Below are 119655 nucleotides of genomic sequence, written 5' to 3'. Positions count from 1 at the left end.
ACATGAAAAAAGACTCATTAATTATGCTATGGGGAAAAGTATTAATTGGGACTCCCCCCAGCAAATCAGGACATACAGAGACACAGATCATGTACTCCTTTGCTTAAAAATGTCCAGTATTTTCCATTGCCCACAGGAAATGTCAAATTCTATATAAATAAATATTTGAGGCCTTGTCTTCTCCTTCTGTCCCACAAATATCATGATCTCCATCTACATGATCTTCTCTTAGCCCCCAAATATCCTGCTCTCTGAAAGAGATCCCGGGCCTTGTTGTGGGCTTTGACTTCCAGCTCCCCTCAATGGCTATGTAACATACAGTAGGTTACTTAACCCCCTATCTCAGTTCCTTTTGCAGAATGGGAATACTATGAGGATTAAATGGAATGACACATGGAGAGAAAACCTTTAGCATGGTGCCAGGAACATTATAATGAATGTTAGCTGTTATCTCTGTAGGTCAATAATCCCCGTAACTTACGACTAAAAAGTTACCTTAGCGATGTAAAGTTGCTCAAGGCACATAACTGATGGAACACGCTTTTCCACTGTATTGCAATTCTGTTAGTGACTTGAGGGCTTTGCAGATTCCCCACCTCCGATTACAGTATCTGGCACTTACGGCATGAAGAATGTTGCATGAGATCATCAGGTGGTCAAAGATTTGGAAATACACTTGGAAGAATGTGAAATCTGGAAAGAGAGGAGTGAGTGTCAGGAGAGTTGACTTCAAATATTCTCTAAGTTGTGTGGAAGACAGGGACCCAGGGTAGTTCTGGAAGAAATAATTGGGCCCACTAACAGATGACAGGAGGCAAGAATTTTCCGCTGGGAGAGGGAAGGGAGGTGAGGTAAAAGGGAGACCTAAGAGACACAGTTCAGTCCCTGGGTTTGGGAAGATACCCACTCCAGTATTCCCGCCTGGAGAATCCCATGGACAGAGGAGCCAGGCAGGCTACAGTCCATGGGGTCACAAACAATCGGACACCACTGCGACTTAACGCGCACGCAAAAATATCTTTGCTGTAACAATTCTCTAAAACAGAGCGCTGTGCAACGCTAGGAAGGGCTGCTTCCCCCAGTCACTGCCCTTGAGATAGCCCTGGCGCCAAGATGAGACTGGACGACCTCTGGACCTCAAAACTGTCTGGGCACCGGGCTAGGAATCAGGGCAGGGGTCTATAGACCCGAGGAGGACGCCCTTGCCCCTGCGGGAGCCATCTGGCCCCATTCGGTCTCCACCCGGCGCCGCCAACCCCTGCCCAGAGCCTCGTTTTCCCGGCCCGCCTGGAGGGAAAGAAGTCCCCCCGCCCCGGGGCTTAAAGGAACCACCAGCAATAGAGGAAACCCCGCCGGACCGGAAGCACCCAGAACTGCTTCCGGGCCAAGGGGGAAGGAGCCGCCATGGAACCTAGCGGGGTGGCGGGGCTGACGGGGCCGCGGGGCTGACGGGGCAGTCGGCCGGCGTCTGAAGCGGGAGAGGCGCAGCGCCGCCAGCGCCACTGGGGACACTCAGGCTGGTCCCGTCCCCGCCGCCGCCGCCATGTCGGTGCTGGGCGAGTACGAGCGACACTGCGACTCCCTCAATTCGGACTTTGGGAGCGAGTCCGGGGGTGGCGGAGACTCGGGCCCGGGGCCCAGCGCCGGTCCGGTGCCGCGAGCCGGCGGCGGCGCGGCGGAGCAGGAGGAGCTGCACTACATCCCCATCCGTGTGCTGGGCCGCGGCGCCTTCGGGGAGGCCACGCTGTACCGCCGCACCGAGGTAGCGGCCCTGCTCTCCCCCGCCTCTTCCTCGCTCAGCGATCGGGTCCCGCAGGGGTGTCTGTCTTGGGGTCCTCACTGCTCCTGTACTAGGAGTTCGTAACAGCACTGGTTTTTCTAACCGGTCGTTTTTGTTTACCATGGGGACTGAGCAAAGAATTGAACCTTCTCTGAGCCTTAGTTTTCCCGTCTGTAAATTGGAGTTAGAAATAGCAACGTACCTTAAAAGTAATATTTTTTAAGATTATTTTGAGCATCGAAGGAGGATACTGTGGAGATTGTGAGTTAGAGTACTATATGAATGGGGAGTATTGTCAAAACTTCCTTTCATGCCGTACGTCTCTCCAAGGAAGAGGTGGAGAAGTGGGGACAGCTTCAAAATTCCCACATCCGCGGCAGCTCCACTGGCTTTGCCAAATCTTTAAGCTCAGATACGAACACTCAGGGATTTTTCTTGAAGGTCATTGGTAAGATTGTAGCGTGTGGGCTTCTTCATCAGTGATGATCCAGCAGCGTTTATGCCTGGGAAATACTTCTTTCTTTTTTGGTATATTTTAAACCATTCGTTCTTCAGGAGGGATAAAGGACTTCTTTGAGAACTTAATGTAAAGGTACCTTCCCGCCTATCCATTATTGCACACATACAAATCCTTTGAAGAGATTTTTGGATTGCTGATCCCCAGTTCAGAATGTATACTGATTAAAACCTTAGAGTGGGGAGTCTACTTTCAAAATTGATCATGAACTTTGATCACTAAAGTCTTAAAACTCTAGTTTCAGAATAGTTAAGCATCAGTGTGGGGTTGCTGAAGATGAGATTCTATCAGTGATCTGTCTGCAGGTCTGGTGTGTGTTCCAAGTACTTTTAAGTCTGAAAGATGGATGAGGAGCGAGGTGGTTGCAAGATTAATGTATTATGAGTTATTGTTAGTATTCTCATGAGAATGAGATAAGCTTTGGTATTCCTATTTTTATAGTTGAAGAAACTAAGGTAGTATATTTAAGTGACTTGCTCACTTAAATTAGAAGCAAATCCTGGGCTGGAATGGAGGGTCACATCTGCTTGTCCATGCCTTTCCATGATTATTGCGTTGAACTTGATTACCAAGGTTGTTTTAAGTTAAGTCTGATTATGCTTTCCCCAGAATTGGATAGCATTATCCATAACATCAAATGTTTATTACTTTTGTGAGTTTACAGGTGTTTAATTAGAAGCAGATTTTTCCCTCAAGAAGCATATATTTCAGTGGGAAGACATGTTAGTCTTGTTAGTAACAAATAGCATTTAAGTTGTGTGTGTATATAAGTGTAAAAGAATGGACAAATATTTCAGTGGAAGGGAATTAAGAGAGTGCACAGTAGAAGGTTTATTGATCTTTTGCTCAGGTTTCAAAGGCCCAGCACAGCCATCCTAAAGGACAGGGAGGGTTATTTAGGTGGGGATGCTTCTGAGCTGGGGAACAACATCAGTAAATTAGAGGTGTTATAAAATGGAGTGAATATTAGGAGCTGCAGGTAAGTCTTCATGAATAGAAGAAAACATGTGATAACATAAAATTGCAGGAGAAACAGAGTCACAGAACGTGACAGAGTAAGGAAAGTGAACTCAGAGCCCTTCAGTTCAGTTCAGTCATTCAGTCGTGTCCGACTCTTCATGACCCCATGAATCGCAGCACGCCAGGCCTCCCTGTCCATCGCCAACTCCCGGAGTTCACTCAGACTCACGACCATCGAGTCAGAGCCCTTAGACATGACTTATTCTTATCTAGAAAGAATAAATGAAAATCATTAGAGAGATCTATATAAAGTTAGAGGCAATTTTAACATGCCTATTTTATAAGAAATGTCAGCCATAGATAACCACTCTCCAGTTCTCTGTTTTTCCAGTAGTCTAACCATACTACAGTTCTCATCATGATTAGCAGTCTTTCATAATGTCCCTCAATAGAAACTCTGAGATCTACCTGCATCCCATATTTTTACCTGGAATTGACATTATGTAAATTAAAGGTAGAAAGAACATAACATTTTAATGCTTTCCCTAGACCTGCAGTAGATTTTGATGCTCAATTGTATGCAGAATTTTTTAAGTCTCTTCATGTTTTATTTAAAGGAGGAAAAGGAGTCAGTTTCTGCCCATCTAGGAAGTTTTCTTTCTAGGCTCAAGAGATCCGGGTGTGGATTCATTCTCTGCCAGACTCGAGGAAAGCACGATACCTCTGTTGCTGTGTTATAGGATGACTCATTGGTCGTGTGGAAGGAAGTTGATTTGACCCGACTCTCTGAGAAGGAACGTCGTGATGCCTTGAATGAGATTGTTATTCTGGCGCTGCTGCAGCATGACAACATTATTGCCTACTACAATCACTTCATGGACAATACCACCCTGCTGATTGAGCTGGAATATTGTAATGGTAAGGTAGAATTCAGTGGGACTTCCTCCAGCAAGACATTCCTTTACTTATACTTACCTTGAGGGGGAGAGAAAAATAAGATCCATATTGACAAAGAATAAGAACTTTAAATGGACTGCTGGAGTTTAAGAGAAATAGTTCAGGCCCTGAAGAGTTTTGAAGTGATCTACAAAATGAGGGGAGGGATTTTCCCCCTGCATACTCAAATTTTGCTTTGTGATGATAATTCCATCTTCAAATTATTTGTTCAGTTGAATTTTACACTCATTTTTCAAGGTTTTTTCCCTTATGAAATGACAGGCATCAGAAGCATAGCATGGTTTGACACTTGATAGTGAAATCTTGTAGGTGATATTTATTTATAATGATTTTAGCTAAAGCTGTCCTACTGAAAGGTGGTCTAAAGACCATAGCTGACTGAAAATGATTTCTTTGAACCCTTTGCTTGTTTTTTAAAAAACAACTGTATAGCCTATTTGTTAAAAAATAGACCCTGAACCCATATCCTAAGCTTCACTACTTTTTAATCTCTGTTATCTTGCACAGACTACTTCTCTGTGCCTCAGCCTCCTCATCTTAAATAAGTTTGCTAATAAGCAGTAGATACCTCCTAGGGTTATTGTATTAAATGAATATATAAAGCCCCAGCAACTTTAACATTTCTATTTTATGGGAAAGGGAACTATTTTATAGTAGTTCTTGATATGTAGCAAATTTTTGATAGATTTTGTACTATTATCATTATTACCTAAGAGAACGCCCAAAGCCCATTCTTGAGCTGAATGCTAAAATGGTCCAAGCATATTCTTCATTTAAATCTCTTAAGAGAAAGCTCCTAAATTTGTCATTTCTTTGCTAGATTCTTGTGTATCGTGATTGTTTTCAACCCTAAATGTATGAAATTATATTAGAGATTTTTGAAGTAGCAGAGGCCTCTTAACTTCCTTTGTGGTTAGGAGGACCTAGAACGGATGGTACATTTATTCAAACTTTTGAGTTCCTAAATTGTGAAGAAGTTGTGAAACTTAACTAGGACTACAGTGTAAGTTATAGCGTCAGATAGGAAATAAAACGAACCATCATCATTTGCCGTCTGTGTTACCTGATAATAAAGAGGAGAAGGAAATTCAGACTTACTCTGAAGGAATGAGTTAGTAAAGGGAGTAATAATTGAAAGCAATCTAGAGTCTACCCTAAATTTTGGGAAACCTTTTCAGTGTGAAGTGGAAAGAAAAAGAAGTTGATGGTGATATGTACCTGTCTTTGTAAAACATCGCCTCACAGGTATAACCCAAATCTTCTAATAGACTGTGGAAGTTGTTACTGAAATATTGCAGATTCCTTCAATAGGAGTTTTGGAAAAGAAAGTCATCGATTTTGAAGACTTTCAAAGTACTTTCATAAATTAGGGTACTAGAGAAATGGTCTTTATTTTTATCTTTTCTAAAAATATTGTGCTTCCTGTTTTCATACTGAATCTCTTCTATTAGGGAGGGGAATCTTTGGAGAATATTTCAGATATAGTCCTGGACAGATGGGAAGTTTTGTACCCATGTGAAGAGCTGGAAGGAAGAGGGGATATCTTTTAAAAGGAAGCAGAACAAGGTGACTTGGTGGTAAAGAATCCACCTGCCAATGCAGGAGATGTGGGTTTGATCCCTGGGTCAGGAAGACCCCCTGGAGGAGGAAATCCAACCTACTCCAGTATTCTTGCCTGGAGAAGCCCATGAACAGAGGAGCCTGGCGGGATACAGTCCATGGGGTCTCAGAGTCAGATATAACTGAGCACGCACACAGTCATGCAGAATATTTTACTTGCTGTGCCACCTGTTAAAATCCCAGTAGCTTTGATCTCTGTTAAGCAATTCAAACCTGTTTCTTATTTAATTGCAGGAGGGAACCTGTATGATAAAATCCTTCGTCAGAAGGACAAGTTGTTTGAGGAAGAGGTAATTCATATTTCTGTGAAAGGAAGCTAGAATTGTATTGTGATTCTTGCATTCTGGTTCTGTATTTACTCTTCCAACAATGAAGAGTGTTTTTTTTCCTTTTGTTCATACTCCTTCCAGGCTCTGATTGATATTCATGAGAAAGGAAACCTCTAACAAGGAAGCTGTCTATAGCTGCTTCCTAAACGGTTTACCTCCACATCATGATTCTCTATGGGCTTTCTTTCCCGGTTCTATTACTGCATACTGGTATGCCCAGTTTTCTCTACCTTTGCATTCTTCCTGGATTTCTTTCCACAAGTCTGCTTCACCATACTATATTTTATAACAACATTCAAACTATTTTATGATAATCTGCTGGTTTTTTTTTTTTACCCCTACCACTTTTCTTTGCCTACTCAACCTACAAGCAAGAAATGTCAAGTCATGTTGAATCATAACCTCTAGTTGCAGTTTTCTTTGTTGCGTGTGTGTGTGCGTGTGTTTATTTAAATGGTATTTTTTTGTTTGTTTCCAGTCCAAGTATAATTTATTTTTTCTCTGCAGATGGTGGTATGGTACCTATTTCAGATTGTTTCAGCTGTGAGCTGTATCCATAAAGCTGGGATCCTTCATAGGTAATGAGTGAAAGAATATGTGATGGATTCTTTTCTATCAATCCAACCCCCACCTTGGGTACCTCCCATCAGCTCTATTATTTTTTTGATTAAACAGTCAAAGCTTTTCCGTTGATAATGATTTAGGAAGGAAAGAGTGAGTAATGAGGGGCGTTACCTTCGCTTCCTGAAGTTAAACTGTTTGTGATCTAGGAAGAGTCTCAATAGCTTAGTACTACTCAGTCATCTCTTTATTTTAGAGGTGAGTTCATAAATTCATCAGTACAGACTAGAAGGCCACTATAAAAGTTGTATTAGACTGGTTGGAATTCACAGTAAATGTTTTCTCCGAGCAATAAAATTGGCATTTGTTTTTAATTTAAGTAAAAAGCTTATTCATTGTTTTACAATTAATTATGCAGTTTTACCAGATCTTGACCAGGGAGAAACAGCTTTCTATTCACTTCTAGCTATAGGAGAGAACCTTTATAAGAACATTTCCACTTCATTATACCCTTAAATGAATCATGGACTACTGCTAGAGATTAATATTAATACACTAGTTTTCTTTTTTATTGGTTTGTCCGTTTAACATATAGTTCTTGATAGTTGTTGAGTGGCTACAGTTGTATAGTGTTTTATTTTTGAAAATTATCAAAAATATTGTTCTGATTTTTTCACATCTTTCAATAAAGGAAGGCACAGTGTGAACCAGGCACAGTTTATTTGTGTTACACATGGTCGGTTCATCTTTAGAAAGATAGCTGGTGATTTTATTTAGGTGATCTGTATTGGCCGATGTGCTTCTCTTGCCTTAACAGATTTGAAACTTTGACACAACTCAGTGTTAAAATTGCCTGGATATCACTTAATTCAAGGCACCAGTGGTAATTGAAGAGGCAGTGCACCTTATAGGAATTACTTAGGGCACTTTTTATTTTTTTAATCTGACCTTTCAACTTTTTCTAATAACTTCAGTTTTGGGGGGGATGTGCCTGTGCTGTGAATCCCTGGAGGATGAAGTAATTCTCTGCCTCTACTTCCCCAAGTTCCCTTCTCAGTGTTAAAATGTATGAGAAAGTAATGAACACTCTTTTGGATCCTATAACAGCCTGAACAGTGGTAACACACTCTTTTATTTTGTAGTAATCTTGGGTGGGAAGGTAGATGAGATAAAACAGTTTAGTGTATGGGTTTAATATACAGCATTTTTTTCCCAGGGATATAAAGACATTAAATATTTTTCTGACCAAGGCAAACCTGATAAAACTTGGAGATTACGGCCTAGCAAAGAAACTGAATTCTGAGTATTCCATGGCTGAGACGGTAAGTATGTGTTATCATTAACTTAGTTGGGCTTTTTTTATTTTTTAATTTTTTTTTTAAATTTGGTGGTGCCATACAGCATGAGGGACTTTAAGTAAAGTCCTAATAACCACTGGACCACCAGGGAATTCCCCCTTGACTTTTTTTTTTCTTTTCCTTTCTTGCATCTTGAGATATAACTATACCCCCTAAATCTTGCATGCTTTTTCTCGATGTTTTTGCAAGTTCTTCATACTTATAAAGCAAGTCTTTTATAAGTCATGCTTATAAAAGGAGTCTTTTTCCTAGACCCACTAACAGGTATTTACCTGCTCAGGTGTTTTTAAGAGCCATTGTCCGTATAACAGCTCAAACATCATTGCCCTTTCCAACCCTAACTAAAGACATTTCTAAAAGCAATAAAATGCTTTACCATTTTTTCCAGCTTAGGATCTTTAGTAGATCTCACTTTATCTCTCTTTTAATGTTTTGAGCTTCGAATGTTAGATGTCTCTTGTTGTGTTTCCTTTGAATTTTTTCTGGTTCAGAAACCCTGTATTACAAAAATAAAGGCTGATGCCCAAAAAACAATCTCACCCTTAATATACACAGTCTGCACCACAGGGCTCCCTTCTCACCTGATCCTATGAAAGACCATTGGTAAGGAGTAGACATAAATTGATCTCTGATGATAGTGAGCTGATCCTTTTAGGACTTGTAAAACCCAATTATTACTCTTCTGGTTTCACAGTGCTCTGTCAGAACTTGAAAATGTAAGTTACTAATATTAATTTTGTCCTGATTTTTTTAAATAATATTGAGATATCCCTGCAAGCAAGCTAGAAACATCCAAGGATATGGATAGCCAGGGTTGGGAGTCTGCTTCAGGGACTCAGTCTGCTTGTATGATGTTGCTGTATTGAGTTTCTGAGGAAGTAGTCATGCCCTTGCATGGATTTTTCTCATCAAGAATAACCCAATAAAATAAATGCCATGTAAGCCGTCTGAAAATTGCTTTGCTTTCCTTATTAAAGATGGCTGTCAGTGTTATTAGAATTTCTTAGGTACTCATTGTCTCTCATCTTGGGAGAGACATGACCTGCATTCAGGACATTTATTTCCTTCCAACACATTCTTGAACTCAGAAGATCTTTTTGAATTTGGAAGAAGTTCACTATGTTAGTGTTACAGATGTTAAATTGAGTTGTTCACAGAGTTTCACTACTGTGTGTTTTGTTAGAACTTTTAAACCCCTTTATTCAGTTACCATCTCCTGCTACCCGTTTTTGTTTTTTTTTTTTTTTTTCCATTGGTGAACTTTTACCAAGTATGCTTTTTTCAAGCCTCTGAAGTCTTCAGTGGTCCTTGAATGCCTAAATCTTCTGTGATCCAGGAATCACAGAGCTGTTCTGCCTCCCAAGTTACCACAGGTCTTCACCACAGAGATTGTCTCTTTATAACTGGCCCAGGACATTTGATATGAATAAGATTTCTCCCCAGAGTGGCATCAGCTCAGAATGATGATGGGATATGCCGTTCGATAGGAATGTTTTGGGATATGCTGATGAATGTTCTATAGGTATCACTAACTCCTGGGAAATTTAATTTAGTTGTTAAAATATTAATATAGTTAGCTCAGAAAAGAAGTTAATTTTTGATTGCTTTCTTTGTTGTTCAGCTTGTGGGAACGCCGTATTATATGTCTCCAGAGCTCTGCCAAGGAGTAAAATACAATTTCAAGTCTGATATCTGGGCAGTAGGCTGTGTCATTTTTGAATTACTTACACTGAAGAGAACATTTGATGCTACAGTAAGTTGATCCCTACATTGTCCTTGTAAGTGGTACAACTTGGTTGAGAGAATCAACTTCATTTATCCCTGAGCTTCTGACTTCTTGAACAGAAATCAACTGTAGGCAAAATAATAACCAATGTTCAGGCACTGGCTTAGTAGTGTATTGTAAAGTACTACAGACAAGATTTATTACCAACTTGAATTCCCCATTGAAAAATAATCAAGTAGTTTGAGCATGCCTTGAATCCATTGACTATAATTTTAAAACTGACTCTAGGATCGACTGTCTGATGCAGCAGTTTGGGTAAGCCATTTCATTTCTTATACTTCAGCTGCCTCGTTTTAGAAAAGCTAAGGCAAATTATATAATACTCATTAAAGTGTTTTGGTCTTTTTTATGAAAGATTACACACTGACTCTTAGTTTTACTAAAAACTTACTGTTTTATAAACAACAAATACCTCTAAGTCTCTTTTCTTCTTAAAGTAAAGCCTAGTGTTAAGCAGTGCTTCTCAAGCTTTAATATACATAGGAAATCACCTGGGCATCTTGTTAAAATGCAGACTCTGTTTTAGTGTGTCTGGATCTAGTCCTAGTATTCTACATTTCTGACAGACTCTCAGATGATTCTGATGCTTGTTCATGGACCACAGTTTGAGTAGCACAAGTGGATTCACATCCAATATCCTCTACAAACCAGAAAACTTAGGCAAATCACCTCATCTCTTTGATTCTCTATTTTGTCAATAACAAGGGAAAAGATACATATTCCCCTTATAGAACTGCTCTTTAATGTATATGAAAATGCGAATTAAGATAATGCAAAGTTCTTTGGCCGTTTATTAGACGTGTTTATTTTTCTAAGTCCTGAAGTTTATTTTCTTAAATAATATAGTGGAAGGAAAATGAGTTTTGGAGTCAAACAGACTTTGGTTGGAATTACAGCTCCATTATTTTTACTGTTTGTGTAGTCTTGGGCAGGTTACTTTACATCTCTGAATTGGTGATGATAACCTTGTGTGGTGTTTACAAGAGTTAAAAAACATATGTGCAACTTATGTTACATAGTGATCTTCAGTAAAGGTGGTGGTGGCATTGTTACAATAATTTCTTATCACTGTCAACTTACTATTCACTGCCTTGTCTTTTGCAGCAGAGTATCACCTGACCATTATAGGATATATAAATCAGGAGGCAAAATAGTTGGCAAAGGAGATACTTAAAGCCAAGAAGCGTAGCTAACTTTGCTTTCCTTTTTCTTGGGAGTCATTTGAGGGGTCAGATTATAATATACTCTGAATATTATTCTGTTGGTCATGTAGTCATACCTCCGTGTTGGCCAGTTGGTTTCGTTCTCTCTGATAGTAGTAGTGAAATATACTGATAGTTGTAAAAAGAAGTCAGACCTCATTTACAGCTATTGCCATTTCTTTATATGATAATCGCAGACATCTCAAAGCCCCTACTGGTAGATTGTAATGCCATCTTTATATAACCAAGGACAATACAATAATCATTTTCTCATAGAATCCACTCAACTTGTGTGTGAAGATTGTACAAGGCATCCGGGCCATGGAAGTTGATTCTAGCCAGTACTCTTTGGAACTGATCCAAATGGTCCATGCATGCCTTGACCAGGTAAGTGTGATTTGCATATTGATTTCAGTTCACTGTTTTCCCTTCCAGCCTTAGTGTCTGGAATATGGCACAGAGGAACTTGCACAAAACCACATCCACGCCCCCAGGGTAGGATGTATTTGTGGCTGTTTTCAGGTGAATGAAAAGTGAAAGTGTCAGTCGTGTCTGCCTCTTTGTGAGCACATGACCTGTAGCCCACCAGGCTCCTGTGTCCATGGACTTCTCCAGGCCAGAATACTGGAGCAGGTAGCCATTCCCTTTTCCAGAGGATCTTCCCAACCCAGGGACCAAACCCGGGTCTCTTGCATTGCAGGCAGGTTCTTTACCATCTGAGCCACCAAAGAAGTCCATTCAGATGACTAGGCATTGGCAATTCATGCGAGCTGTGTGCTTCAGCCAACAAGTTCTTCCTTTATTAGTTTGTGAAATTGTGCTCCATTTTTTATAATCAAGATTAATTTTTATAAACTGTATAAAATAAGAGGTAGTTTAGAATTCCTGAGGTACAGAATGTATATAGTTCTAAATGTCACAGTGGCCTTGCAGTGTAGCTCTAGGTCAGTATTATTCAGAGGTAGTCCAAGAACCACAGGCGTGAGAATCGCCAGGGGGTGGGCAAGTTTTACAAGAAGATGAAGATTCTTGGGCCCTACACCAGACGTTCTGAATCAGAATTTCTGTGAATAAAGCCCAGAAATCTTTATTTGTAACAGGTACTCCAGAGATTCTTATGTTTTATATATATTGAAATTTGAGAACCACTGCCCTAACAGTTAAAACCAGTGAGGAAGGTGGATTCTCATTCTCACATGTAAGTGCTGATGGTAATGAGCATGAAGCATAGAATGTGACATAATAGGTTTTTTAAATAAAAAGGATGATATATAGTGGTCTCTGAATAGCAAACCTACAGCCTTCTAAGAAAAAGTACAATGCCTCTTTAGATCCCATTTTGCCCATTTCCTTTAAGTTAAAACTAACCCTTTGGTACTTTTTAGGATCCTGAGCAGAGACCCACTGCAGATGAACTTCTGGATAGACCCCTTCTCAGGAAACGCAGAAGGTAAAGAACAAAGAAGTCGCTGCATTGTCTTTCTGTAGATGGTCAACTGACTATATAGGCCTGACCAGAGTACCGCAGAGAGAGGGTGATGTTTCCTGACCTGGTCACTCTGATGCTATTTTCTTCCAGCATCTCCGTTTTCATCACTCGGCTTCGACCTCCTTCGCCCCTGCTAGTTTGTTCTGAATCAATCCTGATGAGGCTCTAGACCCCCCATCTTCTGTGAGTTCTACTCTAGAGTTTGGGCATGAGAGTGTAGTAATTAAGAGAGGAGGGCTATGGACTCAGTCATCCTTATGTTTGTATCTGAGTTCTGTCACTGTCTTTGTCAAGTTATTTAACATCTCTGACCCTTAGTTTTCTTCTCTATGAAGTGAGGTAGGCTGAGGATTGAAGGAGGCAATGCATATAAAGGGCTCACCCCCGGGCCCGGCACAAGGTGCTCATCAGTTGTTGGATAGGAGTGTAGGATTGGACTGGGCCGTAGCTTTTTAGTGCACTTGTTTAGATGGTAGGTTGTAATCGGAGGGGTCCTCTTCAGATACCTTTTGCCCATTTCCCATAGTTGAGTTTGACTGATTCCTGACAGGTTATTTTCTGAGATTTATTCAGTATTAGAGGTCTCTAGAGGTAGAAAGAAGGCCCTTTATCCCTCACTTTTTGTAGGAGGCTTCAAACCCTAGCTCAAAGGAAAAGATGTTCTTTATGCTTCTTAAGTGTCCTAGTCTCTGTTTCATCCTCTTACACTATTTTTGCCTTACTGCCCTTCCTCCTTCTGCCAGTTCTTTGTGAATCTTCCCAACATTCAAACCTGTACTGTGTTCTTTTTCAAGTCTTGCCCTTGGATGCTTTAAGTGTGTAGCTAATTCCATAATCTCTGTTCTTCAGTACAAAGGTCAGTACCTTTATTCTGTTGTGTTAAATTGATCTTATCTGGTTTTCCAGTTGATCTCTAGCCAGTGTTTTAGTGCCTAGAATTACGTATAACACTCCAGATGCAGCACTGTAACCTCTCATTTATGTTGTATTCATATTCAGGCAGTCACCCTTTAGGGCTGGGTAGGCATATTTAAATTCTTTTATCTGGCTTATTTTCTAACAGTATAATCACTGTTTAAATCACTTATTTAAATATCTCCATTGATAATTTTTAATTGCCATTTTTATTGAGATAATTGGAGATTTACAGATAGTACTTCCTTAGAACTTTGTTCTTTGATGGAAAAACATAAGACAGAGCTTTCCAGATAAAGCACAGACACAGAGAATTGTGAAAATATTCAGGAAGCACTAAGTCCTGTTTGGCTACACTAGAGGTTTTAGACCTGGCATTCTCAATAGCAACAGCACTAGAACTTTGAAAAATTACTGGTACTTAAGCACCACCCCAGGTCTTCAGGTGTAATTGGTTTAGGCAGAATGGGAATGCTGAGCTGAAACATCGGAACTGATGGAAGGAACCCTGGAAAAGTAGGTGGAGATCTTGAATGCCAGATGAAGGAATTTGTGCTGTATTCAGGGAATTGTATGGAAGTGTTGGATATTTGAGAGGGCGGTTCATGTGATGAAAGATGGAACCTTAGGAAAAGTTATTTAGCAATACTAATATCAGTGTTAAGTCAGTGCAGGACTGAATAAAGTGGATTGAAACTTTGGTGAGACCAATTAGGTGCTACTACAGCCTAGTTGGAGTTGTATGGCTGTGAGAATTGGACCATAAAGAAAGCTGAGCACTGAAGAATTGCAGCTTTGGAACTGTGGTGTTGGAGAAGATTCTTGAGAGTCCCTTGGACTGCAAGGAGATCAAACCAGTCAATCTTATAGGAAATCGGTTCTATATATTCATTAGAAGGACTGATGCTGAAGCTGAAGCTCCAGTACTTTGGCCACCTGATGCGAAGAACTGACTCATTGGAAAAGACCCTGATGCTGGGGTTGAAGGATTGAAAGGTTGAAAGATTGAAGGCAGGAGGAGAAAGGGATAATAGAGGGTCAGATGGTTGGATGGCCTCACTGACTCGATGGACATGAGTTTAAGCAAGCTCCAGGAGTTGCTGATGGACAGGGAAGCCTAGCGTGCTGTAGTCCATGGGGTTGCAAAGAGCTGGACACGACTGAACTGAACTGAACGGCCCAGTTGGGAAGTAAAGTTGCCCAGAGTTACAGTGGTGAGACTGGGAAGGACAGGTGAGGATAAAGGGCACTGTACAAGTAGAAACTGTCGAATTTGAATATTGAAGAAAAGAAGACAGCTGAATCCAAAGTCGTTGACGTTTTAAGCCTAATTCACTGAGAGGATTGAAGATGCCAGTTATAGAATGAGGAGAGTCAGAAAGAAAACCCTTATCGGGAGAAAGTTAATGAGCTGAGCTTTAGCAGTGTTGAGTTTAGGGAGTCACTGGGCTAGATGGAGATGTTAGCAGGTTCCTAAAATGTGCATCAGAAAGAAGTTCTCAAGGCTCTGTGGTACAGCCTAGAACATTCCTCAGAGATAGAAAACAAATGACCCCAGACTGCTGGCCTCATTGTGGTTAATGAATTGTCTAATGCTAGGCCTATGTAACTGTTTGAGTTGTATCGAAGTACTTTGCTAAAAGTATTATAGCATCGTGTGAGGCATATGGTTTACAGAAGATTAAGTCTGTGGAAGGTTTTAAAGAGACACTGGTGCAATATAGAACCTGTTATTTCTCTCATGTATCTTTGCTTTTCTTTTGGTAGAGAGATGGAGGAAAAAGTCACACTGCTTAATGCACCTACAAAGAGACCAAGGTAATGCTCAGGAGACTCTTGAAAAAAGTAATATATCTTAAATTACCACCAGGGGGGTCTTTCTTTCTTGGGTCTGGACATTGTTTGATCCCAGTTGGAAGCCTTTGGCATCCTTTCAGAAGCCCAGCATCCATTTAAATATCAAATAGTCATTTCAGAGGAAAAGAAAGCTGTAATTTCACCCTTTTGCCAAAGTGGACATCATTATCGTGATGAATGTTGAAAAGTTGAAAAGTGTAGGTGTTACGGATCAGACTAGTATCTGATTTGGCTGGGCTGTGATGAAGCCCTGAGGCAAGAATTGCAAAGCCTGCCATGATAGAGGGTTGGAGTAAGTTGTCGAGAAAGAACATACTTTCTCATACCATAATTGGCAGTTCTACTCAGGGAACAGACTGAAAGCATTTTTCTTTGATATAATTTTTATGTTAAATGTGCCTTTGTTCTGGGGGTTGTTGGCAGGTCAAGCACTGTGACTGAAGCACCCATTGCTGTGGTAACATCCCGAACAAGTGAAGTCTATGTCTGGGGTGGTGGGAAATCCACTCCCCAGAAACTGGATGTCATCAAGAGTGGCTGTAGTGCCCGGCAGGTGTGTGCAGGGAATACCCACTTTGCCGTGGTCACAGTGGAGAAGGAGCTATACACTTGGGTGGTAAGTGAAAGCTACATCCTTCAGAACAATGACGTGCACCTCACTGGGCCCAGGATGTATAAGAATTTTGTTGGTTGAGTGTGTGCTGCAGAAGTGGCAGCATAATAAGCTCTTTTGAGAGGAGGGATTTTTTCTGTTTAGTTCACTGATGTATCCCAAGTGCCTGGTACATGTTAGATCGCTTTTAAGTGTTTTTTGAATGAATGAATGAAAAAGAGCGAGAGAAGGAGAGAAAGAACTAAAAGGCTCGGACTCAGGAGACTGGATTCTCATTTACAGATGGGTGACTTCAGAAAGTCACTTGTTTACTCTGTTCTATTACCATGCATTTCAGAGCAACTTACATCTGTGAAGTAGCTTTGTAAATAAATGAAGTAGTGTACCATGTCAGGAAAATTCTAAGACCTCCATCAGTGATTGAATATGATATATCTTGAGTAGAATTTTCCTTTGTTCCCCTCTAGATTCTACCTTCTCTCTCACCTTGAACATACTGCATATTTTTGCTGTCTCTTTTCTTATCTCCTACTCATTCCTCATTCACCTGCCAGTCAATTGAAACTACTGTTGACAAAATGACCTCTAAATTATAAAAACAAAACAGATAGGTGCCCTTGAGTCCTTGCTTGACCTCTAGTATTAATATATTGGTCACTTTTCCTTCTTGCAGGAAGCCTTGTCCTCCCTTGGCTTCCACGGGAGCATATTCTCTTGGCTTCCCTCCTGTCTCTTCAGCTGTGCCTTGTTAGGCTCACTTCATGCTGCTTTTTCATTACCCAACCTGTCTTAGAACCTCAGTTCTTCCCACTCTTCCTCCTTCTGGAGGGAGCTCATTTTTTCCAGTAGTTTCAGCTAAGTTCTCCAAGAGGACAGGCTTTATCCCCAGCATGTGACAGAGTAGACACTCAACTATTGGTTGAGAGAAAGAATGAGTGATTTGACCTCTGTTACAGAGTTTTAGCTTGCTGTTATTTCCAAAAATCCTCTCACTTGAAGACTAGCTTCTGGGGGTACTTCTAGAGGTAGAGTGAAATTAGTGCCTTAAAAAACATTTATAGAAGGCCTTACAGTTGAGCTATTATATGGGAAGCATGTCTCACCTCTCTAAAACTGCTGGGAAATCATTTAGGACTATTGTCAGTGCCTTCTAGCAGCCTCTTTGATGCATCCAGAGTCCTTATGACTCGCGTATTTCAGGGAGTGAAAGATGCTGTTGTGTCCAACTCTTTGCGACCCCATGGACTATACAGTCCATGAAATTCTCCAGGCCAGAATACTGGGATGGGTAGTTTTTCCCTTCTCCAGAGGATCTTCCCAACCTAGGGATCGAACCCAGGTCTCCCACATTGCAGGCAGATTCTTTACCAGCTGAGCAGCAAGGGAAACCCCCCTGTGACCAAAATTTGTAAAAACTTCTGTAAGGATTTCCAAGAGTCTGTCCTATAGGAAAAAATCAAGCTAAACTATGTAAAGACATTGTTTTCATCATCACCCATAATTAGTTTACCTTAGACTTGAAGAAAAAAGACAGAATTGGGAATGTGTCCTTTTAAGTCCTAATAAGATATTTTAAAAATCTTTATCTGTTGGCAGGGGATTTTTACTATCTGTCATTAAAAGATTTAATGCCCTTTAAGTACCTTTTTGTTATGTTTTCATTTCTTAATTATCAGCTGATTCTTTTTCCTACTGTTTTTCTTGATAAGAAGTGATGTTAAAGATTTGCTTTCGCATAAAAAGTTTAAAACTTCACAAGACCTGTTTATTTCACAGAACATGCAAGGGGGTACTAAACTCCATGGTCAGCTGGGCCATGGCGACAAAGCCTCCTACCGACAGCCAAAGCACGTAGAAAAGTTGCAAGGCAAAGCTATCCGTCAGGTGTCATGTGGTGATGATTTCACTGTCTGTGTAACAGGTAAGCCAGCAGCAGAAGGCACCCAGGTGCATTTCAGGTGGAGTGTTGTACTTAATTCTATGCAGTTTTAGCTGGGATTTTACACAAAAGACAAGGTTCCAAAGAACCAAAGACAGTGAGCAAATAAACACTTTAATAGCAACATGCCCAACTTGATATAGCATTACAGGAGTAATGAGCAAGTAGAAAGCAGGTGGGTAACAGAAGAGGTGGGACTAGGAGAAATATACTGTCTGTCCCATTTGGTGGGGCTGGGGAGGAATAACCTCATTACCTAGTCAGGTGTAGATAACACTAAATCAAGAGTCAGGAGCTAAAATTTAGTTTTGGTCTTACCATTACTCACTTTATGATTGCTTGGTGCTTCCTTTTTTCTCTGTAAAATAGGCTTAAAATTTTAAGCCTTTTTAACACGATCATCCCACCATTTTTTAAAAAACTGTTACATAACAGTATGCATGACCCTCTAAATATAAAGAACTCTAGGCTTCATAGACAGTCTGTCAGATTTCTCTGCTGCAGTCATCTGATATGAATGAGCTCAGTGTCTGAGGTCGTCCTCGTTCCAGTCCTGTCCAGCTTTCTCATTAGACAAAACAAGTAATTCATTTAGTGGGTTCTGCTTTCCTTCCTCTCACAGATGAAGGTCAGCTCTATGCCTTTGGATCTGACTATTATGGCTGCATGGGGGTGGACAAGGTTGCTGGTGCTGAAGTCTTAGAACCCATGCAGCTGGACTTCTTCCTGAGCAATCCAGTGGAGCAGGTCTCCTGTGGAGATAATCATGTGGTGGTTTTGACACGAAACAAAGAAGTCTACTCTTGGGGCTGTGGTGAATATGGTAGGTGTTGCCTTGACTCTCTCCACTTATTCCCAGGGGCACAGCCTGACTTCAAGCTTACGCACTTCTAAATATGTCATGTAGCCTCTATTTAAGTGTTAATTTAGTAAAAGAGTATCTTATGGAACATTTTCATTGGGACAGGAGCCCTCACATTATTGATTTTCTTTCTCATGTGTGTCTCAGGACGCCTGGGTTTGGATTCAGAAGAGGATTACTATACACCACAAAAGGTAAAATCAAAGGCAGCTGCTTCTTAGCCTGTCTAGGTCACACAGCCTTCAGTAATAAGTCCTTCCCTGCCGCCTCCTATCAAGGTGTTTTCTTTCTGAAATATTCCCTATCTGGGAGATTGACAATCCAGGATTCCTAATTTAGCACTCTGTGGTCTTGTCATCTGACTAAATCATGAAAAGTTGAGAAATGATGTAGCCACTATGGACACTCGAGTCACAGCTTGCTCATCAGTGAGCACTGAAATTAGCATATACAGTGAAAAAGTCACATCAAGCTAAACACACCCTGCATGGAAAGATGCTAGAAAGCAGTATGCTATCCTTTCACCTGGCACAGCTATTTCCCTTCCTCCTTCCACAACTGGACACCAGATGAAGTAGTTGTTTGTATTTAGGGGTCATAGTGTATGAAGCATAATACCTAATTCCTCAGCACTGTGGAAGCAGGCACTGCCAGAGCCGGCATGGGAGTGGAAACCAGCTGAGTGAGAACATGGCCATGTTCCCACCCTGGGACACAGGCTCACCCACGGGAAGTCTGACTGGAATCAGCTATACTATTCACTATTAAAGATGTTTATTTACATTTTAAAAATTAACTAATTTATCTGTGGGACCATTCCCACTGAGTAGAATTCATAGCTATTCCTCTTCACCTGAAAAGGCTCTAGTATTGTTAGAAGGTTTGAGTTTTCAGGTTTCACAGGTACACCCATCATGTCCCCCACCATTCTCCAGCCCTGTCTAGTTAGCTGCAGAGGGATATGAGCCTTCACACATCTTGGCTGCTGCCTCAATCCTTGGTCACCTCACTTATTGTATGACTGGGATTCCACAGGTCTGAGCTCTTCTGTAACCATCATGGGATGTTGTATCTCAGAGCACTAAATCAGTAATAGATTGAAGCTTCTCCTTCCTCGGTGTTTTCTGAGAAGTGTTCCTAAGTAATAACTAAGTTCCTGTTGCTAAAACTTTGACAGAAGCTATCTGTTTAGCCGACCTGCAGTTGCCTCTTTATTATAAAACTTAAGCTCCTCATTGAAAACAGTAGCCTCTAAGCTGCTGGGCAAATCTGACGAGAATAGAACTTCCCTGTAGTCATTCTGCTAAATGCAGGACATCACAGTTTTGAAAGAATTTGAGGATTTTTTCCTAATACAAGTTATGTTGGGGAGATTTTTTTTTTTCTAATTTGTTTTTTTCTTGCAGGTGGATGTTCCCAAGGCCTTAATTATTGTCGCGGTTCAATGTGGCTGTGATGGGACTTTTCTGCTGACCCAGTCAGGCAAAGTGTTAGCCTGTGGACTCAATGAGTTCAACAAACTGGGTCTGAATCAGTGCATGTCTGGAATCATCAACCATGAAGTGAGTACCCCATTTGGTGTCCTAAATAAATCATCAGAACCTCTCTAGGTTGAAATTTCTTTGGAAATGCCATTATTGGTTTGTGACCACTTAAGAATAAAGTGAGGATCTCCACAGATACTATGTCCAGCAAAGGTAGCCAGCCACAAAAGAGTACATACTATATGATACCCATTATTTGAAGTTTGTGTGTGCTAAGTCTATTTAATCGTGTCTCTTTGCGACCCCATGGACTGTAGCCCACCAGATTCCTCTGTCCATGAGCTTCTTCAGGCAAGAATACTGGAATGGATTGCCATGCCCTCCCCCAGGGTATCTTCCTGACTCAGGGATCAAACCCACATCTCTGACATCTCCTGAATTAGCAGGCAGGTTCTTTACCACTAGTGCCACCTAGAAAGCCCACTGATGCCCATTGTTTGAAGTTTAAAGGCAAAATTAACTTATGGCAGAAGTCAAAATAGTGGTTACTTCTGGGAGGAGGGGTATAGGCATTAACAGGAAAGATAGGAGAGACCCTAGGATGGTGGCAGTGGCCTGTATCTGGGTAGTTTTTATGTTTATATACCTATAGAAAAATATATCAAGCTGTACAGTATTGTACAGTACATTATACCTCAATAAATTAGTTGATTATAAACAATCAAGTGATGGAAATCAGGTTCTACCTTGTCCCTGAAATATAAACACAAGAAAATTAACATTATGAAAAGAAACATTTTTCCATGTATCAACTCCCAGGAGAGTTTTTAAGATTACTTTCAAATCACTGATCCTATACAGGCTTATTAAATGTAATTACTATTACCTCCTTCAAGCATGTCATAAAATACACCTTTAATATTAAGCCCTAGTCCTCTCTTTGTGGTAGTATGAGTTTTCTTCCTTTTCTAAAGAATCGTATTAAGAGACAAGTTTGCTGACTCAGTGGAAAAGAATGGAATTAATTTTAAGCAATCTGTTTTAAAGTAGTGATTGTGAAATGGGAGAGTACAAATTTGGAGCAAGTCTTGGGAGGGTGTCTATGTAGTTTGAAAAGATATTCAGAATTAACATGACTTGATTTGGGTTTTGTTACTGCATTGTATTGTGAAATGTTAAACTTACATGACAAGATTTATTTTTATGCTAATCTAAGGGGATGTGGGTTTTAACAGGTTGAGAACTTTGTAGGTAAAATTAGGTCACAGTAAAGTGATAGCTTAATAAGCTAGAGAGTCTTCAAGATTCTTTAATTCCTTGCCCTCCTTTTTTTAGCTATGCACAGTGTATAACCAAGACAAATGTCAATGATTCTGTCCTTATATAGATGCCTTCTGGGATGGAGAGTTCATGTTTTGCATACCCTAATTTAGGAATTTAAAACTTCCATTGTCAGAAAGTCCAGTCTCATACTAAATTCTCTGATTACATATTGAACTTATTTCTTTTTTTATTCTGTTGGAGATGAAAAGTTACCTAGTACCTTCTTAATAACATGATTTGCTTGAAAGTCCTTTTGGTCACCCTGACAATATTTTCAGCCTATTTTCCCTCCATTTTTTACCTCATGAGTCTTTGCTTATCTTGTTCCAGGCATACCACGAAGTTCCCTACACCACCTCCTTTACCTTGGCCAAACAGTTGTCCTTTTATAAGATCCGTACAATCGCCCCAGGCAAGACTCACACTGCTGCTCTTGATGGTGAGTTGATTTACAACTGTGTGCACAGGCCTTAGAATTTCAGGTTCTTTATTTATCAAGTAGTAGCTCTTAACTAAATGTATTCTCCTTATTTCCCCCCATCATCAAGTATTATCTTGTTAACATCTTGGGCGTTCAAGTAAATGTTTTGTTGGTAATCATTACAAATGTATAATCAATACATTTCTTAAGGAAAATGCCATACCTGTAATTTCTGGCAAATACTGTCTCTAATTAGCACCATCTATAAGTTTTCTAAGTTAAATAGTACCCATTTTCCACCTTTATAATAGAGTATACAGGGCTTTCCTGGTGGCTCAGTGGTAAACTCTCTGCCTGCCAGTACAGGAGACCCATGTTCCACACCTGGTTAAGGAAGGTCCCACATGCCACAGAGCAGCTAAGCCCGTGCACCACAGCTACTGAACCTGGGATCTGCAAGTACTGTGCTGCAGGTGTTGTGTGTAGGTGTAGGTGTTGAAGCCTACACGCCCTAGAGCCTGTGCTGCACAAGAGAAGCCACGGCAATGAGAAGCCCGCACACGGCAACTAGAGAGTAGCCTCCACTCACCACAGCTAGAGAAAAAGCCATTGCAGCAATGAAGATCCAGCCAGCCAAAAATAAATAAATACGATTATTTTTTTAAAAGAATATATAATATTGAGTCATTCCCTCTATCTAATTGGTCATAGTTCCCCTAACTGCCCTAGGTCTGGGCTTATGTGGCAGTTTATACTTGTATACTCTTAATAACCAGAAGCTAGTCTGTAGGACTCTGCATTGTCTGCCTTTTCTCTGTTTCATGACCCATTTGTACCTGGTTATTTATTTTTGCTTCTGTCTCAGAGCGAGGCCGGCTGCTGACCTTTGGCTGCAACAAGTGTGGCCAGCTGGGCGTTGGAAATTATAAGAAGCGTCTAGGAATCAACCTGCTGGGGGGACCCTTAGGTGGAAAACAAGTGATCAGAGTCTCCTGTGGTGATGAGTTTACCATTGCTGCTACTGATGGTGAGTCTGTTCACATTATTTCAAACTTGCTGGAAAGATGGGTCTATTTTAATTTTGGGGTGTGAAAGAGGTGGGCTGGTCATGTATAGCTGGGTCGTATGTTTACTTTTTATTTGTGTTAAATTGGTGGTCATGTTTTTATGCTTGTGTAACCTCATTAACTATTCATGTGTCCAAGATAGTGCTTGTTATAAAAAGCTTAGATTTCTAGGAAACGGCAAGTTAGTACTCTTAAATTCCTACTTTTTTTACTTTAACTTTTTTGGCACAATGTTTTAAGAACTATCAAATACTTACACCTTGCCCAGCACCATGTTGGTTCCAATAAATGTTGGATGAGTAGCTAGAGAGAGGAATGTGTGTGTGAGCCTGTGTGCTCAGTCTTGTCCAACTCTTTGTGACCCACCAGACTGTAGCCCACCAGGCTCCTCTGTCCATGGGATTCTCCAGGCAAGAATACTGGAGTGGTTTGCCATTTCCTGACTCCAGGGATCTTCCTGACCCAGGAGTTGAACCTATCTCTTGTGTCTCCTGCATTGGCAGGCAGATTCTTTACCACTGGTGCCACCTGGCTAGAGAGGAGAACATCATGATTTGACCTTGCTCCTAGGTTGGGGTCACTGCACTGCAGTGATGTCCTTAGGGATTGCTAAAACTTGAAAGGCTGTATACTGTGTGTCTCTCAACTTTCTGAATTGGTCTAATGGGATTTTCTTCTCTTTCCTTTCAGCTATTTCTTCTCAGCATCTTCTTACTGTTACTTCTGCTACCCTTTACTCCCTTTCCTCTTTCTTCTGCTTTCTTTTTTTCTCTTTTCCTGTATCACCTTGATTTTTGTAGCCACTTCTTTCTGGTAAATAGTGAACAGCAAAACACGTTTCATATTCTTATCTGTTGACTCTTTTTTTGTTGTTGTTATTGCTCATGCTCAGAGATGTCTTTGTTTTCTTTCAGTCTGTGCCTGGTATTTATACAGGAGAGATCCAGCAATAGTGTCAGACAAATGATCTGTTACAATACCTAAGGACGTGAACCAGCCTTCAGAGTTGTTTGTCTCAAAACAAGGGGTTTTAGGGAACAGACTGGTTAGTTCATGCTGCTGCTGCTGCTAAGTCACTTCAGTCGTGTCCAACTCTGTGCGACCCCATAGATGGCAGGCCACCAGGCTCCCCCATCCCTGGGATTCTCCAGGCAAGAACACTGGAGTGGGTTGCCATGTCCTCTCCAATGCATGAAAGAGAAAAGTGAAAGTGAAGTCGCCCAGTCGTGTCCGACTCTTAGCGACCACATGGACTGCAGCCTACCAGGCTCTGCCGTCCATGGGATTTTCCAGGCAGGAGTACTGGAGTGGGGTGCCATTGCCTTCTCCGTAGTTCATGCTAGATAACTGGAAATGTTAGACAGAATCAGGGTGTCATTGAGAATTAAAAATACTGTAGCAAATTCAGTAGCACTTTCTGATAGGGCCTTAGAGAGGGAATGTTTCTTCAGTAGATCTGTGTACTTCTCAAGTTAAACTTCAGAATGATGACTTTAGAATTAGTTTCTGTGACTGGGCATATTACCTATTGATGTATGTTCCTCTACTTCTCTGAACTGTACTTGATCGCCTCACATGGCAGACATTAACTGTGTGTGTACTATGCTCCAGATCCTCTTTTAGACCCTGGGAATATGGAAGTGAGTTTCAGTAAAAATAGAACTGTGATCCAGCAATTCCATGCCTGGGCTTATCTCCAAATAAAAGGAAAAGAGTAATTCAAAAATATACATGCACCCCAGCGTTCATAGCAACACTATTTACAATAGCCAAGACATGGAAGCAAGTGTCCGCCAAAAGACGACTGGATAAAGAAGATATGATATACATATACAATGAATGGGATATTACTCAGCCATTAAAAAGAATGAAATACTGCCATTTACAACAACGTATATGGACCTAGAGGGTATTATGTTTAGTGGAATAAGTCAAAGGAAGACACTGTATATTAGCACTTACATGTGGAATTCAAAAATAAAACAAATGGATGAGTATAACATAACACAAGCAAACTCACAGAGAGAGTGAGGACAAACTAGTAGTTACCAGAGGGGAGGAAGAAGTGGGGAAGAGCAATGTAGGGGCATGGAATTAAGAAATACAAACTGCTGTGTATAAAACATAAGCACCAAGGATATATTGCATAGCATAGGAACATTTAGCTATTATTTTATAGTAAATTTCAGTGAAATATAATCTATAAAACTGTTGAGTCACTATGTTATACATCTGAAACTAATAAAATATTATAAATCAACTATACTTAAATTTTTTAAAAAAGTCTTGGAAAGCTGCTCTCCTCAGGAAATTCATAGTTTAGTAGGGTAGGGGAGATGTACATATAAACAGATTAGTGCAGTCAGGTTCTCTGCTGTTAATTGCAGCGTCCGGCTCTAAAGCTTAAAGTGTCCAGGGCTCAATCCTTCCATCCCTTCCATTTTCTGAGTGAGGTTATTACCTTAAATCCTCCCTTGTACACTGATAGCTTTATATTACCATCCCTGACTCCCAGACCCACTAATTTAACAGCCTCTTGACTAAAATGTCTAAAGATAAGGTGGCTTTATAGCCCGGTCTTCCCAGATTGGTCCCGATTCATGCCTATTATCTGAGCTTAATCGTTAATAGCCCCCCCTTTTCATTAAAAAGTGTCCTGATTTGGATAAGAGGTAATGAACATCTCAAACAAACTTACTGTGTTCCAAAACAAATTTCTGATTTTTTGTTCAAATCAGTTCTTCCTGCAGCTCACATTCCATCCATTAGCAAATTCTATAGATTATCTTTGAATAATCCAACCACTTCACTACTGCATCAGTTCGTGACTACAGCTGATCTCTCTACTTCCACCCTTGGGTCCCTGCAGTCCGTTCTCCTCATGGTAGCCTGGGGGATACTTTTAAATACCTACTGTTAAGTATCTTTACTGGTCTCCTATCTCAGACAATAAAAACTAAAGTCATTGCAGTGGCCCACATGACCCAGACCTCAGTCACCTCCTGACCTCTGCTGTAGCCACTGTCCACTCCTTTACTTTGCTCCACCTGCAGAGGACTTCTTGCTCTGTGTTTGTGATACTCACCTACCTACGTGGAGCTTTGTACTTAGCTGTTTTCTCTGCCTGGAAAGCTCTTCCCCTGGATAGACCTGGTTCCCTCTCACTTCAGTAGGTCTGCTCAGGTTGCCTACACTATCTAAAGAAATGATACTCCACTGTTATAGTTTATTTCCACTTTTCCTTATTGTTGATCTTCCTTCAAAGCACTTAATACTACCTAAAGTAATTAATCAGTCTCTCCCCACTAGAAGGTCAGTTCTGCAAGGGCAGCGACTTTGTTTTGTTCACTGCTGTCTTCCCAGCACCTCAAGCAGTGCTTGTCATGAAGTAGATGCCAATAAATACTTGAATGGATGACCAAAAATGTTGAATGAGTGAATGAATGGATGGCAGTGTGTAGAAGCGATGGTCATTTTTACCTGGGTGGCATCAGAAATTGTTTAGGCTTTATACAAGGGAATAAACGGGCGAAAAATCTTTTTAGCTCTAGAGCATAAAGGTGGGGAATCCAAAAGAGTTGGGAAGCCAGTGTTCTGTTCAACTTTCTGCTATTTATTTATTTCTTACAGATAATCACATTTTTGCCTGGGGCAATGGTGGTAATGGTCGCTTGGCAATGACCCCCACAGAGAGACCCCACGGCTCAGATATCTGCACTTCATGGCCTCGGCCCATCTTTGGATCTTTGCATCATGTCCCAGACCTGTCTTGCCGAGGCTGGAACACCATTCTCATTGTTGGTAAGGGTTCCACTTGTTGGTTAGGATGGCTTTGACAGAGGATTGACCTACACCTAAGTTACTGAGGGTCACACTCTTGCAAACAAAAGTGTCCTAAAGAAAAGAAGCTACTTCTGTAATCTTAACAGTGATCAGGTGGGAGGAACAGAACATTGTTATTTCCTGAGCTTTGTCACTTACTATCTCATGAAAACTTTGGGCTCTGCCCCCTTAACATAGAATTTGTTACTTCTGGTTGTCCACTAATTAGTTTATCTGTAATCATGCTTTTGTGAGAAATATTCAGTGCACCTTTAAAAAGAAACTAAATCATAACTGTTTTCTGCATAAAGATTCCTTTGTTATGAACTAAATTATAAAGGCCTGTTTGAAGGTCTACAAGTTCATTGTTTTAGGTCAGTGGTTCTCAACTTTGGCTGCACATTAGAATCCCTTGAGGAGTTTTCAGAAATCCCATTGTCCTGACCAATTACATCGAAACCTCTGGATTGGGTCCTAGGCATTGCTACTTTCTAAAGCTTCCCAGCTAATTCCAAAGAATAGTTAAGGTGGAGAATTGCTACTTCACGTAGTGATTATAGTTAAAGTTGCTAGTGGTGCTTGGCTTCTAATATTTATATCTAAAATAGTAATTAGTTGTCTGGTGTGAGAGATAGCAATTATCTCCTAGATTAAGTCCCTATCCAAGTCTTGTCATTTTTCCTGCCTCTGGCTGTAAACAGTGCTTACCTACTGAATATTTTTCCTCAGAGAAAGTATTGAATTCTAAGACCATCCGTTCCAATAGCAGTGGCTTATCCATCGGAACTGGTAAGTAGCAGTATCTCAAGTACCAGTGGCTTTTCTCAGGTGTGAGTCTTTGGGTTGAATTCCATGCAGTCTTCCCAAAAAAAGGAAATAGGAAATATCTTTGGGAATGAGGAGCACAGTGATCAAGAGGGAAGAGCATATTTTTGTAGATTTCACAATAGATTATGACTTTTACTTTGTAGTCAGGGGGAGAGTACATCTTTGCCACCACACATGTGGGAGTAATTACGTGGCTAGCCCAACATTGTAATGTGACTTATGTACTGTTCCTTTCCCTAGAATGCTAGGGGCCATGTTTTCTGGCTACCCTTCACTTCTATGGTGTTCCCAGTGGTGTTCTAATCTATAGAAATAGTCCTTCAAAACAGGCCCTCAGAATTAAAAGTTGGCTTTACTTTCAGTGTGGTCAGGAAAATCAGCCCAAAGGTCTCTAATACTTTTCCTTTGACTGCTTTGTTCATGGTTCCCTTCTCTAGGGCCTTGCTAGGAAACTGAATCTGTGTTCCTTTTGGTTTTCCATTTGCTAGAGTACCTATCTATAGTCCTTGATGTCTCAAAACTGGATATTTTGTGGAATCAAAACAGATAAAGACCCGGAATGAAAGCAGATTAATCCTCTAAAAAGACAGCTGAAAATCTGATCCAGACTTGTTAAACTCCAGTTGACATAAACACACATCATACCTATTATTAGTTTTCTTTAGTAACTCATTGCTCAGCATCTGTTTTTCCATATTAATATCTGTTACAAATGATAAAGTATCTTTTTGCTAAACACAGCTGTTCTATTATAGCTTTATTTTACTGGAACAGTATTTAAAGGAAAAACATAAGATTAAAAGCACATGTCCGTTATCTGGAAGATGTAAACTCTGTAAGAGGAGGGATTTTTGTCTTTTCTCTTCAATAATTTTATCCACATTGCCTAGAAGAGTGCCTTGCAAATGGTATTATAATTAGTCAGTAAGTGTTGATTGAGTGTGTTACAGCCATCCAGTGGAATATTATATGTGTTCAAGTGAACAACAACCCATAAAGTTCAAAAACAAGCAGAATAAATAATATATTGTATAAGGATACATAAGTGTGTGATAAAGTCCCCCCCCAAGAAGAAATGAAAAATACAAAATTAATCAGAGTAGTTATATCTAGGTAGGATGCCAGAGAAAGAAGGGAATTCACAAGGTAGATAGAGCAATATCCTTATTCAGTCCTGTCCTGTAACTCTGTGCAACAGTCAGAATGTTCTGTATCTGTGCTGTCCAGTGTAATAGCCACCAATCACATGTGGCTGCCAAGCGTTTGAAAAGTGGCTCTTGTGACTGAAGCACTGAATTTTTAATCCTGTTTAAATTTAAATAACAAAATATGGCTAAAAGCTACCATATTGGAAAGTAATTGTACTTTCACATCGTAGATTCATGTATGTTTCTTTTGTTAGGCATCAAAACTTACACATGTTATAAATAGTCTTATGTATATGTCAGTGGTAATATAACTTATTTTTTGTAATACAATTTTTTTAAAGCCATTTAAGACAAAAAAGCAAGCTTCAGAGATTATTTTGGCATCTATAGTTGTGCTGCTTCGATATGAGCACAGTGTGGCACAGTGCAGTCCTCAAACCAAGTTAGCTGGCGGTCATGAATAAATAATCCTTTACATTTAACTGTAGAAGATACCATGCAATTCTTTTAGTTGTTTTTTGGCAAATTTCTTAGTTATATTTTTCTTTGGCCCATTTGAAAATTCAGTTTCATTTCCTGACTGTGCATCAGCTCATCTTCATTAAAGGTAATTTGGAATCTGCTGTGTGACATTAAAGAACCAGCCATCACATTTTTTGTTTTTGTTGTTATTGTGCTTAGTTGCTAAGTTGTGTCCAACTCTTTTGCAATCTCAGGGACTATAACCCACCAGGCTCCTCTATCCTTGGGATTTCCCAGGCAAGAATACTAGAGTGGGCTGCCATTTCCTTCTCTAGGGGATCTTCCTGACACATTCTTTACTACTGAGCCACCTGGGAAGCCCTCAAATTTTTTAAATTCTTACAGATAGTCATTAAAGAATTTGATGAATTTAATGGTTGAGGACTTCTCTATTCTATTGTTTTCCCAGAAAGGGAATTAATGGTGAGCTTATCTGGCAACTTTAAGAGGTGTTTGGCTCAAATGTGAAAAATCTTTTGTATTCAATATATAAGAAGAACCTCCATGGAGGATGCTGGAGTCTGAATACTTAAGGTGTGGATGCAGTGCTTGGGGTCATTATTCAGTAATCCTGTAGAACATTGATAATCTGCTGAACATAAGTACAAGCAAGTTTGGAAAGTAGAAGTGAATACTGTCATAATGATCCTGATACACAATACCTTGTGTAAAAAACTAGAAATTTAGCCCCAGGTATCTGACTTACACTGTTGCTGTTCCACTTCACGCAACTCTCAGAAACTCTCCAGGGGGTGGTGGGGCTGTCAGCTGGTAAATATTGTTGCATAGCAAACCTCTGTATTTCTGTGCTGCATATCTGTCAGTGGTTCAGAGCTCTAGCCCAGGAGGTGGCAGCGGTGGCGGAAGAGAAGACGACGACAGTCAGCAGGAATCTGAAACTCCTGATCCAAGTGGAGGCTTCCGAGGAACAATGGAAGCAGACCGAGGCATGGAAGGTCTTGTCAGTCCCACTGAGGCCATGCGGATCAGCAGTGGGGCCAGCAGCTCCTGTCCTGGCTGGCTTCGAAAGGTAGTTCCTTTGGTGATGGGAACTCTGTAGGGACTAGAAGGATCTCTGTTTCCTATGTCCTGCTCAAGTGCTTTGCAGCAGGCATCTAGGTTTCTGATTCTACCTGAGCCGAAATCATCAAATCTCTAATCCTTTTTCTTCCTGACAAGAAAAGATAAAGTGGTCTCATACCTATATTACTTAAGTGGATGGAAATTAACGTAACCTTCCTTGAAAGAAGTATTTGTAATGCACGTGTGCCAAGATTAAGCTTATAGATTTTGTACTGTGGTTCGTAGAAGTAGAATATCAAGGTAGTTGGAATGCCTTACAGTAGAAAAATGCCTTAACAGTGGTTACATGGGATGATGGAATTACTGTTGATTTGTATCATGTCCCTTTGCCTATCAATATTTGCACATTTTCTACAGTGAATATTTATAGTTAGGGACTTCCCTAGCAGTCCAGTAGTTGAGACTTTGCCTTCCAAAGCAGGGGATGCAAGTTCGATCCCTGACTGGGGAGTTAAGATCCCACATGCCTAGTAGCCGGAAAAACCAAAACATGAAACAGAAACAATATTGTAACAAATTCAATAAAAAGACTTTACAAATGGTTCACATTAAAAAAGAAAATCTTCTTAAAATTATAGTTAAGAGAAATTTTAAATCCCACCTCCCCCCCAACAAAAAAGAGGGAACCTGTAAATGTAAGGCTCCCTCTGAAATAATATTAACCTTGATAGCTACTTAGGAATGTGGATGAAAGAAGCGGCACACAGTTCTGTCTAAAGCTTCAGCCTTTAGCAGCCTGGCAGTTAGCCTCACGGCCATCACCTTAGAGCTTCCCAACTTACTGAATAGCCTTTGTTGACTGAGTGTGTTGAGGCATCACGCTGGGTATCAAAAGTGTTCTTGAAATTGAGTTTGAATTCCCTTCCCTATCCGCTCCTCAGAGGAAGGACTGGCAGGACGCTGACTGACGGGGCGAGCTGTGTTGTAACCACAGCTGTCCTGCTCCACTAGAGGGAGCCGGTGACACGCCAGCGTGAACGCTACAGCCGGGAAGGAATCCGGACGAAAGTGAAAAGGCTCAGATGGAACTGATGAGGTTCTTTCTCTCATACATAGGAGCTGGAAAATGCAGAATTCATCCCTATGCCTGACAGCCCATCTCCCCTAAGTGCAGCTTTTTCAGAATCTGAGAAAGATACTCTGCCGTATGACGAGCTACAAGGACTCAAGATGGCTTCCGAAGCGCCTTTGGAACACAAGCCCCCAGCAGGAGCCTGGGTAACTGAGCTTTTGCCTTTAAATCAAGACTAGATAAACAATGGCTGTAAGCTCTACCCCATTCTCCTGGCCTCCCTGTCTCTCCCGCTAGCTTCATTGTTTCCCAGCTGCCCAGCATCAACTCACACCTCCTGTTCAGCAGTGCTTAAAGCCTCTGCTGCTGCTGCTAAGTCTCGTCAGTTGTGTCCGACTCTGTGCGACCCCATAGACGGCAGCCCACCAGGCTTCCCCATCCCTGGGATTCTCCAAGCAAGAACACTGAAGTGGGTTGCTATTTCCTTCTCCAATGCATGAAAGCAAAAAGTGAAAGGGAATTCGCTCAGTCATGTCCGACTCTAGCGACCCCATGGACTACAGCCTACCAGGCTCCTCCGTCCGTGGGATTTTCCAGGCAAAAGTAGGCAAGGCTAAACTGACTTCTGCGGAAAGTATTTACCCTTTCGTATTTCTGACAGGCCCACACCTTTCTATACCAGATGATTGTCTTTCTTTTCTCTCTGTCTTCAGTTCAGTTCAGTGGCTCAGTCGTGTCCGACTCTTTGCAACCCCATGGACTGCAGCACGCCAGGCTTCCCTGTCCATCACCAGCTCCCGGAGCTTGCTTAAACTCATGTCCGTAGAGTCGATGATGCCATCCAACCATCTCATCCTCTCTTGTCCCCTTCTCCTCCTGCCTTCAATCTTTGCCAGCATCAGGGTCTTTTCAAATGAGTCAGTTCTTCACATCAGGTGGCCAAAGTATTGGCCAAAATATTTCAGCTTTAACATCAGTCCTTCCAATGAAAATTCAGGACTGATTTTCTTTAGGATGGACTGGTTGGATCTCCTTGCAGTCCAAGGGACTCTCAAGAGTCTTCTCCAACACCACAGTTCAAAAGCATCGATTGTTCGGTGCTCAGCGTTCTTTATAGTCCAACTCTCACATCCGTACGTAACTACTGGAAAAACCATAGCCTTGACTAGACGGATCTTTGTTGGCAAAGTAATGTCTCTGCTTTTTAATATGCTGTCTAGGTTAGTCATAACTTTTCTTCCAAGGAGTAAGCATCTTTTAATTTCACGGCTGCAGTCACCATCTGCAGTGATTTGAGAGCCCCGCAAAATAAAGTCTGACACTGTTTCCACTGTTTCCCCATCTATCTGCCATGAAGTGATGGGACCGGATGCCATGATCTTCATTTTCTCAATGTTGAGCTTTAAGCCAACTTTTTCACTCTCCTCCTTCACTTTCATCAAGAGGCTTTTTAGTTCCTCTTCACTTTCTGCCATAAGGGTGGTGTCATCTGCATATCTGAGGTTATTGATATTTCTCCTGGCAGTTTTGATTCCAGCTTGTGCTTCATCCAGCCCAGTGTTTATCATGATGTACTCTGCATATAAGTTAAATAAGTAGGATGACAATATACAGCCTTGAAATGCTCCTTTTCCTATTTGGAACCAATCTGTTGTTCCATGTCCAGTTCTAACTGCTGCTTCCTGACCTGCATACATATTTCTCAGGAGGCAGGTCAGGTGGTCTGGTATTCCCATCTTTTTTAAGAATTTTCCGCAGTTGTGATCCACACAGTAAAAGGCTTTGGCGTAGTCAATAAAACAGAAGTAGATGTTTTTCTCTCTGCCTTAGAAGTACCAAAATTGAAATTCCAAAATTCAAGTCCAGTATTTCATGACACTGTGAGGGTAGGTTGGAGTTTTAAGTATATGTCAGAAATAATACTTGTAGTCTATTGGGAGAGCAATGCATTTATTCTCAACTTTGTTAGAAATCAAATTGTGGTAAATATCTCAATAAAACTGTAAACTGGGGATCATCAAACTTTTTCTAAAGGACTGCATAGTAATTATTTTAGGCTCTGCAGACCATACAGTCTCTTGTAACCACTCAACACTGACATTGTAGCACAAAAGCAGCCAAAAATAATACCTAAAGAATGGGCATGTTTATGTTCCAATAGAACTTTATTTTACAAAAACAGGCCGTAGGCTGAATTTGGCCTATGACTATCATTTGTTGACCCTTTTTAAAAAGTACAGTAGAAAAAGGGAGAAAAATCCAGGCTAGCATAATTGAAAAGCTTCCCAGAAGAGGAAATAAGGCCTTTGAAACTTCAAGGTAAACATTTTTATTCCTCTGTCAGTTAGCGGTCTTGAATTGTTTTGGTGATGCAGTTTATTGAGCGCCTCTTAAATCTCTTCTAAAGTGTGATCCACTATATTTCATGAATATTGACCTTTTGAATCATGGTGTCCTCACTGTGATCATACTTGTTCCAAACCAAATTGTGTATTCTCCCACAACTTTAAATTGGGAAGATATCAATGACTTTAAATTATTTCAGAGTCCTCCAAAATAGATGATTTTTCTTTTACCTCACCGTAATGCAACTGAGGCACTGAGAGCTCCCTTGCTCTGTGATGTTAGAGCCAGCTTCTACAGTAATCCCAGAAGTTTTCTGTTTCTTTTACATTGACTTCATGTGTATGTGTGATTTTTCTTGTTACTTTAAAAGTAAAATCTGGTAGCACATAGAAGGGACATTGGATTAGGGAGCTGTAGCATCCAGGTGGAAGCTCCTATGACCCCTTTTCTCCTGTCTCTCTAGCCACCTCGGCTGAATCCTGCAGGAACATGTGCTGGGAAGGGAACACCCTTGGCTCCTACCTGTGCATGCAGTACTCTGCAGGTGGAGGTTGAGAGATTGCAGGGTCTGGTGTTGAAGTGTCTGGCTGAACAACAGAAGTTACAACAAGAAAACCTTCAGATTTTTACCCAACTACAGAAGCTGAACAAGAAATTAGAAGGAGGGCAGCAGGTGAGAGCATTAAAAGAATAATTCAGTTTCTAATTTTGTTTTGAAGAATCACAGAAACAAAACACCAGTCACTGAAATAGACTTACTTCTTTGCAAGTACTTATTTTTTGATGGTGTAATTTTTATAATTAACCCCAGAAGCTCAGTCTGTCTTTAGGCACCTGGATTGAATCATCTCATCACATAACTTCCATTGTTTTTTTTGTTACCTTTTTCTTTTACTTATTATGAAAAATCTTAAACATTGTATTTCAGTGGACTCCTGTATATACACCATCTACATTCAACAGTCGTTAATATGTTGCTGTGATTGTTTCAAATGTATATATGTTTAAATATGTGTTGGTATTTATCTGTGTGTATTTGAAATAGGATTGTGTGTGTGTGTGTATACTTTTTCTTTAGCTAAACCATTTTCAAATAAATTATGAAAGTCATGACATAGCTGCCCTAAATACTTTATTACATACATCCAAAAACAGACATTCATTCTCCTGGAGAACTATAGTACTATTATCACACTTAACAAAAATAACACTAGTGTTCTTAATTCTTATCTAGTACTCAGTTGACACTCAAATTTTCCAAGGTTTCCCACAAAAAAAAAAATGTTCTTTATAACTTTTTATCAGACCAGCAACCAGTTAAGAACCTTCTTTTACATGATGTTTCTTGTTTCTTTTATGTAAACAATTCCCTGCATTACCACTCCTACCCCCTTTTAAAAAAAATTTTCCATGGCATTGGTTTGTAGAAGAAACAGGGTCAGTCAGTTAACAGAATGTCCTACATTCTGACTTTGTCTTATTTTCTTGAGATGTTGCTTCACTTGTTCGTCACCTTGTCATTTCTGTAAACTATAAGCTAGACTTAAGGCTTGATTAGATTCAAGCGAAGCATTTTTGGTAAAAAATACTTCACTGGTGTTGCTGCTTGCATCATTTTTAACGGGTCATAGTATTGCTCTGTATAGAGTGAACTAGGATAGAGAAATACTGTGAACCATTGGCTTTTTCCTTTACCAGCTTTACACGTTTGCACAAATTAGTTTGTTTCTCTGAGTCCTTGTTTTCACCTGAAAGAAGAAAATAATACCACCTACCTTGTATGGTTGTTTTGAGGATTAAATGAAATAATGTCTGTGAAGGTATTTTGGAAAGTAATACACACACTTGAGGTAAGCATGGAGTGATTGGCAGCAGTAGCAGGCAGGAGGACCATTTTGCCTAGGGCTGTTAGAGTTTTAAAACCGAAAATTCTGCATCCTAGAAAATCCTGCAGCCCTAGGCAAATTGCAACACTTGGTCACCCTACCTGCAACAAGTGTACAGGAGTGGACTTTACATAAAATCCTACTCTACTCAGGTAGTAGTATGGGCTCACAAAACTGTGGCTACGCATTCTTAGCGCTTGGCATTGAAAATGTAGTCCTGAACTGCCGTAACCAAGTGGCAGTTAACCTGGAACTGTGTTTTATCTGGACAGGTGGGGATGCATTCCAAAGGAACTCAGACAGCAAAGGACGAGACGGAAACGGATCCAAAGCCTGACTTAGATTCAGATTCCTGGTGTCTCCTGGGAACAGACTCCTGTAGACCCAGCCTCTAGTCTCCTGAGCCTGTCTAGCCTCCAGGAAACTGGGATCCAAAGACCTTCACAGCACACTTACTGAACGCAGAGCGCGCTTTCCTGGCTTCGTTCACTTGCAGACAAGGAGCGCGAGGCGGAGGTTCTGAAGCACTTTCCATGTACACTTGGAGAGTAGCACTGCCTATTAGGATCTAGGAGTGGTTTTGTGTTGGAGAACGGAGGGCCCCATGGCCCTGGCTTTGTCCTCAGTGACTGCCATAGCAACAGCAGCTCTGTACCTCATCTGGTGATCCCACCTTTGAAGAGGAGACACGATGCTCACGTTCATTTTGCTGCTAGCAGCTTATATCCCACTTATCACTTTCACCATTAATTGGAAGCTGCCTTGGGAATTCAGTGCCAGGCATTGCACCTCTGGGTGGAGGAGGTTAAAGTGTAAAGCTGAAGAGGGCTGCAACCAGGTGCGGCCCATCCAGGGTCATCTGGAGAGTGGTGAAGTGTTCCAGGCCCTCTCAGGAGCCTTAGTCCAGGAAAGTATGTCTGGTGGAGTCAATCTCCAGCTTGTTTTCAGAAAGTTGAATTACTTTGTGCAGCTAAATGCTTTAGGAGGAACAATGGGCTTAGGTTGCTTTTCCTCTGAGAGTTGAGTGGAACTTTTTCAGTGAGGAGTAGAGAAAGAAGGGCAGGTCCCTCCTCGTCACACAGCAGGAGTGTCAGGGTGGGATTTCCTAGCTTTGGAAAAGCCTTTTGAGAGGTAAAGTGTCTCATAGAGAATTGAGTCCATGGGGCAGAAGAAATGGACTTTGGAGGAAACCATGAGGGGAGGTCCTCCTTAGCTGCCTCGGCTTGGCATCTTCGAGAGGACCTAGAGTGACTTGAGTCTTCTCCCCGGAGAAGGCTACTTGTGCCTCTGCCTTCGTGGCTCTTAGGGTTCTAATCTTGACATCAGCAGCCCCAGCCACTCCCTTTCTGTATGTCTAGTCAGTATTTTTCCCCTTTTGGTGTTTTATGAAGCCATATCAGTGAATCTGTATCATCTTTCCTACTTGAGTGGCCCAGAGCCAGCACCAAAACCTGGCAGTCCCTGAAGCCTGACAGAATAGGAGGATCCTGCCAATTTTGAGAGGAATTTGGCTGAGAGCCAATCCCCATGTCTTCATGTCCTTGTAGACAGGAGCAAGCCAGCTCTTCCAAAGAGAGCAAGTGTCCTCGAAACGTTTGATGATTTTACTTAAGGAGGTGAGCTTTGTGTTTCCAGCTCACCTTTACATGAGCTGCCTTGATGACTGTCACATCCTACCTCCTTAGAAAGAGCTAAAATGATCTGTTTCATTTTCCCCAACCAACAAGTAAATGTTTGATATCTATTTAATATTTTGGAAGGACCTGTGCAATGGAAATTTTGCCATTTTCCCTAAAATTGGTGGTGTGAAGGCTGCTGCTCCAGGAAAACCCCACAGCTGGGGATGGGCAACTCTACTCAATGGGATCTTCTTTGGTTTGATATTCCCATTGTTTTCTCAATTCTGGGAAGCCTAGTACAATGGTACTAATGTAATCACCGAAGCCTTTTCTTAAAATAAGGGAAGGGGCCAACCCTGGATTAAAGTTACAAGTTCTGGGGACTTGGGGGGTTTGCAACAAACCCTAACAATGGGTTTTGGTTCATCATGTAAATGCAACTTTGATTTTTTTTTTTTTTAAAAGGACTGACTGGCCTTTCATGTTCCTGTATCCCTTATGCTTACCATCTCAGCAGGCCTGAGAGGCAGGGTCAGTTTGGGTGTTAATCATGAGTATTGCTTGTGCCATGGAACCGAGGGACATGGGCACGTTGCTGAGACCGTGGGGTGAAGGAGCACTGAAGGGAGGGTGGGAGCCCTGGCTCCAGAGAGGGAGTCACTCTCCAGCAGTGGAACGCTGGGATCGTTTGCTCTAGCATGTTCCCTTGGGAAGTCTTGGTTTGCTGTTAATCTGGCTGAGAATCTAAGTTCTGTGCCTTAGAGACAATTTGCACTTTCCCAAATTGTGCCTGGGACAGCCATATGATTTTTCCCACCAGAAAGCTATGCAAACAGAAACCAGTTCATAGGTGGCAGCCACACATCAGATAAGAAGTGAAAGGTGAGGCAGCAGAAATGCCTTTAACTGGTTTTCTGTAGCTAATTTTAAATTGTGTCCTACTTTTCTTCTTTATGTAGTGCTAGGTGTTTTAAGTTTTCCAGTAGTATTGCTTTTGCATTATAGTATAACCTGAGTTACTCCTTTGCTCTGACGTTGTTGCTGAAGAATTAGCTTATTGTTAGCCAGATGTTTGAAAGGTTGAGGGTGGAGTGGTTTGGCATTTCTGTTTTAAATAAACATTTCAACTCTCAATCAGCGCTATGCCTCAGTGAGCCCGCACATGGACCTTAGTCACTGGGGATCAAACACGCAGACTGCAGGCCTTCGTGGATCTTCGATTCAGTGAGTCTTCATATAAACAAATAAATGCAAGGGGCATTTGCAAAGAAATTATCTTTGCTTGTTTCCAATTTGTTTTTCTTGCTAATAGAATCATTTTTGCTGCTACAACTTTCTTCCCCCACCCCAAACTTTTAAAATATAGTGCTTAAAGTGCAGAAGGAAAAAAACATGAGCCATTAAAAGCGGAAGGGTGATGTCTTGTACTTATCTCCTCAGTTACAGTGGGCTTTTTCAAGTGATACTGCCAGTTTATGTTTATAAAACTGTTTTCCCTCAAAAAGGCTGAACTGTATTTGGTCTCCCTGACATAGCACAGCCAAGTTGTAACTTCTCTTGGCTGAACATTTCACTAAAGTTAAAAGCAAGAACAGACCTAAACTCATATTTCATTTGATTTTGCCATATATTTGGAAACATTCATAATAGAACAACTCTGGTGCAAGGATGTATTATAAATAAATTATTTCAAATGAGCATCCCTGGGCCTCGAAAGTAGTATTATTCATGATAATGTCAGGGCAGAGTGGCTGTAGTCAGGACTGCAAAACATGTTCCTTCTAGCCACAAAGCAAAAAATCACTTATCGCTGCAATGATTAACCATGGAGATAATTTAGTGGTTCATGCTGATCATTAAATCTCACAGAATCATGAACATTAAGGAGGGAAACACTATATCATTTCTCTGCTACCTCCTGTGTAGCTGTGAAAAGTGACAAATTGATGACCTACAGCAAATGTTGGCCAAAGGTGCTGTGTTGCATTCAACAGACTGCTGTTAATACTGTCTCAGCATGTCTGCATATACTTTTCAACAAAGTGAGTCTTACTGTGAGATTTTTTTCCCATTGCTTAACCTTTTGAACTTTAAAAATTTATAGCATCTACTTACTAAAGGTTCTTGGATACAGTAGTATAACACAAAGACATTAACAAGCAGCATTTATTTATCCTCTGTCATCCTCTGCTATCCAGGAAGAGACTTAGAAAAAGGGTTCTTTCTTCTTCCCAAAGATCCAATCAAGCGAAATTTAAAAGACTAATGGATATTCCTGTTATAATCAAGGCCTAAACATGTTGAGATCGAAGGGAACACTAGGGCACTGACTATTGTTTATTTCTCTAGCAGCATAAGAAAGCGCTCCCCACACACACATTTGTTCTCCCTGGAGGCCCCTGGCCTGTGACCGTATAACATCATCCAGGGCTTCTGACCAGACAGACAAGGCAAATAAGTGAAGCACGCCAGGCGGGTGGTGCCCTCTGTGCTCCACCCCGTCTGGAAGGAGCAACTGGTTCCGAACCCCACTTGGTGCTGAGTAGAGCTGCAGGCCCAGGGTTTCCAGAACTTCCAGTTTTTCAAAAGATGCTCCATATCACCATTTTTAAATGTCAGATTATACTTTGAATGCTATGTCAGTCAAAACATACCTGTGAAGCAAAGCAGTCCACAGGCTACCACTTTGTGACCTTGGCCACCACTCATTGTCATCATCTATTGCTTTTACTATCAAGTGTGAAACTTAAAAGTGGGTACCTCATTAAACTTGCAGGGGAACTGTGTATATTGGGTTAAATATCTGGTGTTCCTCTGTGAGGTTTCTTTAAATGAACAACCAGAGGCGCCATTAGGTTATACCTCTTTTTCTTTGTAACAGGAAAAGCATAAAGCAATACATGCTGTTTTTTAAAATATATATGATTTTGTTTTCAGCCTAGTGTCCAGCAGCTTCACAGCTAAAGCCTTAAAGATGGGCATATCAAATTGGTCTGATCTGTTGGCCCAGCCACTCAGCAGAAGCTGTAGAGGAAATGGAACAAGAGTTAAGTGGCCATCTGTAGTTAGTTAATATGGCTTTGTGGTCTGCACAGTCCCCTATGCCCAGGTCAGCTTCATTGACTTTTCTCCAGTATCTTAAACTAACAGTTTGAGTAATGCTCTCAGGACAGTAATCTTATTAGTATTTCAGATCTTTTGTGCTCACTTCATTCTACCTGAACTGGTATTTCCCCCATTAGACACTGCCTTATCACTTCTCCTGTTTGACAAGTCTGAAAGTGAAGTCACTCAGTCGTGTTCGACTCTTTGCGAACCCATGGACTGTAGTCTACCAGGCTCCTCCGTCCATGGGATTTTCCAGGCAAGAATACTGGAGTGGGTTGCCATTTCCTTCTCCACTGACAAGTCTAGGACTCACTCATTTTATGATTTAATTTTAAATTCACGAAACCTATTTTTTCAGTGCCTAATTATGAAGGTTACTTGCAGTAGGCACGATTCTGCTGAGAAAATTTTAGATCTGGCATCTTTTCCTTCGAGTTTACTTTTCAGAAGAGAAGTTTACTGTGATATAATCAGTACAGACATGTGACACTGAAATGTCCCAGCTTGCTTTGGGGGTATATTTTGCTGCGTCATTTTAAAAGTCATCAAACCAAAATGATTTGAAAGCAGAATGCTAGCAACAGCTGAAATTAAAGTTCCTTCCTTTTTTTTTTTTTTTGACATATGAAATCCATTAGAAAAGAACAACTACAGAGACATAATGTGCTTTCTCCCACCCCTACCCTGTAAAGTACATAAAGATGAGGTTCCCTTTATTACACAGTACAACATGGGGAGGGTTTAGGACATACTGGCGCCCCAACCTTACATACTTGTATTGACTTTCTGCCAGGACCATGTACCAGGGAGGTCATTTGCCTTACAGCAGAAGTGTATTTTTTATAAGAGATACCATGCATGATCCTGTGACACCAGTGAGCCAACTTCTTACAAGAACGAGAAGAGTTAACCAAACATGCAGAGGCAGTGGCAAGAAGGCACAACAAATGCAGGCATTTAACTAGCACAAACCATAATCAGGCTTGCGAGAAGAGAGCTTTAATGTAGCCTGCTCACTGCTCTTAAGTTTCTTCACCCATCAGTTCTCAGAGCAATTACATCAGGCACATCAGCCGGAGGTGGTGATTTAGTGGGAAGCTGAGGCTTCTTTTTGCATCTTTCTGCTTAGCAATGGGTCTCTCTTTCTTCACTGATCTCAGCTCTGCAGGCAGATCTGGGATATGTAAAAGTGTTAGTTCTTCCTGCTCTGCATCAAATTACTCTACTACTTACTGCTCAAGAGAAGCAGAAACCTTCTGAACCATCGAGGAGGTTTCCACTATTGTCTGCTCAACTGTAGTGCTTTCTTGGAGGCGGAGGACGGTTCTTGATGGTCTTACACTTGGGGATGTGCCGCTCTGCCACCTTGGGAGCAAAGTGGCGGCTACAGTGAGGGCATTGAATATAGTCTGGATTTTCTACAGGCAGGATGGGAGGCAGGTCTGAGGGGTTTCCACCTTTGGCAATCACCTGCTGGAACTCTCGAGCCTGACGGAGGGTACGGATGAAGGATTCATGCTTCTGTCTCCAGTTGCTCTTCCGAGGAGGTTCAACCTGTAAGTTGAAGAAAGACTGATCATTTAACTTGGTATCTAGGTCATCCCCTTCCTGAGTCTCCGTTAGAATGATAGTAAGGAAGTTAAAAGGGTGTTAATACACAAGGTCAGAGAGAACAGGAAAGGAGCAACAATGATAACTGACTTGCCAGAGTGGAGACACTTAAACCTAAGGGCCTGCAAAGGCGGATATCACTGAGAGGCAAGCTGGTTTTCCCTGAGAGGCTTAATGCTTGGAAATACAGGTAGTGGAAAGGGGAGGTACAGGGCTGGGAACAGGTCGGCTCCCATGGCTCCTCTCCACCTTGCATGTCCAAGTGCCCAGTACTTCCAACACCCTCTCTGGAGAAACTGAACCAGACAGGTTTCAGACTCAGGATATCCGGGCATAATGGAGAACAGCATTAATCTTAAGAGCTGAAATGGGATTAAGGGCAAGTTGTACGTGATGTATTGTGTCCCCCACCATCCTCCAGAGTACCAGGCACACTGGCACCCTCATAGGAGACGAGAGTTCTCTGGATGCATCAAGCAGTTGAGAGAAGTTGAAATGCTGACTCTGTGCAACCCCACTTCAAAGGCTCACTGTTTGATAACCCCAATATGAAAGCCTTCAGTCAACAAGCCCCACTTAAGCTTAAATATGAATGGACAGACAAGGATCACTAGACATTTGAGTAAAGCTCTGACTTTAAACTTTCCTGACTTCAGACTACACCACAAAGCTACAGTCATCAAGACAGTATGGTACTGGCAGAAAAACAGAAATTTAGACCAATGGTACAAGATAGAAAGCCCAGAGATAAACCCATGCACCTATGGGCACCTTATTTTTGACAAAGGGTGCAAGAATATACAATGGAGAAAAGACAAGTCTTGTCAGTAAGTGGTGCTGGGAAAACAAGACAGCTACATGTAAAAGAATGAAATTAGAATACTTCCTACCACCATACACAAGGATAAACTCAAAACAGATTAAAGATCTAAACATAGACGAGAAACTATAAAACTCAGAGAAAAAATAAGCCGAATACAGTGACATAAATCACAGCAAGATCCTCTATGACCCACCTAGAGTAATGGAAATAAACAAAGGAGATCTAATTAAACTTAAAAGCTTTTGCACAGCAAAGGAAACTATAAACAAGATGAAAAGATAATCCCCCAGAATGGAAAAAAAATAGTTATAAATAAAGCAACTGACAAAGGATTAATCTCCAAAATATACAAGCAGCTCAGGCAGCTTAATATTAGAAAAATAAACAACTCAATCAAAAATGGGTAGAAGACCTAAATAGACATTTCTCCAAAGAAGATATAACAGATGGCTAATAAACACATGAAAAATTTGCTCAACATTGCTTATTATTAGATGCAAATCAAAACTACAATATATCACTTCACACTGGTCAGAATGCTCTATCTCTGCTCTGTTCAGTCATATCCAACTCTGCAACCCCATTAACTGTAGCCTGCCAGGCTCCTCTGTCCGTGGGATTTTCCAGGAAAGAATACTGAAGTGGATTGCCACTTCCTCCCCCAGGGGATCTTTCTAACCCACAGATTGAACGCATGTCTCCTGCATTGGCAGGCAAATTCTTTACCACTGAGCTACCTGGAAAGCCAGAATGGCCATCATCAAAAAAATCTACAAACAATAAATGCTACAGGAGGTTTGCAGAAAAGGGAATCCTCTCGTACTGTTGGTGGGAATGTAAATTGATACAGCCACTATGGAGAACAGTATGGAGATTTCTTTAAAAACTAGGAATAAAATTACCATATGACCCAGCAATCCCACTACTAGGTACATACCCTGAGAAAACCACAATTCTAAAAGACACATGTATCCTAGTGTTCACTGTAGCACTATTTACAATGGCCAGGACATCTAGGCCAGGAAGCAACCTATATGTCCATCAACAGATGAATAGATAAAGAAATTGTGGTACATGTATACAATGGGATATTTCTCTGCCATAAAAAGGAACAAATTTGAGTCAGTTATAGTGAGGTGGATGAACCCAGAGTTTGTTACAGAATGAAGTAACTCAGAAAAACAAATATTGCGTATTAACACATATATATGGAATCTAGAAAAATGGTGCTGATGAACCTATTTGTAGGACAGCAATAGAGACACAGACACAGCGAACAGACTTGTGCACACAGCGTGGGAAGGACAGGGCGGGATGCAGCACTGACACATACACATTACCATATGCAAACAAAGCCAGTGGGAAGCTGCTGTAGGGTGCAGGGCGCTCAGCCAGGTGCTCTGTGACAACCTGGCGCGGGCGGGGTGAGGTGGGAGGTGCGAGCAAGGCTCAAGAGGTAGGCTATGGCTGATTCACGTTGATGCATTGCAGAAACCACAACACTGTAAAGCAATTATCCTCCAATTCAAAATAAGTTTTATTTAAAAATCATAATATCAACAAGTGAGTATTAGAAGAGATTTTGTCTATGAAATGAGAATATATATATTATGAAAAAGTAATGAGAAAACCAAAAATAACTATTATAAATTAATGCTGTGATAACTAAAAAACAGAACTGTTGTAAATAATGTCAGAAAAATTACTCAGAATGGGAAAAAAGAATTAAGATGGAAAGTAGAAAACATCAGAAAATTAGAAAGCCAATCTAGAAAACCCAACACCAACCAATAGGAGTTCCAAAAAACAGGACGAGGTGGAAATTATTAAACAAATAAGACACTAAACATTCCTGGAAATAAAGGTCCCTACCCTTGAGATTGAAATGGCCTATGCACTACCCAACACAATCACTGCAGAATTTCAGATTAAAGAGAGAATCCTATAAACTTTAATAAAAAGAAAAAATATATAGACTTCATATAATGGAGAAGGAAACAAAACGGCATCAGATTTCTCAACAGTAACACCAGATGCTGAAAGCTAGTGGGAAACTATCATAAAAGTTCTCACAAAATAATTTTCCATCTAGAATTCTCTATCTGGCCAATTCATCAGTCAAAAAATAAGACTATAAGATATTTTCATTCATCCCATGACAAAAAAATATGCCTCCATTCACCTTTTTTAATAAGCTTCTCCAAAGCAAGGAGTCAAGCAAGAAAAAGGAAGACACAAGAGGCTAGGAACAGAGGAGAAGTAAAGAGAAGGTCCCAGACAACAGGTCTGCACCAGGCCTAGAGGAGAGCCAGTCTGAACTGGAGCAGGAAGAAAACAATGGGAGGGAGGTTTCGGAATAAAAAAGTCAAATGGATAGACTATGAGAAGTGTTTCGGCAGTTACAAAAACATTAACAGGTGTCTGCGCTGGGAAGATCATTTAGGGAGGGAAAAACATTTGAGATCAGTATGTAGGAAACCAAGCAAATTAAAACATGAGTCAATTATTAACTCTGGGTACATGTGGACAGGGGCAGATTCTGTTCCCTGAGCAGTGAACAACATTTATGTGATTATTATCATATAAATAGCTGACTACTGGTTTAACCTAAAATTGAGATTTCAGTACAATGGAAGGACAGAAGTGGGAGGAGATGGGATATGAACCCACAGTGTCCATAAGTGGAGGTGAACAGATCATGTGCCAAACCAATAAATCAAGAAAATAAGTATATTATTTAGAAATATACATACCAGAAGAGTCATCTATCCGAACTGCCTGTTGGGGATAGCTGAAAGGCAAGAGAGGGATGAGGCAGAAGACTGTTGATCTGCACTACAGGTCACTTAGTAATACATGATTTTTAAATGTACTCAACCATTAGATGAAAATAATATTAAAAAGAAGGGGAAAAAAGGCAAGTAGCTACTTGGTGATGAATATAGGAAGAGATGTTATCAAAGGGAAAGGAAGGATCCATCAGGAGAGTCTTACTGAAAGAGACAAGGTAAGAGAATCAGTGTTAGAGATGGTATCTAGCAACCTTTAGAATAGAATTAGGGGAAAGTTCCTCAACCGTATGATACTTACACTTTAATTCTTCGTTGTATTGGAGTTCATTCAATTAACACTTATGAATCACAAAGCACAAAGATGTAGTCTCTTACACTCAATGCATGATGTACAGTAGAGAGACCAGAAGTATGAGTCTATCGGAAATTATGTGAATATTAAAGGAGAAAAGAAAAAGCATCCATTCTTCTGAGTACACAGAAGGAATGACAGACACAAACCACTCAGCTTGCAAAGGCACAAAGCTTTGGAACAAGACTCAGGACAGTCTGAGGAGGGGAGTGCATCTCAATCCAGATACTTTCTGCCTTCCTATCCTCAACACAACATGTTTCCTCAAACAAGTTTCCACAAAGCCAGGGCATCTGATCTCAAAAATCCAATTGTTTTGCTTCATTGCTATGGTATTTGGGAATTTAAGAAATACAAGATTCTTTTTGGCTCTGGCCAGAAATGAACCACTGTAGTGGGACAGAGAATTCCCCAGTGGATTACCGGGTTGACCAGAAAGAAAACAGGAAAGAACAGGAACCTGTGATCATATCATTATCTGCAAGAGCAAAATGTTGACTTCTCATTGGCAACAGGATTTCAGGGAGATCATCGATAAACACAGAAACGACTTTCTTGTAGTCATTTCCCATACTAAAAGAAATAACTCTAACTGCAAAAAACATCTCTTAACAGCCTTCACATAAAAGTGAGTTTTTAAAGGCCCCACAAATACACACATAAACTATAAAGTGCTAATGGACAAGAAATGCTAGTGCAGCAGTGGGGAGGGTTGGAAGGAAATGAAAATAAAATAATGCTTTCATAGTTTAGAGACAGGGCTTTGAGATCAGGTGGTCAAGGCTTTCCCACATTTTGGTCATTTGCATACCACTTTCACCTTATCCTCCTTACTATTGTTCTTTAAAGTCAATATTCCTAGAAATCAAGGGCTTGTTATGGTTTACTTTCCTAATACACATTAAAATTACTAAAATAAAAATTGTTTGTCAACATGCCATACTTATTTACAATCCCGGTGGTATAACCTTGACAAGGTATAACCAGACAATCTTCTCCCGATCTGACTGTCCAAATGTGCTTATGAAGTTCTCCCAAACGTATGGAAGTGTCTTGAAGTCACTTTTTACAACCTAATTTTTCTGCAGCTAGGAATGTTCACCAAAAATAAAGTCCTCTATCCCAGAAAAAAAATCACTCCTAGGCATATATCTGAAGAAAACCATAATTCAAAAAGATACACACACCCCGATGTTCACAGCAGTACTACTTAGAATAGCCAAGATACGGAAGCAACCTAAATGTCCAGCAACAGAGGGATGGATAAAGATGTGGTACATATACACAGTGGAATATTGCTCAGCCATAAAAAAAGAATGAAATAATGCCATCTGTAGCAATATGGATGGACCCAGAGGTTGTCATACTGAATGAAGAGAAAGCCAAATATCATATGATACCACTGTTATGTGAAAAACAATTTTTAATGGTACAAATGTGCTTGTTTGCAGAAAGAAATAAGAGTCACGGATGTAGGGAACAAACTTGTGGTTGCCAAGGAGGAGTTGCAGGGGGGTATAAATTGGAAGACTGAGATTGAGATATACAGACTACTGTATATAAAATAAGTAACTAATACGGACCTGCTGTACAGCACAGGGAACTCAATACTCTGCAATGACCTATGTGGGGAAAGAATCTAAAAAAGAGTTATATACGTGTAGATATAGAGATGTCTATTCCTATATATGACTGATTCACTTTGTTGTACACCTGAAACTAACACAATATTGTAAATCAACTATACTCCGATAAAAATTATGTAAAAAATAAAGTCCTCCACCTTTAAGTTGTTTACACTCTAAATGGGGAGAAAAAGAATTCCAAACTTAATCATGTATTTCATGTATTTACTAAGAAGGTATATCAAAATTAGCCAAACTGGAAAAAGTAGATAGAGTTCCAGGAGTGGTAACAAGTCCTGATTTGGGATGATGGTAGAATATTTTATAAAGAATGAGGAATTTTGTCAGGGTAGTGAAATGCTTCATAATATTTTTTTTTCATTCTCTTAAATTTTCTATAGTAAGTGTTTATTACTTATGTAACCAAAACGACATATTTTTTTAAGTCTAGATTTTGGAGTCATTCTGACCCAGATTTATATGCTGCCATTTAAAGCTGTTTGTGATCTTAAGCAAGTTAACCTGAGACTTGATTAATGAACTGATAAGACAATGAAATCTTCACAGGGCTGTAGTGAGGAACATATGAAAACCTCCCATCACTGTGACTGGCACACAGCAGTAATCAGTAAATCAAATGTGAATTTGTTCTCCCTATAAGACACATGAAATCTTTCTAAAGAAAATGGATGAGGACATAACAGGCTCTTAAAAGTGATCCCCACTCAATGGCAAATCCATAAGGCCCTTGTTACCTTGACTGAAGCTGGACCCTTCCAGTTCAAGTACTGCTCTAGTTCTGTGCCCTTGGCCCGGGCCCTGGAGGAGTCAAACACTTTCCTCTTGGAACCCTGCATCCTGCGGCAGATGCTGGAGTGTCTCTCCAGCCTGAGCAAGAGAAACTTTCGGCCGCAGTGGCTGCACTCGCCCAGTTCTGGCTCTTCAGTGGAACAGCTGGAGCCTGAAGAGTCTGGTGCCCTGGATGAGCTAGAATTGCTGGTGTATCTCTGCAAAGCGTTGAGCGGCGCTTCTGTAGCTTGAGAAAACTTCTCCTTCAATGGCCTTGAGACTCGGTCTCGGATTTTGTTATTGCTTGCCACGAGTCTTTCCCTTTTGAGCTTCTGAATTCTATAATTAGAGAACTGGAATGGACTAGAATTCTCTTGAGATTGTCCCCAAGTTTCGTCTTCTCCTGTGTCTCTGCTGAAGACCTCCTCAGACCCAAGTGCTGGAGAGAAGATAGGTTTGTATGTGGTGATGCCATTATCTTTAACTCTCCTCCGTGAAAGCACCATTCTCTGGAGCTCTCTTTTTTCATTTTCCTCAGCCTGTTCTTTTCCCTTCTGGATCCTTCTGAGTTTCTCCTCCGTCTTCTTCAGCTTTTCCCTCAGAAGAGTCTCTTTTCTGCGGATTTCCTCCCCTAAGCTCTCCCCTGCAGCTTCTAGTCTTTGGATTTGCATCCACTCCGTCCTGTTGGCATTTGCCATGACCCTTTCCTCCTGAGTGGCAGCAACTGGACCAACCATCGATGAATTCACCCAGTTCCTCGAACCAAAGCTACTGTACGAATACTTTCTTGGCTCAGGGGTTCTTGGAAAGGCGTTCTGGTCTCCATCAGTGCCAGCCTCACCTGTACTATGGGACTTCCGATGAAATACAGGTTTCAGAGGGTATGCTCGGTCAACCCCCACTCGCTTCTTTGTCAAGGGGATGAATTCCTGGTCATTTGTTTTGGGATACTGGCACTGAGGGTCTGATGTGTAAAACAAACCCTTGGCTTGGCCCTGGGGATTGCTCCTTGAATCGTGCTGGCTCATTCCAGCACAGTGGGGATACGAACAGCTCTGGGCTTTTGTGCAGGTGTTCCACTTGGGGTGAGTGTAGAGATTATCCAGCATCAGTTCTTGGTTACTCCAAAGTTTCTGCTGGAAATTGTTCCTCGGGTGCCCTGTAGAGGACCGCTGGGAAGAGTCACCTTTTCTATAGGGGTCTTGCTTAGCTGAATGGAGCTCTGGAGAATCCCTTTTATTATGTGGGAGCATAACACCCATAGGCAGAGGCAACACCAACTGGAGACCAGCCATTCAGGGCCTGGACTGAAGCCTAGGGGAGATTTAAACCAGACATATGTGAGGAGTTTGTCTGAGGTTTACCTCCACTGCTAAAGTTTCTACATCTGTTTCTACATCTGCCTAACCACAATTTCCCTTAAACTTTTTAGGGACACTGTTGCTGGGTCCACCAGAGCTTTCACTCAATAAGCATTTGGTGAATGCTTACTGTGTTCTGTGGGTGCTTATTAGGTTCTGAGGATAGAAAAAGGAGTGTGATACAGGTGTTCCTGCCACCTACCTTTCCTTTATATCACTACCAGCCTCTGCCATACACAGTGATGCTCCCGCACACACAATAATACACTCCAAAGCAGATGGAAAGAGCTATCGGATTGAAAGTCAGTTTTTAGGCCTGTGACACAGGACAAGCAGCTTCCCCTCGCTGGGGATTCGCCCAGAGTTACAGGACTGGAATTTAGGGGCCGTAAGACTCTGAGTCCAGCCCCATCATTTTATAGGCAAGAAAACTGCAGCCCATTGGTAAGTGACCGGCACAAAAACTCTCGGGCTTCCCTCCTGCTGGAACCGTGCTTGACCCTAAAGAGCACAGAGCCGGTTCAGGGCATGCAGCAGGTGCTTGGCTGCCAAACCCTCACCCAAGGACCACACGATCCGGCCACCGCGGGTTTAGATCGGAACGCGGAAGTTGCGTTCTGTCCTGGAGGGTCACCCGGGACGTCCCCGACTTGTGACTCCGCTTCGAATACAAGCCCTCGGCTCTTCAGTCCGTCGGGCCTTGGGAGATCGATGCGCTGACCCCATGCCTTCCCGCCCTTCCGCGTACCTGAGGCTTTTTTGGAGGTGGCTCCCGCTTAGGGGAAGCCGCAGGACTCAGGTTCCCTCACCACTCGCCCTCCCGCAGCCGCCGGCCGCGCAGGCACTCTCAGAGGGCAGCTGTTATTCCCGTTGCCTGGAGACGGGGGCACGTGCGCGCGCCCAGCCCCGCCCCGCCGCGAATTCAGCTGGGGCGTGCGCAAGCGCAGTCCGCGCACCCGGGGCCGCTGGGGCCGCGGGCGCGGTCCAGCAGGGTCACTAGACTGGGTGTCCCGCCAACTCTGCAGCTCAGTCCAGCCCTGCCCTTGGGGAACGTCGGTAGGGGGTGGGAGAGGCTCTTCTGGGGCTCCGTCAAAGAGCTTGTATTTTTCTCAGAGCGATGCTCTCTGATCCTGGGGTGTGCCCTTCTCTGGCAAAAGACGGAGCGCCTAGATGCGCCCTCAGGTCATTCTGCCGCAAGATTCCGGTGTCGGCCCTCCTCTTAGCGGGAGTGGGCATGCTGATCGCCTTTCTTGGCACGCTCGGCTGCTTGGTACCGGCCCCAGGTACGGCTGTCGACTCTCTGTCCATGCTTTTCCTCGCACATAATCTGGGGCTTGCGTCAGATTTTAGCAACTCTGCTAGGTTTTGCTACGCAGTCTCCTTCCGGGGAAGTTTTTGTAGCCAATCTCATTATTTTGATATAATGTTTTCCTTTCATGTGGTAACTCTGGCCCTGTCTTCTTAGGGCCCAAGAATGACTCAGACAAGTGTAATGATAATGAAGTTAACCACCAGATCCAAAATACTCAGTATAACCTGGTTTCAACCCTAAAGATATTCCATAACTTGTTAACATCAGAAGAAAGTTTGTCTTCATACTTCAGTTCATTTGTGCAAGCTGTTTGAAACAGGCAGCTTACTCTTTTTCCCTTGTAACTACTTAAAAAGATTCATGCACATGGAAAATAATATAGACAGCAGTGGTCGGTGTTACTACTTCAACATGTCATATTGCAGCTTTTACATGTTATAAATTCCTTGGTGGTGCTCCAAAGCAGTCTTCTGTTGCCCTGTTTTCTCTCCTAGTTGTCTCTCAACTGCCTTCTCTGTGTATGCATTTCCAGACGTTTCTCACTCTTTTCAAGGTCCGAATTATCTCAGCATGGGGCTTGCCTGTCATCAACTCCAAAGCTCCCCTCTAGCCTGGCAGAATTTCCCAGGGTGCCTCCTTCCATCTTGACTTCTTTCCATCTTGTTTCAGAGGAAAAAAAATCTTTGTCTTTCCTTGAGTTCTCTTAACTTAGTCCCTTTCAGTACCTTCCAGGAATTGACTCACTATACCCATCCATCTTGCTAACTTCAAGTTGTATCCATCCACACACACTGGTTTTAAAATATGCTTAGCTTTGTCTTACCAAAAAAAAAAAAAAAAAAAACTTCCTTTGCCTTAACCTCACCTCTCACCTTAGGGTCCCAGTCTTTTCTCTTCTTCTCCACAAGACTTCTTAATAGAAAGCTTTACACTTGCTGCCCCCACTTCTTTGACTCTCCCTCATTGTCCAGTCCATTGTGGTCTGGTTTCCCTGTCTCTGCTTTGAACTGGCCAGGCTACCAGTGACCTTCCAAAGACCCTAAAGACAAAAGCTGCTATTTCTTCAGCCTACTCTTTGACATTATTGATTTTTTCTCCCCGTTGGAACTCTCTTCTCACTTGCTTCTCTGTGCGTTCTTGGTTTCTTTTTTCATGTCCTTGTTCCATCTTCTTTCATATTTTGGATTTATGTCTTTTCCTCACCTGCCTCCCAAATGTAGTTGTTCTCCAAAGCCCGCTTATTTCTCATATAAATGCAGTTTCAGACATTCTCTTCCTTAATGATTTCAACCAAATGCTGGAATTTCAGTTCTCACCTATGTTTCAATGGCATCTAGCTTAGTTCTCTCCCTTAGTAACAGACTCACGTTTCCAAATGCCCACGTAGCACATCCACATAAATGTTCCTCAGGTATCTCAAAGTCAATATGACAGAAAACACACTTGTGATTACCTCCCTATTTCCCAGGCCCCTTCTCCAGTGTTCCCTCTCATGCTGAAACATCAGTCTTCTTCCACTCCCCACTATGTGTCACCCCTTCTAATTGGTCAGCAGGCTCTGTTGAATTTATTCTGCAGTGTCTCTTATATATGTCCCTTCCTTTTCATTTCTCCTACCCTAGGTGAGTTTCTTCTTCACTGCTCACTGGGACGGCACCACTCTCCTAACTGCTGTACATCTGCTTCTTTTGGCTGTTCTGAGTCTTCACTGTGGTGTGTAGGAGCTTCTCTAGTTATGATGTGTGAGTTTTAGTTTTCTGACTGGGGATCGAATGTGCATTGAAAGGTTAACCAGTGAACCCCCAGGAAAGTCCCTATCCTAAATCCTAAATACATCTGAACCTGTCATTCTCCCACCCAATTGCTTCTTATTTACCTACAGGATAAAGCTGAAACATGCCTTACCTCCCCAGAGTCAACCCTAGCTGTGTTTTAGGGCTACCTGGAAAGCAGTTTTTCTGGAGGTAAGGCCTGGATATCAATCTGTTGTAAACTTTCCCCCAAAGTCTTAATGTACAGCCAGGGTTGATATATTCCCAGTAGTATATCAGTAGTATATACTCAGTAATATACACTCAGGGTCCAGCCACATCTGACTACTCATACTCTCTTACCTCAGTGGCCTTCCTCCAACTCCATGTGCTGGAAGGTAGTAGAATATAGCATTCAGTACAGAGTAGGCTCTGTACTCAGGCTGCTTGGAACTAAATCCCAGCTCCATCACTTACTCTTTGTGGTAGTGTAACCTTGGGTAATATGCCATTTCCTCCAAGAACGCTTTCCCAGTCTTGCCAGCCAGAAGGAATCTCTCTGCTCCTTTGAGCTCGCATAATATTTTTGTCACAGGGCTGGCTCGTGATGAGCTCCCAATGGATGTTCATGGAACTGAATTCACATGTCGTGCACTGCATTGTCATCATTTGCATGCATGTTTGTCCCTTACGCGAAATAAAAAAGCTCTTTAGGGACAAAGATTATATACCATCCATCTTTGTATATCCTACAGTGTGTATACATGTAGGTACTGAATAGTTTGATGCTACAGAGAAACTAGGTTTTTTTTTAATAAATTTTAGAGAAATAACATCAGCCAGTTACTCTGTTCAACATTATTTTCAAATATTGCCTAGCATAACAATTCAATCCAGTTTCCAACCTCACTGCCACCCCCATACCAACACTGAGGTCATATGACTCTCCAGGATCTGGACCCTCACTTTGTAGTGGGGAACTAATGGAATAATGAATCTCCATGGCCTGCAAATCCATCTCACCTTGCCAAGTCTGCCAACCTGGCATACATATGGAATCTTATGGAGGGATGTAAGGTACACAGCACTCCAAAGGGAACAGTAAGCACCACAGTTTATCTTCATTCACATTCTTTACATATATATATGTATAAATTTTTTTTGTTTATTTTTGACTACGCTAGGTCTTCATTGCTGTGCTCAGGCTTTCTCTAGCTGTGGCAAGTGAGGGCTGCTGTCTGTTGCAGTGCAAGGGCTTCTCATTGAGGTGGCCTCCCTTGTTGCAGAGCACAGGCTCTAGGCACTTGATCTTCAGCAGTTACAGCACGTAGGCTCAGTAGTTGTGGCTCTCAGGTTCTAGAGAAAGGGCTCAGTAGTTGTGGCACATGGAGTTGGTTGCTCTGTGGCACATGAGATCTTCCTGGACCAGGGATCAAACCCAAGTCCCCTGCACTGGCAGGCAGATTTTTATCCACTGTGCCACCAAGGAAGCCCCATATGTATTCTTAATCATAGGATATCTGGATATAAATGCCTACAAGGTGACCTTTGGCTTCCCTTGTGGCTCAGACAGTAAAAAGTCTGCCTCCAATGCAGGAGACCTGGGTTCGATCCTGGGCGGGGAAGATCCCCTGGAGAACAAAATGACAACCTACTCCAGTATTCTTGCCTGGAGAATTCCATGGGCAGAGGATCCTGGTGGGCTACAGTCCATGGGATCACAAAGAGTCAGACATGACTGAGTGACTGATACACACGAGATGACCCTACTTTTAACAATCAACACCCACAACTCCCCTTGACAAATTCCCTTCTCCCTAAAGAAATTCATGCAACTTGGTCACTTGGCTTGCTGCTGCTGCTGCTGCTGCTAAGTCGCATCAGTCGTGTCCAACTCTGTGTGACCCCATGGACTGTAGCCCACCAGGCTCCTCCATCCATGGGATTCTCCAGGCAAGAGTACTGGAGTGGGTTGCCATTGCCTTCTCCGGGTCACTTGGCTTAGGTTGACTGATTCAGTTGTGATTCTGGAGCCCTGGGTTATTTTGTTTGTGTTTGTGATTGGTTGCTTTAGATAAGCAACATTGTTTTGAGTTTACTTAGTAAGGTAGACTTAGTAAGGTAGACTTACTTAGTAAGGTAGACTCTGGTGGACAGCTTCCAGAATCACAGTGGGAGAAATAACCTTGTGTGCGACCTCCTATACTCTTGTCGCTGCTGCTACCAATTGCAAACTTAGGCATGACCCAGAATTGGAGGAGAATTGAGGAAAAGGGCAGAAAAATTTTATGTCTTCTATTTATTTTTTTTGTTTTGTTTATGATGTTTAGTGTTTGCCGTCCCTCTCTGTCTCCAGAATTTAAGCTCCTCCAATCCAGGGATCCTTTCTTTTTGTTAACGTGTGTCAAGCACCTAGAAGTGTGCCTGGCACAGAAGCTCTCAGTAATTATTTACAGAATGATTGGATTTATCTCAATTGTTTCTTCGTCTTCGTCCTTCTCCCCAGGAGAAACTTAAAAAAAAAAAAAAAAAAGAGGTGCGCTTAGTAACCAAGGTAAGATGAGGACTCGGTCTGTAGAGTCGTGGCCGAGACCCTGGACAGATCCTCCCCAACCCCGAGGCTCGGGCGCTCCTAGACACGCGCCTCCCGACATCCCACCCTCTAGGCGGGCTCTGGGCCGAGCGCGCCGTGCGTGATTGGCCGGTGGAGATGATGGACAGGAGAGGCGGCGAAGGAGGAGCCGCCTTCTAAGCTTCCGGGCGCGGCGGTTTACGCGGCTGAGGGGTGACTGTTGGCCTGGTGGTCTGCCGGGTAGTCCCTAACGCTTGAGAGGACGACAAGGAGGGTGAGCCTGGGACAGGGACCCGGGGCGTGCCCGTGAGTTCGATTAGCCCTAAAATTTAATAGGGGGAGGTACTGGCGGCAGCGTGGAAGGCAGGTCTGTGGGAAGAGGGAAGGATGGAGAGGGAGTGGGACCGGGGATGGGTGTAGGGAGGTAATTGGATAAGCAGGTAATTGCCCCAAAAGAGGCCTCTGTGGGCAATCGCGACCCGAAGCTCCCTTGCAGGTGTCTTCCTGTTATTTCAGACACCCGCGCTTACACGTATCCGAAGTACGGGCACCTTAAGGTCAGGGAGAGGTCGCAGTGGTTAAGGATGTACAGCTATAGATGTGATGACACTTTCTGCCTAAGGATTGGGGGCCCTGGAGTAGGATAATGACTCCTTTTCTGCTGTCCTCGTCTCTGACAGGTTTGAGCATGAGCATGGCAGAAGGGGATACCCTGATATCAGTGGATTATGAAATTTTTGGAAAGGTGCAAGGAGTGTTTTTCCGCAAGTACACTCAGGTATGTGACCCTACCTACATTATCAGCATGGGAACAAGAGACATGTTCCCGAAAAATATGCTTTGGAGAAGCTGGCTCTTTGTTAGCTGAATGGCAAAGAGGTGATTTGTAGAAGAATAGGTATGAAAATGCTTTGCAATGGGTAAACCACAACGCAAATGGAAGCTTTTCTCTCTGTGTGAGTGCATGCTCAGTCGTGTCCGACTCTTCAGCTCCACGAACTATATAGCCCTCCAGGCTCTTCTGTCCATGGGATTTTCCCAGCGAGAATACTAGAGTGGGTTGCCATTTCCTCCTCCAGGGGATCTTCTCCATCCAGGTCTCTGGCATTGGCAGGTGGATTCTTTTACCACTGAGTCACCTGGGAATCCCTACTGGAAGCTTTGTCTGCTGTTATTATTGGTCTAACAGTGGTATTGAGTACCAACACACATATGGATGAGCTTCTTTTTTACAAAGAGAAAGGGCTTCCCCAGTTCTCCCTACTGGGGCATCATCAAAACAAATCACAATTCTTACAGGAAAGTTAACACTGATCAAAGAGATGACATTTAAATGACTATGTAATTTATGTAACTGCTTCGTCTGTAGCTGTTACATTTTCTTCAGACCTTTTTTTCTCTTAAACCTTCTCCCATTCCCCTACTTAATTCCTTAATTCTGCTCATTTTAGGTTTTAAAGAACAAATACCTTTTCCAGGGGAGGACTTCCCAAGTGGCTCAATGGTAAAGAATCTCCTGCCAATGCAAGAGACGTGGGTTCTGTCTATCCCTAGGTCAGAAAGATCCCTTGGAGATCCTTTGGAGAAGGAAATGGCAACCCACTCCAATATTCTTGTCAGGGAAATCCCATGCACAGAGGAGCCTGGAGGGCTACAGTCCAAGGTGTCACAAACAGTCGGACACGACTTGGGGACTAAGCAACAACACCTTTTCCAGGTGAAGCTTTTCTAATGAAAATACTTTATTCATTCCAGGGTAAGTAATAGTAACACTGAACATGGAGCCTGGTATGACATATTAGTAATTGAGGGGATGAACAGACTGTTGACAGCCTCTGCCTTAACTTCACTCAGTTCAGTTCAGTTCAGTCGCTCAGTTGTGTCCGACTCTTTGCAACCCCATGAATTGCAGCACACCAGGCCTCCCTGTCCATCACCAACTCCCGGAGTTCACCCAAACTCATGTGCATCAAGTCATTGATGCCATCCAGCCATCTCATCCTCTGTCGTCCACTTCTCCGCCTGCCCCCATTCCCTCCCAGCATCAGAGTCTTTTCCAATGAGTCAACTCTTCACATGAGGTGGCCAAAGTATTGGAGTTTCAGCTTTAGCATCAGTCCTTCCAAAGAACACCCAGGACTGATCTCCTTTAGGATGGACTGGTTGGATCTCCTTGCGTCCAAGGGACTCTCAAGAGTCTTCTCCAATACCACAGTTCAAAAGCATCAATTCTTCGGTGCTCAGCTTTCTTCACAGTCCAACTTTCACATCCATACATGACCACTGGGAAAACCATAGCCTTGACTAGACAGACCTTTGTTGGCAAAGTAATGTCTCTGCTTTTGAATATACTATCTAGGTTGGTCATAACTTTCCTTCCAAGGAGTAAGCATCTTTTAATTTCATGGCTGCAGTCACCATCTGCAGTGATTTTGGAGCCCCAAAAAATAAAGTCTGACACTGTTTCCACTGTTTCCCCATCTATTTCCCATGAAGTGGTGGGACCAGATGCCATGATCTTTGTTTTCTGAATGTTGAGCTTTAAGCCAACTTTTTCCCTCTCCTCTTTGACTTTCATCAATCTTCCCTAATGACAAAGATGAAATCTTAGTTTGCCTTCTGTCTTCTATAGGGGAGTATCAGGCTACTGCCTTCCCAGTGTATCTCCAACCCCAAAGATAATGAGTTAAAATGAGTTAAGACTGCAGAACTTGCCAAAGCCACTTTAAAGTTCAAACCTGAATCTTTGAAATGTGAATGTTAAGTGCCACTACCTCTTTTTCCAATGATTTGCAAATCAGTTCCTCCTGATCCCTGCTCATATATGAAGTGCCTGTTGGAAGAAAAGAATTACTGAAAGTCCTAGCAAGAGCTATGTTCCAGATAGCTCTGCCTCCAGTTACATAGGGTAGGCTTTCTTGATAGCTCAGTTGGTAAAGAATCCGCCTGCAATGTAGGAGACCCTGGTTCGATTCCTGGGTCGGAAAGACCCCCTGGAGAAGGGATAGGCTACCTAGTCAAGTATTTTTGGGCTTCCCTTGTGTCTCAGCTGGTAAAGAATCCGCCTGCAATGCAGGAGACCTGGGTTCGATCCCTGGGTTGGGAAGATTCCCTGGAGAAGGGAAAGGCTACCCACTCCAGTATTCTGGCCTGGAGAATTCCATGGACTATAAAGTCTATGGGGTCACAAAGAGTCAGACGCAACTGAGCAACTTTCACTTTGATGTAGGGTAAGTTCCTGTGGCTTAATAAGTGGATTAAAAATTAATGAAGATTAATTAAAGTTGTTGAGGGAAAAGGAGTAGATGGCAGGAGAGCCCATCTTTATGGCACCTCCCAACCCTCAGTGTAAAAAGAGAATAAAAGAATACAGAAAAACAATTTTTTTTTTTTAAATAGAAAAACAATTTTTAAATATTTATTTGGCTATGGTGGGTCTTTTAGTTGTGGCTAACAGGATCTTTGTTGAGTCCTGCAGATCTTTTGTTGAGCAAGGACTCCCTAATTGGGGTTGTGGGGGTCGTGTGTCTTAGTCGCTCTGGGGCATGTAGGAAATTAGTTCCCCTACCAAGGATCAAACCCACATTGCAAGGCAGATTCTTAACCACTGTACCACCAGAGAAGTTTCTTTATCTCTGTTTTATTTATTAACTCCTGCTCTAATCTTTATTATTTCCCTTTTTTTGCTTGATTTGAGTTCAGTTTGCTCCTCTCTTTGTAGTTTCCTAATGTGGAAGGTCTATGTTATTGGTTTGAGGATAACCTTTTTTTAGATTGAGACTAGAATTGGTGATTATAATCCTTAAAATATTTCCAGATGACAGTTCAAGAGGAAATATGGTTTTGAGGAGAATCAGCTTTTTGGAATTTTCTTAGGAGAGAGCACTACTTGCTTGTTTACATATATAGTCAAAGCTGAACATGACTCAGCAATATTGTGTTACCATTTAAAAATAAGAACAGAATCCAGTGCCCAGACAAAACCCATAGGAAATCCCCATTCTCAACACCTGTCAAAGTTGGGAGTGTTTTGTTTACTCTCAGGAGTTCAGATAAATCACACTACAGTTTAAAATGTTATTGAACTATTATAACCTCCTGCTCAAAACCTCAACACAATCGTTCTTATAGCAAGTTACCATATAAGGTAACTACGAACTAGGCATGGCCCACTCCCCTGGGTTAATATGAAGTAGGAGAGAGTGTGGTTGTTGCATAAAGTCAGTGGGATATGGAGTCTTATTCAAATCCATTCTCTGTATTCTTTTTAAATGCTTCAGTCTACAACCCTTAATCATGCTGTAGATATCTCTTATTTTTCTTCATTCTTTAATTTCCTCCATATCCTTTAAACTGTTATTTGACCGAAGTCTCTTTTGTTCATTATGCAAACATGTCTTTGCTTTGAACATAACTGATTTAATGAATACTTCAGTTCCTCATCAAACATACTTTTGCTCTGCATAACATTTTCTTTGGCCAACTCCAGCAGTTTCCCATATTTACTAGATCACTAGTCCAGCATTTGGACATGCAGTCATGTTAACTCCCATTTTCTTCTGTAATCCAACTCCTTCTATTTAGATAGAATGTAACAAGCAATAACTTTTATAAATCCTTAGTTGGAAATTTTACAAAAATAAAATTGCCTCTGAAACATTGCTACTTCCCCCCAGTTTTCAGTTATTTCACAGTTAATGCTTTATAGGAAAGAACAATAAAAAGTCTAAGAAAATGATTACAATTACAACGGTTACAATGATTAGATGTTTTTCCTAAGCTTATTCAACATTAAAGGCCTTGTGATTATTTAGACAGAAGAAAGTCAAGTGAAAACAATAGTTAATGTGGTCTTATGAAATGTAGGTGTTTAGAGGCTGCTCACCAGCAACTTTTTCCTTCTCTCAGAGGATGAGAGAAAGTGGGCTTTGAATGCAAGGTAAAGACCTTGGATTAGACAGTTTCTCTACAGTGAGAACAATGGAATGATTTGCCCAGGAAATTGTGAAATACTCTCTAATGATCTTTAAAGATATAATGGACACTTAGTCATCTGGGTTTGTTTAGGTATTCAGTTCAATTCAGTCACTCAGTCGTGTCCGACTCTTTGCAACCCCATGAATTGCAGCACGCCAGGCCTCCCTGTCCATCACCAACTCCCGGAGTTCACTCAGACTCACGTCCATCGAGTCGGTGATGCCATCCAGCCATCTCATCCTCTGTCGTCCCCTTCTCCTCCTGCCCCCAATCCCTCCCAGCATCACAGTCTTTTCCAATGAGTCAGCTCTTCACATGAGGTGGCCAAAGTACTGGAGTTTCAGCTTTAGCATCATTCCTTCCAAAGAACACCCAGGACTGATCTCCTTTAGAATGGACTGGTTGGATCTCCTTGCAGTCCAAGGGACTCTCAAGAGTCTTCTCCAACACCACAGTTCAAAAGCATCAATTCTTCGGCGCTCAGCTTTCTTCACAGTCCAACTCTCACATCCATACATGACCACAGGAAAAACCATAGCCTTGACTAGATGGACCTTTGTTGGCAAAGTAATATCTCTGCTTTTGAATATGCTATCTAGGTTGGTCATAACTTTCCTTCCAAGGAGTAAGCGTCTTTTAATTTCATGGCTGCAGTTGGTCTTGGCTAAAGAGAAACAGAAGGATCAGATAACTTTATGCTTTTTTCTATTTAATATATCTATTAGATTCTTGATTAGGAGAAGGAAAATGAACAAGATATAATCCAGTATCCTAACAACAATCAGCCTTAGAGAATCATTTTGAAAACATCTGATTTGGTCTTAAATCTTTAGTACTTAATCAAATTGACTACACAGTGAAAAATTCTGGTGCCTGGGTTTTATAGGGTAGAAGAAGGAAATGAAGTCAAGTGGTCAATACTTCATGTTAAGATCAGCAATGAGATTCTCCTTGCTGTAGTTCTGTTTTGACTGTTCTGGACAAAATTAATTTCAGTGGCTTGATTGTACGCCAAGGTTCTGGCAAGAGATTATAGTCTCGCTTTGTTTTGTTCAGGCTCACTGGATTTCTCTTTCTTGTCTTTTTCTTTCCCTTAGGCTGAGGGTAAAAAGCTTGGATTAGTAGGCTGGGTCCAGAACACTGAGCAGGGCACAGTGCAAGGACAATTGCAAGGGCCCGCCTCCAAAGTGCGTCATATGCAGGAATGGCTTGAGACAAAAGGAAGCCCCAAATCACACATCGACAGAGCAAGCTTCCACAATGAGAAGGTCATCGTAAAGCTGGACTACACAGACTTCCAAATTGTGAAATAATGGTCTGCATTTAAATTTTCCAAGATACTTAGCGGTTTTGTTTTTTATTGTTAATAGAGATAGAACTATTCTGTTGTCAATATTAGAATTTGTCAGTAAGTTATTTTAGCAGCAGTTACTTGATGGTTACTGTGTATTATATGTGTGATGAAAGAATTACAACTATATACAGTTCTAATCAATAAAAACAGAACTTTCTGTGTAAGATAACTTATTTTCTTTTGATGAACTTCATTTTGGGCAAAATAAGAGGCATTTACCCTGTGAGCATCTTTGGGAAGAGAATTTGGAGGTAACTTAAGGAAGTCTGAAAGAAAAAGCAGTTACTTTTCATCATTTCTTTTTAATAGTTTCCATGAAATTTTCTTCAGGAAATTGTACCTAATAAGAACAAAAGTCCTGGGACTCCCCTGGTGGTCCAGTGGCTAAGACTATGAGCTCTCAATGCTGGGGCTCTGGGTTTGATCCCTGGTTGGGGAACTAGATCCCACATGCCACAACTAAGACCTTGTGCAGGCAAATAAATAAATAAAAATAAATATTTTAAAAAAGAACAAAAATCCTAAAGTTCAATTTGTTGACTGTTCAAATGATATCTGGGTTTCCCTGTGGGCTCGATAGTAAAGAACCCGCCTACCAATGCAGGAAACCCCAGGTTCAATCCCTGGGTTGGGAAGATCCCCTGGAGGGGGAAAAGGCAACCCACTCCAGTATTCTTGCCTGGAGAATCTCATGGACAGAGGAGCCTGGCGGGCTATTACAGTCCATGGGGTTGCAAAGAAACACGACTGAGCACAGCACATACACAAATGGTATCTTGGACTAATTATTTTACGTTTTCTGGAGTTTCTGCTGTCATTTCTGTCCTCCAGGTAAGGAATTCACATAAACTGATGCTATGTGTTAAATTATGTTACCCCCTCACCCCTGCCAAATTCACATGTTGAAGTCCTCTCAATACCTCAGTATGCGACTACATTTGGAGAGAGGGCCTTCATAGAGGTAATTAAGGTTAAATGGAGTCATTAGGGTGGGCCCTAATCCAATACACCCTAGTGTCCTTATAAGAGGAAATTTGGACACAGGTGTGTGTGCACAGAGGAAAGAACTTGTGAAGACAGAGGACGAAGATAGCAATTTACCAGTCAAGGAGAGAGGCCTTATCATCATTCATCATTTTAACACTTTGACCTTCAGATTTCTAGCCTCCAGAACTGGGACAAGATACATTTCTATTGTTTAAGCTGCCTAGTCTGGTATTTTGTTATGGCAGCCTTAGCAAACTAATTCAAGCAGTAACCATTTTCCTTCATCAGACTTAGATTATCTATCTCCTGATTTGGTTTTGTCAGCCATTAAAAAAGTATATATCAAATGCTTACTGAGTTTGACACATTGGTCATAAATTCCAATCTTAAAAAAAACACGGTTTTGGATTTCCTTGGTGAGCCAGAGTTTGGGAGTCCACTTGCTAGTGCAGGGGACACAGGTTTGATCTCTGCTCCAGGAAGATCTCACCTCCCCCAGCCCAACTACTGAGCCCTCACTCTAGACCCTGTGCTCCACACCAAGAGAAGCCACCACAATGAGAAGCCCACGCACCGCCAACTAGAGCGTAGCCCCAACTCACTGCAACTAGAGAAAGCCAGCACAGCAAAAAATAAATACAAAAATTTTTTAAATGAAAATACTCAATGAAAACAAGACAAAGAAACAACTGAAGGTTGGTCATGAATTTCCAAAACACGAATCTCACAGTAATGCTGTGTAAATGACCAGGGATGCTGAAGAACCTGCAGTTGAACGGTTCTATGTACTTTGGCCACCTCATGTGAAGAGTTGACTCATTGGAAAAGACTCTGATGCTGGGAGGGATTGGGGGCAGGAGGAGAAGGGGACAACAGAGGATGAGATGGTTGGATGGCATCACCGATTCAATGCACGTGAGTCTGGGTGAACTCTGGGATTTGGTGATGGACAGGGAGGCCTGGCGTGCTGCGATTCATGGGGTCGCAAAGAGTCGGACACGACTGAGTGACTGAACTGAACTGATGAAGACCTAGAAGACCTTTTAGAACTAACACCCAAAAAATACGTCCTTTTCATTATAGGGGACTGGAATGCAAAAGTAGGAAGTCAAGAAACACCTGGAGTAACAGGCAAGTTTGGCCTTGGAGAACAGAATGAAGCAGGGCAAAGGCTAATAGAGTTTTGCCAAGAGAACGCACTGGTCATAGCAAATACCCTCTTCCAACAACACAAGAGAAGACTCTATACATGGACATCACCAGATGGCCAACACCGAAATCATATTGATTATATTCTTTGCAGCCAAAGATGGAGAAGCTCTATACAGTCAGCAAAAACAAGAACAGGAGCTGACTGTGGCTCAGATCATGAACTCCTTATTGTCAAATTCAGATTTGAATTGAAGAAAGTGGGGAAAACTACTAGACCATTCAGTTCAGTTCAGTTCAGTCGCTCAGTCATGTCCGACTCTTTGTGACCCTATGAACCCCAGCACACCAGGCCTCCCTGTCCATCACCAACTCCCGGAGTTCACTCAAACTCACGTCCATCAAGTCAGGGATGCCATCCAGCCATCTCATCCTCTGTCGTCCCGTTCTCCTCCTGCCCCCAATCCCTCCCAACATCAGAGTCTTTCCAATGAGTCAATTCTTCGCATGAGGTAGCCAAAGTACTGGAGTTTCAGCTTTAGCGTCAGTCCTTCCAAAGAACACCCAGGACTGATCTCCTTTAGAATGGACTGGTTGGATCTCCTTGCAGTCCAAGGGACTCTCAAGAGTCTTCTCCAACACCACAGTTCAAAAGCATCAATTCTTCAGCGCTCAGCTTTCTTCACAGTCCAACTCTCACATCCATACGTGACCACTGGAAAAACCATAGCCTTGACTAGATGGACCTTTGTTGGCAAAGTAATATCTCTGCTTTTGAATATGCTATCTAGATTGGTCCATTCAGGTATGACCTAAATCAAATCCCTTATAATTATACAGCAGAAGGGACAAATAGATTTAAGGGACTAGATCTGATAGACAGAGTGCCTGAAGAACTATGGACGGAGGTTCGTGATATTGTGCAGGAGACAGAGATCAAGACCATCCCCAAGAAAAAGAAAAGCAAAAAACCAAAATGGCTGTCTGAGGAGGCCTTACAAATAGCTGTGAAAAGAGAAGCAAAAAGCAAAGGAGAAAAGGAAAGATATACTCATTTGAATGCAGAGTTTCAAAGAATAGCAAGGAGAAATAAGAAAGCCTTCCTCAGCGATCAATGCAAAGAAATAGAGGAAAACAAAAGAATGGGAAAGACTAGAGATCTCTTCAAGAAAATTGCAGATACCAAGGGAACTTTTCATGGAAAGATGGGCTCAATAAAGGACAGAAATGGTATGGACCTAGGAGAAGCAGAAGATATTAAGAAGAGGTGGCAAGAATACACAGAAGAACTGTATAAAAAAGATCTTCACGACCCAGATAATCATGATAGTGTGATCACTGACCTAGAGCCAGACATCCTGGAATGTGAAGTCAAGTGGGCCTTAGGAAGCATGACAAACAAAGCTAGTGGAGGTGATGGAATTCCAGTTGAGCTATTTCAACTCCTAAAAGATGATGCTGTGAAAGTGCTGCACTCAATATGCCAACAAATTTGGAAAACTCAGCAGTGGCCACAGGACTAGAAAAGGTCGGTTTTCATTCCCATCCCAAAGGCAATGCCAAAGAATGCTCAAACTACAGTACAATTGTACTCATCTCACATGCTAATAAAGTAATACTCAAAATTCTCCAAGCCAGGCTTCAGCAATATGTGAACAGTGAACTTCCAGATGTTCAAGCTGGATTTAGAAAAACTAGAGGAACCAGAGATCAATTGCCAACATCTGCTGGATCATCAAAAAAGCAAGAGAGTTCCAGAAAAATATCTATTTCTGCTTTACTGACTATGCCAAAGCCTTTGACTGTGTGGATCACAATAAACTGTGGAAAATTCTGAATACCAGACCACCTGACCTGCCTCTTGAGAAACCTGTATGCAGGTCAGGAAGTAACAGAACTGGACATGGAACAACAGACTGGTTCAAATAGGAAAAGGAGTACGTCAAGGCTGTATATCATCACCCTGCTTATTTAACTTCTATGCAGAGTACATCATGAGAAACGCTGGGCTGGAAGAAGCACAAGCTGGAATCAAGATTGCCGGGAGAAATATCAATAACCTCAGATATGGAGGTGACACCACCCGTATGGCAAAAAGTGAAGAAGAACTAAAGAGCCTCTTGATGAAAGTGCAAGAGGAGAGTGAAAAAGTTGGCTTAAAGCTCAACATTCAGAAAACAAAGGTCATGGCATCCGATCCCATCACGTCTTGGCAAATAGGGAAACAATGGAAACAGGGGCTGACTTTATTTTGGGGGGCTCCAAAATCACCGTAGATGGTGATTGCAGTCATGAAATTAAAAGACGCTTACTCCTTGGAAGGAAAGCTATGACCAACCTAGATAGCATATTCAAAAGCAGAATCATTGCCAACAAATATCCATCTAGTCAAGGCTATGGTTTTTCCAGTAGTCATGTATGATGTGAGAGTTGGACTATAAAGAAAGCTGAGCACCAAAGAATTAATGCTTTTGAACTGTGGTGTTGCAGAAGACTCTTGAGAATCCCTTGGACTGCAAAGTGATCCAACCAGTCCATCCTAAAGGAGATCAGTCTTGGGTGTTCATTGGAAAGACTGATGTTGAAGCTGAAACTCCAGTACTTTGGCCCTCTGATGCAGAGCTGACTCATTGGAAAAGATTCTGATACTGGGAAGGATTGAGGGCAGGAGGAGAAGGGGACGACAGAGGATGAATGGCATCACCAACTCAATGGACATGAGTTTGGGTAGACTCCGGGAGTTGGTGATGGACAGGGAGGCCTGGCATGCTGTGGTTCATGGGGTCGCAAAGAGTTGGACACGACTGAACTGATCTCAAAATGCCCGTCGAGGTCCACTCTCATTTCATTAGAAAAATACCAAAAAAAAAAGTCAGTGAAGAGTCTTGTTGTCCTCATCTGTAAGTTAAGAATAGAGCTATATAGATTCTTCATCTTTTCCAGCTCTGAAATAACTATAGATCTTTAAGATATAAAGCTCTTGATTAATATTTGAGTGCCTAACATAAGCCAGGCACTGTTCTTGCCATGGGGATACAGCATCAAATAAAAATAGATATATATCAACATTCTAGTGAGTAGACAGATGATAAGCAATACCTCTTTGCAACCCCATGGACTGCAGCCCCTCAGGCTCCTCTGTCTATGGGATTTTCTAGGCAAGGATACTGGAGTAGGTTGCCATGCCCTCCTCCAGGGGCTCTTCACTACCCAGGGATCAAACCTTCACCTCCTGCATTGGCAAGCGAATTGTTTACTGCTGCAGCACCTAGGAAGCCTCGGTTGAATTAAACGGTAGTACGCACACAGCAGAAATGAGAAAGGGGAAAAGGGAAAAACGAGTAAAAATTGCTAGAAACATCTTTTCACACCATGATAAAACGGGGTAAAGACTGGAAACTTCCGGGTACCAGAGAGAAGAGACCCGGGGACACGCGTTACCAAGCCGACGACAACTGGCGCGCATGCGCATCGAGGTGTCACGGACTGGAGGGCGTCCTCCGCGCGGCGCCTCAGAAGCGCATGCTCGCGGGCTCGCGCGTGCACGAGCCTCACGTGTACGAGCCTCACCAGCCACCGAGCGCGCGCCCGGCGTCCGAGGCGGTTGGTATCGGAGTTGGGGAGGTACGATTCCAGGTGACTTGGGGTAAAGCACGCGACCAGAGGACGATTCTAGGAGCTCGTCTACCACTCGAAGGGCCTTGGCGACCGCTGCGGGCCAGCCTTACGGACCGCCGCGCGAGGGGGCCTAGGACGTCTCCCGGCCTACCTTCGGCCGGGCGCCCGAACCTGGGCGGGCCAGGCCGGGGTTTCCGGTTGCCAGCCGGGAGGGCGCGGGGGTGGAGCTTGAGTCTTACGGCCGCGGTGGGTGGGGTGGGGTGCGGACGCGGCCCTGCTCTTCCTGCAAGCTTTCTCAGCTCTGAACCCGGATCAAATCGTCCCACTTGTCACAGGAACCCCGAAAGCCCCGTAATCAGGAAATCGGAAATCGTTGAGTTTTGGGTACCAGTAGGAATAGGTACTAAATCTTGACCTCTCGTTTTTTGCCGGCTGCAAAGTACATTATCTTAGAAACCGTCAGATCTGCAATTGGAGCTCTGATTTTCCCCAAGTTTGATCAACAAGCCCTACTACTCTTGAGACGGTCCAGCCCATGCTGCTCTCGGCTATGAAGGGAGGGGACCTTTCATTGAACTGTCATTTTTAGTTGCAAGAAAAAGTCTGAAGATCCCCTTGCCATCATTGTAACTTCCCTGGTGGCTCAGACGGTAAAGCGTCTGCCTACAGTGTGGGAGACCTGGGTTCCATCCCTGGGTCGGGAAGATCCCCTGGAGAAGGAAATAGCACCCCACTCCAGTACTCTTGCCTGGAAAATCCCATGGACAGAGGAGCCTGGTAGGCTCAGTCCATGGGGTCGCAGAGTCAGGTATGACTGAGCAACTTCACTTCACTTGCCATCATTATTATTGCTGAGGTAGTTTGGAGCCATCTGTAAAGTCCAAAAGAGTATTAATACAAAATAATAAATCATAAGTGGTAATAGGTAAGGGCCTTCTGAAAACTTAGTAATACATGTACAATATTTAAAAATCAAATGATAAAGGCTTAAAAGGCAAAGGAATTTTCCTGCCCTACCCGTTCCCATTCTTAGTCTCTTTCCCCTGAGATAACTACATTCAACCAATAGTAATTATTATAATAATTATCGCTCCTTGATATAATAATTTGATTTCATTTCCTCCTCTTCCTTCACCCTAATTAGTACAATGTCTTAACACTTCATTGTAATGTTTTTCTAAAAGTCATGGTTATTGTGTAATGGATAAATGTTATGAAACTAGCTTGGACATTTTTTTCATGAATGATTTCTAGCTAATGTTTCTTACCAGAAATTAGGCATCTGTTTTTGGTGAAGTGATTGGCAGTTTGAACACATTAGGGGTCAACTTCAAGTGTGATTATGATTTCACTTAGGGCATTTGGGATTTAGGAGCAGTAAAAATTATGAAATTATGAATACTGTTTTGGATGTTAAATCTGCTGTGCCAAATCTGAGCTGTTTGATCTGCCTAGAGATCAGAAGTATAATTTTTGTTTTGTTAATAAGAGATTTCACTTACCTCAAATATTTCTTTATAATGCCTGAGAGAAATGGTTGATGCCATGTAACTCTGAAGCTTTAATTGTGTGTGTGTGTGTTTTGTTTTCCTCCCCTAGGCAATTATTTCCAGTCAGAAAAGGGAACCACTGCCTGGCATTCTTACCAGCTTTCTACCTGCCATGATCAAATGCTTGTCAGCTGAAGTACAAGCTAGATTGCGTTCTGGTTTGGCTGTATGCTCCTTAGGCCAATGTGTTGAGGAGCTTGCCCTGAACAGTATTGATGCTGAAGCAAAATGTGTGGCTGTCAGGGTGAACATGGAAACCTTTCAAGTTCAAGTGATAGACAATGGATTTGGGATGGGGAGTGATGATGTAGACAAGGTGGGAAATCGTTATTTCACCAGTAAATGCAACTCCATACAGGACTTGGAGAACCCAAGGTTTTATGGTTTCCGGGGGGAGGCGTTGGCCAGTATAGCTGATATGGCCAGTGCTGTGGAAATTTCATCCAAGAAAAACAAGTCGATGAAAACATTTGTGAAACTGTTTCAGAATGGGAAAGCCCTGAAAGCTTGTGAAGCTGACTTAACTCGACCAAGTGCCGGGACGACAGTCACTGTATATAATCTGTTTTATCAGTTACCTGTTAGGAGGAAATGCATGGATCCTAGACTGGAGTTTGAGAAGGTTAGGCAGAGGATAGAAGCTCTGTCACTCATGCACCCTACCATTTCTTTCTCTTTGAGAAATGATGTTTCTGGTTCCATGGTTCTTCAACTCCCTAAAACCAAAGACATATGTTCCCGATTTTGTCAAATTTATGGACTGGGTAAGTCCCAAAAGTTAAGAGAAATAAATTTTAAATATAAGGAGTTTGAGCTTACTGGCTTTATCAGCTCCGAAGCACATTATAATAAGAATATGCAGTTTTTGTTTGTGAACAAGAGGTTAGTTTTAAGGACAAAGTTGCATAAACTCATTGACTTTTTATTAAGGAAAGAAAGTATTATATGCAAACCAAAGAGTGGTTCTGCCAGTAGGCAAGTGAATTCAAATCCTCGGCCTCGGTCTAACCCGGAACTCCATGGTATCTATGTAATCAATGTGCAGTGCCAGTTCTGTGAGTATGACGTATGCCTGGAGCCAGCAAAAACCCTGATTGAGTTTCAGAACTGGGATACTCTTTTGATTTGCATTCAGGAAGGAGTAAAAACGTTTTTAAAGAAAGAAAAATTATTTGTGGAATTATCAAGTGAAGACATTAAGGAATTTAGTGAAGATAATGATTTTAGCTTGTTTAGTGCCAGTCTTCAGAAGCAAGTGTCCTCTGATGAGAAGTGTGGGCAGGTCAGTTTCCAAGAAGCATGTAATAATATTTTGGATTCCTACGAGATGTTCAATTTGCAGTCAAAAGCTGTGAAAAGAAAAGCTCCTGTAGAAAACATAAGCACACAAAATTCTAGGGATTCAGAAGCTATCAGAAAAAAGACAAATGATTCATTTTTGTACACTTACAAATCTGATGGGCCAGCCCATTGTAAAATGGCAGAGTCATCTTTGCAAAATGAAGACAGTGCTTGCTCACAGTCAAGGAACTTAGAACAAGAGACAGCTGGAGCATCAGAATTGGGAGAAAATAAGAAACATAAAAAATCTTGCTTGGAACATAACTCTTCAGAAAATCCATGTGGAACCACTTCAGAAATGTTTGGAAGCCCTTTTCAGACATTATATCACTTTGAGGGGAGTGGAGAAGATCTAGAAATACAGAAAGTAAGTACTACTGTTAATAGCATGGCTGCCAACATCCTGGAAAATAACAGAATTCAGAATCAACCAGAGAGATTTAAAGATGCTACTGAAATGGATTGCCAACCTCTGTCTTTTGAGACAGCATTATCAGGAGAACCTAGTGCTCAGAGAGAGGAAGAGAAAAGAAAAAAACCTAGTACTTGTGGAAGAATAAATGTTTTTCGTTATGGACAAGTTAAATTATGTTCCACTGGCTTCATAACTCATGTGGTACAGAATGAGCAAACTAAATTAACTGAAACAGAACATTTATTTAAAAGTTATGCTCAACCTGGTCCTGTGAGTGCCAAAGAAACATTTAGAAATAGAACACACCATTCAGTTGAGACTCCCAACAGCAAAGATTTAACCAGCACTTTAAGTAAAGAATTTGCTGAACTACCCAACAAAAGTCTGTACAGCACAAATCGAAGTTATGAGCTAGAGAACAAACATACAGCAGCCTGTAAAAATTTTGCTATTTTTCAGGAAAGTGGTAAAAAATCACACACAGGTGGCTTATTACCTAACACATCCTCTTTTTCTTGGGGTGGACATGTTTCAGATGGTAGTAAGAAAACAGACAAGTTGATTGGTCCTGCCGAACCCATACCTCATAAGAAGCTAAGCTTAAGCTCACAACTAGGATCTTTAGAGAAGTTTAAGAGGCAATATGGGAAGGTTAAAAATCCTCTGAATACTGAAGTGGAGGAAAATAATACTTTAGAAATCACTACCAATCTCAGTCCTCAGGTTGAAGCTGACATTCCATGGAAAGACAAAAACCACTTAGACAACTCTGACATCTGTGAAATCACTACTATGAAATATATTGATTCCTATGGTAGTTGTCAACCAGTAAATCACATGTTTTCTTCAGAAAAGCTTCCATTCTCCAAGGAAGATGATTGTTTGGAACAACAGATGCTTTGCTTAACAGAAAGCACTGTAACTCTACAGGAGTTACCTCATTTTAACAGTAAGTTTTTGGATGTTGAGAAGTCACCTGAATCACTAGCCTCTAAATTATCCAGATTGAAGGGTTCCGAAAGAGAGACTCAAAGGATGGATGTGAATCATTTTAATGAATTGCTACAATTAGATTCCAGTAGGAAAGATGGTGACTTGTCCAGTGGGTTAACCCTAGATTCTTGTAAGTTATTTAAAAATGAGCATAAAAACCCAGAAAGTGACAGTATCCCAATGTCAGACTCTGTCACACAAGGTAATCTCTTCAGTAAAGACAGTGAAACATATTCTAACAACAATACCACTGAGAAGATACCAGAAAATCCTTTGGTACTGCCCTATGACCATGCTACAGTTATCAGTAAGGATTCAGATATTCTTATAGCTTCAAAACAACAGATTGGAAGTCCTGACTCTCTGAGTAGAATGTTAATGAGTCGCGTGGAAGATTCCACAGCTGACCAAAATGGAACTTGTTTTCAGAGTGAGGAATCCATAGCAAGAACTTGTTCTGAAAATGAAGAGTCCAACATATGTTCTTTGGATTGGCAGCAGCATTTTGATGTAACTCTGGGAAGAATGGTTTACATCAACAAACTAACAGGACTTAGCACATTCACTGCTCCTACTGAGGATGTTCAGGCTGCTTGTACTAAAGACCTGACAACTATGGCTGTGGATGTTCTACTGGAGAATGGTAAGTATATGGCATTCACTGGCATGAATGCTTTTGAAGGTGGAAATAATGGCTGAGGAGTAAGATAGTTATTATTCAAAGAGATTGTATCAGCAGATAGAACATTTTGAAGTTTAATTATAGAATGTGTTTTATTATATATGAAAACTCTCTAGGTCCAATAGTATTTAAACATAAAATTACAATGAAAGAATGATATAGAATGGAACTGTAAGTATATTTATCTATGGGTGTATGTGTGTACAAGAGGATGAGACAGTGTTTAATGAAAATGGTGCTATTGATAGTTGAGAAGAGTTGCAGTGTTTCCCTGGGGACTTCCCTGGTAGCTCAGCTGGTAAAGAATCTGCCTGCAGTGCAGGAGACCCCAGTTCAATTCCTGGGTCAGGAAGATCTGCTGGAGAAGGGATAGGCTATCCACTCGGTATTCCTGGGCTTCCCTTGTGGCTCAGCTGGTAAAGAATCTGCCTGCAATGCAGGAGACCTGGGTTTGATCCCTGGGTTGGGAAGATCCCCTGGAGAAGGGAAAGGTTACCCACTCCAGTATTCTGGCCGGAGAATTCCATGGACAATCCATGGGGTCTCAAAGAGTCAGACACGACTGAGTGACTTTCACTTCACAGTGTTTCCCTTCCCACTTTCCCTCTCTTCCAAACATGCCACTCTAAGGAATTTGTCTTTAAAAGCACCTGCAATGCCAGTGTGGTATTTTTCTGGAAGTTGTTCTCTGCACCTCTCCCAGGTAAAGAACTAGAATGATTCTTGTAGTCATCCTAGATTTCCCAGTAAAATCTATGGCTCAGTACAGTAGTATATTTATAAACTTAAAAAAAAAAAGGACTTGACCATAAATTTTTTGGAATATAGGTTAAGTATGTATTTTTATAATCATACTTTTCAAATGTACTTTATTATAATGTATATGCTAATAATCTTGGTCTGTATAAGCGGCCGTTATTCAGAAAAACAATAATGTGGCTTTTAGATCAGACCACAAGGCCACATCAGAGCCTAGGCTAGGACTCTGAGTTCCCAGGTCTCAGTCAACATTAAAAGTGACATTATTTTGGCAGCGTGTTGAGAGCCAGATGTTGGGAGATGGTAAAACTGATTTCCATCTGGCAGTAATCTTGGTTTTGCATCAGAAGGATAAACATTAAATGTTCATCTGTATTAAGCCTTGAATGTTGCAAAAGAATGTAAATTGTATGAAGGTAGTTCCAAATTAACTTATCATTTCTCCCTAGGATAAATATCTCTAGCAGGAGGCTCTGATTCATTTAAGGTTAAATAAGACTTTTATTTTTCAGTGGTTTCCAGTTTTTTTCCCTTGTGAAAAAAAGTAATCATTGTAGTAACTTTCAAAGTATTAAATAGAAAAAAATCTTTTTCTTCAGTACTGCTCCTGAGACTATCACGTGGCTCTTAAAGACACGTGTTTTTCAGCGTATGTAGTTTTGTGTCCTGATTTATACTGAATGCTAATCAAAGGTAAATCTAAGGCACTGGCACGTCATCTTTCTGAAATACAATTGCTTCTGATATGGTGACAAAAAATAACTGGATATTATTGAACTGAGATGGTTGTTTCTAAAACAAAAGGAGGAAATCTTGGCTGGCTATACTGAACATGAACATCTGTTCCTGTTAAATAAATCTACATGTCTAAAATGCTTCAGCCTACTTAATTTCTGGATTAGCATGTCTTGTAGTGAACCTTTGAGAGTCATGTTAAGTCAGAGATTCATAATGAAAAACTAAGTATTTGGGATCTAGGAGCTAGTTCCAAGAAAAATGGCTTCTAAGCACCCTTCATTCAGAGGTGGGGTGAGGGTTGGCTGCCATTCTGCAAATGGCTGGTGTGTAGCAGAACATTTAGGACATGGTTGAGCCTCATGTAAAAGGTTACATGAGATGAACTGTTAAGAGGTAGATTTAACTGCACAGAAGAAAGGCTCTACAAAGGTAATTTTAAGGAGTGGTTGTCAAGTCTCCAGCCCTGGTAGTTATTTTTCTTTAAAATGTCTTCAACTCTGTCCTTTCTATTGACAGGGACACAACTTTATTTCACCTCACACTTTTATCATTCTTAGTTAATCTCTCTCCATTTTTTGTCCAACAGATTTATCTTTTTGAAATAATAGTTTCATCATGTTTTACTCCTGTTTGAAACTGTCAAATTCGACATTGTCTCTAAAACTCAAATTTGATCATCCTCAGAGAGGAGGGCAGAATTTGGGCAACATCTTACTGGACATTGGAATTTAAACTGAAAATTTTTCATTCATTCGTCTCTTTATTTATTCACTCATTTGTGATCCACACCATGCTTGGGGCTGCTGTGTTGCATATTGACTGGCTTTGCTTTCAATGGTCCAGACTATTAGGGAGGACAACCATCCAAACGTACTAATAGGATGAGGTAAATGCTATGATAGACACATACGTCTTGCGAAAAAGAGTGTGTCCATTGGGGGATCTTTTCTAGGTCTTCATTCTGTCTGGTATAGATGGGTAGTAGGACTAAGCGCTAGGGGAGATTCCTAAATTAGCAGAATAATTTCATTTAAAAAACTTCTGACTCAATCTAGTGTTTACTAGTCTGCCTTATGTCTTAATTCAGTTGGTACAGAAAGAGATTTTAGGAAACCATTATTTTAATAGTGTATATTTTGAGTTCAAATGTCTAGTTTTTTTCTTTTTTATATTTAGGATCTCAGTACAGGTGTCATCCCTTTAGAAGCGACCTTGTTCTTCCTTTCCTTCCTAGAGCTCGGGAAGAGAGGACTGTGATGAGACAGAATAACAGAGGTAGGGGCATTAACAGAGATCGCCGGAACACCCAGTACATACTGTGCCACCAGCTCAGAGAAAACAAAGCAGGGCTGTGTTGCTGAGCTTGATCAGTGCCAGCTGTGCCTTCCTGGAACCAGGAACTCCCTGTGGTCCTGTTTCACAGCAGAACTAAGTTAATTCAGTGCATGCATTTAGATCAGAAATTACTTTTCCAGACGAGGTCAATGCTGGTTGATTAGGCACAGTCTGTGGTGTCTTGTGATTGAGAAAAATGTTTCTTATTTTCAAATATTGGCATTGACTCCATATTGCAGTAGTTTTATATAAGCAAAATTCTTATCTTCAAAAAAAAACTGCATTTATCATTTTTGTTTTCGTTGTTTCTAAAAATAGATAAGGTATATTTTTACCTAAAAAAGTGGGGCTACTAATTTGAACCAGTTTCTTGTGGACTTATATTCTGAAATATCTCTTGAAAATAGTTTATAGAAAAAGCTATAATGCCAGAAGAATAGTCATCAACCCTAGTTTAAGAAATAACAGATAAAAACAATTTAGAGATACAGCCATCACTTCACATGTGCAGAATATGGGAACACGGTGTCTGATCTTTGGTCTTGAGGCTGCACTGCACCAAGCGTGACACACCATGCGCCCTCTTCCCTGAGGCTCTTGATGCCAACTTTCCTTGTCCCCTTTTGCTCTAGCTACTGGGGACGATGCCTTTGGTCCTGAATCACTTCAATCTTTGTTCTCAGAATGGGACAATCCAGTATTTGCCCGTTATCCAGAGGTAGGTCTGCAGCACTTATTCTTTGCATGTTATTTTAAAATTTGAATTTCATTTAAATTGGGGGTGGGCATGAATGACTATATTGATTTGTAATTATGAAGGGAAAGTGAGCATGTTTCCAAATAATGTATTTGGAAATTAATATTTAACATAGAGAGGAAGAATCAGAATTCGTAGCAGTTTGGAAGCTTGGTCACTTTGGATGATACTTTAGACCCGTGTCATCAGTGTGTGAATAGTGAATGTGTTTACCACTCTCAGAAACCCTGACTTGCAGCTTTGGCCAAGTACTTAGGGTGATGGTAATAAAAACTGTTATCATTAGATAAAGCGGTGAGTCTTCTGCTTTGTACCCGAATCTTCATCATTGAACCTGAGTATGCATCCTCTCCTCAGTGGGTGATCATACAGTGCGCTTTGTGTGTTGTAATGAGGGTGCAGAGCGGATGAGCATTTGTTACTGATTGATCAGTTAAGATGTCTTTAAGGACATGCTTATGAAGCACAGGCAAATTGTTGTTCTGAAAGAACTGGGCTTTTGTCAGTAATTTTGTGTATAAACAAAAATTATTATTCAAGAGTAAAAATTCATAGAGCCCTTTGAATTTTTATAAGTTCCCTGAATTCAACCCACCTCTAATAGGTTCTGTGAAAATGAATGTTATTAAAGCACTTTGAAATCTTTGGTAAAACAGTTCTGCAGACATAAAAGATTACAACGTAAATGACATTTGTTCTGGGTCTTTCTAGGTTGCTGTTGACGTAAGCAGCGGCCAAGCTGAGAGCCTAGCAGTTAAAATTCACAACATCTTGTATCCTTATCGTTTCACCAAAGAAATGATTCACTCAATGCAGGTAAAGGTTGCCTTTGAAATCTCATTAATATATATATATTATATATATAGCCTAAGCTAGGCTAACTCATGTGAAATTGGATTTACTTAATGATATAGACCACCCTGATCAAGGCACATGTGTTCTTTTTAATCGTACTAAAACTTTTATCATCAGAAGAAAAAGCAAAGGACTAATTATAATTGCTATTATTCAGTTGCTAAGTCATGTTCAACTCTTTGCAACCCCATGGACTACAGCATGCCAGGCTACCCTGTCCTTTACTGTGTCATAGAGTTTGCCCAGACTCATGTCCCTTGAGTCGGTGATGCCATCAATTACCAAAAAAAAAAACATCCTTAGTGGGGTGAGCAAGTTTGGAGTGATGAATTATGGATTCAGGCACACAGTTTCAAGGATTATATATTGACTTTCTATACTGACAATTTATAAGTCAACTAAGTAATGTAGTTGACATAAATTTGGGCTTTCCTGGTGGCTCAGATGGTAAACAATCTGCTTGCAATGCAGGAGACCTGGGTTTCATCCCTGGGTTTGGAGAATTCCCTGGAGAAGGGAATGGAAACCCACTCCAGTATTCATGCCTGGAGAATTCCATGGACAGAGGAGCCTGGTGGGCTATAATCCATAGGTTGCAGAGTTGGACACAACTGAGCAACTAACACTTACTTACTTAAGTAATGTAGAGACATTGTCCTTAAATGTGCAATGATGCCCGTTTTTAAATGGCCCTCTATTGTATGAGGCTACAAATGACATGGCTTAGGAGATCCCAGATTGAGAAGTTAACACAAGGGACCCTTTTTCTAGTTTGCCCTCTCTCTACACCACTCAGGCTGTCCTCATCTTCTTATTTTCGGTATGGAAACAAATTAGAAGCTGAGACTGATCTAGGTAGAGGGCAGCCACCAAGGTCTCCAGCCACCAGTGGCTGTTAACTTACTGCCTTAATGTACCAGCTCCTACAAAAATGGTTTCCACTTTTTGTATACATTTTTTTGCATACATTTTCCAAATTTTTTTCAGCCCTATTTGTTGGCAGTCTCTGGTCATATTAATAATTCTCTGGTCATATTACTTGTTATTAAGAGTCCTTCTGTTGGGAACATTTCAAGTCTACTCTGAAGTTTTATTAACATAACCCTATGAGTTGCTTCAGTCTGTTCCCTTGTAGTCTTTCCTTTTGTCTTCTACTTGCTCTACATGTCTATTCTTTATCCTTCCTAATGATGACCTCGAACTCCTGCAGGTTCATCCGCACCTCTCCTCAGTCTTAGATATGAATGTTATAACACAAACAACTTTAAATTAAGTGCAATTTTGTCTCTCTCTATGCAGATAAGCCATTGTTAACTTATAATTAGTATTGTTCCACTTACTTGAATGTATGGCAGGTTCTCCAGCAAGTGGATAACAAGTTTATTGCCTGTTTAATGAGCACTAAGACTGAAGAGAATGGTGAGGCAGGTAAGAATGGGCTTAGTCTTAGTGACCAGCTGGTCTTCTGACAGTCTCCTTTTAAGGTTATTTTTTATACATGATACAGTTTCAATGATTTGGCCAGATTAGGGAAAACCAATCTAAATTATGAAAATATATTATGAAACAATAGTTTTAAGTACATGTAGTTTTATGTACATACACATAGACATGTGTGTGTGTGTGTGTGTGTGTGTGTGTGTGTATGATACATGTTAAATTATTAAGAATGGTTACCTTGGGAGTGAGAATAGAAATGGGCAAAGGGGAAATTTCATCTTTTACTCTTTAAAATATTTTATATTCTCTAAATTTTTAATAATGTTTTAATACGATTGCTTTATAATAATAGAAAGTTAATATGATGAACTCTGTTAGGTTTATGAAGAGTTAACATATAACCTCTTGGTGACCTGCTTTAATAAAACAATAATAATTTGTAAATAATAACATTAACTCATTCAACAGATATTGATTGAGTACCTACTGCATGTGAGGGACTCTGCTAGAGACACAATGGTGGGACACAATATACATGCAAGTTACACAAACATTAATGTTTTAACTCTAGTGTTATGGAGGAGAGAAACAAGATGCTGTGAGAACCTGTACTAGGAGATTTGATTTAGTGAGGAGGTCAGAGAGGGTTCTGTTGGTAAAGAGAGATCTGAAGTATAAGTTAACTAGGTAAAGAAGGGAGGGAAAAGTGTTCTGGGCAGAGGGAATAACATGCAATTCGTGCTTCCTGCTCCTTCAGTGAGAGGAAGCAGGGCAAGCCCTTCCTTGTGTGAGAGCAGGGAGATGGGCTAGACATGTAGGTCACAGCCAGATCTTAAAGACCATTGACAGGCATTGTCTTCATCCCAGTACCAATAGGAAACAATTGAAGGCTTTTTGTTTTATTTTTTATTGTTTGTTTTCACAGTGGCACGTGTCACATCACATTCGCTTTTTTTTTTTCCCCAGCTGTGCTGGGTTTTCATTGCCATGAACAGACTTTTCTTGTTGGGACTTGCAGGCTTAGTTGCCCCATGGCATGTGGGATCTTATTCCCCGACCAGGGATCGAATCCCTGTCCCCTGCATTGGTAGGTGGATTCTTAACCACTGGGCCACCAGGGAAGACCCCACATTTGCATTTTGAAAATACTGCTCTGGCTATATAGTGTGGAGCGTGGAGCAGGTGTGGAGGTGGAGACCTAGTAGCTGCAGAGAGAGTGTTAGGAGGATGTTGCAGTATCTAAGGAATGATGGGGAGGTGGCCTGGAAAGAAAGATATTTAGGAGATAAGTCAGTAGGACTCGGTGATGGGTTGGACATAGGGAAGGGATATCAAAGGACTTCTGGTTTTCTGACCTCTAGCTGGATGATGCTACAGGACCAGGTTGAAGAAGAAGCAGGCAAGGAGGGTGAAAATCATGAGTTTGGTCTGAAATACCTTTGAAATGTTCAAGAATGTATCAGGAATGTGGTTGGATATTACACCTCTAGCAGAGACTCCGAAATCTGTGACATGGAAGAGAGACTAGGGAGGGTGAAAGCTTTTTTTTTTTTTTTTTAAACTGGGAGAGCTTTGAGCTATTTACAAGGAATGCTAGATCCTGTCAGGCTCTGGAAAAGGCCTGAGTGCCTGAGAGTCCTGAGCACGCCTGCAGGGGTTGGCATCTGATAGGTAGGCCTGCAGGAGAGAGCTTCTAAAGTTTGAAAGTGGTTCATTCTCTTTGCTTTTCAAAATGTTCTCTTTTATCTTGTTACAGTATAAATTTATTTGATAAATATCATCATAGACCAGAGGTAAAGTAACCAAAAATTATCATTATTGTCATAAATGTAGCATTAGTAAATGTCAAAATCTAGTAGTCTTACTGTTTCTAAATATTTGATTACCTGAAATTCTTTGTTGTTTAATACCAAAATCTCTACCGTGGCACCTGAAATGGGTATAGCCACCAAATCTCCAGATATTTAAATGTCTCTTGCAGTTCCAAGAGAATTGATTACTATGTTGATTGGCTACCACCAAGGAGTATGTATTAGATTAAAAAAATTTTTTTTAATCAAAATGAGTTTTTATTGCTCATCAATACCAAAAGCAATGTATTCCTATAATTGTCTTAATTTTATTTTAATATTTGCACTAATTTTTGTAATGGACATAGAATTGTTTTAAATTATAGTGAAATTAATGCCATATAATGGCATTTTTATTGCATGTTTTCACCTATAATTATGATACTCTAAAGAATAAGGGTTCATTTATTTATTCTGTAAATATTTACTGAGTGCCTATGATGTGCTTGGTGCTGTTGTACATGCTGGGAATATAACAGACAAAAATCCTTGTCCTTATGAAGCTTCTATTCTGTTATTTTGAAATATCAAAAATATAGCTCTGACACAAGTAAATTACTTTTCATATATTCTGCTTCATTCAAGGAATGGAAAATGTCATGAACATTTTGTAGACTATAAGTCTTCCCTCCAGAGTGAGGTGCAGGATTGATTTCTTAGAGTTCTTGACTTTTGGTAATTTACACTGGTTGTAGTTTTGAGTTTGAGGTTACTCCCTCATAATTTATTATTTATTCCATTGTTTTGCCCAATACAGCATAGCATGTTCAGTATTCATCACAACCAGCTGCAACTCCTCCTATCCTCAAAGGAGCTTAAAATTCAGCATTTGGGGGCCTGTTATGTGGTGGAAAATGCTGTCAGAAGAATTACATAATCTTTTTTTTTAAGTCTGAAGCTCTTATGCCATGAATTTGATGGTGTCATAGAAACAGTTTTTTTATCTTAGTAGAAACAGGAAAAACAGACATTATCTCGTTTGATCAAATTCAAGAGGAGAACTCTTATTTCAGTATAATCAGTAACAATAAATGTCAGCCCTTTGGCCAAAAGTAATAAAATTACAAGGTAAAATGATGTACTAATCTCATCGAGATCAGTCCTCCTGTCAGTGAGAAAAGGATTTCCCTGTAGGTTTGGCTTTGGGGTCAGGACAATCTGTTTCCTCTGATGTACTTGAGAGTTTAAAGCCTAGCTACTCAAAATCAAGGTCAGTAAATGACATCACATGGGAGTTTGTTAGACTTGCACAATCTCGTGTCCCATTCCTAACCTACTGAATCAGAATCTGCCTCTTAGTAAGATACCCAGGTGATTTGTCTACTCTTCAAAGTTTGTGAAGCCTGAGTCTAAAGCAAGGCACACTGTGGCCTGGGGCCAGATCCAGACAGTTATTTCTGTAACATCCAGAGCGATAAGAATGTTGTTTGTTTTTTTTTAATTGACATGTAGTTAATTTACGGTGTTACATTAGTTTCAGGTGTACTACATTTTTAACTAGTTGAAAAAAAGCAAAGGAAGAGTTATATTTTTTAACACATTAAAATTATATGAAATTCTATGGCCAATTCATGTTGATGTATGGCAGAGGCCATCACAGTATTGTAAAGTAATTATCCTCCAATTAAAATAAATAAATTTTAAAAAATTATATGAGGTAATATTTCAGTGTCTATAACATTTATTGCATCACAGCTACAACATTCACAGATCGTCTATGGCCTCTTTGGTTCAGAATGAATATTTGAATAGTTGTGTCAGAAACCACGTGTCCCAAAAGCCTAAAATATTTACTGTCTAGCCTTTCACAGAAAAGAAATTGCTGACCTCTGATCTAAAGTATAGTAGAATTACACTCTTCATGGGTTCTGGAGTAGCTTGCAAATCAAGGTCAGCTGATTAAAAAATATGTAGTTTAATGATCCTTCACTGTATCAAATTTGAATTAAAAAAGCAAAGTCAGTATTTAAACATTAAATTCACACATATTTTAGAAATGAAATACTAATGAACCAAAGAGTTTCTCATCAGAGATACATTTTAGTTTTTCCCATAATACTTTTTGGGAAAGAAAAGCAGCAGTTGTTGCTACATAGTTTGTATGCTTCTCTTATGCTCATGTTGTTAAATAGTTTGGATTAACCTTTCCTCCCTCGACACAACATGATTATCTTAATCTTGACCTGAGAATTTGAAACCCAGTGGTGCTTGCTGGTCTTCTAGGTGGAAACCTGCTAGTCTTGGTGGACCAGCACGCTGCCCACGAGCGCATCCGATTGGAGCAGCTGATCATTGGTAAGGATCTGCTGAGGCCTAGGAAAGATTCAAGACTCCCCAGCAGAATTAATGTACCTGAAAGGGTTTGCCTAATGGTGACTGTGGTGAAAAAGATGAATTGTACGTTTAAAAAAAAAAAAAAACCCTAAAAAAATGAAGCTGAAGCCTATTGGAGTGACTTTTACAATTAAGAGAATGTAGTAGTTCACTTTACTAATTGAAACCTGTGGATCTTACTTACATGGTCAAAGGCATATTTGCCATATACTTACCATCAGCCCTAAAGATTCGGCTACTTTATTACAACATTCAGTACAAAGATATGCCCCTCCACATGCCCATGTGATTGTGGTTTATCTTCACAGTTAATTAGGCAGAGACCACCAGCAGCTCAGAAGGCCCAATATATTTTGTTTCTATTTTAAAATTTAATTTGTTTTTGAATAGGTAGTATAATTGAACAGGTTCCAGTCTGAAAGGTACAAAAAGGGAATAAAATAAGGTTTCTTTTCTACCCTTGTCCTTCATCGCACCTAGTTTCTCTCCCCAAAGGCAACCTGCATCACTAATTTGCTACGTATTCTTCCAAAGTCAATATGTGCTTTTTAATTTTTGCTACCCATTTTCATCATGCGGCTGTGTGTCCCCAAGATGATGTAAAATACCCAGGAAATCGTTACTCCTGTGGTCAAGTAATAACCAAATGGGTGAAGACTTGGGAGGTATTTCATGGACTGGAATGGCAATGATGTCGCTTTTCACTTTTCCTTAGAAAATGAAGACCTAAGAGTTGGGAAGGATAGAGTAAAAGCAGTGTTAGAAAAACTCACTTGCTGTAGGCCCTGGACCATTTGAGAATAGTAGTAATTCTCATCAGAGACTGGGCAATCCTTCTGAAGGAAAGGAGGTGCCTTCTTGAGCCTTGGGTTGTGTGTGCTGTGCTGTGCTTAGTCACTCAGTCGTGTCCAACTCTTTTCAACCCTATGTACTGTAGCTTGCCAGGCTCCTTTAACCATGAGATTCTCCAGGCAAGAATACTAGAGTGGGTTGCCATGCCCTCCTCCAGGGGATCTTCCCCAATATTAGTCAACCTCTGTTATTGAAACCACATTTGTTGACTGCCTACCGAATCACTGCATTGTTCATTTGAATGTAAGATTTAAGTCTTATATTTTTTATTTAAGAAAATACTGCTAAAATGAGTAGACAAACTAGATATTTACTAGTTTGACTTTAATAATGGAAATTCAGAGCCTAAAACTGAACATTGAACATGCTGCTAAGTACTATAATAACCCCATGACTGAATCTTCATTTTTATCTGAATCTGGAAGACTTCAACTTCTTGCTCTTAACCTGTTCATCTTTCTCCCAATAGATTCCTATGAGAAGCAACAGCCACAAGGCTTTGGTCGAAAAAAATTACTGTCTTCCATTGTAAGTCCTCCACTAGAGATAACAGTGACAGAAGAACAAAGGAGACTCTTACGGTTAGTACCACCATGAGGATGTGATGTAGCTAAGGTGCATCCTCACACTAATTCTGTGAGGTATAAACATAACTATCGTTCCTTTTCTCAGATGAGGTTTACATGACTTGTTCAAGGTCATAGCAAATATTAAGTGATGGAGCAGGCACTCACAGGCAGGTTGTCTGACTCCAAATGCTATTCTTTCTGCTATATCACAGCTGTTGAGTAAAGGATATAGTTTCTCTGGTAATTCTTTCCAGAAGTTGGCTTAGAGTACTCTTACCATTCCTTGGAACAGTCAGTATTTATGTTGTGCTGTTTCTGAAAGCAAAGTTACTGCAGTAATTGCTTCCATTCTGCTTTGCCTTGGTGCATTCTAGATTCTTAGTTTTCATCACCATAATCATACTGGGAAGAAAGTAAAACCCCAGGCCCCAAGGAGGGGGCAAATCATATAATGAGTCATAAGGTAGGGCATTTTCCTACTTTGGGGCGGCATAGATTATTGGAAATGAAAAAGAGAGAATTGTCTCTAAATTTATTTAATATGGGGAATATGAGACTGCCAATAAAGCTTTTTCTCTGGGGCATAATTTATATTAGAGGCAGATCCATTTATTTACATCCCGTTAATCAGAACTTCTCAGTTCCTGGGGCTGTTAATTACCTCCCTGCTTTAGTGCTGATTCAAAACATTCTCAGCCCTTTTATTTGTGCCAGACTTCTTTAAGTGCCAGCAAGGAGTAGTTAGCAATCCCTCAGCGGAGAATAAAAATTCAGGAATAAGACACAGAAGCAAATTGATTCAGTGGAAGAGAGGGGAAAAAATAAAGGTTACTATAATTCAAAAAGGAAATTTGATAATAAAATCCTAAACAAACACAAGTGTGAGGAAAACAGTGCAAGTTTTAAAGCTCATGGCAGCTTTTGAGAAACTATCAAGTATTTGGAACCAATGCTGAAATGTGAATGAAGTAGCTGTTTTACATTTGAGGTTCTCTTTAGGTGTTACCACAAAAATCTGGAAGATCTGGGCCTTGAAATTGTATTTCCAGACACCAGTGATTCACTGGTCCTCATAGGAAAAGTACCACTCTGTTTTGTAGAAAGAGAAGCCAGTGAACTTCGAAGAGGAAGATCTACTGTGACCAAGGGCATTGTGGAGGTGAGACACAGCTGCAGATGCTGAGAAAACGGATGCTTGCTAATAACCTCCTCCTTTGTTTAGAAATTCTCTATATTCATCTTTTATTCAACAAGCATTTATGAAATACCTGCTGTCTGCCAGGTTCCAGAGATTCAAAGATGAATTAGCTCAAGGTGAGGAAGGATATTTAAATTATACTGCAGTGAAATTTGGCCAGCAGAGGTATGTTCAAAAGTGTTATGGCAATACAGAATATTTACTGTGCCCAGAAGAGTGGAGGCCAAGGGAACTATCAAAAGAAAAGCCTTTTTTTATTTGTTTTAGGAAAAGTCTTGTAGAACAGTGGGAGCCTGCCAAGTATAGAAGAGTGGAGGTCATTCTAGACAGATATCAGAGACTTGAAGCAGATCCTGTGCTTAGGGAGCTACCAATACACATGGCTTGTATTAAGATATACACAGGATAGTGGTGGGCCTAGATGAGCCTAGGTAGGTGGTCAAGGCCAACTCATCAAGGGATTCAGCATATTCAGCTAAATAGTTTGCATTGTATCCTGTAGGCAGCCAGTGAAGAAGAGTAAAGTATACTTTAGCATTGCACTTTAAATACTTACATGTTTTTTTTTAAAACAAACATGATTTATTTTGTATTTGTTGTCTTTTCTTTCCTGTTTTCTATTAAAGTTTCCTCTGTGTGTCTTGTTTTCCCCTCTCCTGGTTTAGAAGGGGAATTTTAACTTGCATACGTAACTAACAGTAATTTGTTCTTCTGTTCTCTTCGTAAACTGTACATAAAATCACCACCTTTTATCTTCCAGCCCTCTTCTCCCACCTGTCCTTTTTTCATGGTGTCCTTTTTTTTTAATTCATTGTGATTTCTTAATTGCTTCTTTAGCTCTTTCAGTTTGGAACACAGGCAAATCCATATCAACTCAAGTCTATCATTTTTTCCAGACACCTGAATTACTGTAGTAAGAACATCTGAAAACAAAAGGTAGAAGACAGATTTAGTGGGTAAACTGTGGGATAGACGGATATAGGAAAGATTTGAGATGGAGAGCACCTGAGGGGCTAGGGCCAGTAGGACAGGATGAAGCTTTGACTTAAGCCAGTAGCAATGGGAGTGGAGAAGAGAGACGTATATGAAACGTAATCTGGAAGGCAGCATCGAGAGGACCTGGTAATCAAGAGAATGCAAAAGAGAAAGAGGAGAAAAGATAAGTCATGATTCTGAGGGTTCTCGCTTGGTCGACTGGAGGGATGGTGCTTTTGACAAAAAAAGGGAATGGAGGAGGAGAGTACCCTTGGCTGAGGAGTTAGACCACGAGCCTTCAGATGAAGGTGCGCCGTGGATAGACAGGCCAGATCCAGCACTTGGGAAAGAATTCGGGCTGTAGTATCTGTTTGGGAGTTAACACTGTAGAGTTATATGGCCCTTGAACAGCATGGGTTTGAACTGTGCAGGTCCACAGATACACAGATTCTTTTAGAAAAATACACCCTACCCTACTGCAGGATCTGCGGTCGGTTGGTTGAGTTCCCAGATGTGGAGGTGCGTCTGTGGAGGGCTGACTGTAAAGTTATACAAGGATTTTCTCCCATGAAGAGAGCTGGTGCTCCTAACTCCTGCATTGTTCGACTCCTGTGATGGTCAACTGTTTATATTTTGATAATATCAGAAGCTGGAAAAGCATCTAAAGGACGTGAGATTGTTCCAGGGGAATATGAAGAAGAAAAAGAGAGCAAAGTGCAGGGCCTGTGGAACACCAGCATTCAGGGTGTATATGTTTTGGCAACAGTCCGGAACGCTAGCGCTAAAAAGAAGAGACCGTAAAGGATGGCTGAAAATATTTGGTGAGAGGAGGAGGAAAACCAGGGAAAAGTAATACTGCCACCACCAAGGGAAGTTTTCAGCAAGAAGGGAATGGTCAACGGTGGCCAGAGAGTAAAGCCTGAGAAGTTGGACTTGGCTTCGGGGGACACTGCCTGCCTTGAGGAACCCATTCTTAAGGGTGGGCAGGAGTGAGGGGAAGGGGGAGCTATGGAGGCCGCTCTCCCAAGGACTCTGGCAATGTACAGAAGAGATGGGGCAACAGCAAAAGGGGTGGGGTGTCAGGAAGTATGGGGCAGGACACCCGTGGAGGAAAGATTTTTGTTTCTTGTCGGACAGGAGAGACTTGAGCAGGTGTGTCGGCTAAGCGTGAGAAGACATTTGAGAGGAAGAGGCAGCTGACGGGCCAGCTGTGGGATCACCTTGACTTGAGCCTTCCCAGAATCGCCCTTTGATCAGACCACCTCTGCCCGGCTTTCAGCAGGGGCCCCTTTCTCCCTCCACGGCTTATTTTCGCCAAGGCTTCTCTTCCAAACTGTCTTAAATCCAACAGATAGGATCTGCTCAAATCTTTTATTGTAATTCAATCCTTAAGTATTTAACGAGAAAATTATAATAAAAACTTTCCCTAAAGTGACTTCAAAGACGACTGGTAAGAAGTTTACCTCAGACTGAAACAGGGCTTATGGTTTCAGCAAATCTTGATTATGTTAAGTCAGGCTGATCAGGAGAGATTTTGTCGATTCTGAAAGAAGCAGGAAAAGTTCTGGCATCTTGAAGAAGTGGTAGTTACTTGGATCCTAGCAGTTGAAGGATCAAACTAAGACATCTTTCTATAAAGTTCGACCCTCCAGCTTAATGAATGTGCCTTTTAAATATTATTCAAGTTATCTAGCATTAATTGAACTACTGAAATATGAAATGAACAGAGGGTAAGATCCATTTCCTCTTCCCCAGGCTTACTAATGTTTTACAACTCCCAGATAGATAAGCAAAAGAGAGAATAGCAAAGTTAGGATTTGATCTGTAACCACACTAAATTTTGTTAGTGGGTCAGGTATAATGAGATCTGTTTAGGTTTGTTTGGGAAAATGCATGGCTTTTAAAAAATATATAATATCTACCCTCCTAGTTCTTGGTAACTGCTCATTTATATGGAGAAGGCAATGGCACCCCACTCCAGTACTTTTGCAGGAGCCTGGTAGGCTGCAGTCCATGGGGTCGCTAGAGTCGGACACGGCTGAGTGACTTCACTTTCACGTTTCACTTTCATGCATTGGAGGAGGAAATGGCAACCCACTCCAGTGTTCTTACCTGGAGAATCCCAGGGACGGGGCAGCCTGGTGGGCTGCCGTCTGTGGGGTCACACAGAGTCGGACATGACTAAAGCGACGCAGCAGCAGCTCATTTATAAGTATGGTGTCCTAGTGTCTAAATGAGAGAGGCAAGAGAATTTTCTGAGTCTGGTTTAAAAAGAATCTATCATGTTATAATCTTGGGAAGCTAATTTTTTTTTTTTTTTTTTTGCTGTACCACTTGGCTTGTGGGGTCCTAGTTCCCCAACCAGGGATTGAACCCAAGCCCCAGGAGTGAAAGCACTGAATCCTAACCACTGGACCACCAGGGGATTCCCAGGAAGCTAATTTATACATTTCTAGGAGTAAAGAAATCCTTGTTTTCTTATAAAGAAATTATTAAATGTGCCATATCACAAAACAGTTTTTAACCTCCAGAGGTTAAACAAATTAGTAACATGAAATAGTGTCTGCTTTAAATTTTTTTAGTCCTTTCATAAATATTAACATCTGCAGGGATATTCTTACTGCAAAGGCTACCCTAGGGACAGAGATATGCAAAGGAGAAGAAATTTCCCAGCAAAATGCCTCAAAGAGTAAGCTTTTTGACCTGTAGGGACTTACTGCACACAAAAAAATGCCTGTGGGAACTAACTACTTATGTTTCTGATATCAAAGCAAGTGTTATACTGAGTGCACAGGTGTGTTGATGGCTGTTGTGTATTCTGTTTATATGCCATGTTAAACGTGTTCTAGCCAAGATAATAAATACAAACAGACAAGCTCGCAGCGAGAAACCTCCCTGATATCTAGTCAAGTCATTAGGCTGCCAGTTACATAACTTCATGAGTTTATGAGCTATCTCTGGAGAAAGCTTCAGTAGCTAAATATATTCTCTACTCAGTAAGAGTTCTTTCAGTTGTCTTGGTATTTCATATTCAAAGTGCCTTACCACAGATACATTATTTGTATCTAAGTGCTATATTGCTGGAGCTTTTTTCTTTAAGAGGCATATTTTTAAAGAAGGAAATTGGGATATTTTGTAAATTATCAAAGGGCAGTTATAACATAGCAACAGATTCATGTCTGTTGTCCTTTTCTCTTTGTAGGAGTTTATTCGAGAACAAGTGGAGGTAAGCTTTACTCTTATTTTGGGGTTCCACACAGAGGCACCGCACACAGAAGGCTCCATTGTTACACTGGCTTTTCCATTAATAGATGTGTTTATGCATTAGCTACTCCAGACCACAGGAGGCATCCAAGGGACTTTGCCACTGACTGTCCAGAAGGTGTTGGCATCCCAAGCCTGCCATGGTAAGACTCTCAACACACCAGCTATTGAGTGCCTTTGCATGCTAAGCCCTGGCAGGGTTCAACAGTTATGAAAGTAGAAGGCATGATTATCATCTGCCTCTTGAAAGGTACAACTTAGATCAAGAAACAATACATTAAAAATGAACCCTAGAAAATTATTTTTACAAAGCAAAATTTGTTGTTGTTGTTGATTAGTCACTAAATCATGTCCAACTCTTTGTGACCCTGTGGACTATAGCCTGCCAGGCTCCTCTGTCCATGGGATTTCCCAGGCAAGAATACCAGAGTGGGTTTCCATTTCCTTCTCTAGGGGATCTTCCTGACTGAGGGGTTAAACCCATGTCTCCTGCATTGACAGGTAGATTCTTTACTACTGAGCCACCAGGGAAGCCCACAAAGCAAAATACCAACATATATAGTGGGCCATAATGCAGACTGACTTATGTGAGTAGAGGAGTAGCTCCTAGAGGAGATGCACTTTGAGTCAAGTTTTGAGTGAGATGAAGGACATGGGTTCAGAGGAAGGGAAGGTTTAGTACAGAGGAGGAAGCAGCCTGTGCAGAGATCAAAGGCAGAAGCAAATCGGTTATATGAGGAGCAGCAAAGAAGACCAGGAAGTTAGGCTGGTGAGGAAGCATAGAATCCTAGAAGGTCACAACAACACCTTTAGCCCTTATACAGAAGGCAGGAATCACTGAGGGTTCTTGAGTAGGGTAATATGATAAAATAGAGAAAACGGTGTTGGAGGAACTTACTTTAGGGACATGAATCCCCTGCAACTCTCATTTGACCTCAGGGGTCTCCACTCCAGACACTGTCTCCCTCCATTTGATCTCCCCCCGGTACCCCATCAACCTTCCCCTCTCTTCACTTCCTGTCTTTTCTGGCCTTACAACCTCAGTCCCTCATTAGTTTGTCTCCTGCAAACACCATAGATCCCCTCCCGGCTTTATCCTATCTTTACTCCTCGTATCTACTCCATCCCCAATTTGATCATCTCTACCTGCAAAGTGTATCTTCAGCGTGTCTAATGCGATCTGTTTCCACTGCCGCCTCCCCTCCCAGGACTCAACGATTCTTCCCCTGTTGAGTCCTCTGACTTAGTCTTCCCATATCTATCCTGGTTTCCCTTCAAGCCATTCTTCTTCCCACAACACCCAGAGGAGTCTTCTTGAAACATAACTCCGAGCGTGTCATTCTTCTTAAAAAGACAGGACAGTGGCTCCCATTGCTCTGACGATGACCGTCTTCCTCTCTACTGTGGCCTGCAGGGGTCTTCAGCTGCTTCTCACATTACTCTCCACTTTGCCCTTCACATTGCAGCTGGCTTCTTTGTCTTGGTCTTGTGTGCTAAATTCTGCACTGGCCTTTTTCCTCTGTCTGAAATGCCCTTCTGCTCATTCTTCAATTAGCCGTGTTTTTCTTAACCCAAGGTCTCAGATTAAATATCATTTTGCCACAAAATCCTTCCCTGGCCTTCCTAAACCGGGTTTGGTCTTCCTGTTATATATTCTTTGATTTTCTATATTTTATAGTACTTAATAATTTTAATTATTGTTTAACTGTTTGTTTAATGTTTGTCTCACCTGTTAGAGAGTAAGCTTCGTGGGGGTGGTGATCATCCATCTCATTCACTGCCTGGCATAGCTCCAGCACAGAGTAGATACTTAATATTTGTTGACTGAGTAAATTACTGTAGGCGAAAAGGCAGTTTCTGACAGTATGAGAGTTTAGAGTAAGAAGATTATGACAGAAACAAAAAATCAGCAAATAAAGTGAACATTATAGGGAAACATATCTTGGTGATAGACTGGCTTTGGATGGAAGATGACCTTGATTTCACAAACTTAAGAAGTAGGCAAAAGTACTGCTCTTGCCTCTCTGAGAAAACTCTGAAGGCAAAGTCCTAACAAGTTAAGGAATGCCTGTTGCAGGGATTAGAAGGACAATTGACTCCATTAGGAAAGCTGAGAGACAAGTCAGTCCTGAAGCCTTAGTTTCATCCATGGACATAAAGGCCAATTTCAAGCAGTATTAAAGTCACATGAAAGAAGCCTAGGAACCATGTGTCTCTCCCCAGATATTTAGCTCTAACCCAGGGCCAGCATGGGTTTCCCACCGCACACACCATACTGTGTGTCTGTCTTTTGTTTAGGGGCCATTAAGTTTAACGATGGCCTGAGCTTCGAGGAGAGCTGCCGCCTTATTGAAGCGCTGTCCTGGTGCCAGCTGCCGTTCCAGTGTGCTCATGGCAGGCCCTCCATGCTGCCATTAGCTAACATCGACCACTTGGAGCAGGAAAAACAGGTACAGAAATGACTTAACAGGAGACTAGCTCCTGTGATCCAAATGTAATCTGTCTTAATCCTTTCCCCGATACAAGAGTTTTGAAAAATACTGGAAGTTTTTTTGGAAATCTCACCATTTCATCTTCTAGCTCAAATTCAAAACGGAGTTTAGGCAGAACTATCTGATTATACATATGATGCCTTCGCATTTTTTAAGCTTAACACACGTACAGACCGAAGCATCCGTTGCCTACCAGCTCTAGGTTTTCTGAGATAGAGAAGTTCTCTCTGGGACCACAGAAGGTTGGCCAAAACACAGCAAATTCATTGCTGGCAAATGTAGCCTGAAGAGCCAGTTGCTTAATAGTATCGGGTTGGCCAAAAAGTTCGTTTGGGTTTTTCCATAACATCGTACAGAAAACCCCAAATGAACTTTTTGACCAATCCAATACTTGTTGGAAATGGTAGCCATCTCCAGGGATCTCTAGAGTAATGATCTGAGGATCAGGCAAGGAACCAAGCTTAGGAGATTTTCACATTATGCTTTGGCCCTGATTACTCAGCAGTCCAGGAACAATGATGTGGATAATTCAATAAAAGTGGCAAGTGGTTTAAATTAAAGAACATTTCTATCCTTATAATCTTAAATGAAACAGAACACGAGAGCATAATAGGAATGTCCGCTTTCCAAAATCTTTTATTTTGCTTACCTTTCCTGCTGAGGGCTGTAAAGTCTTTTCTTGCATGGAGTTTTCAGGTACTAATGCTTTCTGACTCATCTAGTCCATTTTACTCCATTGAGAACTTTTTGTTTCATATGACAATGGAAAAATGAAAGAAGTTTTGTCCCCATTCCTGAAGAGATGTGCCTCTAGACATAGTTTTCAGTCGCACTTATCCTAAGGAAATCTAAAATTTTTTCTGAATCTAGAAACTAGAAATCCAAACTAATGTGAATAGCCGTAATTAGGAAATACTTGTAAGCTCCTTGGCTTTTCATACTGGTAATTGGAGTTATTCTCTTTCTGCCCACAGACTAAACCCAATCTTGCTAAACTTCGCAGAATGGCTCAAGCCTGGCATCTCTTTGGAAAGGAGAAGGATGTGATGTAGGGCAAGGCCTGCAGGCATCCATGCCTCCTTGTGAGCTGCCAAGAGAGCAGAATTACTGTCTGTAAGGAACCCAAGGGATGCTGACTGTAGGCCTTTGAGCAGAGAGTGTGAGCAATAGGCACCAGGTGGGTCTTGACTGAATGGCCCTGGGGCCCTGATCAGCATCTCCATCTTCCCTGAGCAGGTGATCCCTCCAGTTGAGGAGCCAGATGGATTTCAAGCCTAAAGACGGGTCATTCATTAGCATCCATGGACACAGGAGGTTGCCCTCTAATGTCTACATTTTGTAATTTATAAAGGGGATAAAATTTAATGATTAATTGTATGATTGTCTGGTTGGTTTGTTTGCAGAATTTGGGGGTAGTTGGATGAGGGTTTTGGTTTTGTTTTGCCACTTTTTTGAGCCTCATAATTTGCACTCATGTGATCACCTGGTGCTGAACTCCCTTCCCTTCCGGCCTCCTCCACTGCCCCCTGCTGCTGCTTCACATTCTGCCTTAAAGAGTGTCTCCAAGCTTGTTAAAAATGTGCCTGGCAGTCTTCCACCAGGCCTGTAGTTAGATTTTAAGGATAAAAGCCATTGATAAAGAGAAGCAAGGACAAGGATGGAATAGAGAAACTGTAAAGCCCTGCTCCTGGTTTCTTGTTTGTTTTATTGCCTCCTTAAGACCTTTCAGGCAGGCACAAGCCCACCGTGGCTGGAGCTGCACTTCAGGTGGACACGGGCCCTCAGCTCTGCAGCCTCCATCTGCCTGCGAGGGAGCTGTCAGTTCCCTATGTCACATGCTTGTTGATCACATGAAAATTCTAGAAACAGGTCCCCTGACATCTAAAAATGTTGGAACTGTATTGCTGAGGGCTGTAGCCTGTGGTGATGTAATAAAATTACAGATTCAAGTGGATGAAAAGGGGAAGATCATGAACGCCAGGTTTAAGATTTGGCTGTAGTTCTGCAGTTGCCTCCAGCTGGTTAGCCACCCAGTAGGTAAAAGGGAAAACGGTAGAGGAAGCCTTAACCATCAAATACATGGACGTAGCCAAGGAACTCTGCTTTCCTGCTGTGGCTGCACTGTTCCCTGTGGACTGAAGGTGCAGTCCAGGCTGCCCTGGCTGAGGATACAGGCAAACAAGAACCCAAGAAGGCAGGGGCAGAAAAGAAAGGAGCCCTTAGCGAAGAAGCCTCGGCCAGGTTGCATCAGCAGTTTGCTCCCCCTCCCCGACAGTAAAAGAGCTACGAGATTCACAAAACATTTGCTTTTCATAGTGTGGCTCAAATGCCAGCAAAATGCACAGTTTAGTTATTCTGAATCCTATGATTTCTTTCAGCCCACGTTTATCACCTTGACCCAGTTCATGAATATTCTGAATTGTCTGTACAGTCTCAAAACTGAAATCAATAATAAAGTTTCAGACTTCTCTGGTGGTCCAGTGGTTAAGAATCTGCCTGCCAAGGCAGGGGACATGGGTTCAATCCTTGGTCTGGGAAGATTCCATGTGAAAGGGGCAACCGAGTCCGAGTATAACAACTACCGAGCTCACACGCCTTCAGTCTGTTCTCTGCAACCAGAGAAGCCACTGCGATGAGAAGGCAGCACACCGCAACTAGAGAGTAGCCCCTCTCGCCGCAACTGGAGAAAGCCCATGCAACGAAGGCCAAGCACAGCCAAAAATAGTTAGTTTAAAAAACTTAAAAAAAAAAACAATAAATGAAGTCTCAAGTTTTGGTAGTTCACAAAATGCACAAATAACCTAATTTCACCTGAATCTATTTTGAGGAAGATTCCCAACAGAATGCCTTTGATAGAAGACATTGATATGTCTTCTATATTGAGGAGTCTATTTTGAGGGAGATTACCAATAGAAGTCTTTGATAGAAGACATAGGTATGATTATTTGATAGAACCAATTACTGTTCATAAAGCATGTTAATAAGTAAAAGAATATAAGACAGAATAATAAATAAACCCCCCTCTCTCAGAGACTGATATTGTTCATATCCCAGACCAGTAAAATGGTTAAAGTACTGTGAGCTTGTTTTAGAAAAGATTTTTTTGTACACAAAGTATCTCTCTTAATGTGAAAGCAATTTTCATATCAAAAATGCAGCATTAATTCTTTTAACCTAACCAGATACATTCTCTACACTTTTTCAGGAGACAAGTGTTATTTTGGTCCCTTTCAAATTGCATCTTGCTTTTATTGTGGTACACATATCTAATGGCCCCATAATTTCATTTGGGACCAGGACTGATCTTTCTGCAAATGCTTGTTATGCCACTCTTAATCCATACTTGCCCCACCTTTTTAGATGACTTGATTTCCGGTTAATAAGACTCAAGAGACTAAAGTACTATAAAAGGAGAAAGAAAAAGCAAAAACAAAGCTAGTAATATGTCTGGGATGGGATGTGTTTTGAATGGGAGGCCATATGATGAGAAAGATGTTGCAATGAGAATTTCTACTTTTGTATTTCCTGGCCAGCCTGCTTACACTGGCCTGTGTAGCAAATGGAATGATTTTCTTCCTCTTTTAATACAGGAAACAAGTTTGTCCTCATGGAAGAAAAATTCACTTGCCAGGAGCCCTGCAGTGAATCTTATGGGAGTGATGAGGTAGTGCATTCACAGAAGGTTTAGGGAAAGCCTTCACTGGGTTTCAAGGGGATCCTTGTAGAATTATGTAATTGGACCCCGGAAGAATAGGCGCCACTGTCTAAAAATGGCCTTTATTCCTCTAAATATGTATAAATGATTTCATAGGCTAGGAGGTATGACCTTGGAAAGGAGAGTGTTTTCAGGGCCTCAGCCTCCAGGGGCCCCTGGGCCTCTGCCTCTACTCCCCAGAACTTCATGGAGGTCAGCTGTCCTGGGTGTATTAAAAATCTTTTTAGGTCAGACCAATCTGTAGGATTAAAAAAGAGTCTTACTATGCCTCTTACTTTAGGATGATGGGGTGTGATTTCACAAGGTTTTGCTAAAAATCCCAAACTCTGTTCTTGAGCAGGAGACTAGAAAAAGTTCTCCAGAAATCATGTAGCCAGTCATCGTGGCCAGCCTTGACTCTAGCAATGCAAGAGATAATTATTCTTTCTCAAAACAATTTTTTATTAATCTACCCATCTTTATCTTTACACAGCAGAAATGATTTATAACAAAGAGTCAAAATGCTGATTACATAGCTACATCAATCTAGTATCTTTAATTTCACATAGCAGCAATCATAACAAAAGGGTAAAAACACTGGTTATGTAGTCACTATATACATGTTATCCTTACTGTTTTTATCCTATCACATTCAGGTAATAAGAAAGAAAATGAATTTGTTATTTCCAAAATTTACCTAAAACAGCCAAGGTTTTATAATTCCACTGAAGTTTCAGAATTCAATTAAACACACATATAATACAAAGTGTTCTCTATCTTAATAATTTATACACGCAGCAGCACACATCAGCACAAAATCAACCAATTAGCAAAAAATATCATTACTTTTATTGCCTGTTAGCATTCTGTTAAGTTTTTTTTAATCAGGTGCCATAAGAGCAGACCTACATTTAATTTTCAAACAGCACGGTAATCATTATTTCCTATATGGTGTTTTAAGGTTTACAAATTATATTTGTGTAACTTACTTGAATTCTTGGCAACCCATGAAATAAGGTGGTAATTATTCTCTCCATTCTACAAAGTGGGAAACCAAGGCTGAAAAATATTGTCTAACATCACACAGCTAATAAGTAAAGCAGAGCATGGCATCCATGTTTTCCGGCTCCAAGAACAATGCTGGCTACCGTTTCCTGAGGGCTCACTATATACCAAATGCTTTGTATACGTGATCTCTCATCCTTACAAAGTCCCCTGCTGCTGCTGCTGCTAAGTCTCTTCAGTCATATCCGACTCTGTGCAACCCCACAGACAGCAGCCCACCAGGCTCTGCCGTCCCTGGGATTCTCCAGGCAAGAACACTGGAGTGGGTTGCCATTTCCTTCTCCAATGCATGAAAGGGAAAAGTGAAAGTGAAGTCACTCAGTCGTGTCCACTCTTCGAAACCCCATAGACTGCAGCCTACCAGGCTCCTCCATCCATGGGATTTTCCAGGCAAGAGTACTGGAGTGGGTTGCCATTGTCTTCTCCGACAAAGTCCCCTTAGGAAGCTAATATCTCTCTTTTGCAGTGAGACTTCTTAACCTCAGAGATGTTAACAGGTTTGCTGAGCGTGAGAAAGCCCAGGTCTGTTGGACTTCACATTGCACCCTCCTTCCCATTATTACCCGACACTGCCCAACATATTTTAATTTATTAGGGATTTATCAGATTGTAAACCTGGGGTGGTTCAACTTTGTTTGATTCTGGTTGGTGGAGGAGGCTTCGTTAACTTCAGAGTAAAACTTGAGAGATGAGAAGTGCAACAAAACCATTCTTGAGAGCTCCTTTGTCAGTAACACTCATCAGAAGCGCACTGGGAAATACAGGTGTATACCTTCAAGACGCTTAGATTCAGTCAGGGAGAGAGACAAGGAAACTACTGTGTGTGCCATGTGCTCGGTTGGGAATGGCTCTTTGCGACCCCATGGACTGTAGCCTGCCAGGTTCCTCTGTCCATGGAATTTTCCATGCAAGAATACTGGAGTGAGTTGCATTTTTTCTCCTCCAGGGGATCTTCCCGACCCAGAGATCAAACCGCACATCTCCTGTGTCTCTTGCCTCGGTAGGTGGATTCTTTACCCACTGAGCTGTCAAGGAAGCCCGAAACTAATGATAGACTATGGTAACTTCCTCTAGGTGTAGGGATTACCATGAGTTACAGCTATGTCTTTATTATTGAAACAAAAGGTGATACTTCTACGGTCAGAATTAAGATGGCAATAGAAGCTAGTAAAGAAAGCTGAGCGCTGAAGAATTGATGCTTTTGAATTGTGGTGTTGGAGAAGACTCTTGAGAGTCCCTTGGACTGCAAGGGGATCAAACCAGTCCATCCTAAAGGAAATCAGTCCTGGGATCTCTTTGTTCATTGGAAGGACTGATGTTCAAGCTGAAGCTCCAACACTTTGGCCACCTAATGTAAAGAACTGACTCATTGGAAAAACCCCTGATGCTGGCAAAGATTGAAGGCAGGAGGAGAAGGGGATGACAGAGGATGAGATGGTTGGATGGCATCACCAAGTCGATGGATAAGAGTTTGAGCAAGAAAAAAAAAAAAAAAAGAGTTTGAGCAAGTTCCGGGACTTGGTGATGGACAGGGAATAACTGCAGTCCATGGGGTCTCAAAGAGCCAGACATGACTGAGTGACTGAACTGAACTGAGAAGCTAGTATCAGAAAACTCAAGGCAGGAATTCCCTGGGCCGTCCAGTGGTTAGGACTGTCTCACTGGGTTTGATCCTGGCCACTCTCTCACATGCTTTCATTGGGTTTAATCCTTGGCCTGGAAACTAAAATCCCAACAAGCCATGTGGCCAAAAATAAATGAATTTTTTCTAAGAAAGAAATTTGGCAAAGCTTAAAATGTAGGCTAGAAGGAAAAGGAGAGGCTGGGGAGGGGGCTAGGGCAAAGTCCAGAACCCAGGTGGGGAGGTGGAACTCCTTGAGTAGCTGAAAATGAAGAGGATCTAGCAATCAGCCATCAGAGCAAGGGAAAAGGTCAGACACAAATCAACAGCTGGGATCTGAGCCTAACAGACAGTACAAAGAACAAGGCAGTCCAAACAGGTCAGAGCAGGAGGGGGCTCAAGGCCAAGTTCTGGAGATGTGTCGGGGGCTGAGGAAGCCATGCCAAGTGAGAACAGATGCAGCCCATCATTTCCTAGACAGAACTGACAACCAGGTTCAGCGGAAGCCTCAGGCGGGGGCCAGCACCAGCATACCTGAAGGGAGGGAAGAGCACTTTCTGGCACAAAGAACAGGCTCTCCTTACCTGTTTTCCACTGAAGCACACCCCCTTTCATCAAAACGCTTTACACAAGCAGGCTAACAATGAGAACTGACTGCTGTGTTTGCCACTGTATATCATGCCTGTCTTCACCCCTTCTCAGCTGAAATTGTTCAACACTGAGATGGCAAAATGTGGGGCTCAGCAGAGAGGAAAAGAAGGAAGCCTGGGAAACCAAAAATTTGGATAATCTGCACCAAATTCCTCCCTTCTATCCCTCCACTTATTCATTTGTTTATCATTCAGTAACCTCTAGTGAGTCCCTTCTAAACATATTGCTGCAGAAATTGTGGAGGCGATTAAAAAAAAAAGTGATCCTATCGTTTAGGACTTTTCAAGCCCTTGAATCACTTTCATCCCATGCCCGTTTGTCACAGAGCACTCAGTTTTATCAAGAAACATCTGATAAAGTTCAGGCAACCTGATCAAAGCCTGTGGAAATCTGAGTATCTATTATTTTGCAATCTATCGAGCCAGTAAGCTAGCGTGACTCAAGTAGCGGTGTGAAGCTGGATTTGGCCAGATTTTCCCTGTACAACTTGCCTGACTAAACAGTTTGCTCATATTTACTTTAAGAGCAAAGAGTATCCAAATGTGATTTAAAAAAAAAAAAAAGGTAGTCTGGAGTTAGTCTATCATTAGTTCATCACTGCTCTTAGTTTATCATTACTTAAGTATGCTACCACCTCTCTTTTAATAGAAGTTAACTGCAGGATTTTACATATAAATTATGAATCTTGTCAAGTTTTTAAGTAGCTTCCTTCTCCTCTAGGCAGGTCTTAATTCTAAATGAAAATAACATGCCTGCAAAAACACTACTGAAAGGCCCCTTCTCGTCATGACAGTACTTAATGTAAACATCAGGAGATCATCATTTCAAGTGCGGTTAGGCTTGAAAGGCAGTCCCACGTGTTGTGAAGGTTGAAAGCTTAGACCATAGCTCTTTATTAATAATAATTGCTTAGCCATTGTGCAACATCCTGGAACAACTGTTTGGTGAATGAAAGGGTAATTCAGAGCAGAGTAGACCAGATAAGAAAAACACTTCCAAACCACATTTCAAAATAGCTCCTTTGTGTCAACTGGGTGCATGTCTGCAGAGTGGAGTTTTTGCGAGGACAGGTGGATAGTATGGAGCCTTTACAATAATGACATCCCCATCTGGTACTATCTTTATGGCAAAGCATGCTGCTGTACCAAGGTTTACATATGTGGTATCACAGAGTCAGGGAGCTCAGGGGTGGAACTGTGAGCTGGGCAGCCTTCATGAACCTAAACTGCTGCAACAGCTCACTTTGAGAAATGGCTTTCAAGCACATCTGTGAAACTTACGATCTTAGGAGTACCGGCATTTCTTTTGAGGTATCACTTTACACTTCAGTTTTTCTTGGTAGAGTATTTTTCAGAGACTTCTCTTAGGAGGCTATATTAGGAATTTCTGTTCCTTATTTGAGTTCCAGGAACTTGTGCCTTTCCTGCCCGCTGTCCAAATTGGAAGATACAAACCGTGGGAAAATGCGTCTTTACAAACTCTATGGAGTGAGTGACCTAACTTGGTTTATTTAGCATATTCAGGAAGACTTTCATGTCCATGGAATCCCTGATTGATTCTAAGCTACCACTGTTTTTAAATGAGCTTCTTCTGAGCTCTGCTGCAAAGGCAGGGGTGGGAAGCAAGTTCAAACAAAGGCTGACAGGTAGTAAGCAGACATGAACACCTCGGTGTCCCCCTGCTTAGATCAGGTTCTCCCTTCCAATATTTACTCTTCCTCAAGCAGGAAAAGGGAGAAAGAAAAATAGAAAAGCGAGGTATATAAATAGCATAGTTGGATTTACTTAATTGAAGTTCTAAAGTCTAAAGAATCCACATCCGTGCAGCTCTGTTGCAGGCACTGTAAGAGCTGGCCGCAGAGACGGAAAGCCTCTACCCTGGTAACCTTCGTCCACCTCAGGGATGCCTGGGACGGATGCTGGTGCTAATCTTAGACCCAGAGACTAAGATGCACAAAGGACAAGTATGATAACACACTTCCAGAAACAGATTTAAATTCCTTCTCTTCCTCCAGAGCAGTCATATCCAGGCGAGCCGCTGTTAGGATGGGCGCCTTCAAAGACTGCTCGAAACGGGTAGCTACAAGCCTCTTTACCGAGAAAGCATGTGGTCTTAGATGTTTTAAGAAATAATTGACAACAAAGACCTGTGTGAGCCGGGCTCTTCTGGGTCAGAGAGCTTTCAGATCAGTCCTTTAGACTGACTCTCTTCAGTCTTGTCTTTTCCCTCTCTCAGGGAAGACAAGAGTCTAAAGGCAAAGATCTGCCCACGTCAAGCAGGATCAGAGTAGAGGCCTTTCCCTCATTGTCTACCTTCTGGCCAGTGTTTACCAAAACACAAATATCAAAATCACCTGGTAAAATCCCTTAAGATGCTCTTTAAACATGCAGATTCCTAGAACTTCCACCTTCTGCCTCATAGACACTGCTGCCAGAGGTTGACTTTGTGACAAGCATCCCCGGGCGGGGGTTCCCTTGCACACTTGGGGTATCTTGGCCCTAAGTTTGCTTTGCACCATGCTTCCCAAACATGGCATCCAGATCATCTGACCTGAGGAGGTTTTTTGAAAACATAAATCACTAAAGTAGCACACATGAAGAATAGAAACAATATCCTAAATAAATATCCTAATAAAATCTGCTTGCCAATGTTTTGTGTTAATTCTTCCCAGATTTTTATCCTGTGCATCCACATAATTTGTTTTAAGGAGCTAAGGATCATTTCATGCAGATTGCCCTGCAGCTTGTTTTTTTCCCCAGCTTGTTTTTGGTTAATAGAATATAAAATTAGACTTGCTTATAAATCTATCCCATGCATTAACACAAGGGTCACAACTCAGATGCCCATAAGGCTTCAGCAGACAATATAAATGAGTTTTGTGAACCTGGCTTGGAATTGCAGAAAACGGGGCTTCCCATTTACTAGAATTAGAAACTATCCACCTACAGTCAAATTGTTTGCATTTGGGAGTGCGGGCCCAGAGTTCACCAACTCTTCAGGAGACGGAAGAAATCTGAATTTATTTAATGTGTAACATCCAGATTTTAAAATACTGATAACTAATTCAAATTAAATACCAGATGAATCAATCAAAATGTCTTTAATCCAGACACTGATCTCCGTCACCTTTTGAAACCTCTACTGCAATGTATACATCATCAAGTAGATCACATTTATAAACCTTTCTTGTTTTTAACTAACAGAATATAAAATGCTATATTGCTGCACCCTTAGGCTGTGACATTACAGCTGCTACAATGGACATTCTTGCCTATGTCTTTCTGTGCTTGCAAAAATAAATCTAGAAGGTTGAAATTGCCCTGGAAAAGGTTGTATCAATTTGCAATTCTATTATTAGTACATGAGGGGGTCCTTTTCCGGGACGCTCTAAGAATATTCCCAGGACACTCTAAGCCAACCCAGAGATCAGATGCAGTAGGTCTGAGATGGAGGCTGAGATTGTATATTTTCTTAAGCTCCCAGATGATTCTGATGATCAGTGATTTTGGAACCACTGTCTTGGATTATTAACGAGTTGTTTGGGACTATTTCCAGTGAGTTATAAAGGAAATCATAAATACTTTCATCTGAATTTCTGTTTTAGGCTGTTACCTCTAATTACTGCCCTCTATGAAAACACCAAAGGGTTCTGCTGCTGCTGTTTCAGGCAGTTCAGTCGGAGCAGAACAATAAATAAACCAACTCAGGAACCTTCAAGCAGCTTTTATTGGCACGGCCTCGGAAAAGGAGTGGCAGTCTTTCTGAGCAAAAACCTGTAGCCCAGCAAGTCTTTGGTGTCGTGTTTAAAACACCACCAAGCCGGAAAGTTTAAGTTCCTGAAACAGATGCTCCAAGTCACTAAGAGGCTCCAAAATCAAGAGATCAAGCCCTGCTGGCTCTGTAAGATCCAAAAGGCAAAGAACAGTCCTGGAGATGCATCCCAATTATGGGATGACCGAAATGGCAGGAAACAGTATCAGGTTTTCTAAGGCTGACTCTTGTTCGCTCCCCCATTACAAGGAAGATGCATTTCAGTTGTGGCACAGAAATCTCCTCTCTGTTCTGTGTTTGCCTAAGCAGCTTCTGCTTAGGACGAGTGGTGGTTATAGGACGTGATCGTCAGGATGGTAGAGTTCACTCATCAGGCGGTAGATGTAGGAAGGTGCATTCCCACCAATGTTGGAGATAAACAAAGTAATGAGCTCTGGAGGGACGTAGTCAAACACGGGGCAATGGACACTGACCTTCTCCAAGATGTCCCCTGAAAGGCAATCACATGAGCTGAAGACAAAACCGAGGCTCCTGTTCTAATAAGTATCTCATGGATTCTAGGCTCAATAACACAGGGATACTTGCCACCCCAAGGAAGGGAAGCTGTAGCAAAATACAAACCAGAAGAAAAGATGTCTGATCACGATCTGCCCTGTGTTTACGACTCTCCAATACCTTCCCATAGAAAGGCAAAAAAAGTTTCAAATTCGGGATTGCGGCTGTCAAAATTTGGGCCCTCCCCACTGCACTACACTCTAGTCTGTATCGCTCTCCCTCTTGCTCAGTACTCTCCAGCCACATGGCCATCTTTTTCGACCTGGCTAAGCATGTACCTAACTCAGGTCTTTTGCACCAACATCTGGAAAACTCTTTCCTTCGCTTTCATGTGGCAGGCTCTATTCCTTCAGGAATCAGCTGAAATGCCATCTCATTAAGTCCCTTTCCCAGTCTAAGGTAGTCCCCTAGTCACTTTCCATCATATCATCCATATTTTCTTCCTAAAACACTCCATGCCCTGACATATTCTTGTCTGTCTTTTGCAACATGATATAAACTCTGGGGGAGCAGGGCCCATCTGTGTTAATCACTGTTACATCCCTAGCGCCTGAAATAGTGCTGGATACACAGTGGGTGCTCAAGAGTCATAAATCTTTCTTGAAAGAATGAATGTTTGAATAAATGGTGAAGTTATTAAATTTCCAAGAAGAATAAGCACTCCAAGTACTATGTTTTGCTCCCAGAAGATGTTAAAGACCATGCAAACTGTTGATGAGGCAGCAAGCTCACTGAGCTAAGTTGCTGCCTTCAGAAGAAGACAGAGAAAAGGTCCCCAACACACAAAAGTGTCCAGGCTACAGGCAAGTTTTATAAGTAACATTTCAGAGCCTGCTTCTTTGGCAGTCACATCACCAAAATGACTCCCTGTAGCAACCAAAATCAAGTACACTTTCTGATTGGGCTGTTGCCTGTATCTCAGACAACTTGTAAAGCCAATCCCAGTCAATGCTGGGTGATCCAACTCTCCATGGCCCCCATAACTCAGCTAAAATATATTAGTTTCAGAAGAAAATGAACATGGATTAGGTCAGGTCCGCAAACACTCTAAGATGCTAAAAAGAACAGTCCCCACAAAAAGTATGACTGATAAAACACAGCCCAACAACGTTCAATCCCACTGACCACCAGAAGACCAAAACAAACATACACAAAAATCCAAAACACACCAAGTGCGTGTGCCATACACATTCAAGCAACTTCTCTACCTTCTGTGAAAGGCAGGACTTCTTCAGGAGCCACAAACTTGTGAAATGAATCTTCTTCATTGGGAAACTGGAAAAGGAAAAATTAGGAAGAAAAAAAGAGAGATCTGACACTTTGACTTTCAGGTATACACCCAAGAGAAATAAAAAGACATCCAGACACTTGATTACAAAGGCTTATTGCAACATTATTTACAAAAGCCAGAAGGTAGAAATAACCCAGATGCTCATCAACAGATGAATGGATGATTAAATTGTGGTATATCCATACAACAGAACATTATTCAGTCACAAAAAAGGAATAAAGTATGTGCTATAACTCAGATGAACTTCCCAAATATTTAGAAATCAGAAACAAAAGGGTCCATAATGTATGACTCCTTTTATGTGAAATATCAAAATTAGGCAAATCCATAGAGACTCAAAGCAGACTAGCAATCACTAGGAGATGGGGAGAAGAAAGAAGGGAGTGATTACTTAATGGGTACAGAGTGTTCTTCTGGGATGATGAAAAAATTCTGAAACTAAAGAGTGGTAGTTGCACAATGCTGTGAATGTACTAAATGCCACTGAACTGTACATTTTAAAATGGTTAATTGTGTGTTATGTGAATTTCACTTCAATTTTTTTATGAGTAGACACCTATAGAGTCTCACCTATAGAGAGACACCTATATAGATAGGCTGTTATTTTCAAAGCAAGTAGTTTCTATCACTGGTAAAATGACTCTTTACTTAGTAACTGCTTGTGTTCAAGCTACAGAATACAGTCCCTGGAACTATGACAAATAAAAACCAATTCTGTGTTTCTAGTTTCAACTTGCTTGGCATTTTCAGAAATGGTCAGGGTGACAGGGGAGTGGTGGCAATGTAGACAAAGGGCCTTCCCCAACTACATATTATCCTGACCTTATAATTTTGACCTCCTGAAGCTGAAAGGTTGTAACTATCAATGGCTCTTCCTGGATCAAGACTACTGTGGCCTTTTCCAGTCTCCACTGGGTCTAATCCACTGAGTAAATGTAGATAAAGAGAAGTCCCAGAGTGAGAAGGCTGAAGGTTAGAGTTCAAACCTATACTTTGACTTCCTTCTGTTGGCTAGAGACAGACAGACATACCTGTGGGGAAAGCTTGAACATAGGAGCACAGACGATGAGTGGGGTGGAGTGGTGTTTTGCTGCCAGTGCTAGAGTATGAGTTCCTGCCACAGCTCGCAGGGCACCGTTGGCCAGGATGGTCTTTGTGCCAATGATCACCTTTGGGACAGGAAGAAAGAAGCGAGCCATCCTGAGAACAGAGCCTTCAACAAGCCATTGGGCATGAGCACCTGAATGCTTAGCCCCCAGTCTTGGCGTCCTGCAAGGGGTGGGCGTGGGGATCACACACCAGTAGAGGGAAAGGGATTCTAGGTTCAGATCACAAGTTCTAGCAGAAAAGTGGATTCCCAAGGGAAAAATGAACACAGAAAACTGCAGTGTTTATTGCTCTTAGCCCTGTCTTCCCTGGAAATCTATCTGCTACACCTCCTGAGAAGTGGGAAGCCTTTCTTCTACCATCCACCACTACCAAGCTCTCTGAGCAGAAGTGGGCAGCTCTCTTATCAGATCCCTAACATGCTGACAAGATTAGCTTAGTCCCATTTCATTTCTTTCAATCCTTTAACCAAAATGAGGTGCCTCCAAGGGAGGACAGAGAAGAAAATGACAACCCACTCCAGTACTCTTGCCCTGAGAATCCCATGGACAGAGGAGCCTGGTAGGCTGCAGTTTATGGGGTCACTAGGAGTCAGACAGGACTGAGCGACTTCATTTTCACTTTTCACTTTCATGCATTGGAGAAGGAAATGACAACCCATTCCAGTGTTCTTGCTTGGAGAATCCCAGGGACAAGGGAGCCTGGTGGGCTGCTGTCTATGGGGTCGCACAGAGTCGGACACAACTGAAGCAACTTAGCAGCAGCAGCAGCCAAGGGAGGAATAAAGAGGGGGGATCAACATTAATAGAATAAGAGATTTAAAAGGTCCACGTATGTGTTTTCAAAAGGTAACTCTTTTGAAACTCTTCTCTCTTCTTTAGATCTTGGGGCCAGGGAGGGGGGCAGATATTAATATTTTAAAGTATAATCTTCATAAATTTGACATAATATAACCCAAATACACCCACCTTGTTGACTCTTGACATAACAGCAAAAATGGCAGCATCGGTCATGACAGTTGTCTCAATACCTGCTTTGGACAAATTGACTGCCATCTCATGACCCTGCATTTGGAGACAAAGGTTGATGCTGAGAGGAAGAGCGGGAGAGAGAGAAAGAGCTTTCAAACATAACTGGATCTGGGGGACTGTGTGACACTGGCCATATCCAACATGCAACTTCCAACAGGTAACTAACTCATCTGGTAGGTGTTCTCTGGGAAGCGGCAGGAAGCCCAGGGGAAGCTAATTAATGTTTATTACTCCCCAGCAGTGCTGGGACAGGCACAGAACTGGAAATACAACTTGCTTGTGTAACTGGGCAGAGCGCACAGGACAGCTCCTGGCTCATTATTTTACAACATCCTTGCATCCTTACATATTTCCTTTCTGGAGACCTATTATTTACCTGAAGACTGAGTGAGATCAGACCAAGCATCAGTCATCCCCAAGGTCATTTACCCTATGCTGACAGATAGCATATTCAAAAGCAGAGACATTACTTTGCCAACAAAGGTCCGTCTAGTCAAGGCTATGGTTCTTCCTGTGGCCATGTATGGATGTGAGAGTTGGACTGTGAAGAAGGCTGAGCACCGAAGAATTGATGCTTTTGAACTGTGGTGTTGGAGAAGACTCTTGAGAGTCCCTTGGACTGCAAGGAGATCCAACCAGTCCATTCTGAAGGAGATCAGCCCTGGGATTTCTTTGGAAGGAATGATGCTAAAGCTGAAACTCCAGTACTTTGGCCACTTCATGCGAAGAGTTGATTCATTGGAAAAGACTGTGATGCTGGAAGGGATTGGGAGCAGGAGGAGAAGGGGAGGACAGAGGATGAGATGGCTGGATGGCATCACTGACTTGATGGATGTGAGTCTGAGTGAACTCCGGGAGTTGGTGATGGACAGGGAGGCCTGGCCTGCTTCAATTCATGGGGTCGCAAAGAGTAGGACACGACTGAGTGACTAAACTGAACTGATTTCTGAAAGAACTAATATTTATCTTTTCTTGGGCCAAGTAGTTCACTCAACTTCCTTAAATGAATATTTTAAGAAAGTTCACAGGATCAACAACGTAAAATTCTCTTAAATGTTTTACTCTATATCCTCAATGTTTAAATTGCATCGATTCAAAGATGGCATTATTCTCTCCTCATTTTAAATTTTTCTTAGCAGCCCCAGCAGTCCCCATACCTGACAGAAAGGTGCACACTCTGCCACAATGACATGGAACTTCCTCTTTCGGGCAGCCTCTCTGAGGAACGCCTCCACCGTGCGGGAGAAGCCGATGGTCATGATGACCTCGTTGGAGTGGATATGCTCCAGGGCCTGGGCTGCGATGTTCTCCGTTGTCCCTTCTGCGAGAAGCCAGTTTTGCATGGAAAATATGACACAGTCACGCTACAACACAGACTTGAGAGAGAACAGAAAGGGACATGTGCCCTTTTGTACACTGCCCACCTAGCAGAGCCTGGTAACACATGGTCAATGGACTAAACGTGAAATGTCCTGTTTCCTTAAAAGCCTCCCTCCAGGGTTTTCTAGCTCCCAAGCTCTCAGCCTACCCTCTTGCCCTACTCATCAACTTACTCCCCTCACCCCTACCTCGCCCCAGAACTAGTTCTTTACGACTGACTTTGAAGACAATGAATTTAGGCAAGAGATGTCCCATCTGGGAAATCTGAAAGTGCTGAGAGTAGGGTAAACAGAGTTTCCCTCTAAAAGAATTCCTCCTCCAAAAGGTGGCCACAACGCCTCCACCTGACAGGGAGGACACATAAGAAAAACAGGGGAGGAATTTGGAAGAAGCAGCTCAGTGCACAGACAGACCCAGTTTCTTCCTTTCCTGGGAACACTGACCGCAATAAATATCTGGTCTCCTAGGTCACAAAAATAGGGGGGATAGAAGTGGCTTGTGTGTATGCATATGGGTATGTATGTGTGTGTGTCTGTAAAATTTCAAGTTTAGTGAAAAAGGGTTTATCAACTGTGGTTTTCAGAGGTTCATCTTAAAAATAAAAGCTCTTCCCAAACAGTCTCTGCCACAGTGGATTTGCAGTAGGTAAGGGGTCAGTCTGTAAGGAAATGTAGAAAGGGTTATCTTAGTCTTGCCACCTATTCCAATCGTTCTTAATCCGGATGAGGGCAAACCTATGAGAACCAGAAGACTGGTCATCTTCCATCTCTGCTTATGAACAACTTCCAGGGTCTTCTGTTCCCTCATCTGCCTGCAACTTGTCCCGTCCACCTAAGGATCAGGACTCACCCAGTTCCACCAGCAGCTCGTTAATTGCCTCAATGATGTTGGACTGGAGTTGAGCATAATGGGAACGGAAATCCTCGCTCAGGCCCCCGGATGTCAAGAGTTTGTGCAGAGACTCCTGCTGATCGCTCTCGTCGCTGCGTCCATGGAGTCTACGAAGGCAACAAGACCCAAAGGAGTTGGGGGAAGAGATGTGGTCAAGTAACGACAGCTACTCAGCTCCAACAAAGGCTCCAAGCAGGGAGAGAGAGGGGCCCGTGCAAAAAGCTTCACTGGGCCCAAGCCCCGCTCCAGGACGTGGGCCTGACCTGCCATACTCCTCCCGGATGATCCTGAGCACTCTCCGCACCATGTTGCCCACTGTGGTCTCTGAGGGTTGCGCGGCCGTCATCCTCCGGCCTTCTCTCCGGATCAGTTCCATCAGCTCCCCTACCGCCCAAAGAGAAAAGGTGAGCGCGAGAAGGCCGCGGCGTGGCTCCTGGGCGACTTTCCGCCCGGGAATCGGGATCAGAAAGGGGCGAGACCTGCCTCACCTGCATTGCTCCAGCGGTGGTCCGTGATGATGCGGCGAAGCAGTCCCAGAGTCTCCCGGGCCATGTCCTCGGAGCTGCGCCTCCCGCCGCCCCGCTTCAGCGCCTCCACGAAACTCTCGATCCTCTCGGACAGCTCCGAGCCCTTGGCGGCTGCCCCTGGCATCGCGAAAAAAGCCGCCTTGCCGGCGGTATCCACACCGGGCAGACGTCGAGCTTGGACTTCCGGGGCAGGAGAGGTCGGCTTCCGCTCTGCTAGAAAAAACTCTCGCTTGGGAGAAGACTGGGCCACGCCCCTCGCTGCTAACTCCCGCCCCCCAACCCCCCCCCCCCCCCCCCGCCACCTGACTGAGCCAATCAGACTCTTGGAACTCGATGTGTGGCGTTTACCGCCGAGCGTCCGCGCGCCTCAGAGGTTGGAAGGCTGGAAGTGTCCTTTCTTGGCTTCTGGATCGCTTAAGACCTGACGGTTGACGCCACAAGAGGATGGCTAGTCCCGTTGCTGTGGAAACAGCCAGTCTGAAAGGCCCCCACTACTTCCCGAGGCTACGCTGGAGAAGTTGCAGCCCTCCTTCCCGGTCCCTCAGCTCCGGTGACGATCAGAGTGCCGCTCCAGGGTCCACTACCCCTAGGGCAGACGCCCCATTATAATGCTGTTACATTGCATGATACTGGTTCGTTTGCGCCTCTATCTCTGTAGCAGACCGAGCTCCCTGATGGCAAGGACCTTTTTTTTTTTTTTTTTTTTTAGAATAAGGGAACCTATCTCATAGAGATGCATTCAGTTCAGTCGCTCAGTCGTGTACGACTCTTCGCGACCCCATGAATCGCAGCACGCCAGGCCTCCCTGTCCATCACCAACTCCCGGAGTTCACTCAGACTCACGTCCATCGAGTCAGTGATGCCATCCAGCCATCTCATCCTCTGTTGTCCCCTTCTCCTGCCCCCAATCCCTCCCAGCATCACAGTCTTTTCCAATGAGTCAACTCTCTTCGCATGAGGTGGCCAAAGTACTGGAGTTTCAGCTTCAGCATCATTCCTTCCAAAGAAATCCCAGGGCTGATCTCCTTCAGAATGGACTGGTTGGATCTCCTTGCAGTCCAAGGGACTCTCAAGAGTCTTCTCCAACACCACAGTTCAAAAGCATCAATTCTTCGGCGCTCAGCCTTCTTCACAGTCCAACTCTCACATCCATACATGACCACAGGAAAAACTTGACTAGACGGACCTTTGTTGGCAAAGTAATGTCTCTGCTTTTGAATATGCTATCTAGGTTGGTCATAACTTTCCTTCCAAGGAGTATGCGTCTTTTAATTTCATGGCTAGATGAGACAATTCATACACAGTGTCTAACACCTACTAAACTCTAAGTAAAAGGTCATGTTATGTTTTACTCCCCAGTCTCTAGTCTGTCCAGATGGAAGGACATCATCTTTGCTCCCATTTTAACTGCCACTTTGAATCTCCTTATTGGTGGATATTCGGTCTCCTCATCTCTGAGATGTGCTAGATGTTGGTCTTATATTAGATGTGCTAGACGTTGAAAAGTGAAGTGAAGTCGCTCAGTCATGTCCGACTCTTTGCAACCCCATGGACTGTAGCCTACCAGGCTCCTCTGTCCATGGGATTTTCCAGGCAATGGTACTGGAGTGGATTGCCATTTCCTTCTCCAGCGGATCTTCCCGACCCAGGGATCGAACCCAGGTCTCCAGAGAAAAATTGCCTTGCAGAAAGATATATCAGTACCAAAATCAGACAAAGATAATACAAAAAAAAAAGAAATTTAGAGACCAGTGTCCCTCATGAATGCAGATGCAAAGAGCTGCAACAAATTATTAGCAAACTGAATTCATCAGTACATAAAAGATTCATGTAGGGACTTCCCTGGTGGCCCAGTGCTTAGGAATCCACCTCCCAATGAATGCAGAGGACACAGGTTCAATCCCTGGTCCAGGAGGATCCCACATACTGCAGAGCAACTAAGTGGTGTGCCACAAGTACCAAAGCCTGCGCCCTCTAGAGCAGGAGAACCACAATTACTGAGCCCCTGTGCCGCAACTACTGAGGCCCATGTGCCTAGAACCAGTGCATCACAAGGAACCCCTGCTCACCACAGCTAGAGAAAGCCTGCATGAAGCAAGGAAGACCCAGCACAGTCAAAGTAAATAATAAAATTAAGATTAATGTATAATTACCAAGTATAATTTAAATCTGGAAGGCAAAGCTGTTTCAATATTTGAAAATCAACTTGAGAAACTATGTTAATATTCTAAAAAGTAAAACCACATGACCATATCAATTGATGCAAGAAGCATTTGACAAAAATCAGCAGACATTGAATTAAAAACAAAAAAAAACAAAAAACCTTAAAAAACTAGGAATAAAGAGGACCATCTTCAGCATGATAAGGGCCATCTACAAAATCCTGTACCTAACATCATACTTTATGGTCAAAGAAAATTTCTCTCTAAAGATCAGAAACAAGGCAAGAATGTCCACTTTTACCATTCAAATTGGAACTCAAACATCTAGCCAGTGCAATAAGGCAAGAAAAAGAAATTATAAAAGCATACAGAATGGAAAGAAAGAAAACTAACAGAAAACACCATTGTCTTCATAGAAAATCCCAGAGAATCAACAATAAGAAAAAACCTCCTAGAACTAATTAAGCAAAGATGCAAGGTCAACACACAAAAATCAATCATATTTCTATATATTGTTAATGAATAATCAGAAACCAAAACTGAAAGCATACTAACTCCCCAAAGCCATAAAGTATTTATCAGTTTTACCATGTTAAATTTAAAATGTCTGAAAAGTTGTGTCAATTTACAGGCTTGCTGGCACTTATCATGCTCTGGCCAACTTTGGATATTGTCATGATTTTTCCAGATATAAAGACATTAAAAAATAAGATATGTACTGTTTTACACATACAAAAGAATATATATGTGTTGTGTATATATAATATGTATATGCAAGTTATGAATTGACAATAAATGAACACCTGTGAGCCCATCTATGAACTTGAAAACTAAAAATCTCAAATTCGTAGACACAGAAAGTAGAATGGTGGTTGTCAGAGGCTGGAGGGAAAAATTATTTATTGTTTAATGTATAGAATTTCAATTTTACAAGATGAAAGGAATTCTAGAAATGGATGATGGATGTGCATTTATATTGTATAACAGTGTAAGTGCATTTAATACCACTGAACTGCACACTTAAGGGTTAAAAAGGTAAATTTTCTGTGTATTTTACCACAATTTAAAAAATAAATAAATATGTGAAATATTAAGAAGACACCTAAAATACCACCAATACCATCACATCAGTGTGTGTGCTCTTCTCCTAATCCATGTCCTTGCCTTCTACCACACTCAAGGATAACCACAAAATTTTGATTGATATTCCTTTGATTTATAAAAAAAAAATTTTACATATTTATAACCCCTAAATAACAAAGTGCTTAATTTTTCTTATTTGGAATTTTTTTATAAATGGTATTATAATGTAATCTTCTACAAGTTGCTTTTTTTTTTTTAACTCGGTACAACATTCCTAAAATTTCCCTCCATGTTGCTACATGTGTCTATAGTTCTGTTTGCACTGCTGCATAATGTTCCATCATGTGACTGTACCACAATTTGTGTATTCATTTTCCTTCAACAGATATTTGGGTTGTTTCCAATCTTTCTGGAGGGTGAGAGAATATAAACTATAAATATTCTTGTGTATATCTTGGCATACCTACAAGTGGAACAGCTAGGTCATAGGCTATGTGAATATTCAACTTTACAAATAATGCTAGTATTCCAAAGTGATTACATCAATGTATGCTCCCTCCAGAAGTGCTTAAAGATTTCTAGCTGATCTACTCCTTACCAACACTTGGTATTATCAATGGTTGAGGGAGGTGAGTGGAATCAGATAGATATAAAAGAACATATCATTGGCATCTTAATTTGTTTTTCTGATTACTAATGAGGTTTTTTTTTTTTCATATGTTTATTGGCCATGTCCTTTTTCTCCTTTGTGAAATATCTGTCTTTTACCTACTTTCTTTAAGCTAAGGAAAAAAAAAACTTTTTCTAACATATTTGTAGGAGTTCCTTATATATTCTGAAACTAGTTTTTTTTCCCCTTAATTTATGGCTTGTCTGTTTACTCACTTTGAGATATCTTTGAACAAAGTTCTTGATTTCTTTTATAGTTAATGCTTTTTGCGTTTTATTTAGAAAATCCTTCCCTAATCTAAAAGCATAAAGATAATCACCTGAATCTTCTTCTGAGTAATTTTACAAATTGCCTTTACACATAATTTTGAATTACTTTCTATATAGGATGAGAAATTTTATTTATTTTTTTTCTTTTTCCATTCTTTCTTCAGTGATTTTCAGTACTATCATGGTAATTTGTGAAGTTTCTACATTGTGAGAGTCTGTTTTGGGGCCCTCTGTTTGTTCCTATTGCTAAATTTGCCTATCCTTGAATCAATATTACATTATCTTAATTACTACTGTCTTTTTTTTTTTTTTAAGTCTTGATATCTAGTAAGAAAAATTCTCTTACCATATTCCTTTCTTTAAGGGTGTCTTTAGTTTGGGGACTTTGCTCTTTCATGTATATTTTAGAAATAAAGCATCTATTTCTCAAAAACAAAGCCACTCTATTGAGATTTTGTTTGGCATTGCTTTAAATCTCTAAACCAATTTGAGGACAATTGACATCTTTAAGATACCAAGTCCTACTGTTCATGAACATGGTATGTATCTGCATTTACTTAGGTCTTATTTAATGTTGTCCAGTAAAATTTTATAATTTTCTTCATTTAGGTCTTGCACATCATGTATATAAAATTTATTCTTAGGCATTTTATATATTTGTCTGTTTTTAGGTGATTATCATTCTTTTTCATCATTGCCAAATTAATAGAGAAATACAGAAACTACTTCTAATTTTTACCCTTTTGCTCATTAATCATGAAGAGCCTTTTTGCATATTTATTTACCGTTTGCTTTTCTTCTCTTATGAAGTACTGGTGCATGTGGTTTGCCCATTTTTCTAATGTGATGTATAGCAGACATTCTGGTTGTTCATTCAATATCCATTTTTCTCTTCTTTCTTATTAGAAAGAACTGATTTTGTTTGGTTTCTATCCACAGGGAAGGTGGTTTTAGCTTATGAGTAAACCTTGATTGATCTAAACCAATCATAGTCATTCCATTCTCTTTTTTTATTAAACAGATTGGTATAGAGTAACCTATTTTCTAGCCAGTGGAATGCAAGGGAAATCTGTTTGGCACTTCCTGGAAAGGTTTCCCTGTTCTAAAGAAAGAAACAGGCAAGACTACTTCGTCTATTCCTGGACTTCTTGGGTGAGATTCCTGGAGTTAATGCAGCTATCTTGTGACCCTGAGGTCTGAAGACTGAAAATAATGTTAACATGCTAAGGATTCCAGAACAGAAAAGCAGGGAGAACCTGGACTCTTGACAATATCAACACTTAATGGCTATTTTACATATGTTAGCTCTTCATCCTTAAACCTATGAGATAGATACTATTAATATAGCCTTTTTCAAAATAGGAAGCTAAGGCATAAATAGGACAAGTAACTTGCTCAGTGTCCATAGATACTATTAATATAGCCTTTTTCAAAATAGGAAGCTAAGGCGTAAATAGGACAAGTAACTTGCTCAGTGTCCATAGATACTATTAATATAGCCTTTTTCAAAATAGGAAGCTAAGGCATAAATAGGACAAGTAACTTGCTCAGTGTCCCACACTCAGCAAATGAAAGGGCCAGAATATAAACCCAACAGCCTAGCTTCACAGCCTTTACCATTAGTCTATGTTTTGTGGTGGCTATTTTTAAAGTTATTGTGTGAAATCAACAAAATCAGAAGTTGCCCTATCTTTGGAGTTATTACATGAAGTCTAAATTTCTCTATTGTTTATATAATTTTAATTGGAATTTTATATCATTTGCAGCCCAAAGCATCTTGATTTGGGGTATTTATTTTTTCTAGTTGACTTATAAGATCTATTTAGATATTAAGAATGCTGTTTGACTATAATTTGTGTTGAAATACAACTGCCTAATTCTTATATACTGCTGTGGGATTGTAAATTGAAACCTTTAGTAGGACAATTTGAAAAAAAGGAAGAAAGCAAAATACTTTATAATGTTCATCCATACCCTTTATTTTTATTTATTTTATTTTTTTGCTGCACTGCACAGCATGCAGGCTCTTAGTTCCCCAACCAGGGATCAAACCCACACCCCCCTGCTATGGAAGCTTGGAGTCTTAAGCACTGGACTTAAGCACTGGATGTCCCTTCATTCATACCCTTTAAACCACTATCAGTTCAGTTCAGTTCAGTTCAGTCGCTCAGTCATGTCCGACTCTTTGCAACCCCATGAATCGCAGCACGCCAGGCCTCCCTGTCCATCACCAACTCCTGGATATCTATGTCTAAAAATTTATCCTAAAGAAATAATCAGAAATAGGCACAAAGATTTTTCCACAATATTTTTCATTTTATTATTTATAACACAAAAATAAGAATATTCATGAAAGTCAGGAATTCCTAAAATTTAGATTGGATATTATAGTATAGCTATACAATGGAATTGGAAAAGGCAATGGCACCCCACTCAAGTACTCTTGCCTGGAAAATCTCATGAACGGAGGAACCTGGTGGGCTGCAGTCCATGGGGTTGCTAAGATTCGGACATGACTGAAGCAACTTAGCAGCAGCAGCAGCATACAATGAAATAGCATGTTTTAGAAGCATGTTTCCATTCCATGTTTAGAATGGAATAGCATGTTTTAGAACTAAACAACAATAAGTAATGACGTTGTTGTTTAGTTGCTATGTTGTGTCCGACTCTTTTGTGACTCCTCTGAATCGTAGCCCAACAGGCTCCTCTCTTCTTGGGATTTCCCGGGCAAGAACACCGGAAGTGAAAGTCGCTCATCTGTGTCCGCCTCTTTGTGACCCCGTGGACTACACAGTCCATGGAATTCTCCAGGCCAGAATACTGAAGTGGGTAGCTGTTCCCTTCTCCAGGGGATCTTCCCAACCCAGGGATTGAATCCAGGTCTCCCAAATTGCAAGCAAATTCTTTACTGCCTGGAGTGGGTTGATAGTTCCTTCTCTAGGAGATCTTCTTGATCCAGGGATTTAACCCATGTCTCCTGCATTGCAGGCAGAGTCTTTACCACTGAGCCACCTGGGAAGTCTTACTTAATTAAATAGAAAGTGTTTAACAATAAGGAAAATTGTTGACAACATATTGTTAAGTTTAAAAAAGTAGATTGCATACAGTGAGTCTGCAAAATAGTTTGGCAATTCCTTTCAGAACTGAAGATGGACTTATAATCAGATCAGATCAGATCAGTTGCTCAGTTGTGTCCAACTCTTTGCGACCCCATGAATCGCAGCACGCCAGGCCTCCCTGTCCATCACCAACTCCCGGAGTTTACTCAGACTCACGTCCATCAAGTCAGTGATGCCATCCAGCCATCTCATCCTCTGTTGTCCCCTTTTCCTCCTGCCCCCAATCCCTCCCAGCATCAGAGTCTTTTCCAATGAGTCAACTCTTCGCATGAGGTGGCCAAAGTACTGGAGTTTCAGCTTTAGCATCATTCCTTCCAAAGAAATCCCAGGGGTGATCTCCTTCAGAATGGACTGGTTGGATCTCCTTGCAGTCCAAGGGACTCTCATGAGAGATCTACAACCCAGCAATTATACTCTTGCTCATTTATCCCAGAGAAGTGAGCACTTCTGTCCAAATAGGAAGTTGTACACGAATGTCCATAGCAGCTTTATTCATGATAACCCCGAACTGAAAACTTACCCAAATGTTCTCCAGTTGATTAATGTTTAAACAGACTGTGGTATTACACATCCATACCATTGAATACAGCTCAGCAGTAAAAAGGAACAAACTATCGGCGTATGCAGCAACTTAGATGAATCTCAAGACAATTACAATGAGTGAAAAAAGCCAGTTCTAAAAGTATACATACTATCTAATTCCATTTGCTTAACATTTATGAAATTATGGAGATAAAGAATGGGTGCATGGTTGCCAGGAATTAGGAATGAGTGGGGGATGGGATGGGTGTGGCTCTAAAGGAGTGATGTACAGAGGATAGAAGAATTGAGTTTCTTTATTGTGGTGATGTAAGGCTACACATGAGTCCGTGTATAACTAATGAAATCTAAATAAGCTCTATGAACTGTACTAATGTCAATATATTGCTTTTGATATTGTCCCACCATTGTGTAAGATGTTACCTTAGGGGGAGGCCAAGGAAGACTGCATGGGCCTTGGTGTGTGTTGCTTTCAACTTCCTGTGAATCTACAATTATTTCAAAATAAGCAAAAACTTAATAAACCAGGACCTACAAAATAAAAACATCTGTCATCATTTAAAGAAATTCATAAAGCATTCAGTTCAGTTCAGTCGCTCCATCGTGTCCTACTCTTTGCGACCCCATGAATCGCAGCACGCCAGGCCTCCCTGTCCTTCACCAACTCCAGGAGTTCACTCAGACTCACGTCCATGGAGTCAGTGATGCCATCCAGCCATCTCATCCTTTGTCGTCCCCTTCTCCTCCTGCCCCCAATCCCTCCCAGCATCAGAGTCTTTTCCAATGAGTCAACTCTTCGCATGAGGTGGCCAAAGTACTGGAGTTTCAGCTTTAGCATCATTCCTTCCAAAGAAATCCCAGGGCTGATCTCCTTCATTACATTATTCTAATTGTTTAAAGGACTCAGTGCTAAAATAGACTGTAAAAAAGACTTTAGTTAAGAGCTGCAATTTCTCAAAAAAACAGGATAAAAAATAGTATATTTGATAGGAGCTCAATTTCATTTAAAATATATATGTTATTTATATAAATTTTATATAAAAATATGCACACACATGCACATATGTACTTCACACAAATATATGTACAATGTAGCTATATCTACATATCTACACATGTCTATATCTATTAGATTGATACAAAGATAATTATGGTTTCAGACTCTGAATTTTAAATCATTATAACTAAGCTCAAACACATCTTTATTAACCAAAATAGGAACCATTGAAATCAACGAGAAATACTTTTGCTTATTTCTGTTGCATAAAATCCGTGCTTCAGAATTTGACAAACTCTTGGAAAGCATTTTCTGCCTCCTGCTGGCTGTGGAAGCATTTTTCCTGCAAAAAATTGTTGAGATACTTGAAGAAGTGGTAGTCGGTTGGCCAGAGGTCAGGTAAATATGGCAGATGAGGCAAAATTGTAGACCAGTTCATTCAACTTTTGAAGCATTGGTTGTGCAACGCGCAGTTGGGTGTTGTCGTGGAGAAGAATTCGGCCCTTTCTGTAGACCAATATTCGCTGAAGGCATTGCAGTTTTCTGTGTGTCTTCACGGTTTGTTGAATACACTTCTCAGATGTAATGGTTTTGCCAGAATTCAGAAAGCTGTAGTGCATCAGATGGGCAACAGACCACCAAACAGTGGCCATGTTTTTTTTTTTTTTTTGGTGTAAGTTTGGCTTTGGGAAGTGCTTTGGAATTTCTCAGTCCAACTGCTGAGCCAGTTGTTGCCGATTGTCGTATACAATCCATTTTTCGTTGCACATCACAATCTGATAGAGAAATGGTTTGTTGTTGCATAGAATGAGAGAAGACAGCACCTCAAAATGACAGTTTTAAAAACTTCCAGTTAGCTCATGAGGCACCCATTTATTGAGCTTTTTCACCTTTACAATTTGCTTCAAATACGGAACAACCATAGAATGGTCGATGTTGAATTCTTGGGCAACTTCTCGTTAGTTACAAGAGGATCACCTTGTTGTCAACTTCCTATGGCCAGCCAGCTGCTACGCTCCTCATCTTTAAAGCTCTTGTCTCCTTCGCAAAAATTCTTGAACCACCACTGCACTGTATGTTCATTAGCAGTTCCTGGGCCAAATGCACTGTTGATATCGAGTGTTGTCTCTATTGCTTTATGATCCATTTTGAACTCAAATAAGAAAATCGCTCAAATTTGCTTTTTGTCTAACATCATTTCCATACTTTAAAATAAATGTAAAATAAACAGCAAGCAATTCTTCAGCAAAAAAACATAAAGTGAGAAATGTGCATTAAAATGACCTGTTACATAACTGCATTTATTTAGAATGTATTCCAACATCAAATAGCAAATTTCAGCAAA

At 41.4% G+C, this 119655-nt stretch overlaps 5 protein-coding genes and 1 long non-coding RNA gene across 12 annotated transcripts; 4 read left to right on the top strand and 2 right to left on the bottom strand.

Annotated features, from left to right (window-relative positions):
• Positions 1-1174: 1174 nt before the first annotated feature.
• Positions 1175-38581, top strand: NEK9 (NIMA related kinase 9). Its single transcript, XM_061429487.1, has 22 exons — positions 1175-1762; positions 3998-4175; positions 6069-6124; positions 6671-6741; positions 7941-8046; positions 9704-9835; positions 11347-11457; positions 12456-12520; positions 15242-15292; positions 15755-15947; positions 17721-17865; positions 18506-18706; positions 18893-18939; positions 20152-20307; positions 21883-21991; positions 22839-23000; positions 26671-26841; positions 27592-27651; positions 30185-30390; positions 31500-31661; positions 34265-34474; positions 35960-38581. The coding sequence occupies exons 1-22, from the start codon at positions 1544-1546 to the stop codon at positions 36080-36082; spliced, it is 2934 nt and encodes a 977-aa protein (XP_061285471.1). The 5' UTR covers positions 1175-1543; the 3' UTR covers positions 36083-38581.
• A 2789-nt stretch (positions 38582-41370) lies between these two features.
• On the bottom strand, positions 41371-50639 carry ZC2HC1C (zinc finger C2HC-type containing 1C). Of its 2 annotated transcripts, XM_061429489.1 has the most exons (4): positions 50516-50639; positions 48373-49720; positions 45602-45639; positions 41887-41968 (listed from the first exon to the last, which is right to left on the bottom strand). In XM_061429489.1, exons 2-3 carry the CDS (start codon positions 49699-49701, stop codon positions 45610-45612), a joined length of 1359 nt encoding a protein of 452 aa, XP_061285473.1. In that variant the 5' UTR covers positions 49702-49720; positions 50516-50639; the 3' UTR covers positions 41887-41968; positions 45602-45609. The 2 variants fall into 2 exon arrangements, with proteins under 2 accessions (XP_061285472.1, XP_061285473.1); XM_061429488.1 differs by lacking the exon at positions 45602-45639 and having other exon boundaries at positions 41371-41968; positions 50516-50634.
• A 38-nt stretch (positions 50640-50677) lies between these two features.
• Positions 50678-53642, top strand: LOC133254986 (uncharacterized). The gene is made up of 3 exons (XR_009738821.1): positions 50678-51050; positions 52702-52821; positions 52962-53642. It is a non-coding gene; the product is annotated as an uncharacterized LOC133254986 (long non-coding RNA).
• Positions 53643-55531: 1889 nt separating this feature from the next.
• ACYP1 (acylphosphatase 1) lies at positions 55532-61902 on the top strand. 2 transcript variants are annotated; one of them, XM_061429492.1, is made up of 3 exons: positions 55532-55676; positions 56083-56180; positions 61477-61902. In XM_061429492.1, exons 2-3 carry the CDS (start codon positions 56091-56093, stop codon positions 61690-61692), a joined length of 306 nt encoding a protein of 101 aa, XP_061285476.1. In that variant the 5' UTR covers positions 55532-55676; positions 56083-56090; the 3' UTR covers positions 61693-61902. The 2 variants fall into 2 exon arrangements, with proteins under 2 accessions (XP_061285476.1, XP_061285475.1); XM_061429491.1 differs by having other exon boundaries at positions 55541-55708.
• A 3902-nt stretch (positions 61903-65804) lies between these two features.
• MLH3 (mutL homolog 3) lies at positions 65805-94354 on the top strand. Of its 5 annotated transcripts, XR_009738820.1 has the most exons (14): positions 67128-67472; positions 69087-72429; positions 75142-75240; positions 75933-76018; positions 76769-76873; positions 78268-78340; positions 82426-82497; positions 83858-83969; positions 84957-85116; positions 89333-89356; positions 89459-89537; positions 91693-91844; positions 92861-92999; positions 93123-94354. XR_009738820.1 is itself a non-coding variant. In XM_061429483.1 (13 exons), exons 1-13 carry the CDS (start codon positions 67242-67244, stop codon positions 92936-92938), a joined length of 4614 nt encoding a protein of 1537 aa, XP_061285467.1. In that variant the 5' UTR covers positions 67129-67241; the 3' UTR covers positions 92939-94354. The 5 variants fall into 5 exon arrangements, 4 of the variants coding, with proteins under 4 accessions (XP_061285469.1, XP_061285470.1, XP_061285468.1 ...); XM_061429483.1 differs by having other exon boundaries at positions 67129-67472; positions 92861-94354; XM_061429484.1 differs by lacking the exon at positions 82426-82497 and having other exon boundaries at positions 67127-67472; positions 92861-94354.
• An 8271-nt stretch (positions 94355-102625) lies between these two features.
• EIF2B2 (eukaryotic translation initiation factor 2B subunit beta) lies at positions 102626-109720 on the bottom strand. Its single transcript, XM_061429481.1, has 8 exons — positions 109432-109720; positions 109207-109327; positions 108902-109050; positions 107830-107993; positions 106610-106705; positions 105566-105703; positions 104452-104518; positions 102626-103178 (listed from the first exon to the last, which is right to left on the bottom strand). Exons 1-8 carry the CDS (start codon positions 109592-109594, stop codon positions 103021-103023), a joined length of 1056 nt encoding a protein of 351 aa, XP_061285465.1. The 5' UTR covers positions 109595-109720; the 3' UTR covers positions 102626-103020.
• Positions 109721-119655: the final 9935 nt, after the last annotated feature.

Source organism: Bos javanicus, chromosome 10 (assembly GCF_032452875.1).
Source record: "Bos javanicus breed banteng chromosome 10, ARS-OSU_banteng_1.0, whole genome shotgun sequence".
NCBI lineage: Eukaryota > Metazoa > Chordata > Mammalia > Artiodactyla > Bovidae > Bos > Bos javanicus.
Note: the sequence above shows the minus strand (reverse complement) of the source record. Positions and strands in the feature narration are given on the sequence as shown.

Excerpts from the sequence above, each read along its gene's own strand:
- ZC2HC1C (XM_061429488.1), bottom strand. The coding sequence starts at position 49,701 with ATGGCTGGTCTCCAGTTGGTGTTGCCTCTGCCTATGGGTGTTATGCTC. Across the intron at positions 41,969-48,372 it reads AGGGTCCAGCTTCAGTCAAG|GTTGAACCTCCTCGGAAGAG; the intron begins GTAACAAGGGCC and ends TTCAACTTACAG.
- ACYP1 (XM_061429492.1), top strand. The coding sequence starts at position 56,091 with ATGAGCATGGCAGAAGGGGATACCCTGATATCAGTGGATTATGAAATT. Across the intron at positions 56,181-61,476 it reads TTTTCCGCAAGTACACTCAG|GCTGAGGGTAAAAAGCTTGG; the intron begins GTATGTGACCCT and ends TCTTTCCCTTAG.
- NEK9 (XM_061429487.1), top strand. The coding sequence starts at position 1,544 with ATGTCGGTGCTGGGCGAGTACGAGCGACACTGCGACTCCCTCAATTCG. Across the intron at positions 18,707-18,892 it reads TTGGGGCTGTGGTGAATATG|GACGCCTGGGTTTGGATTCA; the intron begins GTAGGTGTTGCC and ends TGTGTGTCTCAG. Across the intron at positions 23,001-26,670 it reads TACCATTGCTGCTACTGATG|ATAATCACATTTTTGCCTGG; the intron begins GTGAGTCTGTTC and ends TATTTCTTACAG.
- EIF2B2 (XM_061429481.1), bottom strand. The coding sequence starts at position 109,594 with ATGCCAGGGGCAGCCGCCAAGGGCTCGGAGCTGTCCGAGAGGATCGAG. Across the intron at positions 107,994-108,901 it reads CGAGCTGCTGGTGGAACTGG|AAGGGACAACGGAGAACATC; the intron begins GTGAGTCCTGAT and ends GGCTTCTCGCAG. Across the intron at positions 103,179-104,451 it reads AGTCCTGCCTTTCACAGAAG|GGGACATCTTGGAGAAGGTC; the intron begins GTAGAGAAGTTG and ends ATTGCCTTTCAG.
- MLH3 (XM_061429483.1), top strand. The coding sequence starts at position 67,242 with ATGATAAAACGGGGTAAAGACTGGAAACTTCCGGGTACCAGAGAGAAG. Across the intron at positions 75,241-75,932 it reads GATGAGACAGAATAACAGAG|CTACTGGGGACGATGCCTTT; the intron begins GTAGGGGCATTA and ends CTTTTGCTCTAG. Across the intron at positions 76,874-78,267 it reads AAATGATTCACTCAATGCAG|GTTCTCCAGCAAGTGGATAA; the intron begins GTAAAGGTTGCC and ends AATGTATGGCAG.